Source organism: Pectinophora gossypiella, chromosome 12 (assembly GCF_024362695.1).
Source record: "Pectinophora gossypiella chromosome 12, ilPecGoss1.1, whole genome shotgun sequence".
In the NCBI taxonomy this organism is placed as follows: domain Eukaryota; kingdom Metazoa; phylum Arthropoda; class Insecta; order Lepidoptera; family Gelechiidae; genus Pectinophora; species Pectinophora gossypiella.
In genome coordinates this window covers 5,940,076-6,084,254 of record NC_065415.1, presented here as the reverse complement: position 1 = coordinate 6,084,254, position 144,179 = coordinate 5,940,076, and the positions used below count along the sequence as shown (strand labels likewise).

General features: G+C 36.0%; 1 protein-coding gene and 2 non-coding genes across 4 annotated transcripts; 2 read left to right on the top strand and 1 right to left on the bottom strand.

The window, feature by feature from the left end:
* The first annotated feature begins 3,024 nt into the window (after positions 1-3,024).
* Positions 3,025-3,097, top strand: Trnam-cau (transfer RNA methionine (anticodon CAU)). The gene has a single exon. It is a non-coding gene; the product is annotated as a tRNA-Met (tRNA).
* A 9,778-nt stretch (positions 3,098-12,875) lies between these two features.
* On the top strand, positions 12,876-12,948 carry Trnaf-gaa (transfer RNA phenylalanine (anticodon GAA)). The gene has a single exon. It is a non-coding gene; the product is annotated as a tRNA-Phe (tRNA).
* Positions 12,949-40,361: 27,413 nt separating this feature from the next.
* On the bottom strand, positions 40,362-143,790 carry LOC126371154 (uncharacterized). Of its 2 annotated transcripts, XM_050016388.1 has the most exons (6): positions 143,424-143,790; positions 129,598-130,078; positions 74,585-74,630; positions 66,400-66,526; positions 42,756-42,865; positions 40,362-42,301 (listed from the first exon to the last, which is right to left on the bottom strand). In XM_050016388.1, exons 2-6 carry the CDS (start codon positions 129,699-129,701, stop codon positions 41,924-41,926), a joined length of 765 nt encoding a protein of 254 aa, XP_049872345.1. In that variant the 5' UTR covers positions 129,702-130,078; positions 143,424-143,790; the 3' UTR covers positions 40,362-41,923. The 2 variants fall into 2 exon arrangements, with proteins under 2 accessions (XP_049872345.1, XP_049872346.1); XM_050016389.1 differs by lacking the exons at positions 129,598-130,078; positions 143,424-143,790 and adding an exon at positions 80,056-80,507.
* Between the last annotated feature and the right edge of the window lie 389 nt (positions 143,791-144,179).

The following is a 144,179-nucleotide window of genomic DNA, read 5'->3' as shown; positions in this document are numbered from 1 at the left end:
TAGGTAAAGTTTTTATTTATTTATAAAGTTCATAGTGGCCCTGATTATTGCAAACACCTCCTAATTAGACTCGTCATATTCATATCCGCCGAAAAACAAAAAGGACGGATGATTGACAACTTAAAATAAATGAATAACCCGGGCTAATAAAATAAGCACATACGTATTTAGCTTATATGCAACTCATTTGACGTGCGTTGTCTACTTAATTCTGTCGGGATATTGGTCAATATAAAATTATGGATTTCTTTTAAAATATCTTTTGTTAATTTTGTAAAATATATTGTTTTGTATGTTGTGTGCAATAGAGTAGGTACGTTTGTATTGTATTGTATCAGTAATTAATATCAGAGACCAACGACTTAACGAAAAGAAATAGGTGAAACGTATATGAACACTTCCTGCATTGCACACCACATAGGCACTGCTATTTACTCCACAATAGTAAACAGAGTCCATCAACCACGCGTGTCGTATACAACGTTTACAATCGACAATCCAAAAGCCATATTGTGCCATAAATAAGAGGCCTCGCGCGCCCCATACCTTTCAATTTCCTACTACTGGCATATTCCCGGGCCTGTACTAAACAACTGTCATTTTATTTTATCACCGACTTCCCGTGTAACTCGGTGCTAGTGATAAATTTTAATGTTGCAGCGAAATATTGTCGTAGGTGCGTCTAGGAAGGAAATTGAAGAGGTTCAGTGTGGCTAGAGGGCTGTAGAAGGGTCAAAAAACAAAAGAAACACGTAGGTGCTTTAGTAGGTATGTGTCATAAAACTAAGTAGAAAAACCTAAGTAGTTACCTAAGTACTTTTCAGCGTGATAAATATGATTCTAATCGGATTTCTATATGGTGCAAATGCAGAATGTTTGACTGAATTCATAATATTTTTGTTTAACTAAATTAATAAATAATTATTGTGTTGTAATTAATATGTACTGAAGAGACAGGTTTATAAAAGAACAGCGCGAAAGAAATTACTTGTTATTTAGTCATAGTCATACCTAGTCATATTTGCAGCCTCATTGGCGATATCAAACATTCGCATCACATGATAATATTATTATTTTCATCGTCCAACATACTTTACATACTTTTCATAATATAAGTAAAACTTAGTCTATCTCCTCGTTTCTTAGCCTCCTCCGATGTTAAGGGAACCATAAAATTATTCAACCCATTGTGAAACTGTCTTTTAAACTCTTAAAACTTTCAAACTCCGCTATTTCAAATCTCGGATCGGCCTCAAGAGATTTTTCTTAAAAAATTAAGGCAAAAAAGAGTCTAAAAAATAAAGTTGAAATGTCCCCTCTTTTGAAAGAGTAAACATTTTACGTTCGCCTACAACCTGCTGCTTGGGAATTAAAAGAACCTTTTGTAGGCTTGGTGCTCGTACACAGTTAGATAATTTACATTAAAGATACTATAATATTATAATATTCGCTTTAAGCACAGTACACACCAATCTCGCCGGCGCCGACCGGCTTATGTCGGCAAGATTTTATCGGCGGCTTCATTCAATGCAAGGCGGAAAACTGAAGTGTCATCGGGCAACGGAGCAAATAGATTATTAGCAAGTCGGTGGCTTATCGGTAAAATGTGACAGGATTTTTTCATATAGGCCGCTGGGTTATGTCGGCCGGCGGTGTCTCGGCGGCTTTAGTGTGCTTGCGTATTAAATATACCTAGGTGAACGCAGCGTTCCGGTGATATAAACAAACGACCCCCTGCTCAGCAAGTTAATAATCCTAACCATTATTTTCATAATATCTTTTTAACATTAGTGTGGGCGTTTGAGACAATATAGAACTGTATCCTTAATCCCGGTAAGAGCGGCTGTCGGCCAGATATAATCCCGCATTACGGGAATCATGGCTAAACTACCTACTTAATCCCATATTTTTTAACTTAAAAATAACCCATATTTTTTTCTCAGTACCACAGTGTGAACTCACCTGAAGCCACGCTTACACAACCGCCGCGGTTAATTCATGTTGAATTCATTAAATTTGACGAGGTGCCTTAACTAGGTGTCTTGATAATTTAATCCTTGCAGGATTGTCCAATTAAAATGTTGCCAACGACTTTTTAAATATTCACCACAACGAAGGGTTAAAACAGGCCTAAAAACGGGCAAAATTTGTAACGCCTGCGAGAATTTATTCGAATATAATGACATTTAGGTGTCGATTAGGAAAAGTTTGCTCGTAAAAGTTTTGCAGGCGCTTACGAGGAAGATTTAAGTTCTTGCGAAGAGATATTTTAATGATATCAGTTTTTTTAGGATGTCGTACCTACCGTAAGTTATACCTACGCTGTCTGTACGGCCTTTCAAGGACTATAAAATATCTAAAGAACCGTGATAGGTATGTAGACACTTATCACAGATTATAATATATTGTGTTACCTATTCTGGAGCATTTTTCAAAAATTATATGTTTCAAACGCCTAAAGAAGCTTTATAGGTACCTATTCATAGGTTTTACATACCTACAAGAAACGTGTTTTTTTCCAAAGCGTTTTATTCTCATCGGTTGAATTCGATATTTATTTGTATGCTGGTACATAAGTACAGCACCCTCTTGGTGCGCGGGTCCAACTTGCACTTGGCAGAATTTATAATAATAATAATAAACCCAATAGCCCAGTTCCCTTTGTTCCCATAATCTGCAATAGTCCTACACGAACCGGGGATTGTCTTTGGGTGCACTCCCATAGTGCATACAGGGATAATCGCCGGTTGGTGTCACACCACATTTAGATTAAACTGTCTTAAGGGGCCTCTACGTGTTGGCTTCGGCCCCACGCACGCCTTCCAAAAGTCCGGGCCTCCATAGGCCCGAGATATGAAAAAGACATACAATAATAATAATAATTGTTATTATTCTACCTTAATAATTTATCTACCTATAAATGCGCAGTTGTAAAGAACTCCTGACAGACCTGCTTATCCAGTTTCAACAAAGTATTAGTTATAAAGTTAGTAAGTATTTACCAATTTCGTTTCGCATTCATAAGCCTCGGTAGCGCAGTAGGCAGCGCGTAAGTCTCATAATCTTAAGGTCGTGAGTTCGATCCTCACCCGGGGCATTTCTTTTGTAATTTTTAGAGTTTTTTTTTTTTATTTTACATCGCGTACACACTAAACTTATACACGAATGTACAATTTAAATAGTTACTATTGTACACGATGACAAAGATACAATAGACAATTATTTATTGTACAATAGGAATGTAATTTAACACAGGAATACAAATTAAACAAACGTACAAAAGGCAGCCTTATTACTAAGGTAGCAAATTTCTTCTAATCATTTAAAGGCAAGCTTGATTGTCTTTGATTGACGAATGAACAGTTTGAAAACTTTTATTAACATCAAACATTCAAACAACTAACGCCATCTATTATAATGTGTAGGCAAAGTCTCTCAATATATAATGAGTTGACAGCGCCATCTAACGATGCTTGCTTAAACTAGCTACAAAGCTAACGGACAAGAAGACTGTAAAGGTGTGAAGTGTGCGTGTTGTTTTGATTTGTAATAGTTCTGCTAAATTATCCTAGATGGCACTTTTAACTAAATTTATTTCAAACTGGACAGACTCATAAATAATGTAGAAAACCGTAAAAAAACGACTGTCACCTTTTTTTTACTTAGAAACCAACCAAAACCGGACTTCGGTGTTGGGTTACCAGAAATCGATAAAAAAGGCAATTTATGGATTTTGCGTAAAATGGTAATTATTTACGGCATCGATTATCAATAAATATCCTCAGGATCTAAACAAGGTCGATCACTGGCGCCAGTACTTCAAATTCTTTTGTGATGATGCTACTTTATAATAAAATAACATTTATCTATTTACCTGTATCAGGTTTTCCTCCTTTACATATTGGTACAACGTTCTATCCTATTAGTTAGCTATGCAAATGTTTGTTAGGAAATATAATTCATTGTTCATCATTACAGAGGTAAAAGAAAGTACCTACAGATTGCTGATATGGGGTCTGCGCTAATAAAACTGAAGAATGAAATCGATCGACAAACACAGCACTAGCACCCTACCTCCTAACAAAATAATAGATAGGTACTTAGCCCAAAGTACCTACTTACCCAATTTATTCAACGAGATCGTCATTCTGACAAGGATTGTATGGTAAAGAACATTGCAGGCTTGAATCACCTGATTGTACGATAAAGATGGTTCTTTGCTTGAGAGGGCACGTTAGGTAGTTGGTCCCGGGACCAACGGGTGGAGGTGTTTTTACGACAAACAACCGGCTATTTTATCTACCCCTCCGCCAATCCGCAGTGGAGCAGCGTGGTGAAGTATTCTCCATGCCCGCTCCGGTTGATAGAGGGTAGGCCTGTGCAGTGGCACTTAAATTTATAGGCTGTTTATGTTTTTTTTTTTTGTGCTATGTGTCATTCTGATAAGAAATTCAAAATTCCTTAATATAGGTAAGTATGTGATTATCCTACCCTAAACTCTTCAGGTTGTGCTATCCAGGATTTCTAACAGAAAGCTCAGAGAAATGTTGGTACTTGGTTAATCTTGCGATAGATTTACCTTGGATATCCCAATTGGGAATGTTATACTCGTGATGATGTTGTGTTCTAGGTTTTCAATCTTCTGGACAAGATACGAGTCTCATCTACCGGTCGCAGATAAAGCTTGTTAATTTTAAACTAAAATCTATTAACAAAGTAAAAATACGCGGTGCACTTACGGTCTGTGGGCCCCTAGACTGCACCTGTGGTGTAATGTGGTGAGGGCCCAGTTTGAAGAAATGGCCATAAATAATACGCTAGCCCTGGTTTTGTTTTTAGAAATGCTTTTTTGAATAATATTTTCAGCACATATTGGTAGAAAATTTTAAGCTCACCTTATTGTATAACCAATGTGGCCATTTCTCGTAAGAGCCCATTTGTAGCGGCTTATGCTGAAATGCAGCACTGGATATGTGACTCTATGTCTCGGAAGGCACTAATGTCAACACCCGTCGTTAAAGCGTTACAATGGAGCAACTAGAAATTAAAATTCATACACACCTACATGATACACACAAACAAGTTTTACAAACTGCAAGACACCATAATGAGACGTAAAATCACGGAACAATATTGCCAACATACCCAGCTTACAGAGAAATACTTAGACACCAACCAGTTTTGAAAAATAGGCAAAATTCTTGAGTAGTATGCAACCAAAGCAACTACATAAGCGGGGCTCAAACCCAACTGCTTTGACAGTTAAGTAGCAAAACGACTATGTCGACTTGGTTTGATGGTGCATTGTTTCGAATTCCCTCACGCACAAGCATAGGGTCACCAGAACCTAAAAGTTCCACGCGTTCTACCTGACTCTTTCATACTTAGGTAAAGTTCTATATGGGTCTCTTTGAATATGGAGCTCTCGTAGTAACTCAAGTGGTTGTAAACGTCATACCAGATTTGTGATTTGAGATCGCCAGACTGACAGGTTTGAAGGATATTTCATGTAAGAACTTATAGGGTAATAATCATGCATAGAACATTGTATATTATATGAGAACACGTGGGTGTTTTGTTATTCTACCAATTGCGTCCAGCAGTCAAACGTGCACTACTTAATGTTCAAAAACAATCAACAAAATTGTCGTTTTCAACAAAATGAGCCGTGGTAGCCCAGTTGATAGAACGCTTGCCTCTCACTTTGAGGTCGCAGGTTCGAATCCAGCACAAGCCAAAACCAATGATTGTCGAATTTGTTTTCGAATTCATGTTTGGATCATAAATGATTATCACGTGCTCAGCGGTGAAGGAGAATATCGTGAGAAAACCCACATTCCCGAGAAATGTATTTCGGAGGTATGTGACCTAATATGTAGGTATTGGGCTGGTTTTCTCTTCACGGGTTTCTATGCAGGCGCTTCTATAAAATACCGGACCTGTCAAATCTTCAGGTCAGGTAAGCGGCCCGGTGAAAAACGGGATAATGCTAGGTGGATGATGAAACAATCAACACAAAATACATCAGCCATCCTAAATATACAACTGCATAAGATATCGTTCTCAACATCATTTAATGCGTAAATCCAAATTACTGTTCCAAAATTAAAATACGTTGTTGCAAAGTAGCTAACGAACTTCTAAAATCGATTGTCAATTATATCAATCAATTCAATCAGGCAAGCAATGTTGTTGCGATAGATTCGATACGCCGATTCTGAATCTGTTCCGCTGATTTTTTAGCAGCATCTAGCTATGTTGTAAATTGAAATTTATTGGTAGATTGATATTTAAAAGGCTGGTGGTCAGTTTAATTAGTTAAGCCGATGGCGCCATCAAATTCAGAGACCACGAAGGCTTCTGTAGGTTAAGTATTTATGATTCTTTGAATTGTCATTCTTACTCGTTAGAGTCACATGATTTGAAAACTCTAACCGCCGGCGTGGTCGACGATTTCCCTCCAGAACCCCGATACCGACCCCGCCGGCGTGATCGACGATTTCCCTCATTCAGCGATTATAGATTGGTGTTAGTGACATAGTAAAGAATTCTGAGGGGGATGATTCAGATCATTGAATGATTCTGAGTTAATATCAAATGGAAATTATGAACATAATAATGTGTCTTTTGCAACGGAAAATTCTACTTGATATGAACTCATAATCATGGTATGAATCATCCCTCGAAATTTTAATTATGAAGTCACTAACTCCCTGTATAGTATAAGCTCATGGACCTTAAACTTTCAACTGCTTAGAAGCTTAAGGACGCTCAACGTCATCCGACCATTGATTCCCACTTATCTATGCCTCAGCAGACAGGCAGTGTTCTTTGCGGATCTGATAATAATGTGTGAGAAGAAAATAACATAGTGTTAGCTTTGACTGGCGTGTGCGGCCATCACGTTTAAACAATTACACTCGTCATCAACAGTGTCGAGATATTGGCCAACTTGTAATTACTTAGTAATATCCAGGTGAGGTTTCCTACGGAATCTTATGTGCATTTAATAAGAAGCTCTTGAAGGATTGCATGCTCTCATGCTATTTTTATTACTCGTATTAACAACTCGAAACTTCCGACAATGCAACTTAAGGCAGATGTCGCTGATGAATGTCTTACGATAGCTGATTCATTCAGACGAATCCAAGCCAAATACAAAACGTAAGTGAACGCTTTCGGCCATGATGGTTGGAAATATCATTAAAAATATCTAGATAACTAAAAACTTGTGGTAATAATACACTGGCTCCGATTCCTGCAGACACGTCCTGTCATTTTCTTATCCATGGAAAAGGAAAGGGAAGGATGATTGACAACTGTAAATTTTAAAATAAATGAATAACCCGGGCGTATAAAATAGGCATCTTCCTAGTATGCACTATGCAACCCGTTTGACGTGTACTGTCAACTTAGTTCTGTCGGGTTATTGGCCAATATATAAATTTGGGAGGGTTTTTAAAATTCCTGCCTAAAATTGACGTGTGTTCCATAAATTTTATGCCTTTCGATTATCCGTCCCTTTCCTTTTCGGCGGGTAAGAAAATGACATGTATAACTAAAAATAAAATAAGATGGTGTCTACAGGAATCGGCACTACTGTTCGTATCAATACCTACTCGCAACACTATACCTTACTACAAAAACTCCATAAACAAGTCACAAACAAGCTAGCAGTGCAAGAGTGCGCCTAAAAGGATAACACTAAAGTTAGGTACGTTTTTTTTCTACAAATCTCAGCTACTTTAAGAATGTCTGATGACAATGGAATGTTGCACCTCCCATTCCAACCGACACCCCACACAAGCAATCTTCAACAATATTTATAACAACATCATTTATCATTACTATAACATGACAAATTGGTATTTCTACGTCCTTTATTTCGAAGGTCTGACGGCTGCATTCACCAGCCCCTTTAGGACAAAGGGCGGTTCGTATTAATCACATTATTAAAACGTTCTACTTGACCCTATGTCTTGCCACTACACACTTAAGAGGTTGTTAAGGAGAAGATCGATACAATTTGATCGAAGTGTAGGTAAAGTTGGCGACGTACATAAACTCTTACAGGATATTTGCAAAAAGACAAAAAAAATCTGGGATATTTTTACGTTTACGGTTCGGTACGGTTGTGTTCGAATTAGTTCGAACATCCGCTCACGTATTTAAAACGCATGACTGACACTATCAGGTTAAGCAAAGCCGCAATAAACAAAACAATAAAAACAATAAACAACCGCATAAGCAACGCATTTTCAGAAGAGAACCTGCAACTGCTCTTAATATTGCTGTCCTACAATAGTTCATTGAATGCACATTTTACTTTTCGATCCATTTTCGATTTTTATTAACAATGAGTACGACGTTTGACCGCTTTTAATGTTGACGTCACAGGACAATATTTCCATACATACTTCAAAAACTTTCGTTTTGACGTTTTGTAAAAAGTACCACATTTGACCAGGTTGTCAGTAGCATGTAGCACTAGACGTTATTCTGCATTATGATCTGTGATACTTATTATTATTATAAGGGCCTTGTGGCCGAAACGACACAATTCCCTTCCTCCTTCCTCCCAAAAGTCTCCAAGTCTATAATCCCAAGAAACCTCACTGACATTATCAGGTTAAGCAAAGCCGCAATAAACAAAACAATAAACAACTGCATAAGTCTTCAGAAGAGAACCTACAACTGCTCTTAACATCGCTGTCCTAAAATAGTTCATCGAATGCACAGCATAATTAACCTCTTCCAAAGCTTACCACCGACCGGCGGAATAGGTAAGTAAGTATACAAATTTCCGGCCCTGTAGTTGCCTTGCTATACGCGCTTAATCTACAATAATTCACGTCAGCAAAAAAAAGTTGAGCCAATCAATCTTTCATGTGCCTCTGATGGTAAACGTACTGAAGCCAGCTCCAAGCCTTTACTTTAAGTAACCAAATTATGAAGTAGACAGTAACATTCTGCCTTCCCCTTAAACACCTACAGTGACGATGCACCCTAAACTCACCCAATTATACCCCTTTTAAGGGTGCCGCCTCAAACGCTATTAACTGGTCTATTACAGATTTATATCCGACATTAGAGACTTTGTTGATTATCAACGGATGTTTTAAAATGTTGTTATGCCCCTTAACAGTAAGCATGACAGGTGGTGTATTATTATAGGTGTCTTCTTTTAAGACACATATAACGCTTAACATTTCACTGTCTGTCTGCATACACTCTTCTTTTCGTGAATATTTATAGCGTCAGATAAATACAATTTTCGTACTCCTATTTGGCAATAAGAATTATTATTATCATGTGTCAGTAGAATTATACATTTTTAAAACTTTTATGAAAAACTTGTTACGCAAAATTGAATTTACGACAAAAATTTTTGAAAAGAAAATATTATGCAACCTTTCGGGAATTAACCATTAATTTTGATTAAAAATTCGCTTATCTTTCTAATAAATCACCGGTGACGGTAAAATGATCCGTTTTATTAATGCATTATTATTATTATTCAGCTTGCATCTTTTCACAAACGATGCCGCCAAAGATGAAGTCGACGCGAACAGCAAAGCTTTAGAATAGACTTTAACAATTTTGTCTCACTTTACGCATCATGAAACTGGAGAGCTTAAAATGTAACGAACCAATAACGTTCTCCTCAGACAATACTCGTAATTTAACTCGTAACTCGGCGTGGATTGAAAATCAGTGTTGCCCTCTGGGTAAATTTTCTGAGTCATGTCAGGGGCCTTTGGCGGCTCAATAGTAACCTGACACCAGGTTTGATGAGGTTGGTACTCCACCTCACAACCCACACGAATTCACACGATAGAAGAAGAAGACCTATTTTATTTTAAAGGATGTCCCCATTAGATGCTATATTTTAGTTATAACTTATACATCCTACTAGTTCTTTAGACATTAACCGGTCGCTTTATAAAGAATACTCGTCATAGTCTTTCATGATCTATCTATCTTTTAAATTCTTCACAATAATATTTACCCCTTCGACTCCATAGTACTTGTCCAAGTCCAATCTCAACTAAATTGAGTTATCAACTTTCGTGAAATTCATTGTTTTAAACTTTTTTTTTTTCTTCTTTTTGTGCCGATACGTGTTTAATATATAATAGTCAATTAATGTTGCTACCTGCGGCTTCTTATATCTTAAGGGGTATTGCCTTGGCAAGTCATCGCCAGCCTAAGGCTTATGGATCGGCCGGTAGGAAGTATTGTAAGGATTAAATTGAATTTGCACGGAGTTCGATGTAGATATTGATTATGGTTGTGATATCACTTTGTGTTGTGAAAGGTTCCTCTGTAAATTTTTAATGCGAAGTTTTTCTGTGTTTGTTTTAGCTTAGATGGGTTTAAGGGTATACATACTTACTTATCGAGGTTCTGTGTGCTTGAGATGATGACGCTCATCGCCGTGCATTTTCTCTTTGAGAACTATAGGTGAGTAGATGGTTACCGTTTAATATAGTACAACCCGGATTCTCCATACATAAATCTTATTCTTCCCATATTCCGCCTAACGCGTAAGTTCGAGTGACACACAGCCCAGTTTAGTCTCTAAACCCCATTAATCCGGTTCATAATAGGGTATTGGACTGGGTCAAAAATAAATTCGATTTTTTATTAATGAGTACGACGTTTGACCGCTTTCATTGATGACAGCGATCATTGATACTTCAAAAAAAACTTTCGTTTTGACGTTACACGCTTTGACGGTACATGACTTATTTCGGTTCACTTATTAGCACCAATCGACAAAACGTCATAATGATATCGTCAGAATCGATAAAATTACCGTGACAAAATTTAATCACGTCGCGCATGTTAGCCCAACAGGTTGTCAAGTAGCCTAGAGGTAAGTAAGTAGCACTAGATGTTATTCTACATTATAATCTGTGGTACTTATATATTATAACGGCCGTGTGGCTGAAAAGACACAATTCACTTTCCAAAAATCTCCAAGTCTATAATCCTAACGAAACTGACTATGCATTTCTAACAAACAACTATTAGCCCCAATGTTTCCCTACACGCACGGGTTTAGGTAAATTAGAAGGCGCCATCAAATCACAGGGCGTGCCGTATCGCCGGTAATGGCCGATTAGCCGCTATCCGATGAAAATCTATGGTTAACTTAATAAGCCACGAAAAACGAGAGCTTTTTAGATACGCGTCTTTTTACTCCATTTAAGTTTGGAGCGTTATAATGTTAAGGTCGTCGCGTTTGCTACTTGATGGAACATAGAATGATATGTCGTGGATAACTTTGCAAAATTGACAGTTGGAAGGCACGATAAGCCGTTGGTCCCGGTTACTACTTACTGATGAAAGTACGTAGTCGTTACATGAGTCATGTCAGGGGCCTATGGTGGCTCAATAGTAACTCTGACACCAGAGTTGATGGGGTTAGTAATCCACCTCACAAAACACACGATAGAAGAAGTTGCAAAAGGTGCAAATCAGATTCGTTAAAAAAATCACATACACGTCAGTTAACGACATCAGCGAAGTTTCATGCGGAAAGCCACGGGAGCTCCGTGGTTCCTTCGCAATGAAAATCTGCACATTGACCTAGGTCTGCCAACCATTGCCCAATGGCTCAAATTAGCTTCCAAACGTTTTTTCGATTCTGCTCCGCACCACCTAAATCCCCTGGTAGTTGCGGCTTCCGAATACATTCCGCTTAGGGACGGTACTGAAAAGTATCGGCGTCCGAAAGACGTAATATACGATCCCGACGACCCTATTACTCTAGCCCTAGAGGCAGCCAATCAGCTCGCGACATCAAACATTTCAGGACCCCGATACCGATCCCGCCGGCGTGGTCGACGATTTTCCTCATTCAGCGCTTATCGCTATCGACCCACTAGGGTCGATTAATTCAATTCAAATATTTTTCCTCTCAGACGACGCCCTGAGCCGAGGTTCGCGCCCAACTGGGCACACTCAGGCCTGTTGTCTTAAACGTTGTATCGGGTGAGAGCCTTCAGCGCTCCCCATTTGTCCGGCCAAGTAGTTAATGCCATCTGCGGCAAATCTACAATAAGTCACGTCAAAAAAAAAACGTTTTATCTACTTACTTAGTTTTTGACACTACGTTATTCTAGAGCGAATAGTCAGGTAGGTACAATGCAAGGGGACGAAAGTTTGTCGTGAATTTGCAGAAATCATTCAAAATAAAGTAGGTACTTATAGTAGTTACTTTTCAAGAAAATATGCATTAGGTGGAATTAAGTATTTCTTTGAGCGATTGCGATGCGATGATGTCCTCACAGTTTATCTTGTCAAGGCGACCAATCACCAATTACCTATCTTGGGACGAATATTATTAAGCAAGAATGGCTGCGGAAACTGCCCACTCCGATAAAGGACACAAGTAAGGTATTGTACCTAAAATTTAGGTTCTAAGTCACACCATCACCATTTCGCAACATGGCTTACCTATGTGGTCCCGGCGAAAATAAAAGGATCAAATGCGAAGCGCTTAATGCGAACTCAACGAGTTTAAAGGTAGCAATGCTGGGTGGCGAGTGTTTATGGTTCAACCTGTGTGTTCCCATAGGATTTGCTCGTTTTTTACCTGCGCACCCATTCCAATCCCAGTTATTAAGCATACAAGTGGAAATACCATACCGTTCAATATAGGTACCTACTTGCTTACTTATATTTTGTTACTTTAGCAACGCGTGGAATAAACAATTCATTTATTTACACATACAACTTATTACCTACTAGATTAGGTCGAGTTTTATATCAAAAAAGTAATGTCTGACCTTTGATTTTTTCGACGCAAGGCTCGATAAGCCACACCTCTGTAAATGTGATTGGTAATTTCGTCACCGAGTACAACAGCCGAAATAGCTCAGTTGGGAGAGCGTTAGACTGAAGATCTAAAGGTCCCCGGTTCAATCCCGGGTTTCGGCAGATTCTCTTTTTGCCTTTTTTAAGCTTATCTTTGCTTTTTTATTTAGATTTTTATACATCATGAAAACATTTTTATTTAATGTCAATTTTAATTATGTAATTTTACGACTAATGGTAGATAACAATGTGTATTAGTGAATTTTTGAACTTTTGACATTTGCATTCATTTGCATGCTAATAATAATTAGCAGGATAGAGATTATGTAACACAGATTTATATCATATTGTGACCTACCTATCCTAAGCGAATAGATGATTTCTGATTCTGATGTGTCGTTTATTATTTTTATGTCAATTTACGTCGCATGGGATATTCTAAGTCATCTGTCACCATCATTATAGTTATACTTAAAACCCTTACCATAATAGTAACTCTAATAACTCCGCGTTGTGTTAGATATACAAATTATGTAAGTAAATACAGAAGCATCTATTCAATAAACATGATACCTATACAAAGCTACTTTCTTAACAGAAAACAATAGTAACTACTTCATTGATTTCAGCAGAGAGATGAATAATTCATGACATTTACTATACACTTACATCTTTTTCTTTGTACCTAAGCATACGTCGCGTGTAGGTACCTACCTACTTATATTGTACCTACTTACCTACACTCGGTAATCAAGCAACTGTGTTATCGAGTGCCTATTAACGGTGTCAAAATGTCCAACACATTTAATTTTACTTTGTCCAGTATACTAATTGTAGTAAATGTACTTATCTAAGGCAGTGTGTTTACCGAAAACATTTACCCGAATTCCTTAAAAAATTGAGTGATTTTATATACCTACGCGTTGCTAAATTAAACCTATGAAGCCCGAGATATATTCAAATTCAAAAATATCTTTATTCAGTAGGTAACATAACTATGTATAGTGTAGTTACACTATTTTTGAATAATGTAACTACACTATGAATCGTCAATTTGTACATAACGAACGTCTCATCCGCCTAAAACTACTGCAGCTTCTCACAACCTGTATAGCCGGGGAGAAGAAGCTACAAGAAAAACGGCAAAGGCGTTCTTTAAAAAAAAAAAAAACATGGAATAGTATTATACAATTGAGTAATTTAGCTGCCTAATATCAGTTCTCAGACAGTTAATCCCACGCATTCATGTCTTCTAAATAATCTTCTCTATCGATAACTTATTTAAGTATGTTTTGTATAAGTAGAATAAGTACCTACAAAACATGTCAATTACAACAAGTATTTTTGTTTTCTCACATTAAAAACAAACTTTCAATTATCTCATAATTCAGTGCGCATTGATATTTACGCATCTTTAACACATCTATCCGATCCTGTATTTTACCCCTCAAGCTCAATAAATCACAAAGCTAAATACCTCGTAATTGCTTGAATTACATCCCGGTATATCCTTGGAAACGGTTATCAATTATTCACAGAAGTATGCTATTAAACAAGTTTTATTTTGCCATTTATTCCGTTCAAGTGTGGATTGGATGAGGTGCCAATATAATTGATATGCCGGCTCGTAATAACAGTGAAGAAGAAACAGCTAATAGGTACTTATTGATTTATTTTTCCTCACGGTTATGTTGTAATGTTTCCGCATTCATTATTACATAACTGCGTCAAAGCCAAAAACAATCTACTTATGTATTTTTTATAGTGTACCTACTTCTCCTTCTTCTTTTTCTATCGTGTGGTTTGTAAGGTGGAGCACCAACCTCATCAACCCTGGTGTCAGGATTACTATTGATCCGATAAAGGCCCCTGACATGGCTCATGTAACGACTACTTACTTATATCAGTAAGTAGTAAGCGGGACCAACGGCTTAATATGCCTTCCGAAGCACGGATCATATTACTTTCAGACAATCTGGTTATCAGACAGTAATGTCCTAACCAAACTAGGGACCACAAAGTAATTTAACCTACTAGAACTTTCAGTTAGGTTCAAATGTAAACCTTAAAAAGGTACACAGCTTAAGGAAAATTCAAATTAAAAAATATATTTATTCAATAGCATAGTTACACTTTGAATCATATTTTTTACATAACGAACGTCTCATCCGCCTAAAACTACTGCAGCCATTGAAAATCTTGAACGGGACTTGAACATAGCTGGCGAGGTGTTGGTGTAATACTATAAACCTCTGCCTACTCCTTCAGGGAATCAGGCGTGATGCTATCTATGATGATGATTATTACAAAGCTTAGATACACGAGAGCACATAATTTATGGGTATTTAAGCATAATTTGCCAGAAGGGCCGACCGCCGTCTGTGATTTGACATCAAAAGGTCGTAGGTTAAGGTGATGCGTTTCAGTCAGCTAGGTAACGCTGCGTCAGCAGATGGCGTTACTTCTGCAGTTTTCGCATTTTTTTCCATTTATTCGTTTAGTGTTGATTTCTGACCCGGTGAAATGTTAGTTGGCGAAATCTCACATACATTATTTTTAACTTAAGCCACAATTTTGAAGTATTTACTGCAGATATCATATTGAAACATTGCATCAAAAGTTGGTGTCATTTCAATTTGTGTACAAACACGAAGCTGTCACACACACATGCGAACTAGGTTAGCTATTAAAAGAGATGCATAATTTGAAGTCTGCTCGTAACTTCTAAACGGCGCATTTGGTAAAGCAGTCGCCACCATTCTTAAGTTTCACGGTTCAAACCCAACTGTATGTTTTTAATTGTTTTTACTTTTTGTATTTTTTTACAATTGAATTTGGCGAACCCGTCTATTTGTTACGGAATTTTCAAAAAGTATCACTTTTACCAATAATATTATAATTATACAATAATGTACTTTGCACTAAAGTACCTTCCGTAATTTCCGTATTTTTTATTTTGTAAAATTCTAACAGGCATTAGTCGCATCAGTGAACATGCGGCTAACTCAAAAACTACTGAACGGATTTTCATACGGTTTTCACCAATGAGTAGAGTGATTCATGGGCGTGCTTTAGGGTATATAATTTATACAAGTATTTTTTTTTTGTATAAAATGGTTCAAAAATGATGATGAATGTCAAACATAATTATCGTTACAAATATAGCCGACTGGGAGCTTTCGGCGAAAACGCTGCCTGAGCCCATTGAGATATAACAAAACAACGTATGGTTGAATTGTTCCTCTTTTGTAGGTCTACCGAAAAGTCCACAATATGTCATAATAATTATTTTGTGTATAAAGAATTGTGTATATGTATTGTATGACTTTACAAATAACGATCACAGTACTAGTAGTAATAATAAGGTAGATTTTTCCTAAATTGCGTCGGTTCAAACTTTGTCGCATCGCGTTTGAAAGATGTAATAGCGCTTCAGGACGTCCCGCAAGCACGGCGCTGATGTCGCAGTATCCGCATATAATTATTATGACATTTAGTTCCAATAAAATCCGCGGGACTTCATACGTATGTCAGTGACAGCTGGTGATAGCATGCGGGACACTTAGCAGCTAATCGAATTCTATGTTGTTTTCGCGCCCAGTCCAGACGACTCGGCAGCGCATTTCTGGACTTATATTTACGCGTGGTGTTTATTGTTAGATTAGTTAGTTCAGGTCAGGCTGGGACGTATTGAAATTATTTCCATATACTTATACGCGGCCTGAAATGGGCTGTTTCGGGGACCTGAACTGGTTGCTGTCGAACTTATTATTACGTTTTCTTGATTAAAATTCATAAATAAGTCAAATAGAAAAAAGAAAAAGATTTTCGTTAGTTTTAGATCTGTCATTTATTTTATGTTTTATATTGCTACAAACCCATTGACTGACTGACTGACTGACTCACTGACTGACATAGTTGTTCTCCCAGAAGGAGCGTCGGGGGGTAAAAATGATGTATGGGGGGTGTGATCAAGATCTTCCGATGAGTATGGGAAAACTTCTAGATCTTGGAAAACTGCTCCGCATCAGGGAGAGACCCTACGGCCTGGCGCAACTATCGTACCTGGAACGATTCTTTTTTCACAAAACCTATTTAAATCTTGGTCAAATTTTATCGTGGGTGAAAAAGAATCAAAATGGCGGAAAAACAAGATGGCCGCCATACAAAATTTTGTTTTTTTTTTTAAATACCTCGGGTGAAAAAATGATGTATGGGAGGTGTGATTGAAACGTCAAGTTGAGTATGGAAGAACTGCTCGATCTTGAAAAACTGCTCCGCATCAGGGAGACACCCTACGGCCTGGCGAAACTATCGCACCTAGGACTTTCTTGTTTTCAAGAAACGTATTTAAATCTTGGTCAAATTTTATCGCTGGTGAAAAAAAATCAAAATGGCGGAAAAACAAGATGGCCGCCATACAAAATTTTGTTTTTCCTGAAAATGTCTCGGGGGTAAAAACTGTGTATGGAGGTATAATCGGAACATATTGTTGAGTATGGAAATATTGTTTGATCTTTGAAAACTGCTCCGCATCAGGGAGACACCCTACGGCCTGGCAAAACTATAGCACCTGGAACGTTTTGGTTTTCATGAGACCTATTTAAGTCTTGGTCAAATTCTATCGCGGTAAAAAAATGGCGGAAAAACAAGATGGCCGCCATACAAAGCTTCGAACTAATACAGAACACGCGAGCAGCTTGCTGCGAGCGAACCACGCGACATCTAGTACCTAATATAAGGCTCTTACATCTTCATTCCCATCACGATGGAGGTGAGTGATATGGTGCGCTGAAGCCAGGAGCTTTGTGCGCGAGTTGAGGCGGCGCCTCGGGAATAGTGGAGCGGATCCCCGCGCAGAATCGTACCTGGTGCAACGCATGTCGCTGGCTGTTCAACGCGGAAACGCAGCCAACATTATGGGTACATTTGCGCCTGCTGCGATTGGATGCGGGCTTTTTAATCCTTTCACGGACAGAGACCATGGGTCATTGATGGTTCATAATAGGTAGTGTGAGAGTATGACAACTTGGAATCGGAACGTCATTAGACGTTCTGTCCTTGAAAGTATTAAGCAAGCTTTAGTTTAATAGTTAATTGGTTTTATTTTTAGTTTCGTTTTATCTTCTTTTTATCGTATGGGTAGTGAGGTGTATTACCATCCTCATCAACCCTGGTGTCAGGGCTATTATTGAGCCGCTAAAAGCCCCTGACGTTACTCATGGAAAAGTATAAGGTTATGTTGGAATCTTTCCAAATTCGCAGACCAAAATTTTTTTGGTTTCGAAACAGTTTATTTTTATCGTTTTTCCAGTAAACATTTACGTTGCGAAAGCCGGCTTGAAATAAAGATTTTGTACGGCTTTAAAAAGGGAGTGTTCACAAATAAATTACAATTTCTTTCCACATTTCACTTTTTCTTATTCATGTGTTTGTAAAGCTTCTAACGAAGTTTCGAAATCACATGAAACTTTCGTCTGTTATTATTATTGTAAACTAGTGAGTCGACCTGTCTTCGCCTGGCCACAATTTTTATCCTACGTGATTTTCTTGGAGAAATACCGCAGCCCGCACAGCACAACGTGGCTTGCATTATATCGTAGGTTTTGACCAATAGCTGCACGAGCTTTATCTTTGCGTAAATACCATTCGCTGCGTCTATTGGCTGAAGCGTTCGATAAAATGTCGCGACGCGGCGCGGTTGCTATGCGCGGGCCGGGCAGTTCTTATTTTTTTATCTAACTGTCAAATAGGGTTATATTTTAACGTATATCTGGGTATATGGATGTTTTTTTCTCTACTATTGTGTCCTCGGATGTTATTCGCTACTAGCGGCCTTAGCCAAGTTGCAACAGTGAGGATAAAAACTGCCTATTTCTCCCGTCAGGTGTCGCTACTGTTGAGTGTTCTAAAATTTTGATACTTTCCAATAGTATTTGGGTAAAAACAAATGTCAAATAGCAATATTCCTTTTTTAAATGAATTGCTTCGATTTTGGCCTTTTTAAACCTCCTTATTCAGCGTTGAGGACAAACAAATTTCCTCAAAGTATACGATTCAAAGACGATGTTTTGTTTAAAAATTGTGATGTTATACAGAGAAATAAAAGCCATTACGTGGGCAGTCTGCGGAAACGCTGAGGACAAAAAAAATGTTATAAACTTATTTTGTAGTGATTCAGGGGTGGCGCTTGTGACTTTCTGTGGGTGTAGTGACGCAAACGTGGTCAGACTTGCACGTTGAGTGTGCGCGCGTTGACTATACCATAACTTATTTTAATGTTTCTTAATATTTCACTACGACGACCTCCGTGATCCAGTGGTTGAGCGTTGGGCTCACGATCCGGAGGTCCTGGGGTCGATTCCCGGTAGGGACACATCACAAAAATCACTTTGTGATCCCTAGTGTTTATTATACATAAGAATTTCAAAATTTATCTTATTTTTTTTCCCAAAGGGCAAGGCAAAGGGAACTATGCCCATACAGCCATGTCTTGTGTTTTTTTTTTTCTTGATGATGATTAATGAAATGATGAAACCTAAGCCCTCGGAGCAGACTCCTACTCCGAACCCCAAACGAAGTAAGTAAGCGGCTTGTTGGCGCAAAGCGACAATAGATAGGTACACTTTGTTTATTGAATATTCCGATTTAATAATACTATCGGGAATGTTTTCCGACTAACTAAATGTGATCATTAACCACAAAACACCACTTCGTATTGATTATTTAGATTATTCAATGAAGAAACAACTTTTTTTTGGTTTGGTTTTCCCCGAAGGGTAAGGCAAAGGGAACTATGCCCATACAGCCATTTCATTTTATGTATTGATTTTTTATTATAATATATGTATGTCCTCTTTTAAAACACGGTACTTACCCATTACATAAAATGTTTAAATAATATGCGTTTAAACAAAAATATTTTTCCAATATTCCATTTCTCAGATTGTAGTATTTTTAGTTTTTTATTTATATTTATTCTCTTCATACAAAATCTCTTTATAAATCTTTATAAATTATATATCTTTATAAATTGTCACTGACATTCTATTAACTTGTCAAGCAGTCAAAGCCTTTAGAGAAAAAAAACTATCACGCACACAAACTAACATTGACACCTCTACACGCTCAGCAAATACACTGTAATCTGCACCACTACAAATGTAGAATTGATCAAAATTGAGGGTCTGAAATAATTATGGTACTTCTCGTATTCGGACCCTAAATTTTTGTTAATTAGCGAAAATAATACACCAAAATATTACTATTTATTGGTTTTAAAACAATATTCCTCTATCCGCTATCCTGTAGCAGTGCATCAACTTTTGTATGGAAAACGAATCACCTTAAGTGTTAACAATCCCAAATTACTAAATAATTCAGGTTTTTGCCAAAACAACTAAGCACGTACCTATGTGAGTTTTAATTTTAACTAAGCCACGTGTAGAAAATGCCTTATCATGCTAAAAATAAAAAAAAAACATCATAAAACAAAAACCATTAACATTTTATTCTTCAATATTACTAACTAAGTAAATAATTAAGGTTTCTTTGGAAATCAACATAATCAAAAGAAAAAGTGTAACTCAAGGGGATTCGCCCAATCCCGTCAATCTCGAATGGGATTTCGTCATATTATGCTTCGGGATTGATCCCGAAAAATTAAACGAGATCTTGCGAAATCGGGATTGAATTCCCTATGTATGTACGTTGTTGTTGATCACTTTCAATAGATCGTAACAAGCCCCGCTCCTTCACATACGCTTTAGAATTTCATCTCAAACGTATCGATACGGTATTATAGGAAGATAATTATCCCCTATCAAGGTTCATTACTGCTCGTAAAGTGCCCGACTAACGTAATACCTACTAATTACACCGGCACCTTATAATTGCGAAGACGTAAATATTATAATAAATTTACCGATTTCAGATCCCAATTATCGGTAAAGACTTTGGCGGTTACTTTGTAAGAAGTTATACAGGGTGTTTGTGACATGGTAACGTATACTGTGTGTGAGTATATCAAGTGGAATTTTCAGTCGGTAAATTCATAATTTTTGTGTTTTTTTTTTTAATTACTGACGGGCTGTGGTGGATTAGGGGGGTTAGCCAAGTTGCAAACGATTACGAAAAGCGACAGTGACAGTGATAAAAAAATGAAATTGACAGTCGATCTCACCCCTACCCCTAGGATCCTACTCTATCGTACCCCGGACACTTTATACAAAACACCACCTTTCACATGAACACTACACATTGACGTTATACGCATCTGTGTGTGTGACGTCTGACGCCCATACGATTGAATACTAAAGTAAGACCGATGAGGTAAAGTTAGTTCAGCCACTTGTGGGGAGCGGAGAGTTGCCGTTCTATACGTTGTAAGTATTATTCCTTATTCTATGACTCAACCCCCTGACCCTAGGCCTGTTTTTGAGACGAGTTTTTATTATTCAAATCACGACGTAATAATGTAAATGACGTCTCCGACCACTCCCACAAATAATTAATTAGTATACTATACTTATTATAGAAACACTAGGTACTCTTAAAGTTAGACTATGGAACTTTGTCACATTACATAATCGTTATATTTAATTCCCAAAAATTCCTGCTAATTCGTTTTAGAATCAATTTGACAAGGTGTTATTAACGTAGAGCGTGCGTAGGCGTTCCGGCGCCACCGCTTCAAACATGTTATATTGTATGCTAATTTCACACTATTTCGAATAATAATTATTGAGAAAAATAATTTAAAACCGTCTTTGAAACTGGTCTTATATGACTGCCTTTTATTTCGTACCGGTTCTTATCTTTTGAACGCAAGCCTTTTATACTCGAGCACCGTTTTCTATTGTCTAATTTGAATGCTCTCAGTTTGCTAATGATGTGTATAGTACTAATGAAGGTGGGACACCAGTCATTTTAATGATATTTATTATTCTTCATAAATAAGGTCGGTTCGTTATTAATAATGTTCAGGAAGCAGTAATAATTAGGGGTTCAAATCAAATCAAATCAAATATACGTACTTTAACGCACAGAACTAAAGGTCACGGTCCATACAAAATTAATCCAGGCCCGGCGCGAATGAAACTTAACTCATAATTTTAGTAAAATTAGGTAAAGTAAATCTAAAAAGTCCGCATCGCTGAAATATTTGGCGAACATACTGAATTTGCCTAGTGTTTATGTAAAAGCGCAACATTTTACGAACATTATGAGATAAGTTTCTGTCGCGCCGGGCTTGGGGCAGAAATGACCAGTCTCCTTTCACAATCAGACATAACATAACACATGAATGTACAATAAAGTAATAGTATAGTACAATGGGTTATAATATAGCACAGTGATAGACCATGCAAAACTTCTTTATCTAGAAATTATGATTATAGCTATGTACTAACTTTAATAATCGTTGATTACATGTGACGTTGCTTCAGAGCAAATGCTTTATAAATGTTTCTACGTGTTGTTTGTGTTCAACAAAGTATACTTGATTTGATTAGATTTTTTTGATTTGCCGCTCAAAGTGAAAATGCTGATCTAGTAGTACACAGGTAAATTGAACAAAAAATCATCTTCAGTAGTAAATATTAGCCTAAAATCAAATCAAATCATGCATTAAATATAGGTTAAAAACGCAAGCCTTATGTTAATAGTATACATATATTCTGTATAGTTTACTTTTCAGGTGTGCTATATTTATTGACATAAAAATAATAATAAAAAATATAAATTAAAAAGTACCAATACTTAATTATAATTCTGGACATCTCAAACACAACACACAATATAAATAATTATATTCCATATCAATAAATGAAATAAGAAGTACTTAAATAAAATACCTAATCGTCTAAAACTATTTTTAGAACTGATAATTATTGAAGTATACCAATCTAAGATAAGTCATATTATAACTCATGTGCAAAAATCAGTTATATAATTATTTCATCTGATTTAATTTTACCATTTGTTATCATAGGTAGATAGGTAGATATTTCCAACGCAGGATATGACGGTCGAGACAACAATACGAACTATAAGTACATACCGATTGTAATCGGAAGTTTAAATATTATCGACGATATTGGTATTTCAATACGTGTATAAATCGGAAAATTATTTGATAGTATATAGATAGCACCACCACGTTTGCGCCACCAACAAGTATGCAGTCGTATATAGGGTAGCTCCCTTATTGCGTAACCAATTAGTTACTGACAACCGAATCCCTAATTCCCTACTGGTAATTTCCCTTTTTTGACGTGACTTCTTGTAGACTTCTCAAGACACATGTGTTTCTTCTATCGTGTGGGTTGTGAGGCGGATTACCAACCTCATCAACCCTGGTGTCAGGGTTACTATTGAGCCGCCAAAGGTCCCTGACATGACTCATGTAACGAACTAACGACTACGTAGTTACATCAGTAAGTAGTAACCGGGACCAAAGGCTTAACGTGCCTTCCAAAGCACTAATCATATTACTTTCGGGCAATCAGGTGATCAGCCAGTAATGTCCTAAACAAACTAGGGATTACAAAGTGATTTTTGTTTGTCTCCATCGCGATTCGAACCCGGGACCTCCAGGTCGTGAGCCCAGCGCTCAACCACTGGACCACGGTGGCCGTTAAGACACGTAAGACACTCTTCTTTTATCGTGTGGGTTGTGAGGTGAATTTCCAACCTCATCAACCCTAGTGTCAAGGTTATTATTGAGCCACCAAAGGCCCCAGACATGGCTCAGACACTTGTACCACAAGACACATGTGGTACAACCATAGATAGTGTCGTGGGATATAGCCTAGTCTCACTTTCAATCAATTTTGCAATCAAAAAAACAATTCAAATCTGACTTCCGAGCCGCATCGCTAATTCGAACATGACAAATTGGGACCTTGACAAAATCAAACAAGATGAATAATTCACACATTGTTTCAGATCAGTATGAGCTTGCATTAATTATTTTATTTACTATTCAAGGTCTTGCTAAATCCGAATTATAATCAGTCATGGAGGCTGTCTTCATACAATAGCACTAAATGCGGTGTCACCTATACTCAAAATACCCATTAAACTCACTAAATTTAACTTCGTACCTACGGAAGAGATACGAGGGGGTTAGTCAAGTTCCAAACAATTTCGAAAAGCGACATTATTGACAAGTCGCCTCGCCTCTGTCAATCTCATACATTTTCGTCACTGTCGCTTTTCGAAAAACCCCTGGAAATGGACCTTCTGTTCTGACACATGTCTACCATACACAACTCAAACCTAAACTACGTATCAGCAGGATCTGCACGGCAACTGCGCCGAGCGCGACACGAACTGCATCGCAGGCTTCCACCAATAGACGCAACGAACGCTATCTACGTAGATAGACATTGTACGGCTATTGGTTGAAGCCCTCGATGTGATTCGCGCGTTTGCCGTGCAGACCCTACATGTATTTCTGAGCCACATTAATTTACATAGGCAGCGTGAGAAATCTTAGAGCTCCCTATAAAACTACTAAGCCGCAGCCTTTGTTGACTGAAACATTGCCTTTATATTCATCTGCATAGGACACGCAAAGATACAAAGCCAAAGAAAAAAAATAACTAGGTGTGCTAAATCTAAGAACACGAATAACGAACTAAGACCGTGATTGCGAATTAGTAAATTGGCACGATGGAATTTTTCATAAAAATTGTGTCCAAGTACACTGACAGAATTATTGATAACATAATAATAATAAATACATGTAGGGATAATCGCCGGTTGGTGTCACATCACATTTAGATTTAATTGTCTTAAGAGGCCTCTACGTGTTAGCTTGGGCCCCACGCACGCCTTCCAAAAGTCCGGGACTCCATAGGCCCGAGATATGGAAACTACATAAAAATATTTTAAGTCATATTTGATTTTATTATTACATTATTAGTTAAGATGTAAAGTAGCATGGAAAATGCTGCACCGACAAGAGCGTGGCTCTTAAATTGATGATGATGAAGAGTTAAAATGTAGTAGGTACCTCAGAACAGTTATATACGTGTGAGTAGATACGTAATAAAAATAGAAAAAAAATACTATTTATTTTGTCGATGGCAAATGAAAAATGATAAGAAGATAGAAAAAATTGAGAAATATTATCTACGGATTGATATTAATTTAGGAAACATAATTTTATAGCAGACATTTGTAAAAATAGTAAATAAAAGTTTAAGAATAAGTTGAAAGATTATGCGATGGAGGTTTTTCCTCATAGAATCTCTCTACAGCATCTACAGATCAGATTAAATAACTGATAAATCAGCTTGCAATATTGGTACCCTCAGGCCAGTGCGCATTTAGTTTATTTTGGTTTTTGTTACACATATTATCTTGTCTGTAACAACGTTTTATTATTAATTAAAATATTTTAAAATGTTGTCCCGAATTCGTTAACAAGTCAAAGTGGTAAGTATAGAAAGTATTGTATGGGCCCTTGATAAAATATATACTTAGCTAAACAGCCTAAACATACCCGTATTTATGAACATTGCTTGGAATACATATATTCTAATCGGTTAAAGGGATCATGGACTATGGCTCATCGCGTTTATCGAATAGGTATGAGACGTTGAGAACCTTCTAAGGGCTCTATTTCACTAACACAGTATGATGGCTGCCACCGGTTGTGCCACAAAATGTATGTAGTTGTACAAAGGGTACTCACCTGGTATCAGCTTGGTACCGCAACAAAGTATGTATGTTTGTTTTGGCCCTAATGAATTGCAGAATATTTGGAGTTTTAGTCTGCTAGAAAAGCACGTCAATTTTAGCATCAAAGGCAAGCGGCGTCTCAAATTAAACAATTACTTTACATCGTCTTACAAAGTTATTAATAACCATGTTTTATATGGGTATGCGATAAGGGTAAGACTGTCGTTAACTTTCCTTTAAGTAAGGATGAAGTGAAAACCGTTGTCTGCGTTTTTTTTAAGTATATTATTGTAGCTGTGGTACATTTAATAACATCTATTGAAACCCAAAAGTTGAATTTATCAAGAAAATACATTAGAATAATCTTTGAACAAATCCAAGCCTTAAAGACGCAAGGCCGAGATGCCTTTTAAAATCAAAATCTCATTGTTTAAGTTACTATTGTGTCTGGAAAACCAGGCCTTATGAGATTAATAAAATATGGAAACTATGGTACTTAAAATATGGTACTTACAGAATTTCTCGCGTATTTGTTGTTCTCTGGTCTCAGGGTACTCTGGGAAGCTGCTGCTGCTGGTTTTAGACCAAATTATAAGATTCAACACACTTTTACAACGTCTTTAAGCTCCTTGCAAGAATACGCGCGCGGTAACGGCGGGTAGACTGAATATTTTCTTTCTTTAAAAGATTTGGGGTAGATGAAATTTTTGGAACCAAAAGCGTTTGTACCCAAGATCTTAGTAGGTTTTTCTAACAGATGCATTACCACTAACTAGCAATAACTACTAACTACTTGTGCTACCAAATAGGTACCTGCATTGTATTGCAAATAATCAATCAAATATTTTTTATAGGTTTTCTAGGTGATTGTTTCTATTCGTCTTATCTTCATTATTTGGCCTGGAAACTTGAGAAAGTTCTCCTTAAGCTGAATGTAATAAATTATTTTTTAAATAACCATTAAATAAATGTTCACTAAACGCCGGCCTACCGAAACTGTCAGTGCATACGATAGTAGCATTGTACAGTTAACTTATTTGCATATACTAATTTACTTGTACCATATATTATTTCATACCTACGACACTTTGTCTCTTCGAGGAAAAGGCATTTAGGTATGTATAAATCTTAATCGTTACTATTTACTGCCATCATCAAGTCATAAAACTTTTATATTGCATCGATGAATTACAAATTGCATAGTAATTCGATTTGCATTCCATTTGATGTTTTATTGCTCCTTGCGATCTTAATGTTTATCTGTTTATGTTAGTACAAATGTTCATAGAAACAACTTGTTAAAACAACCATGGATTTGTCGTTTAATTTTAATCTTTGACTATCCAATTATGTAATTTGAAACTACATTATTCAATTTATTCATGTCTTTGCTTTGACTAGACACCAATCAACGCAAACAAGTTGAAAAAATAATTAATAGTCGGTTTATAGAACATCTTATTCTTCGGATGTTATCTATGCTAATTGTGCGTGATCACGTACAAAATATTCAGAAAAAAATCGTATCTTACATCCATTAGCGGTTCATATCGTATGCAGATTGCCGGCATCTGGGCCCTACAATTACGAGGCTCGGCGATTTCACTCATTTTACGTATCTTCTCGTGTTTTCTTTTATCTGAATAGTTTACGATCATACAAGGTGATGATTTTGGGTGGTCTTCCACTGTCCAGGTTTAAGTAACGATGTTATTATTTATGTCGGGTTATTAATGGCGTGTCTCTCTCTGTCTCATCAAGATAAGTTTGTTTTCAACGAGCACTCATTAGTATTTATCGAATGAACGATTGACTTTTAAAGTTTATCTACGGGTGAAGATTTTGATGCGATTGTTGTGAAGCGCTCCCGGTGAAATTCCAGCGTTTGTGTCACACTTCAACTTGAATGAAGTGAGGGCAATCTCGAGTTTGCTTGCTTACACAGATAAATAAACGTTATGATTTTCAGTTATAAACTTTTCCAATACAGCTTATCTAGCCAGCTTGATCCCACTGTTGGACAAGGTCCTTGATTCCTCGACTTTTATCGAGTTTGACAATACATATAGATAAATAAATATAATAAAAGTTTATCTTCTTCTTATCGTGTGGATTGTGAGGTGGAATACCAGCCTCATTAAACTTGGTGTCAGGGTTATTATTGAGCCGCCAAAGGCTCCTGATATGACTCATGTAACGACTACATACTTACATCAGTGTAGGTAGTAACCGGGACGAACGGCACATACATAATATTATATAAGATTATTAGATTATTGCTTTTCGTATCGTTTGATTATTCCTATATTTAACGGTCTTTTTACAAATTTAATTTTATCTACACATACAATATTTGCCATTGAAATAGGTAGATACCGCGGAATGCCACTTGTTTCGATTACAACAGTTTTGCTTTCTCGATTCGCATTTATTTTGATCAAAATTTCTCTTGGTCTCGACAGGTTGGTGAGGTATGTAGGAAGATCTTTGCCTCACTGAGATCACTTAATCGTTTACGTAACTTCTTACCAACTGCAACAAAAGTCACGCTTGCTCAAGCTCTGTTGTTACCAATTATAGACTATGGGGACGTCTGTTATCTGGACCTTTCGGAGGATTTATTAAATAAATTGGAGCGTATGCAGAATGTGTGTTTGCGTTTTATTTATGGTTTACGAAAATATGACCATGTGTCTGAATATCGTGCTAAATTGAAATGGCTACCAATTCGATTGAGGCGTAACACGCATATTCTGTGTATGCTCTATAAGGTTCTTAATCATCCTACGGCTCCTCACTATCTAAAAGAAAGGTTTCAGTTGCGTACCTCAGTGCATGGTCGCCAACCCAGGTCCAACACGCAGATGATTCTCGATTGTCCGGTTCACTCTACGAATTTTTACACCAAATCTTTTTCCGTGTACGCTGTGAGACTGTGGAATTCTCTGCCACCCTCTATTAGACAAGCCAAATCCTTGCATATTTTTCAGGATCTTCTTCGTTATTATTATGAACGTCAGTGTGGTTACTCATAAATTATTATTTTGTGTGTACTATTTATATAAGTAGGTATATATGTTAGGTTATGTATATAGGTTAGGTATATATTATATTTGTAAGTATGTTATATATATTTATTTGCATGTATTTTGTTGGTGAAATTGTACTTTATTGGTAATAAGTTGTACTTATAGTTTGTACCCGCAATCTTTCAATTATTATTTTTTTTACATTTTACCTCACCTTATGGTTGCCTGGAAGAAATCGCTTTAAGCGATAAGGCCGCCATTTGCCATGTACTTAATTAAGAGACTTTTTGTAATTATTTATTTTTAGTTTGGTGCAATAAAGTGTATTTGTATTGTATTGTATTGTATTGTCTTCTTTATTTCTCTTTCATTGGCAATTTGTCTTCTAAAATCTCCTCAGACCCTCCACGTGTAGTATAGTCTTTCCTCAATAACGTTAATAATACATTATAGTATAATAACTTTTATACGTTTACGATGGTATTGAACTTGACCAGCGTAACGACCTTGGTGGATTCATTTATCATCATAAAGTGTACTGTGCATAGATACCACAGATTACTTACTAATATATGTCGTGGCCAGATATTAGAATCGTTCATTTATTGAACACATCATGAAATGATCAATTCTAAGATCTGGGCAACTTAAGTTCACCATATCTGAAGAAATAGGTAGCTCGCTTTGGATATATTTGGTTTAATAAAATGAATATAAGGAGCGGGAAAATAAAACGGCGTCGTTCTTGCTACTCCATTTTGTTTCTATTGTTTTATAATAAAATATGTGGCCAGCTAGCTAAATTGTTACATCCCGTTTTCGCTAGATGGCGCTTGTCTGTGACAATATCGTTGAAACGTCAACGTTTAATGATATTTCCATCAACGTTTGGCCATATCGTTAATGCGTGCGGTGTCCATGTTATGTGGTGTAATAAAAATGCGAATAGTCCTTTATCTATCTTCAAATAACGGATGTAGCTTAAAGCTAATCACATACTTAATAATTAAGTGTAAGCTCACAACTATATTCACCAAGCATAAATAACATCATCATCATCATCATGTCGTCCAAACCTTAACCGGCGATTCCTAAATATCTATCCCGGGTTGTTGATGTGGTGCTAGGCTCTGATGTGGCTAACGAAATCGAACTTCGACTTTAAGGTCCGGTCACACGTCACACAGTAAAGCTGGCTTGACGAATTGAGTGTGTACTTATAGGATAATTTAAGTCGAGTCTTCCGTATTTCCGGGGTAGTAACAACAATGCACTAGCATTGTAGTGCTGTAGCATTGTAGTGTTGTATTGTAGTTTACTAAAACTATAATTACTTATAGTTACTGAAAAGACAAAATACGTAAGAGCCATAATATCCTAAAATAACAGTCCTTGATATGATAATACAAGTAGAAGTTAGACATATGAAATGAAAACGCAGTGTAATCTTACTTTGACGTCATTTAAATTGGATAAATAAGTAAAAAATTGTGATTAAAAAACGAAAAAATACTTAAAACACCTTTTTTCGAAATGGCATTTAGGCGCTTACGTAATTACAATACGATACAAATATACTTTATTGCACACAACATACGAAACAAGTTATACACACATGGACGAAGGATACAGTACATAAATACAATCTGGCAGCCTTGGTGGTAATTTTGCCTCTCCAGTGACGATATGGTTATTTTATTAGTGTAGTAAATATTCACTTATTGCACGAATCAGTTGACATTCGCGTGCAAGCCTCGAGTGTTCTATTATTACGTTTCATTTCACGTGAGTTTGATTTAATACTTCAGTTTATATAATAAATAATCATAAATTATCGATTTTAGTACCGCTATTGTGTGTGTTCAAGGCTGAGAAATTCTTTTCCGTTGTTTATGTAGCTACCTGTAACTACCTAGGGCAATGACCACAAGTGAGACATTTTAGTCCGTGGCGACAAATCTTAGGGGCATATCTCACTCTGGGTAACCATAGTGGCGCAACCACGGAATAGAAAAAAGAGGATCGGAAGGCCCTAACGCGCATATTGTATAAGAACCGCTGTCGCCGGTTCAACCCCACTCACTTTTCCTACTACTCCTGCAAATAGTCAACTACGATAGCTGTACTGCTTCTCAAATTCCACAGCCACTTTACCGGCAATGTATATTTTATCATTTCTTTTCGTAAGATACTACATATAAAGGTATTATCATACTAAAGTTTTTAGCTTTTCTATGACGATGTCACAACGAGTCGTGTGGGCTTTACTTTAAGGATGGAATTTTGGCGTATTTGATGTTGTTATTTTTGAGACTTTACGTTTTTCAGTTGTCCAGTGAACATCGTAGGAGATGGTATGAATCTTTGGATTACAATATAACATAATCTCGTGATTACATCCCAATTGGGGTAAGATGAACTAAGTACCGAATTAAGTCGGTGAGGTCTGCACCGAGCTTTCTGTTAGACCAACGTGATAAGTGGTGAGCCGTATCGCCGTCTGTAATGGTCGAGCCAACTGTGTTATTCGAAACAATATTGGATTATTACTATAAGTATTAAACAGCCTAAACAAAACAGCCTCCGTGGTCTAGTGGTTAGAGCGTTAGGCTCACGATCTGGAGGTCCGGGTTCGATTCCCGATGGGGACATTGTCGAAATCACTTTGTGAGACTGTCCTTTGTTTGGTAAGGACTTTCAGGCTTGAATCACCTGATTGTTCGAAAAAGTAAGATGATTCCGTGCTTCGGAAGGCACGTTAAGCCGTTGGTCCCGGCTATTAGCCGTAAAACCACCTCCACCAACCCGCAGTGGAGCAGCGTGGTGGAGTATGCTCCATACCCCCTCCGGTTGATTGAGGGGAGGCCTATGCCCAGCAGTGGGCGTCTTACGGCTGTTGATGTTACTATAAGTATTACAGTCACCTCAAATGATCTAAAAATATATACGGACGACGCAAAAGCGAGTTCTGTTGATGACTGATGTTTGTTTTCTTTGTTATGGAGCAAATCAATAAAAATGTTATATTGGATTCCGTGGTCGACATAAAACAATTTTAAGCTATAAAAATATTACGTATCTAGAAAAAAATGTCTAAGTATTAGCAATAACAAATGCTTGTTTGTACTGAATAACCAACATCGAATAAGCAATTCTTATAGTATCGACGGAAGTTGCTTTTGTTCTAACTTCACACTACTTACATTTTTTTGACACTTTTTGGGAGGATGTACAGCACACATCGATTCTCTGTCGCTCATTTATAAGGTCAAATCAACGTCTCTATAATTTACTAAAACAAAACCGTCACACTAATAAGAAAACACGAACACATTAATAAGCTAAAATCAACGTCTCTATACGTATAATCGCATACCGAAAACAAAACCTAACAGATAATAAAACACGCACGATCGTTCATGTACGGCCACGAGCATTAATATGGATACACTTTGGTACCATGTCACATTAACTTTTATGACAAATTGAACTGTAAGTCTCACTAAATGTCAAATATGTTAGTGCGACAGAGTCCTAAAATGGGTACATTATAATGCTCATGACTGTACTGGAATAGGGCAAGCAGTTTGTTCCTATCGCGGGACGTGTTTTCGAACAACATGTCTCTTGTTTCCACATCTCTCAAATAAATTCTTGTTACAATTATTGACAGATTTTATTGCAATTTGAAGTTAAATATCTTATACCGCGCGCTGGGCAACTCCCGTCTATTGTTTCTCTGAGGTATCTCCGACAGGGAGAATCACAAGTTTTAAAAAAGACCACTACTTTTTTTGTTAATCGTTTACTCTTCCAAAAACACAAATCGTTGTAATTTCTAAACACATCCTAAATATATGTAGTTACAAGGATCAGAAATGTCTCCGCTGCGCGCTGTGGTAGGTTCCTTAAGGAATGTATGGAGATAATTGATTCAAATCATTACAACTATCTTGGTGGGTCATAGTGATTGAATGAGAGGATTAAGTCTGTATTATTTTACTCTAACCTGAGGGAGGATGATTTAAATAATGTTTCAATTAAAGATTAGGAGTATTTGGGAGGTTCATTAGCTTTTACAAACCATAGAAAGTTGCCTAAACGGTATGGGTTGAAGACATATAGGTTGCGTGGGATGTCTTAGAGTAGAATTTAATTGAAATGGCTGTAAAATTAGCCGGGCTTATCTTTATAAGCGGATAAGGTGGTCCAGTACTTGAATTACGAAATTTTTGAGACAAAAATAATCAACGGAAGCAAAAAAGTTGAATCAAGTGGAAAGTTTTAAGAGTGCAGATAACACGTGAAAATCTAAGTCTATTAAAAAGACTATTAGTATTAACTACCTAGTTTTTTATTAAGTACATATTTTCTACTAGTCGTTGAGCATTGGGCTCTATCACTGGACCTAAGTGGGCCTTATGACAGTTCTCAATTGTAACCCTAACACCAGATTGATGAGTTCGGCCTTTTTGACCTTAAAATCCATAGAAGAGAAGAAGACTTGTATACAAATTTTACCCGCTACATTTCTGTTATTATAAAAAGAAATGTAAATTAGTGTGATTATAAACACAAAAAACATAAACAGCCTATATACGTCCCACTGCTGGGCACAGGTCTCCCCTCAATCACCCGGAGGGATATGGACCATACTCCACTGCGGGTTGGTGGAGGTGTTTTTACGGCTAATATCCAGGACCAACGGCTTAACGTACCCTCCGAAGCACGGAATCATCTTACTTTTTGGGACAATTAGCTGATTCAAGTCTGCACAGTCCTTACCAAACAAAGGACAGTCTCATGATGTGATTTCGACAATGTCCCCACCGGGAATTGAACTCGGACCAACAGATTGTGAGCCTAACGCATTAACCACTAGACTACGGAGGCTGTAGGGTATAGAGCTATACAGATATTGATTTACTTGCCTGTACATAATTAATCATATTACTACACGTCATTAACTCGATTATCAATAAACCAACAGAAGCCAAATTAATCACCAATCGCCCAATCAGTTCCATAAAGCCACCAGTCTAGGGTCAGTGTGGGTCACAAAGTAAACTGGCACCATCGTGGGAACCTCCTCTATTTGTCCTACGTTTGTTGGCTCCTCGGCCGAAGACCAAACACTCGAGCCCTTTGTCCAAAAAATGTAATGGGGATACACAAATAAAAATAAGAGACATTTATGAAACGCCGGTGCCAGACCGGCCCGATAGGAAATAATTCGAAATTATTTGAAGCTCTTAGTGGAGCAGCGTAGTGGAGCATACTTATTATAAAATGTATTTCGTTTTTTTTTATCATTGTATAAGAATTTTCAGGCTACGACTAATATTTTATACATATTTTATTAAGCAAAAAAGTTAAAAAGTTATTATAAATAAAATAGATACCTAGTAACTACGCGACACTTTCAATACAATGTAATTTAGGGGAAATGCATTTTTTTTGTAAAGAAATACCAACGTAAATTTTTGCAATAAACTGTTAAGCGAACAGATTGTGGCATGGAGTAGTCATTTACATTACATTATTTGATTTTATTTATGATAGATATGTTTTTACCTACTTATGTAATTTACCTTTAAATAACGTAAGTAATTTTATCTAAATACCTTTTTTTGTCTTTATTAAGGCAGTCGTCTCCTTTCCATCTGTTAGTATAGACAGGTTCATAATGGACTTGTAATACCCGACGACTTCAAATATAAGAGTGGCGTTAAAAGGACGAAGAACTAACACAATACATTCTTAGATATGGTATGTGTTACGAGCGACAGAGATAATTTGAGAGAAAGAAAACACAATAATAGTTAGGCGCCTAGACACAGCAATATGAGTAAGTACAATTCAAATATACTTTAGCTTCCATGGAACAGATTAACGAGAAATCTTATAAGGAAGTGAAAGAATTGGCATTTGATAGACAAGAATGTAGAATGATCCACAAGAGCGTGGCCCTTAAATTAGTATGATTGTATTTTCAATAATTTATACCGCAACTCGGAAGATATAATTAGAAATTAGTATATAATATTAATAGTAGTGTATGTATGTGCAATAAATAATATTTGAATTGTTTAATCATTTATGGGCTGGGTAGAATCACAAAATAACGCAAAAACAACTTGCAGCTGGTTTTCATACGAAGCGATCAGCATATATATTTTATATCGCCTATATAATTGTCAATCATAATAGAATGGACACCACGCCCTTGTCGCTTTTCGGCTTGCCCGAGAAGATAAAGTATTTTTTAAAACGATTTTTATTTAAATCGCTTCCTCTCGTACCTTGCCCCATTATGCTAGGCTTTGGACGTCCAATATTTACAAAGTGGAGTATTTTTTGTCAAGCCCAAGTGGAAGGGTTGAATGGCTGAGGGTGTTTGGAGAGCGGCAACCTGCGTGGTGGATTTTGGAAAATTGTGCGGTAACACAATAATAATGAACCTTCTTTTGTACTACGAGTGTGTGCATTCACTTCTGACAAACAGAGACTGAAAGGTTTGATGGAATTAAGAGTACAATACACATTATTTATTTGCTCAGAAGACACATACAACATAGGAATACAATTTAAACACAAGTACAAAAGGTGGCCTTATTGCTGAGGTAGCAATTTCTTCCAGGTAATCTTTGGGCGATAGGTGTAGTTTATGCAAGATGTTCAACCATATTGAAAAAAAAAACATTCCATTTACGTTCTTAAAAGAGGATATCACACCAGACTACGCCACATTGTCATTTACCATCAATGAGATTGTGGTCAAACAGGAGCCTATATTATTAAAAATACCATCAATATTTTTTATTCGAACTAAACTCACGATCCGGAGGTCCCAGGTTCGAATCCCGGTGGGGACATACAACAAAAAATACTTTGTGATCCCTAGTTTGGTTAGGACATAACATGCTGATCACCTGATTGTCCGAAAGAAAGATGATCCGTGCTTCGGAAAGCACGTTAAGCTGTTGGTCCCGGTTACTAGTTGCTGGTGTAAATATGTAGTCGTTACATGAGCCATGTCAGGGGCCTTTGGCGGCTCAATAATAACCCTGACACCAAATCATATTCAGGTTACCTACCTAAAATATCTCCATATCACCTCCGCTAACGGCCAACGGGAATAGAGGGTAGTAGCGCTTCGCACTTTGTCTGGTCACGTAGAGTCACAACTAAAAGTTCCATAAAAAAAACTGGAAAGCATGTAGGTCTATCTTGTAGTGCTACGTACCTATCAACATCCATCCAATCAATGTTTGTGAAAATTCCATTACATAATAATAACCAGCCTATAGAAGTATTTGGAATGTTATCCTATTGTGTCCAGTTATGAATACCCATATACATGCAGTGAGTACGTTCTCATTCGTCCAACGATTGTTTGCAGAACTCTCCAGTTCCGTTGTAATCGAGGGTTTATTAAAGGGTATCAAGAGTTAAAAGATGCACGACGACTTTTATTTAGATATCTACTTGAAAGGATTTTTGATCCTGGGATAGGGTGGTACTTCAGCGAGTTTCCAACACATTGGAAATGCTACTCAAAAAGCAGATTACACTTTTTTTTAATATACCCAAAGCAAAGTCCGGATAGAGCCATCATCCCCCTAGCATTATCCCGTTTTTCACAGGGTCCGATTACCTAACCTGAAGATTTACAGGTCCGGTTTTTTACAGAAGCGACTGCCTGTCTGACCTTCCAACCCGCGAAGGGAAAACCAGCCCAATACAGGTTAGGTAACATACCTCCAAAAATGCATTTCAAGTCCTGATAAAGCCATTTCTCCAAAAAATAAGTATCTTGATACAAAAAGGCCCTTCCAATACGGTAAATAACCTCCACCAAACCGCAGTGAAGCTGCGTGGTGGAGTATTTTCCACACTCCAGTTAATTTAAAAGAGACCTGTGGCTAGCAGTGGTGCATATATAATATAGGCTATTCATGTTATGTCTAATCCGTACTAAATGTTATAATAACAGAGCAGAATTGTTAACTCCTCTGAAGTTGCAAAGTTTTAACTCCGTCAGGAGTTACTGGTGCTAATTCCTGTAAATACCATCTAATTTTATTTTAAGTTATATCTGTCATTTTCTTATCCGCCGAAAAGGAAAGGGACGGGTAATTGACAAGCATAAAATTTATGGAACACACGTCAATTTTAAGCACAAATCTAAAGCAACCGTCTAAAAATTTTACATCAGTCAATAACCCGACACATTCATTTACTCATTCTTCCTAAAATTAAGAGCTGTGAATCATCCGTCCCTTTCCTTTTCGACGGATATGAAAATGACGGATATAACTTAAAATAAAATTAGGCGGTGTTTGCAGGAATCGGGGCCTCTACCAACTTAATTTACAAAATACAAAGTCATAAAAACCCAAAATCGTCCTAAGATCTATTAAACCGTCAAACATCAAAAGTGGAGTTCGAAGCAAACACAAGAGTGTAAGTACCTAATGAACAAAACGGAATGCTGGTCCACCTCGATTCATAACCTCTCGACCAGGTAGGACCGGCTCAGTGTTTAGTCAAACAGTTAACACGAACCTTAACTAGCTGGAAGCATCATGTGCTTCGATTAACATTCTGGGTAGTTTTTTTATCTGGTTCATTCATATTGAGTTTTTAAACTGTGAATGTACGTACTACGTATTTTTTTAAATACTTACTGTTATGTAGGTAGACGAACTGGAAAAATATAATGTGAAGAGGTTAGAAAACTTAACTCTATCCATCTTTTTGAATTAGTAGTAATAAATGATCTTGTATACGATACTATTACAAAACTTTGTCCAGCAGTCAGACTTTATGATGACAAGATCGTAAAGTGAAGTCCACAAACATAGTCAAGGATCTTTAAATGGAAATTTAAATGAAGGTAATAGACAGGTAAATAGAATCCTCACACAAAATGTATGTAGGTAGGAACATTTTATCAGTATATGACTACACGTGTCCCGACTGACGAAGGACACACATGCTATGTGTGAGCATTCATATTTGTTTCCTAGGTCTCATATTAACATAACATTGGTTATGCGCCCTAGCTCTAAAACTCTGGTTGTGGCTATGAGGTGTTCTGCATCCTTACAGTTTGCAAAGTTTATACATACATACCTAAACTCACGAATATTTCCCACCGGGATAAGCAGAGAATTCCATTGCTTCGATCGTGACACACTTCTTTTGCTTCCTCCACATTCATCAATCGTTTCATACACGCACGCCAGTTCAGAGTAGATCTTACTAAACTTTTCCTAAGGATATCTCCAATTTGGTCAATATAAGTCCTTCTAGGTCTTCGTCTGCCAGCCCTACCGTCAACCTTCGCAAAGTTTATTCTTTAATCCAATTCTATTTAGTTTCGGTTTGAAATTAATCGGTCGTATTATCAAGATTTTTATCGAGTATGAGGTGTGATAATTATGCGGTAGACTAGACCGCGTTGCATTCCGTAGATAGTAAGTCTGAATCATTGAGCATTGGTAGGTAAATGATCCGGATCCCAATAAGTTCATCGTTCTGTTTACTGAATAAAAAAATTGCAATGAAACCTTTTGCAGTTGCTAACGGCATTTGAACTTATCAATCGACCTAGTGAGCTTGCGTTGTTCATAACTTCATAGTATAGTACACCTACGGACTATACTTCGTCTATGATCTCAATTTTGTTATATCTAATGTTATATCCATTTACCGCGTGTCTAATGTGGGTGATTTACTTTTGTTTACTTAGGACCTAATACTTACTTGTAAAATTCTAATCGGTATCACTTCAACAAAGCAGACACAAACTATCTTACACGTGTAACTGTGGAAAAATTTGGAGGAATTTCAATTTCGAAGCTGCGTAGAATAATGAGTCATTTTCGATGTCTTCTAATTAGTTATGCTTTACGTCGTTTTTATATTGTCTTAAATTAAAAAATACAACAATATTTATATCGCCTATAATATATACTTAAGCCTCAATTTTTATTGCAATCCGCTTTTGTACAAAACAGTGTCAAAACATGCCTTTTCAAAGTGTGAACTGTCAACCTTTTGCAGATAAGCGGAATTTAGAACATTGCATTTTTGAGACAGAGATGGGAACGATGACCTTTCGAACGATGACTTTTAAACGGGCAAGGTCGGTGTTGAATTAATAATTTCCCTTTATTTGGAAACCTCTCACCAGTTTACAAACACACCTGTATATACGCGCGTCGCAGCCGGCGTGCTCTATGAACTAGTTAGCACTTACATAAGTACATATGTTAGTATCTACAAACAATCGAATACACTCTCGTTGCACCAGCCATCGTTTTTCTTCCTCGTTTACAGAGAAGACATCATAACGTCTACTGTGTAATGCTCTCGGTTAAAGAGTAGTTTAGACATCTTTAGGGTAAGCTCGCTACTTTCTTAACTTCTTCAAGAAGGAGAATGGTGTCAACAGCAAACCCATTTGAATCAATAAAATGTATATTCCTTGAACTGGCATGAATAGCTTTTGAATTTCTTGAATGGGATGCAAGAAGAGGGGGAAATTATATACCTACCCTCAGATTCAAAGTCATGTATAAAGAATACTTAGTCTGATGACATTGATGTACTTAGACTGTGACTGTGTTTGACCAAAAGTGTCAGTTGACTGTGCCTCTGTGGATTTCAGTTAGGTATTTGGTGGGCACGGATCTGGCTCGCAAATCCAAACTTTGCCTTTAAGATATTCCAAAGAAAATGATAAGTCATCATTAATTGCCAGAAATGGTCGTGGTACTTACTTATATTAATAGGTAGTATTTATTTTGTCAACTCTAATTTTATGCACTTTTCTATTCAATAATATCTTTCATTTCATGTTTAGTAAGTAACATTTTCTTATATAAACAGCAATGCTGTACAGTTCTTTTCCGATGGCATTCATTGCTGATAAACTTAAAATATTGCTTATTTTATAAGACAATACCATTCAATCTTTCATATTAAATGTCAATTGTTTTTAAAATCTGCAATTCATGCTACCTGTAACTATTTTGATTGGCAGTGTTGTAATGTGCTTGACTTATTTCAACAGTAAAATTATTATTTTCATAAATATCATTGTGCTTGTCGCTATAAATCATTATAGCTAATTTGAAATGTCATCGGACGTTGTCTTACATTACACAAGGTGTGGCATATTAACAATAGTATTGTTTACTATAAATAAAATTATTGTTTATGCCATTATGACTGGAAATGAAAAGAAACAATAAATAACCATTCAAACATTTAACCCAAAGTTATGATGCAAACTTAGAAGTTTATAGAAATTCGTGAAGTAATAACCATAACTCAGTGGCAATAATAAATGTACTGCAATGGCAAACGTATTCTAAGATGAAGAAATATTATTACTGCGGATTTCACAGACAAAGGCGTGTCCAATCTGACTGCTGTGCGTCATGCTAGAAAATTATTTTAAAAAATATACAATACTAAATATTTAGATTTTCGTAAAATGCTAAGAAATTAAAGAGTGTAGTCTCTGTAGTGAGGCTACTCTGTGCGATGTAGCTAGGTGCTAATCGGGGGACGCACGCGCAACGGTCCGCTCGACCGTGCGCCGGCGACGCGGCATGATGCCCTGTTAGCCCCACTTTACCCTGTTTGTTCTTAAAGTTACATTTCACCCGCAAACGCCCCTCTTCCGGCCCGTTTATTGGAAATATCGCCTTTTTTGTGGCCGCACCCAACCTGCTACTTTTAGGTAAACAGTAAACACACTTGGTTCACGATAAGTAGGCATCGTTAGAAATAACACACAAGTTGCGAGTTAAATATGATTTAATTTCGTAATTTTTCTTAGCAATTATATGATTTCGTTCTCAGCATCTGAATACTTATATTTAGACACAGTTATAAAGTAGACAGTGTCACATTATTAACAAATTTATTATGTATTTAAGCGCATATTTTGTAAATTATTATACAATTTATTGTTTGGAATGTCTCAATGTCTTTATTGAATACTTTACTCTATGGAATATGGAGGAATGTAAAGCAACGACAGACGTTCACACTGACTGAAGAGAAACAATTTCAGCGACATTAATTCGAATATATTATCTTTAATTTGAATATACACTGGGTACAGGATACACTAATATTTAAATTCAGTTATTTGTCTTATGTTTAACATTTTTTATCTATTCGTAGTTTACAGACATAAACTTAAAACACTAGATACAATGCGAACACAAAGTCGGACATTGCCACCACACTATGGCACAGATCTTATTAAATAAACAATAATAATGGCTGATTTTCTTGAATTTACGGTAAGGAAAACAGTTAACAGAAACTATTGGTGTGACGCCCTTGAGTAACCTTGGGTGATACACCCAGTTTGCAAGCTGTCCCAAAATTAAAGGCATCACTATAAATCGAGAAATCAGACTAATATTAACGAAATAGAGATTCAGAAACCTATCACTCTCAGACGAACTCTTAAAATAATATGTACATATCGCTCAAAACATACAATCAAAGTCATACACATAGCTGAAGATAATCAATTTTGTATAATCAAAGCTGGAAAGATGTTTAATTAAAATATAATTAAGAAAATGTAGGTCGGATCAACTGTAGCTAATCACAAGAGAGCGGTTGGTCGGATAGATTAAATACCCATTATTAAATACAAAACGTTTTAATACAATTTTACAACTAACATCTACGTTTACAAATGTTTGATTAACGCTTTTGATAAATAAGTAAACACAAATTATCTTTTATTATATTTACAAGCATAACACGATTCGTACTTAACAGTAAAGCGTTTTAAATAATAACACACTGAGAATTGACGTAAAGGCGTTTTTGCTACAATGATGGCGAGCCAGCCGGAGCAATGAGAGTCGCAACAACTAAACGCTATCACGTGGATGACGACACAACCCTCAAGGCTTCCTCGAGCGAGCAGTTCAGCGGTGGTCTGTCTGAAGACTCCTGGCCAACGAGACTACTATTTGCTCTTGCCACAGAAAACCTTTTTTCCTTTTAGAGCTTGAGTCCGCCCAGGGCCGAGCAAACACGCGCCACGATGTTACACGACCTTAAGGAATTTCACAGCTCCGGACGTTCGTCCCGGCACGGCTTTTTTATCCCCATTCAAATGTTTGCTCGCTCGCTTCAGCTACCATTCATGCGGCGTTTGAAACGCCGCGGCCACCGCGACCACTAACTTAACGCTATCCAGTCCTCGACACTGTAATAATACTGCGATAGTTGACTAATACTCTGCCCACTCACAATGTCCATCGACTGCTGGCAACGGAACGCGCGAAGCGTTAAAGCGTAAATGAACTTCTAATAACAGGGTAAGTTTTCTACGTGCCATGGCAGTTCCTTCGCTTAATATGTCTGCCGTGGTTGTGGCGGACGCCGTGACAGGGAGTCTTGATAGAGTTCTGCGGTGGGGGCCGGAGTCTACGAAGAGGGCGCCACTTGGGCACGGAATCTCCTGCATGTTGGGCTATGACGAGGTTGTGTTTGGTAATGTCGAACTCGGGGGCCATCTTCATGAAACCGGTGCACTTGTGCAGTCGCTTCGGTAGGTTCTTCAAGTTGCGCCGCAACTGGACCCCTCGCGCGTTGAACCCGATGTAACGGTCTTCGTTCTTCACCAAGTGGTATCTGTTGTAGCCGTCTGTCGTAAATTCCTCTTTGAATAGGCAGTTGGGTTGTTTCTCCGCCTGGAATCGTGTCTGTGGACAAAAAGCGTGTTTTCAACTTATGTGCTTATTACGCCTGGAAACTATTGCGATATACTTATATACAGGATGATGCTTATTACGCCTGGAAACTATTGCGATATACTTATATACAGGATGATAATGACATCGTACCGAATACTGAGGGGGATCACTCAAACCGTGATTCTTAACTAATATCAAGTGTAATTTTCCGTCGCATTTTTTAGCCTTTTTATTTACTTTATTAGTTTTCTTTTTGCGATGAAAAATTCCACTTGATATTAACTCAGAATCTAGGTATGAATCATCACTTAAAGTTTTCGTATGCCGCTATCACCCTGTATTGTTTTTGAAAACCAACCCAGTTAACATTTTTTAAGTCTTGACAAATGAGTCCAAATTATCTACTCGTTGCTAAACTTCGTTTTTCTTATATAATGTCTAAGAGTATAAGTAAACTACTCACCAATCGCCTGCCAACCAGTCTTGATCTGTTGAAGCATAGGTACATGTCCTGCACGGGCGAGTGGATGAGCAGCTCTAGGCTGAAGCTGCGCGTGCTGATGGTGAGATTCGCTGGAACAAACAAAAAAATATAAATTCATCATTTGTATATAATGTACTTGGTAGTACTTCTTTGCTGGACGGGAAATAAAGAAGAATAAAAAGATGAGTGCAACTTCTTATGTGAATTAATAGTCGCCACATGAGACATGACAAAGATCTTTGGCGACTCAACAATAATCCTAACACCAGATTTGATTTAGGTACCTCACAATACACATGAATTCACATGAGTGAAAGAAAATCCTCCGCATATCATGGAATTATCGATTGGGCAAATAAAAAGCAAGTTTTTAAAATGTGTCTCGGAAATAGGCGTTGATAACCACCAGTAAATTACGAACTGACTCAATCCTTCTTTAAAAAACAGGAAATGTGAGTCGGTAAGAAATTACAAATTAAGTGTCGTATCGGTAAAATTCTTACACTTACACTAATCCTATCGAATATCCAAAGATGTAATCCAAAGCCGAACTTTTCTTGAATTAATTAAAACGTAAGTCACAAAATTAAATAGAAAGTAAATATTCGGGGAATTCAATTTCTAATAGAATATATTGTAATTACACATTTTACTATTCGAAGCGACGCGAGACGTTCGAGTTATAAATTCACTTCCTAATACGGAAGAAAGAGAGAGAGAACAGAGTTCAAAGTGTCAGGTGTAATATACTAATCGTTAATGGTATTTGAAGACTAATAAAGTAGAAAAATAAAATGACAATAAATATTAATCTATAGCTGGAGATATTCAATACTTAATGTAAGGGAGGGTTTACATGCTGGTACGTTTTAAGTTACTTAATATTGGTACATTCGTACATCATTATTCGTATATCTTATTTTATATTTACCTTTGACTAGATTGGTAATAATATTATGACAATCAGAAAAAATAAAGGAGAAAATAGATAGATTTTTTTTAAAATACAATATTTTATCATCTCTACCTTTTGGGTAACAAGAAACCCCAACGCTAACTAATAAAACCAGTTCAATAATCTACAACGAAATAGATAAATGTAGGTACACAGTAATAATAGTATCAATGATTGCAAACGGTATTTAAATTAATTAAAAATTCTGGGTGAATTTAGCAATTCAAAGAGAGATGCTGCCTGTGTATTGCCTCGATGCAACGCTTTGAAAAATGTGTTTTGTTTACTTATTTGTAGAATACTTTTTACTTGTTAATAATTATGTCATGAAATAATATTTACAAAAATACAATATTGAATAAACAGGTCAAAATTAATTCACCGTAGCTCCATGTAGCCCAATCTCGAGTATCGAAAAGTAACATAAAAGAGGAAAGTCAGATAGAATTCATCGAGCCCGTTGTATGCGTGTAAGAATTAATAAAATAAAAATAAAAGTGACCGTGTCACTGGCTCCGTCATTTCAATTAACATTAGGGACATAAAAATAGCTACGCCTCTGAACATTGAAAACATAAATTAGTTATAATTCCCGGAGAAGTGGGAAAGAGAGAAAGTGATGATATGCATTTGAAGGTGTGAATATTAAGAATGTATTTTATCTTTATTTCCATGAAGGTTTTATTTCAAATACAAGTCTTACAACTACACTGTACCACCAACATAACTGCAAGAAGTGATAGATAATACGTACGTAGATTAATATAGATTAAAATAACAAAAGTTAATACAGAAGATGGTTTGTGACTTTTTAGTTATTTTTTTCCACTATTAGGAGGTATACGTAGCAGAGTGTAGCACAATACTTATTTTTTATTGCCGCATTCTATTTTTTTTATAATAATAATTAAAAGTAAGTATTTACCTTTTCTTTAATTCCGTGGTACTAACAAATATGGATATAATAATGTCGCGGAGTGGAGGAAACAGGTTGAAAAGGCCCTAACGCGCATTTTGTATGAGAACCGCTGTCGGCAGCTCAACCCCACTCTCTTTTACTACTACTTGCAAACTACGATAGCTCTACTTCTAAAAGCACTACTTCTCAAATTCCATAGCCACTTTACCGGCATTGTATATTTTATAATATTATTGTATATTATGTGATAGGCTGCAATTTTATCATTACGTACTTTTCGTTAAATCATAGTTATATAATATATTACGTTAGATCATACAAAGATTTTTAGCTTTCATGTGATAAGAAGACATCTCCTTACATAATAGTCAATATTAGATTTTTTATCCTGTAGGTTATTATAAATGAGACGACCTTATAATATCCTATCGCGAAGCTCTGTGGGTCGTTAAGTTTGCGGACGGGTGGAGTGCAAAGTTGGAATATGAATTATTTGCTCATACTTGTATGGCGCGCGTTTTGCGCTCACTTGGCCTTTCCAACCTTTTTCTCCTATCCCGTGGTTAGCACAGTATATATACATAAGCTCACGGATTAGCCAGAGGTAGGTATATCCATCGCAAGATGAACTAAGTACCCACACCTCACCGAGTTTTCTATTAGACCAACGTGATAGGCGGTGAGCTGTATCGCCGTCTATAATGGTCACAGTGTTGCTTATATATAAAGTACCTATAGCAATATTATGGTTTTAGTCATAACCATTTTTTAAAGAAAATCACTTATATCGGTTTTTTTATATATTTCTGCCTAAGAAAAGCGTATTGTTAACGAGATACGTTTCCCAATAAAATTCGTTACAGTGCACTTTGAAATTAGTTCCAGCTATATTTATTTAAAACATGTATTTGAAAAGCCGTGTAATGTCTTAATTACTTACTCTAAATGTTATATACTTTTAGATAACAAACAAGCCTGTTTAAGTATATTTTTATGAGTTAATCTGACTGACTATTCAAATAGACAGGTATCAGAAAACAAACATATCTACGCTTTAATTAAAATACGCCTTATGTTTTCATTCTGAAAACATAATAAATAATAGTTTAATTAGGTAAGTATTTGTAACTTAAATAATAAGGCTGAAGTGACGAAGCTTCTGCGGATTTTATTATGTATGATTTGAATATGCTTTCCCTTATTTTTTTTTATTTTTTTTTTTAATATGAATGTTCGTACTGACGAAGCCTGTGGTGGATTTACATTCTGTTATTTGTTATTATTATTATTTCTGAATAAATTAAATATTATAGGCAGAAATATAAATAAACTACCTAAAATAAATTAAATAAAGGTCAATGAAAATGTATATATTATTTTTTTTATGGTACTAATCTCCGGGCCACCAATCAAACTATTCAAACGAACTGAAGTGTTCAAACTTATTACATAGCAAAACTTATTCAATAATTTCTCGTGTCTATAGGTATTGCATTAGAACCCGGATCACCCAAAGTCCCCTGCGCACACGCACTGGGCGGTTTCTAAACCTCGCAAACATTGCCCAACATCCGTAATAGACACGGGCTAATTTTGAAAAGACAACATAATCCAAGTCGCCATAGCAAACACGTCGCTTTGAACGCGCCGCCACATAATTTCACTTAAGTTTGACGTCAGTAATTCAGTACACCACGTTTAGTGCATTAGTAGGTAAATTATTTGACGTAAATGTTTACGAGATGGAGTAAATTGACTTATTTGGTAGCACAACAACTTACTTAAGTGACTATTTATGAATTTATTGTAAGTAGGTACTTAAACAAGAATTGTTTATTTGCACGATAAAAAGATAGTTACATAACACACATATTACAACTAGAAATAGTCTTAAAAAAGAAAATATATAATAGAGGCAAAGAGAAAATTTAAATTGAAAAAAATCTGCCTCTGACAGATTTGCCTCAAAAAATCTGCCTCTGTCCATGCAAAATTCTGGTGGTGTAATGGTTAACACGCTCGTCCCGGCTTGACACGGCTGCAAGTTCTTCTCCTGTCCGAGTCAAAAATGTTTTCGATTTAAATTTTCTCTTTGTGAGTTTCCCTAAGCACGAGTAAGTGCTATAAAAACAAAAATCATAAAATAGAGAATTAAAAAACAAATAAATATTTAAATAAAAAATAATGTTTATCATTATGTCCAAATTATAAGTTGGTACCGCCTGCATTACCTAGGTTTTGAAAAAGGTGAGGTGAGGTGAAGTTATCCATAGATGTAAGTTGATGAAAATGACCATGATAAAAGCAATGATGCAGGAAAGCTGGTGCTTAGAGAGGGACGCGAGCATGAGATAGTAATGAATAAGCTCAGTAAAGTTATTTTAATGTCAATATCTACCAAATATAAACTTCAAATACAAGATAATATTTTAATTCAGATAATCAAATAATAATAATAAAAAACAGAATGTAAATCCACCACAGGCTTCGTCGGTACCAACATCCATATTCAAAAAAAAGGGAAAGCATATTCAAATCATACATAATAAAATCCGCACAAGCTTCGTCAAAAACTTCAAATTCCGTTTTCGCTATCAAGGTTTTTGAAGAATCTCTATTGGTCTGTATACATTCTAAAGAGTAATACGTAATCGTTTTCTCAGAGGTAAACAGAGAGGAAACTCCGGCCGTGTGTGGCCGCTGGGGTCAATGACCGGCTATCGCACTGATAGCGGCCTATCGATATAATCTTGACGCCTTTAGGTACCTATATTTCCAACGTTACACAATTTTCTTTGAATTTCTAGGAGGAAAGCGATAGAGGAAAGAATTAGATAAAGTTGTAAATAACTGTGGTATTCAGAACCACTTACACAATAATATGGTAGAATACCTAGAAGATAATGATATAGATAGTGTGGACGATAATTTAATTATCATATCACATCGCATATTAGAGGAATAACTAAGTACGCATATTGCGACGCATTAAAAAGAGATGAAAGATTTCACGTCGAGTAAGGTCGATAGGGACTTATATTTGCTACTTTCGGACATTTCTAAAACATAATTATGATCTTTACAGGTAGCTATTGTGTAGTTTGTGCTGGTAGTTAATTTACCTTGAATTCCCATCAAAATATGTCACAAGATGCCGTCGCGTCTAGCGCATACAGCATCACAATCACTCGGCCTTGTGCCCAGTAATCAGAGTGCAAATATTTTAATTAAGCTACGTAATTGACGTCACACACGACGATACGATAAGAGTATTTTCGAGAGTGATACCAGCAATGTGGCATAGAATAAACAATAATAAGTAGGTACTTCGTAACTGTGGGTCAATAACGCCTAGTAGATACTGGGGCCTTATTTTTGAATCGCTCGCCGTCAACACGCGTGCGAAAATATATACCTGTCTCATCTTGCACATGACAACTTCTGATGTGCTACGTGAGACAGGTATACAGGATGATTCAGACCATGATTCTGAGTTGACATCAAGTGGAATTTTCTGTCGCAAAAGCATAGAACTGAAAATAATTTGAAAATACACTAAAATTTTCATTAGTTTTCCGACAGAAAATTCCACTTGATATCAACTCAGAGTCATGGTCTCAATCATCCCTCCATCCCCCATCTCCCGAAAATAATGGATTTTGTAACCCAAAATTTTTTAACCAGTGCACGTTAAAATATACACTAGAAAACATACATTTCAAGTTTTTTTTGCTTACACAATTTATTGCATAGTACAGCCTAATACACTATAAACAAGAGCAAATCCCAATTTCAGTGTGAACGAGGCAGAGATTATAGACAAGTTAGATAAACACGTTTATCCAGTATAAACCGGAGTAATCTGGCTAAATCCCGGGCAGGCTCTGCGGTAGGTTGGTATTTGTCGGGAATGCTGACAATCTGAAACGCTTCCTTGGAAGCTGGCACTGTGTCCATTGTCAGATTTTGTTAGTTTTTTCTTTACTTAGATCTATTTTATTGGGCTGCTTTTCTTTCGCGGGTTGGAAGATCATACAGGCAGTCGCTTCTGTAAACAACCGGACCTGTCAAATCTTCAGGTTAGATAAGCGGACCCTGTGAGAAACGGGATAATGCTAAGGAGATGATGATGATGTGTTTAACCGCTATGTATGTATGTAAACATCACTTTGGAAGAATTTCAAAGTATACCTATTTTCTTGTTTCATACTTTTAAAGTGATTCCCGTGAAAAACGGGATAACGATAGGCAAATGAAATGATGACTTAGTTTTATTTCAGTCCACACAGGACAACACAAATTGATAATAAAAGCAGGTAAAGCACAACTTAATTAGCTTATTTCTCTTAGAGAGAGAGGAGTGGATGTATAAAATATATTAAATACCACTGCTTACGTAGGATACAGGCGTGTTGCTATTTCATGTTATTGTTAGAAGTGTTTTATAGCGTCTGATAAACCGGTGTAGTGCTTTCAGAAGCACAACGTCTATATACCTACAGGCGATCCGAAGCTAAGTGCCATAAGTGCTACTATGAGTAAAAGGTCAATGTTCCGTGGTCTATGTTTAAAAGTGTTAACTAGTATCCCTGTTATTAGACTTAAGACTCTTCTAATATGAATCAAAAGAGAATATCTATGCCGATATATCTAAAAACTACCAATAACATTTTTTTATGATGATGCAAATGCATTTACTGTTTTCGTACGACATTCGTGGAACCGTAAAGCTACTTTTTTATAAACCTGTTACTCAGACGTACCGTACCGTATGACAATGGAAACCGTTCCGTACAGCCTAGCGCCTTAGTAATACAATGTTGGAACTTTAAACAGCACTAAACTCCCAACACTATGACTATCTTAATCTCGGATAACTTCATCCTCCGCGCGATAATCTTGCTATGACTGTGCCTAACAGACGAGCCTACTAATAGGACATAAAAGCAACAGATAATAAAGCGGAGTACATAAACTAGCGGCGCCACATTCGCTTAAAAAATAAGCCGAGCGGACGGTACTTGAAACTTGAATTTTGTTCTTGTTTGACTATAGGAATATACTTATATTATTTTGTCATAAAATTTGTTTGCATCGGATGCTATTCCCTACTTGGCTGACAAATTAGAAGCAATGTGAGGTTTTATCCACTAAAAACATAACACCATATAGGTTTTGATATGACCAGAACACGTAAAGTCATAATAATATGAAAAGTAGCATGGATAGATCTCAAGAGACAAGACTGCAGCCGCAATTATATTAATGTATCGTTCTAAGATAGATATGTATGAACGTTTACTTATCAAGTATGTATTCTGAAAAGTTAGTGACAGTATGTAATGCTCAATGTCGCGCTAGACATAAAATTGGTTAATATAAAATGTGTTCAGTAATGGTCAGTACGTACTATTAAGAGGCCAGGAATCCTAGTACGGCTTTGAAATAGACTACTCTGGGCGCCATCCCACTCGCGTCAGACAGAGTACTGCGGGACAGAACGCAAGAGGGACACCACTGCCCTATTTTTCCCTAGAAAGTATCACGGAGAGGAACGCTACACTGACAAGAGCGTGGCTCTTAAATTAGTGATGATAAAATGTACAGAACATTTTATATGACCCAATTTTATGTCTAGCTCATACTTTATGATCGCTCCGGTCATAAGATGCACTTACCTTATTCAGACGTACATATTCTAGAGTTTATGACTTTAAAAGGTAACTTTTGCAATAATATCCATTGATAACTTCCCGATAAAAATGTTTCAGGGATATCTATTTATCAGTACGATGGAAACATCCAAGTGCTAATTATTGTCTTTTAATTATAACAGGGAAAGTTATTATACTTAGATTAAAGGATAAAACGTTTTATTGCTGTGTTTATTATAATGTTTTGAAGTGTAAGTATATTGAATATGAATAGCATTATCACGGTATGTCTATATATTTTATTCATACAAAGTAACACGAACTATTAGTGTTATATATATGGCCGTGACCGTATTTTATGTTTAGGTCTGCCTGAAACTTTTACTAACTTTACGGTTACGATAAATAAATATATTTAATTTTATAATATCATAGAATTCGCAAATCGTTCATATATAACTGATATTTATTTCAATTAATATTTAATAAAAAAAATCGATTGATTAATCACTCCTGAAAATAACTCACACGAACCGGAACGAAACGATAGTATTTCTTGTCTCACTCTCATACAAATAACAATCATGTTTTTTCATTCGCAAAGAACTAATATCATTTGAATTATTTCATTGTATTATTTTGAATATTTAAGTATCATTTTATTTTGTTATACGCGATTTCTATGTAAACGCACTGAGGCAATTTCCAATAACAATCATAGTATTCGTCCATAATGATAAGTAATATATTGTAAATGTATAGGTATTAGTGTCAATGCCGCATACATAGTGTTTGTGGTCTGGCTGGAGCAATTTGATATGAGTAAACCATATTCATCTCGCGGACTTAGCATGATTGGATGTCTGTCTAACGCTAGGCGTGAGACTGGATAAATTGTGTAGGTAACATTTTTTAGATGTAACATAACTATATGACTTCAAGGCGCTAAGCCCTTATAAAATTCGAACCCTATTGTTAAACTTTTGTGTCTGGAAATCTGGGCATCAGGAGGATATCCTTTATAAGACTATAAGAACTTGGCGTTTAGCGAGTTTTCGTTTCTACGAAGTTACCCTTTAGCGTATAAAAGATTAGGAATATAATCATCACATACATGATGAACTAAATACCTACCCACACCTCACCAAGCTTTCTGTTAGACCAACGTGATACGTGGTAAGCCGTATCTCCGTCTATAACAGTTAAAGATATAAAGCTGCATAAAGTCACTGATTCAATGATTTGTGAAAAGTGATCCAATGGGTCTTTGGGGAATGGAAATATTGACATATGAAAGTTGACGACTAATTTTGACCATCAAAAATATTAGTCATCATCTGTCAGTGTCTGTTCATTATTGTATTATAGCATAGAATAAGGAATAATACTCCGTATAGAACGGCAACTCTCCGCTCCGCACCAGCGTCTGAGCTAGGTTTACCTCACCCCCCCTCGAACATATTTTAGACTTGAATCGTATGGTGTTAGATGTCACACACACATATGCGCGTGTACGATAATGTCAATGTGTGGTGTCTGTGTAGAACGAGGTAGTTTGTATGAAGTGTCCGGGGTGTGATTATAGGCTACTTTATCAACTTCATACACTCTTTTTTGTCGTCTATACGGCATACTACGAGTACATCGACACAGTCATGCTACAGAGACCTGATGTACCAGACATGCCCTAACGTCTAGCGATCAAGTTTCTAGCATATTGTATAGACATTAATATTGACCCTAATCCAAGGCAGATAAAGTACTTCACATTATTACTTGTAGACGTAACGAAGAATTTGTTGCTGATTTACAATCTAGGCAATACATAAACAAAGCAAATATTATCGCACATTTTCCTCATATCTTATTTATTTTGAACTGTGCATGTAAATAAGAAAACTAACCTACCACACATTTACACTATGTACCTACATACGCTCAAGTTCATAACTCCTATTGGGGTGGTAAGAGTCACAAGTTTATAAAAAAATAGAATAGACCAGAAATAGTTATAACAACAACCACTCCTGACTTCACCATCCTTAGACCTGTATGATATTATATCTTCTTCTACCGTGTGGGTTGTAAGGTGGAGTACCAACCTCATCAACCCTGGTGTCAGGGTTACTAATTGGCCGCCAAAGGCCCGTGACCCGTATGATGAATCGCATACTTAGTGGCAGTTTACCAACCCGTTGCTTATAAGTATTTTTACGTGACCATTTTTTTATAGAACGTCGGGTTCCATACATTTAGTGATTATATTTTAATTATATTTATTTTAATAAAAAAAGTTTAATAGCTTAATATTTCTTATCCCATTTGGGAAAAGCAAAAGACTAAAATCCTTACAGTCTGGTGTGATTCTATAGCACATTCTCATAATATTTTTGATAAAGGCTCTTTGATTAACTTTCTTCTTTTCCATTTACGATAGCTTCAATGAGCGGTACGACATAGATCCGTAAAGTGTAAAAGCCAGTGCTGTGACGTTCATTACCGTGGTGAAGTATCAGTCGACATTCGGCCGATCGATTTTATTATATCTAACAATATTTCGTATATTATGAATGAAATGTTTTAGATACCTATTTAACAATTACAGACATCCTCTTAGCATTATCCCGTTTCTCACAGGGTCCGTTTACCTAACCTGATGATTTGACACGTCCGGTTTTTTACAGAAGCGACTGCCTGTGTGACCTTCTGACCCGTGAAGGGAAAACTAGCCCAATACAGGTTAGGTCACATACCCCCGAAAATGCATTTCTCGGGAATATGGGTTTCCTCACGTTGTTTTCCTTCACCGCTGAGCACGTGATATTGATTTACGATCCAAACATGAATTCGAAAACAAATTCGACAATCATTAGTTAAGGCCTGTGCTGGATTCGAACCTGCGACTTCAAAGTGAGAGGCAAGCGTTCTACCAACTAGGCTACCTATTTAACAATACAATACATAATAATAAATGGAGTGGAATTTGTAAGGTATGCGGATAATTGAAATGAATAGTCATTAATCGAAATTATGGATTATAAAGTATCAGAATCATCATCAAAATGACGATGTATCTCGGATAATGCATATATTAGTGACATTATGGCATTAAGAGTGACACACTTTGATAATGCTATACATATTTATGGAGATTCCTGTGATATTACATACATTATCGATAAAGAAGCGTAGTGAAGCAGCTTAGAGGGTAAGTACGCAAAGTTTCTCACTCGGTACTCAGAGTAACCATACTACATAAACTGATGCCTTTGTCACAGCCGAGGTAAGCAGATATTATGGAATTCTTTTGCTTCGATCCTGACACACTTTCCCTGCCTCCTCCATGTTCATCGATAAGCAAATAAATAACTAACTAATTTAATAGTTTAAAGAAACTACATTTTTATTAATGTGCTTTTAGGTTTGTTATTCAAAAAATGGATTGAAAAACTTAGAGTTTTCAGTAAAAGTATCAAAATAAAAGTAGGACTAAGTAAGTACCCACGTCATACCTTTTTTGATTGTAGACATTGAATAAATAAATAAATATGATATATTAAGTCTAAACGTCAGGTAACTTAGTACGTAACTGGAGTTAAGGCTCAGTTTAAAATGCTTCATTTAACTATCTCTACACCAAATGTGACCATCACGGCGTTATCCCGTTCAGTTAAAATATGTCGTCAGAAATATAAAAGGTGGTTACCACAATAAAAATCGAACTTTGACAATAATTGACACCAGCTAGATAAAAAAAGAGGTTCAAGTAAACTTACGTACAATAAAGACATTATCGCATTTTTATATATTTTATGAGCGATCATAAATTTTATCTATTTAATTATATGTAAGTAAGTATTGTTATTATTTAATAAATATCGATCATGCGTAGTAGGGGTCATTATAATGAACTTATTTTTTTTCTTTACTGACTTTTTGTTTATAATTCCGGTTACGTCTTTTTGGTCTAACACGTGCAGATTACACTCGTTAAGAACTTAACAAGTACTTAAATAGCTTAATATAACTTCACGACTATATCCCAATTGGGGTAGTCGGAGGTACGGCCACGAGCATTAATATGTATAGGTACACTTTGGTACCATGTCACATCAACTTTTTTGACAAATTGAACTGTAAGTCTCACTAAATGTCAAATATGTGAGTGCGACAGAGTTCTAAAGTGGGTACATTATATTGCTCATGACTGTACATCACAAGATGAACTAAGAACCCACACTTCACCGAGCTTTCGATTAGACCAACGTGATAGGTGGCGAGCCGTATCACCGTATATATTGGTCGAGCCAACTGTGTCTTGCAAAAACTGCCATCATCATCATCATCAGCCCATTAACGTCCCCACTGTTGGGGCACGGGCCTTCCCTATGGATGGATAGGGAGATCGGGCCTTAAACCACCACGCGGGCCCAGTGCGGATTGGTGGTTATTAACGACTGCTAATGCAGCCGGGATCAACGGCTTAACGTGCCTTCCGAAGCACGGAGGAGCTCGAGATGAAAACTTTTTTTTTGTGGTCACCCATCCTATGACCGGCCTCTGCGAAAGTTGCTTTACTTCAACAATCGCAGACCGAGCGCGTTTACCGCTGCGCCACCGAGAAAAACTGCACTTAAGATAAATTAATCACTCATTGATGCAAGTCGGGTTCGAACCGGCGCTCCCCGTTTGAGAAGCAAACCACAGGACCACAGTGTTTTCCACAGTCTTGTGCTGAAATACTTATACTATCACTACATAATATAAAACAAAGTCGCTTTTCTGTCCCTATATCCCTATGTACACTTAAATCTTTAAAACTACGCAACGGATTTTGATGCGGTTTTTTGTAATAGATAGAGTGATTCAAGGGGAAGGTTTATATGTATAATAACATCCATTAAATAGTGGAGAAATACTGTTATTTTTGAGGTTTTTAATGTGATGTCGCAAATAATTTCATTTTTCACACAGCATTGCATCCGAGCGAAGCCGGGGCGGGTCGCTAGTAATACATATATTATAGATACTTTAAGGCCACAAGTTGCTATTGGGTTACCAAACCTTTTCACATCTAATCTACCTAATCTAGTTTTGTAAGACAAAGTAATCCTTATTATCAAAGAAATTCTATGATATCACATTGAAGTACCTACGCATCACTTAAACCTTCAAAATTAGACAGAAAGGAAGTAGGTGAGACCGAATAAGAATTTGACGTAAGTATACCGTTTATCAAGCAAAAGTCTACTTTAACGAAAGGAGAGAATGATTGTGCGAAATGAACTCAAGTTGTTATCTCAATAGAAATTGTCACAGTAATTGAAATCGGGTCATACGCATAATACCTATTTGATAACAATAGTTAGGTATCGCGAAAGTGCGAGATTACGAGACATTTGAATTTATTGCGTAGTCTCTGTAGCTTTGTGTATTCCCGCTGTTAGGAATAAACAAATAACTTTTCAAAGTGTTAATAATTGGAATAAGTAGTATTTTTTAGAGTTTTAGAATTGCAATTATTTATAACAGTATATAGAATTGCAAATTGCCGTTGATTTGTAGAATTCTAATTTATAGAATTGGCTTTTAAATCTATATTTATAAGTCTAAAAACTAAAACCCGATTATGGAAAAATCGCTCCCTAAAAAGTACGAAACCAGAAAATATTTGTCATAAATTCTTCCGAATTGTGATCTCTCTCCCTCTCTTGTTTAGGTGATAAGCGTGCGTAATATCAAGTTAAATTTTCCGTCGCAAAATTCATGATTATTAATTAGTTTTTATAATTTATTTTCGATTTTATCATTTTGCGATGGAAAATTCCACTTGATATTAACTCAGAATAATGAGCTGAATCATCCCTCTCAGTATTTGTTACGATGTCACTTACACCCCGTACAAGTACATACCGACAGCCATACAAGTAGGTATGATTGTTAATTACAACGTAACAAATACTGAGGGGGATGGTTCAGACCATGATTCTGAGTTGATATCTAGAGGAATTTAATATCGGAAAATTCATGAAAATTATTATTATTTTATTAATTATTTTCAGTACCATACTTTTGCGACGGAAAATTTCATTTGATATCAACTCAGAATCATGGTCTGAATCATCCCTCTCAGTATTTGTTACGATGTCACTAACATCCTGTATATAGCAGCTCGATGTGTGGAACAATAGTGGAGAGGGTAACAGTATTAAAACCAACTCTACTACAGTCGTGGAAAGGTTGTCTTAGGAGCTGACTGAGTGACAGAATTTTCAAGCCACTTCCAGGTCTAAACCATGTGCCAATAATAAATACAAAAGGTACCTATGCGTATATTTATATACCTTTTGTGATGGAAGACCACTTAAATCACCTTCACTTGTAGAGTGCACTGGGTTAAGGTGTAAGATAAGGTAGGTATGTACTGCATAACTATAAATGTAGGTCTGTTATTACGAGAGTACTCTAAGCCAGCGAGCATGCATGAAGTCTTTAATGAGAGTGAAAGAAACGAAAATGGTGGATCAGGATTGCAGAAGGTGGAATGCCGTGGTCTCTGCCTACCCCAATGGGAAATAGGCGTGATCTTATATGTCTCTCTCTTTATTTAAGAGCTGCGCTCTTGTCGGTGGAGTAATCGCCATTACTCCATAGATAGGGCGTGTAGAACGGTGGTTGCCCCAATCGCCTTCCGTTCCGCAGTACAACTACCAATTTCTCAATCGGTGATGTTCTAGCTAGAGCCCTACCAGAATCCATTTCCTCGGCCTCCAACCAGTACTGATTCCGCTGCTGCTCGCCATCAGGGGTGCGATTTTGAAGTAGCGGCGCCTACTCGCTACGTCACAAGATCGTCAAGATCTTATATGTATGTGTGTGTAACATTATGTTATTTATTTAAACCAAGTGTAATTACACCGATAAACGGAACTAAGTGACATCACGTTTTTTACATATGCTTTGGACCGGTTGGACAGAATTTATTAAATAAGAAATATAAGTATAAGTTGCTTCTATGCTGTTCTGGGAGCATATAAAAAACATAGAACACGTTCAGCTGCTTCTCTTCCCGGGCATGTCGTAAAAACCGACAGAGGGATTGTGTCCTCTAACATGATGGACTAATGTTATGGGCGATAGGCTGATCCCTTATCACCATAAGGTTCATCATATCCATCTTTGGACTTCGTATCAACAGTGGCTGCAAGTTGTCTTTGATTACTTGTGGCTCTGCCCACCCCATTAGGGATTACGGGCGTGAGTTTATGTATGTATGTATAAGTATAAGAGTAATTTACTATTAAAGAACATCACACACATAGCAACAATTTAAAGAAAAAAACAACAAAATACATATACATGATAAATAACACGATGAGGTGATATAAAACAGCATAAAATTAAGCCTCAGAAATAATGGTAGATGAGAAAAAGACTGGAGATCCTTGGGGGAGGCCTATGCCCAGCAGTGGGCGTCGTACGGCTGATGATGAGAAAAAGACTAAATGATTTTACGTTTTACACTGAATCCGCTATACGTGAAATAATGAAATGATGATCTCCGATCGATTTCGGCCATGGTGACCACTTCGACTCCTAGTCGGCACGACGCTGATGCGCCCGAAGATGGCTTATGTAGCCTATCTTTTCACCTATACGTACGCCATCTAGGTAACGGATATGAACTAGACGGATTCCTAGACCCTTAAAGTAGACAGCTAAACCCCCTCTGGCTGATTGAGAAGAGCCCTGTGCCCAGCAGTGGGACATATTATAGACTTCAGATAGATTCTAACTTTGTATTCAACAAAATATTATTTTTTACTTTTTATTTGACACATTTTGAAGTATGTTTAAATTATTTTAAATCACTTTTTAAGAAAGAATTTCCCATTATTGTGAAATTTAATAAGTAAGCGGAGAAGAAATTTTAATAAAAAGTAACACTTAAGTATATAATAAACACGGCGATAAGCCCGCTTTGTTATTGTAACAAAGTCGACGATTTGTTAAACATTATGCTTGAATTTTTATATTATTTATAATTTGTGACTTTTACAATGAAACGGCCACCCAACGTGGCCGAACAGATGTTGAATATTAACAATTTAATTGTTGATAACGTATCTGGCTGTTTGTTTTAAGGCCCTTGTCGGAAAAAGATCGTGTTTTTTCATAGTAGTTTTGTACTTTATGAAAAAAATACGGATGAGACAGGTAAGAAGCTTAATTTTCAGCTTCCGTAATTTTTCAAACTAAAATCAAAAGTATTAGACTGCCATTTCAGCTTACAGAAAGTATTAAAAAAGAAGATTCTAAATAAAACATTTTGTATCTGCATATATTGTGAGATACTATAAACGTAGGTTGATTATACTCACAATAAAAATCAGGTACTGCTATTACTATTTTACTTATAGTTTCTTAGTTGTAGGTTTGAGAAGTGTGTCAGGATCGAAGCAAAATTGAATTCCATAGTCTTTGCTTACCCCGGTGAGACATAAGCGTGAATTTATGTATGTATTTATGTCATAGTTTCTTGAAGGGATAGATGTCCATCTGGGTGGTCGTCCAGTAATATTTAGATTAGAAGTGTCAGTGACGCTGTCAGTACACTATCTTATTGCTACATTATATTATGACGACCGTTCGTTCAAAATATCCACAGAAGCAAGGAGAGCCACATGAAATAGAAACATATTTGTACATATCATCCACGTATAAATAAAATGCCACTTTTAATTCTATATCCCAGAATTTCCTCACTACTACACTCCAATTGCAATAATCATAGATAACCTCATATATTCTAAAAAAAACTTCCGGCCCATTCATTAACCACTCTAAATTCATACCATAAACAACCAAATCCCCATTCATATCCTTCCATAGTATTACTTTCTAATCAATCTTACGTTCCGTTCTACTCACTTTCCTACATATATTTATATTTATTTAAGTTTAATATTTATCTATCTATTTAAGTTAAGTAAACTATGGGCACGCTATGATGACCATTTTGACGTTTGTCCTAATTAATAAATTAAGTTTCGTACCAATTTATTATATTACTAACTGACGGAGAGAATTATTGTACGGTCACGAGAATATGTAAACACTTTGCAACCATGTCACATTAACTTTTTTGACAAATTAAACCGTTAGCCTCAATAAATGTCAAATATGATAGTGCGACAGGGTTCTAAAGTGGGTACATGATATTGCTCATGACTGTACTTTGTTATGTCAAAACGATGTCGTACCGTTAGTTTATAAACAGCCTGTTGATACGTCCCACTGTTGGGGTTCCTCTCCATCAACCGAATATTTAATACATACTATTATTTTATTTCTATCATTTAATTCATATTGACAAACAGTACGTCAACGTCAAAAGTATAGTAGGTAAACATCAAGAAGTAGTTATAAAAATGCTTTAAACAAATAAAAACAACTAAATTTAAAAAATGTATAAGTACAATAATAATAAAGATTTATTTTCAGACATTACAATCCATAGCAATAATGGAAAATAATTGTTTTGTCTTTAAGTGTTTCTAGACTTAGTTAAGTATTTAAACTAAATGGCTTCTAAAAAATGGAACTTTGAGACTTAATTTTTTGAAAAAAAAAAAACAGCAAGTCACTGTGTTGTCAGCGGAAAGATCTGTGGAAAAGATCTTGTCTGACTGTCAGCGACATATTATTTAGCAAAACATGTTCTCATAATATTTTCTACATATTTTTAAGTACTTACATATTGACAATGAACATTTATTATATGCAAATATTTCAGTTTCGTCGTTAAATCTTTGGCAATACAGTTAAAACTTTATGATTATTCTGTTGGATCTGTTATAGCCCTGTTCAGAGACTTACCTACGTTCAGCTCTAAACCACTGAACACGACTTTATAAGTTTAAATTCATATTTGGATCATTATATATTGAAAAAAAAAAACATGTGGTTTCGAGAATGTGTGCCCAGTTAATGGGAATAGGCTCGCTCAATACACAGGAGAGAGGACTTCAGTCCATCTCTTCAAGGATACAGGCGTGACGCTATGTTGTTATACAGGGTGTTAATGACATCGTAACGAAAACTTTGAGGGATAATTGAGCCCATGATTCCGAGTTGATATCAAGTAAAATTTTCCGTCGCAAAAGTATGGACCTGAAAATAATTTAAAAAAACACATAAACTAGTTCATGAATTTTCCGAGAGGAAATTCCATTCGATATCAATTCAGAATCGTGGTCTGTATCATCCTCTTCAGTATTCGTTACGGTGTCACTAACACCCATACGTACTTGTACGGGGTGTAAGTGACATCGTAACGAAAACTATTCAGCTCATTATTCTGAGTTAATATCAAGGGGAATTTTCCATTGCAAAAGTATAGAATTAAAATAATTAAAACAAAAATACAAGGTCATGAATTTTGCGACGGAAAATTCAACTTTATATTCACTCAGAATCATGGTCTGAATCATCCCCCTCAGTATTCGTTATGATGTCACTAACCTGTATTAATGATATGTATAAATAAAAACGAAATAAATTTGACGTATGAAAAAGCCATTATAATAGAATATACCTATCTAAATATCTAATGTCTCTCGCTACACGCGTATAGTCAATCATAACTTGGTACATTTATAAAAGCAAACACAAACTTTATAGCCGCTAACACGCTATCCATTTTTTTATAGAAACACCTGTCAAACCACCAACATACTTCAATACACTTCACAATCTACTTTGACTCAAACAAAAACAAATAAAGTCCTCAACAAAAGAATAACTCGAAACGATCGTTCAAAAACCAAAATTGTTCATCAAAACTTTTACAATCTATTATTTTCACGAAGCGCACAAATTATTGTTTCCCCTTATTATTAGATTATAGGATATTAATAAGGCTTGCGTGTGGTATACCGGTTTTTTGCAAAACGGAGGGCCTTTTGGGGGCTTTATTATTGTATTTTTTAAATATAACAACTTAATTTGGGAAGGCGCCGCACCGCCTACGTCGATTGATTTCATATAATTTTCGTTCCGCCGATCTTCTGACGAAGTGCCGCAAAAAATAAGCTATTGGGGAACAAAAAACCCAAAAATTTTGTGATGTTGTTTTCCTTTAGTGACGGAAGCTGTGATAACTGTGAGCCACACGAAGAAAACGACGAACTCAATTTTCAAAAGGGTTTTATTTTAATATTAGGTGCCGGCTGCCTTTCAACGCTCCCGTTATATTTCGTTCACTTACTTTTCTAACTCTTTGTGAATAATTAAATTTTCTTATCAGCGTGTTAAAATCTTATTTTAATTAAAAAGCGTCACATATTTCACGTGGTATTCGGCGGTAGGCGGCACTGAGCATCCAAAGACATGCACCGACAAAATTTGGGAGACCTCTCCTTCGTTTGGAATGACATATAAATGAGGTAAGAAGGGAAGACCTTCTGATATTGGTGATGCAATATTAAATCGTTAAATTTAATATTGGCTGTGTAGTTTATTTTATTGCCTCACAACTAACACGTATGCTAACACGGGTCAAGTGATTATTTTTTTCTTCTTACCAACGAATAAATGTTTATTCTCACGCGATTATTGTTCCGATTCTTCATATTAGATTATTATCTTTCAACGCCTATTAATTATTATTAGAAAGTTTTTATTAGATTTGAATTTGGTATGTAAGGTCGGTTTGTGGCACTTGAACTTGCTTTAGAAAATACTTTAAAAGCAGTCATGGACCATGCTTTGTACCACATCTAATTGATAAAGTATCCTTCAAATGTAGAACTGCCTACCGAAACTGTTAATAATAATTTTAATCCCCACGCACGCCTTCCAGAAGTCCGGGATTGCATAGGCCGGAGATATGGAGACGACATAGAAATAATTTTAATAAAAACAAGGCATATGATTTCTTTTTATTACTTTTTTATCTGAATAACAACAAAACAAAATATACAATTTAATAAATCTTAAAGTTATGTCGTTGAGCCAATAATAGGTTACCACGAATTACTTGAGCAGACAGTTATATGTGTATCACCTAAAAATAACAATGATTGTTTTTCTCCTCTTATATATAGATAAATAGGTAAGTACCTTTATTTTCTGTTCTGGGATAGGTACATACTGTTTTGATTTAATTACGTAAGACGATAAGTCTGATGCAATAATCCACCTAATAACACATGCACTTAAACACTAAGTTACATGTCCAAATGCTGATAAATGCAATAGCTGCATACATTATTAGGTCACTAGTGGCATGTTTTGTGTAATATGAACTTCGTGAATCGTAAATAAGGTGTAAGACGCTAGACATCGCACGTACTCTACACTTCCTGCTAAACAACATTGCTAGGTTAACAAAATTGTTTTCCTTTTAGGACAGAAAGGTAACGTACAGTCTACTACGTAACTTTAGCCATGGAAGCGGCCAATCAGGTCAGGACAACAAACACTTCAGGACCTCGATATCGGCCCCGCCGGCGTGTTTGTCGATTTCCTTCATTCAGCGCTTATCGCTATCGGGCAACACCAGCATGCGATCATTGAAAACATTGATTTATGTACTTAGGATCAACCTTTCAACACATAATAGAAGCAGACAAATATTTCCATATTTCCAATAACCTGCCATTGTTCCTTTCACGTAGAAGAATGTGCGATAATTCTTTAGCAAACCAGTAAAGGCACGTGCAAAATAAAAGGTGAAAGCATTACTTGTTTGCACTAGTGACGGTGCTAAAAGTTGCATACTTTTACAACAAATATTAAGTAATTTCACAGTAAGAATAATACATTACATATTCGCAAACGTGGGCGATGATTTCACTGGAGTATTGAATAGAAATGTGGTTATAATTTTTGTATATTTAGATAAATTTACTTTGCCGAATAGTTGGTGTACAATGTATGTAAAAAGTGATTGTTTTAATGTTACTTTTCTTTTATTAATAGACTAAGATTTATTACATATTAAAAAATTAAAAGATTGAGGTATATGTCTTAGCGTCCAGTATTTAATGTTCAGTCTTATGTCAATAAATTGTAAATTATGAGAATTGTAAAATATTTCTTCCTCGTGTTCTATCAAAATTAATACAAGCCGATGTAAGCATTTTTACTATTTTGTTCCGTTGAAACGGAACTCGCAAATTCCGTCTTACCTACACTTATCCTTTTTTCATCGATAATTGCCAAGTCTTGTTCAAATAGAAGCAAAACTTTATCACATTGTCGGGTTGAATGGTTTCGTATGTAAACACTCGAGTATAAAAGAAGTAAAGGACCGTCTGAGATTGCGGCTGAGTGGCTTAACACTGAGTCGCAAGTACGTTATTATCAGTAATCATTATCAAAACAATTTGTTATGACTGGCAGAAAACTGCTTAGAACCAATTCGTTCTAAGAATTTAATGCTAATATATCGACAAATGACAAACTTATACAGGGTATTAGTGGCATAGTAACGAATATGAGAGGGATGATTCAGCTCATGATTCTGAGTTGATATCAAGTGGAATTTTCCGTCGCAAAAGTATGGAACTGGAATAATTAGAAAAGGCACTAAAATTTTCATGAATTTTCCGACAGGAAATTCCACTTGATATCAACTCAGAATCATGAGCTGAATCATCCCCCTCATATTCGTTACGATGTCACTAACACCCATACATACTTGTATGGTTACCTTTATGCACTTGTACGGGGTGTAAATCAGCTCACGATTCTGAGTAAATATCGAGTGAAAATTTCCATCGCAAAAGTATAAAATTGAAAACAAAAAACATAAATATACATGAATTTTGCGACGGAAAATTCCACTTAATATTAACTCAGAATCATGACCTGAATTATCGCCCTCAGTATTCGTTACCACGTCACTCTTCCTGAATTTAAAACGTAACATAATAAGCTTGCCACTATATTTAATTTGTCCGCACGAGTAGTTAATGTCATTTGCGGCAAATCTACAATAAGCCACGTCAAAAAAAAAAACAATGTAGTCCCAATTGGGCTAGTCAGAGACACATCCATCGCAAAACGAACCAAGGACTCATGTTTCACCTGAATTCATGATTTTGATTGTACTTGATGATTTCCGACCGATTCGGTCATGGCGACCACTTCGACTCCTAGTCGGCACGACGCTCATGCGCCCGACGATGGCTTATGTAGCCATATCTTCACGGTGAACTCCCCCGCACAGTGAGGGCACTTTTGAGCACACCGTTTCGGTTATTGTAAAGAATACCGGCAGGGGGACAGACCTTCAACTCGTCACGTTTAGCGTCGAGGTCAGAGTCTATAAATCCATACATGCAATTTCACTTACTAGAAGGAAATCCTTGATTACACTAACAAATTAATCGTTGTTGTCATAATTTCCTAATGCACCTACACATTACCTACATGCATTACATCTTTCGATTCTCATTAACAAATTGTCGTTGTATTCAAAAGGGTATTAATCATTTAGACAAGGAGTTTTTCATTCCCAATGTTGTGGGGTACATAATCATAACAACTTAGTTCAAAAATTGAACAAACTTTGCTATTTTGCATATTTGAATAGAAGAAACGTAAACCCGCGTCCCTGACCATACCCCGTTAGTATATCGCACAGTGGACCCTACTGTGGCCGTTGACCCTTCAAGTATTGACATATTCCTATAGTTTCTCACGTCTAGCTGCGCAAGCGACTGCAGCATACGCCTCGTGTTACTACGCATGCGTACACAGGTTCTTTACGTAAGCATTTTACAGAGGAAAACGTAAAAGAGTTTTATTTACTTAGATGTCCCAACCAATTTTACTATTTGCAATATTTGTGTAATATCCAATGTCATTTAAGCTTCGTGATGGTATCCAAATAAATATGCTAATGAAATCCAGAATAAGGAAGTATATTTACAAATCGATACTTAATACCGATAAATCTGAAGTAGCACGAAAAGAGTCTAACAAATACGGACGAGTACTAAACAAAATATATATGTAGTAAACAAAGTGCAATTACTCGCCGTAAAGTAGTAAAAACCAATTTCAACGCGGCGCGGTTGAGATAGGTGCGCATAGTAGTGTTGCCGAACTATCGATAGTTCTTCAATCGATTAATTTCATCTAAAAAAGAGCTCCCTATTCCTATAGTATTCTATCTCTAAAATAGCATAATAACCTGTCTATAGTACACCTGTCTGTGTGTAGTCTGTCTATAAGTACTTAGTTTTATTATTATTGTTTTTATGATTTTGGTTTGTTTTTCTTTTTGTTTTGGTATTTTTTTTTTGTCTATGTACTTATTGATTTCCGTGTGGTTTCTGTCCTGTGTTAAATGTAATGTACCTGTCTGTCTGTGGTGTCCGGAAGTAATAAATGTTTCTTTCTTTCTTTTCTTTCTATAGTATCGATCAATACAGTCGTTTCAAAAGAATCGGCTCAAATATTGACAATATTATCGACGGAGTTTTAATACTATCGAAAGTACCTATCAAAACTATCGATGTTTTTACTAACAGCCAACAGTCGATAGACTATCAATTGGCAACACTAGCACATAGAAAAGTAAGCTGAACGAATTTGACAATGTGGCGTATACGTTGGGTATGCCCAGTCGTTTAAGTTTGCTACTTAGGATAGCTCATCGAACTAAAAGTACCTACTTATGTAACCAATTATGCTTGTTAAAGTAAGACATAACTGGGTTGAACGGGATTACACAACAACGATTGGAGGAAGCACTTGTTCATAGATAAAAGACGAGATGATAAACTTGATGAAGATGGTAAATTTATAGTATGACTATATTTTATTTACATAATGTTGGAAAACTGAAAACACGAAGTAAGTAAGACAGTTTTAGAATAATAGTGAAGTAGATTTGTAGAGTGCCGATCGAATAGGTGGACCAGGTCAAGCAGGTAGCAGGGGACCCTATACAAAGAGTTGTACATATGGCACAGGACCAACCGAACCCAGTGGAGGAAGATCACATACGATCAAGATCCTCAGCAGTGAGGGAACGACAAGAAAGAAGATTTGTAGATTAATGGTAGATCTAGTACTTACGCTGGTCGTTTCCATCGGAGCGAGCCATGACGGTGCCGTTTGGGAACACGTTGACGTACATATGGGAGCACTGGCTGTACAGACGCACTGACCGAACCATTGATGGCACCGCACCGCAGATCACCACCTGACAACACACAAACATAACAATGTAAAGCAAAGTTGATAAAAAATATCCAGAAACATTAACTACATAACATAGATCGAATTAAAACTCGAGACACAGTAATATAATAAAAGAACGTATTAAAAATAAAGTACACTAAACAGCAAATCAACAACTGGGAACATTTATTTTATCATAGTAATATTCAATTACATAACCAAACAAATGACAACAAAAAATAATATCCCAGCAACAGACGACGTTATATTTGAAACAAAAACTGAAACACTTGTAACAATATTTGCATGAAAAATTGTAACAGAAGTAACAAAAGGCATAAATATGACTTTTCGATATATAAGGGCCCATTTAATTTTGAAAGTAAAAAAAACGGATACGTTATGCTTATGCGGTTGCACTGTAAACATTAAGAACGTCATAAGAATGAGCAAAGAGTTAAGTTTGAACGATGTTCATACGTTGCCCATGCGTACGATAAAATACGCAATCGTATATTTTCACAATCGTTTACACTATTTCTAATCGTCACGGCAATTTTATTACAACGTTCGCGATTGTATTACAAAATATATTATAAGACGTCAGAGTCATTTTATAACTTAACGTCATTTCCTTTTTTACAGATAGAGTAGATTATGAGATAAACGTAAGAAACTAATTTTGACCATTTGACATCAGTTTAAACAGAAACTTAGCAAAAAAGGTTATTATAAAGTTAGTGATTATTTAGAAGATATGAATGCATGGGCTTAACTGTCTGAGAACTGATATTAGGCAGCTAAATTACTCAATTGTATAACAATGTTTTATGTTTATTTATTTATTTAAAGAACGTCTAGGGTGTGTGCAGCTTCTTTTCCCCGGCTATACAAGTTGTGAGAAGCTGCAGTAGTTTTAGGTGGATTAGACGTTCGTTATGTAAAAATTGACGATTCAAAGTGTAACTATGTTACCTACTGAATAAAGATATTTTTGAATTTGAATTTTAATTTAATTTACATGTCTCTGATCCTGTACTAGAATCTAAACTGTTGCTATAGTTAAAACTGTTAACATTGTTATAGTAGAAAGTGCATCACTATGTAGTGTGTTGATTGGTTCGAAAAGGATCCAAATATATAACATTAAACAAGAAAATAACACGGGTTTTGCCGAAAACCAAATCGACGTGTTTGTCTATTGCATCGAAGATAGTTTTTGCAAGTGTTAAAAGAGAAAATTTTCTGACACCTTCCTTTATTGCGTGTGGTCCATATCACAAGTATCACTGGCAACTATGTGTCGGGCAGTTTAAATTAGTTTCCTTATACTGTTGGCTTTCACTGGGATTTTAATGGCGCCAGTTGTAAGAGACACCTCATTACGCCGATATTGATCAACGTCCTATCTCCTATGACCTTCTGAACTTCACGAGTATGTTCAATTTACTCGTTAACCTCAAAATTGTAATTTCATTTGAAATGTAATTAAAGATGAACTTTTCTCTGAGGACGACACCGCAATCTATCAACGTAGCACTATTAATTTGTATTTGATGTTTTCTCTAAACTTTGTGTAAATAATACCGCTAGGTATATTGGAATTTAAGTACCTAGAAATTGCACAGGTTCTGGGAAACTTAAAATTGAGAGATTATGATTTATGTACCAAAAAAACCCTTATTGGCATTAGTATTAGGAACAAAACTAGTCTTCCACAATCGCCGTCTATAAACAATAGGTAAAGTAAAATTGAAAAGCAACGATTTAAAATTAAAATGAGTTAATAATACTATAAAAGTATTGTAATTATTGCTAGAGCCGGTAACAAGCAGCACAATAAGGAAACAATCGATCGTTTCAATGGGTCAGGCGTGCTCGGCTAATCCATCGAGTGAGGGTTCACTAACATTACCGACACATTTTAAATCTTATTTATTGCCTTAAGCAGTTTCTTTTCCAACACTGTTAACTGTTGTTTTAGGATCTTTCGCAGTTGGTTAGCTGGTGTCATATTCAGGTGGGAAAGCATAGGCTACCGCGTCGCGGTCACCATTCAGCCGTATTGCGTTTCACGTTAACTTTTTGTAAACAATACCGGGGTAGATTTAAAAGACCCAACAACTTTCTCTAACTCGTACATAATATCTTTAATCAGTAAAGTTATGATTATTTGTGTATGTGAATCAACTCAACTAACACTCACACGTCACATATTTAACCAGTTAATTTCCCAATGAATGACTGCGACGTCCGTAATCATTTTACAATATATTCATGATGACTGTTTAAAACTGTCATAATAATCGTAACGCGCCAAAACAAGTCGCACTTAAAAATAACGAAGCCATTCCCAAAGCCGTCCAAAAATTAATTATGTTAATGGATTTACAGCAAGTTTCATATTTTTAAATCTAAAGTGCACTGCGTTAATAAAGCATTTTATATGCAGATTTGATATAACTAGTCACGCCAACCTAATTGAACCTATAATATTCACAGTCAACCATTTCTATTAATGTAGACAATTCGATTGGTGACCACAAAATAAATCTACAACCACTTTTGGATAAAATCGATGACTGTTCTAAGATTTTCTTTTAGGTTCTGATCTGTGTGCCTAGAAAGAAATATATGCACTGTTCAGAAAATATCGTGGTGTTTACTTCAATTATTTACATTAGGTACAATACAACCGACCTATACTTATTAATCGTCTGCAAATTAGCAGGCAAAGCTACTCTCATCAACGGATTATTTTAAAATTAGAATTCAAAATTTAAAATCTGCTTTATTACTTTTCTTATCGCTTGTTTTGTTTTTAATTTCCTTCCAGCCAACGAGGTCTTTTATAATGTGCATTACAATATTGGGAGGTCAGTGTTCGTTGTCATTGAGCTTATCTTAGTCGACCCGAGTGCTCGCATTATTAACGGTTGATTACATATCAAACCCACCGAAACTATCCGACAAGTGTATCGGAAATTTTCATGCTACTTGAACACTGATAATCAATAAATATTACAAAAGTACGAACGATAACAGGGGGCAAATAGCAGTAGACTTACGTTAATTGCTATAGCTTTTAGCGATTACAATTATATCCATATTCTAAAAGCGCAACCATGCCACCATTTATCAGAAGCCCTAAGCGCTCCTCTTTTGTCTGCACTATGTTAGATTCCGTTGAAGGCAAATGCCGTATGAATACATTCTCTAAACTATATATTATGTTTTTATAAAATTAGTAGACCTAAGTCTAGACAGGGACTATCAGAAAAATAACATGAGCTAACAAATATATATTAGAAGCAGACATCGTTTACATACGTCCGAGAATATTTATTATCTGATATATGGACAAGAAAAACTAAAATATTCGAAGAAACCTTTGTGGGTTGAATGCTTTCATTAACGTAAGTAGTTATAAAGATATTTCATCGTGTAGCTTGTGGGTTTACTTATTATACCCGGAAGATATTTTTTCCTCTATACTTACTTTCATCTTAATAAAACCTCATGCATCATGGTGCTCTAATTGATAAGCCCCATTCATAGTTATTGAAGCTACATTTAATATATATGTATGTTATGTTATGACACTCGATAAAAACTAGGACGCAATATGTTTCCACTTGAAATTTTCAGTCCTAATCTTGTATCTAAGGAGGTGATAGCCCTGTGATAGCCCAGTTCCGCGGCGATCTGCGGCTAGCCTTATCTTACCTTTCAGACGGATTAGGCCGGCCACACACGCGTCAGATAACAAACACGTAATAATTGTTTTTTTTACAGATAAAGTGCGTTGACGCTGGCAAGAAACTAGATTCGATATTAAAATAAATATCCTAAAATTTTAGTGAAGTTAAAAATAAAGTCCGTTGGAAAAACACAGACACATGCACATACATATCCTTTTTTGGGGACAAAGATAATATATATTATAAAGAATAATCTGTAATTATAGTCATTTAAAATATAGAAGGAAAATGTACACTAAATATGGTACTTTGTAAAGTAAACGTATTACTTGACAAAGTCCTCACTTACGTACCTCACTCATGGAACATAGTCATAGAACAAGTTACTAAATGGATTATCGATAGACAGTAATGACAAACGTTTACTGAAACTGATGGTTATGATGGTGGTAATGAGGTTGGTCCTAAAGACGTGTATCGACCAATGTATCTACAAGGCATTATACCTTCTTTATATTATTAGATTAAGTGAAACTACTTGCAATATGAAATAATATTAAACAAAAATACACCGCAACCTAATACATAGCGTATCAGTATAATGTATATTTCAACAATTACAATTCTAATAAGATGCCTCCAATATAAATATTGATAAGGAAAACAAACATTCTAAAGAAATCCATAACCTAGTATACCTACGTAATAAAACTAAGCCTATAGGCTAAGTGATAAAGTATACTTTCATTATCGTTTTATCTGTAAGTTTTACGAGCTGTCATAAATAGAAGTTCAATTTTGATGACGTTAAGAGATAGGTAAGTATTAAATATACTAGATACGAATGTAATATCACTTTTATTTCAAACTTTATGCAAACCTATGTTGATATTATCAATTGAATCACAATTATAAATTTTGTAATTTCCAAACATTCAACATTCTGTATTTAGTACCTATTTACAATTTACAATTTTGCACCTACTTATTTTTATTACTATACTTATTCGACTATAGTACCAAGTACAAGACTCAAATGATTCCTTTGATCGATCTCAGGACATGACAGAACATTGTACCGCGCGTGTATTCGAAGTGATTGTTGTTATGCAAAAAACGCTCAGTCAAAATTTTATTTCTGAAGTTCAACTTTAATCAATTTGGCAAACTACAACTTCTGTAGCTATAACAAAAACATGTCATCATACGTAAAATCTACATCAGCATATCATAACGTCATCTGTTTAATGTACGTAGATATTAAATACATTCCAAACACTTATTCCATTACCCGAATGCGGAACTTATAGGTGCTAAATGGTAGATCATGAATCGATCGACTAGATCCTAATGTTATTCCACTAACACTTAATTGAATACGTGCAATACCTGACTATTCACAGCATGTACTAAATGGCTCGCATTAATTTTAAAGTACATGCTATTAAAATCAGTAGTATGCATATCGTAGGTATATAGCCTAGCCTCTTAATAGCTTTATTTCTAAAAAAAAAAACTGATCTGCATTTTATTTACAAACAAATGCCCATTTTCACTTATTTTTAAAGAACCTAAATATATTTTCAAAACCGTTTTCTTACGCATAATTTGCAAAAGCTCGATATCATTACACAAACTCGTGTTAAACCAACAGCGCGTAGCCCGGGGTTTTATGACACGATTTCATAATTGAAAATCTCATGAGCTCGCCATTCAATAAAGGTAAATTTCTTCATCGTAAGCCGATGCCGTACAATCTCGGCAAATGATAGGAGGCGATCGCTAAATACCCCGTCCGATGGGTGTTGGGAATTTACTTACCTGCCATACTGCGATGCGTTAGTTAGCTACAACGCAATATTATTTTCCCGGATCTAATGCTTATGATACGTTCGATAAAGTACAGTGCACTCTTTTGACATAAGCTACTTAAATCGGCAACAAATAATTATAACCTTCTTATTTATATTGATTTTTAAGATAAAACGTTACTGTTTCTTAAATGCAACATCAATTGCAATACCTATTAACAATTCAGAACTCATTACGAGCCCACAACACACGGCATTGATCTATAAAAAGGGAACGGCTGATAAACAGAAAATACGTGAGACGAAATATTACGTATATTTTATAAGAAAACGTAAAATTCTCAAAAAAAAAACAAGCAGACTTTATTTGTTACGCATGTTATCTACATAGATGTAGACTGATATATTAGGCGCAAGGTTTATTGTTTCATTTCGGTTATCACTGATCTAAAGATAGTGGCTGCAAGTTCTTCCCCATTATCATTAGAATTTATTTATTTTTATAACAAGTACCGTTTGATCACTATCTCTACTGATAGTTAGTGAGAATTTGGCTAAAAGTCCGTAGGAAATGCTTAAATCTCAGCTTTCTAGAAAGCAAAAAGGAAGATAGAAAAAAAAAAGAAAAGAAGAATGTGACTACTTTATTGAAACAAGTACTAATAATTATCCGGACCCTTCCCCTACACTATTCAGATAAGTATCAGGTTGGAAACCGTTCCCACCAACAAACTTAAGACATTACATAGGCAAAAGGCAAACGATGGAAATGAAAGCGAAGTACTAAAACTACCAGTAAAGAAGTTCAGCTTAAAGAAAACACCAAGAATGTCAAAGATGCAATTCCTTAAGCAATTAAATCTGAAATTCTTTACGTCACCAAGGCAAGTAAGTGGATACTGGAGGCATAAAGTCGTTAAAGTTGTACAAGTTTGCAAGTCGCGTTGCAACCCACCTTACCCCATTATACAGACAAAGAATATCTTACAATGTTGGTTAAGCAAGAAATACATGCAAGTGCCCATCATATTGTTTGTTGGCAAAGTGTTAGAGAATTTCTTAAAACAAAGGAGCAGCAGTAGATGATTGCATAGGGAACAATATATGTTAAAGACAGTAAAGGCCTATAAACCTTTTTTAGCGATGATGCGAACTTAATGCTACTTTTATCTTCTGGACGATCATAGAAAATGCAAGAAACAAGACAAAGGCAGCGTCCAAATTTACTTCAAGGCAACTTATTATCATCATCATTGATGAATAAAAAATTTGCCGTTCTTTAGCAAAAAAAAAGAAAAGAAAAAAAGCGCAACCGTATTAAAAATATATTAATGATGCACTGTAGACATTTGAGTGGAGTACTAGTACATGCGTAGACGCAGACTCATCAAACCCAGCTAATGTGAATAAAATGATAGCGGCGTCAATTGAAAACGCAAATTTAATCCTTTTAAACAGGCTAACCAACCTTTTTACATGTTATATTACATTTAATATGATAAAAAACAATTTACGTTCAACTTTGAAGCGTGGTGGATGAAATGATATGTAAAGACACGTGTTGTATAAAAGCACGTGTTAGATTATGCAAATGACAAAACGATTTCAAGATTTAAGTAAAACGGTACCTATAATATAAAGATGCAAAGTGTGACAATTCACGGGACCAACAACGTAAAAATATAATCAGGAGCATAAGTTGTTTAACTTTGTAGATCGTTTCTAAATGATAAATAGGAACTTCGTCGAAACGTAAACTATAAAAAAGCACACATTCGTTCAGATTTTATAAAATTCCGGTACCAAACAATCGCACTTTACTACACTATTGAAGTCTCAAGAGCAAGGACTTGAAAAAAGTCAAGCAAAATAAATAAATCATCAACCTTCAAATGATCACTACAAATAAATAATGTAAAGTTTTGCAACGTAGTTTGTTTAATTCTATTGTTTATTATAATAAATCAATATTTGTAAACAGTCTTACAAAAATATAAATATTTGGTTTAAATAGTACTTCCTTATTTAATTACATAATATCGGCTCGTTTATTATCAATAACGTTTGAGATTTTATGTGCATAACCATGTATTGACATTTATGTGTGCGATAACCTTTGATTGCTTAATTTATTTTTTAGAGTTTATCCATTAAATCAGAGTTGTTCATTGATTTTGATTTAGCAATTAATTTTTAAATACCAATAAGGTTTTCTTTGTCTGAAGCCGAATGAGACCACACAGTAAGCAGTGTTTATTCATTAGAGTTTTTATCTTTGTAAGTTTAATATTGTATGTATTATCACTGGTAAATATGCAATAAGTACATAAGCATTTGCTAGTGTAAAACGTCTGAATTCCAGTGTAATTTGAGCTCTTGGATTATTAGATGTGACTACAACGAAAGTTACAACTGTCGATCTCGATGTAAATTACTTAATTTTAACGCTTCAGTCAAATTGTAGTTAGTGCTTTAGGGGTGATGCAAAAATTTGAAAAAATGTATTTCAGCATTACTTTTTCCAAAAATCCACGCTCTGTATTACTTTAAAATATAAATCACACTTACCATCAGGAGGCACAATATCTTCGCAGAGACGGCAAGCTGTGGTAACCTGAAACAAAAAATACATATTGAGTTATTTTAAAATTTATAATTATTCTTAAGAATGGGCAGAGGTACGCAAAATACAGAATGGTTACCAAGGCAAGATAATATGATTATCTTCGCGATAGGACAAATAAATCGTTTTGTAGGCGAAACGACTGGATCCGATGAGCACAATGTTGGCAAAAATTTTGAGACGACAAAATTACTGAGTATGTTGATGAAAGCTCTACCATGCTACAAACAAACCATATTTATAAAATAAATAACAGTTCTATTGATCATCAACCCATATAAGTTGAAAACTATTTCCAGCTCAGTTCTGTTCAGAATGTCTGAAAATACATTTATGTAACTGTCTGCCTTAAAAGGGATAAAAAAATATAAATATCCATAGAATATTTATTTAAATCCGTTGTTCGACATACAAAACCAGTCTACTTGAAAATGGAAAGTGCAAACTTATTTGTGTTGTACTATAAACATAGGTTATCACACAACATATTATAAATAAATGCTAAAATGCTTCTAGCAACTCATTGCTATAGGTTGCCAGAGTCTTCAGTTCTAATCTTACTAATATTGCGAGATTTGTGTGGTATGTGCCTCGTACGCCATGCTATGTCAATACGTGCGTAGCACATGCACCGCCACATCGCGAGGCATGCGGCACAAGAGGCATGCGGGGCACAAGCTATGCAATATTAGAATTTGGCTTTAGGATTGTCGTATTATGTGTTCGTAATACTCGATCAACGACGTCGTCGACGACGAAATCGTCAGCAAGGTAACTGCGCCGCAGCCGCTAGGCGATGTCGTCCATAGAGCATCAATGGTCTAATAAGTGCAATAACTCGACTTAACAAGGCTTGCCTTAAGAACCACCAAGTTAAAGACAGTTCGTAGAGTCTCTTGGTGTTAACGTTCTTATATAATATTATGATCATGTACTTATTGTATAATACATACAATAGGTTATTCACCACGTTATCAGCTCATCAGCCATAGTCCCATAGTCTATCACGTCAACATATGCAATGAGTTTTATTGCTATAAATTTATGTGTGTGTGTGTGTTTAATGTTGGTGTCCTAAGGTCCTAAGGTAGCATTGATACTCTCAGAATGTGTAAACTAATATGAATGGAAACACCCTACACTAGAATCATATTTGCAACAAATATTTATAGTCACTTGTCATAGGCGTGATTGTTGCAATATAGGCTTTAAGAATTAAGAAGGTTGTTAATCAAATACTTGGGATATATTTAACTTGGTCAATAGTAAGTCGTGGAGGAACTAGTGTATAAGTATCTACCTATTGACAGACTTGCATTAGACCAGTGATTCCCAAAGTGGGTTCCACGGAACTAAGGATCAGTAGATTATTTAAAAGATATTTTAATGCATTATAAAAGTTTCTGATCTTCTTTGAATTACAGGGTCTTTGATTTGTAATCATTATGATATGGGGTACCATAAAATGAATGGTATTCTGCGAGTGCTCCGTTATCTTGAAAGTTTGAGAACCCCTTAGATTACCAAGGTTACTTAGGTCTGCGTTACTGTGGGACTAAGACTTGACAATTGTCATAATCGTTGCTTGGCTAAAGCCCTAGGATTATAGGCAGCATGGTAAACAAATTAGCATAAAAAAGGAAACAAAAACCAACAGCATAGGTATAAAAATTGGTTTTAGTACAATTTCTTTGTGCATGTACCAAGCAATAGCTGTGCAATCGATGCTACTTTTTTTAAATAGTTGATACGGCACGCGCCGCTTATTCGTGACATTTTTTCTTTATGTGGATAATTAATTTGAACTTTTTGTCCTTTGACACTTGATTATTTAAGAACATAATATTTTCATTGTTCTACAAGTAAGAAAATGTAATTCCTTTTTTATCGTATAAAATTATCCACTGAATATGATGTGCTTTGGAGATCCTCGAGCTGGCTTTTTCCTCGCGCAGCGTATTTCACTTGCGGTCCAGAGAGGCAACGCTGCAAGCATAATGGGTATGCTCGGGCGGGGTTCGCTTTCCGGAGGGCTTTTTGACGCCTGATATGGTTTTATATATATATATATATATATATATATATATATATATATATATATATATATATTTGTGTATTTTGACGTATTTTAGTGTAGGTTTTTAATTTGACTATGTTATATTTTTTATTAACATTGTATTTTTTATATTCCTATTTTGACGAATATAAATAAAAACACTGTTAAATTATTAGACAGTTTTATTACCGCAATAAATTATTACCGAAAGAGAACTTGGCTTCGTTTCGACTGCTTGTATCGATACTATTATTTATATTTAAATATAGAAGCAATATAGGTTAGTATATAATAATTAAGTAAGAAGATGTATGCAGTTTATAACTGTTCTGTCCTAATTCCACTTTCCCCACAGACCTTCATTAGGAAAGGTGTGGAATTCCAAACGTTTCACACATGAGGTTTCACTTCAGTAAAGAAGTTCGCACTTTTGTATTATAATATTATCATAAATTAATAAACATACTTATTTAAGTTACCTATAGGTACTTTCACAGTTTTATTACTAAGGGCGCCTTTAATTATAGCCGCGTTGCTGCGACAGGCGCCTTCACATTGCGGCATCACTAGATGCTGCTCGTTCTTTTTGATATATCCATACAAAGTGTGTCTTCAGTTTGTATCTTTAATTGTGTATGACTGTGTATGTAATGAAAATGTAAACAGGGAGAGGAGAGGAACAGTTTTTAACCGGACGAACTTACTCTTACCATAAGGGTTCCTTTTTACCATTTTGGTTTGGAACCCTAAAACCTACCTAATACAAATAAAACTTTCTTATAAAATATTATTACTATAGTATCTGGAATATTTTATTTATGATATCTTTCAATTTAATCGTCTCTGTTAATTGCAATTCATTTGTTAACAAAATATAGTCGTAAAACGTAGAATTACACGAAATTAATTGGCAATATATTGGCAATTCCAAATAAGTTATCACCTAGGATTTAAGCATACACGACAGATCAAATTAGTAATATTTATATAATTAAAATAAAAAAATATATACCTACAATGAAGACATAAATCCGTATTTATACAATTTATATTTAGGATTTTAGAAAATTAATAATGGATTTCTCATGCAAATCAAAATAAATAACTTGCTCGTTATATATTTTGTAAGGCAAATCGTCTCTCTTAGGCAACTTTAAAACTTATTTTTGAACTAGCGCAAGGTCCACTTGGTTAGGTGTATCATGTTTTTCTCTAATAATTTTCCACGCTCCATGACTATCTGGAAGAGATCGTTTCGAGAGATAAGGTAAAAAAATACAGAAAAGCAAGCATAATGGGTCCGTTCGGGCGGGGCTCGCTTTCGGGAGGGCTTTTTGACGCCTGATATGGTATTCTATACATTTGTGTTTTGACGTATTTTAGTTTAGGTATTTAATTTGACTATGTTATAAATTTTATTAACAATAATTACGTATATTTTTGTTAACCTGTATAATAAATATTAAATAAATTATTAAATGCATTATAAATTGAAAGCATAAGTAGAAAAATGCAATGTGAAAATTGCATTTTAATATTTACTTTATCACTCAAATTATCTCAATTTCTTTTCTTTTTTGGGCACAGTAAAGTATTTTTTATTTAAGTAATGTAATTGTTCTGCCTGTCATTACTGTTTTTAAGTATTAGGTATTTCTAAACCTTTGAAGTACTTTATGACTCTTCCTAAAGGGCCAGAGCGAAGTGATTCCAATGGCCTACTATTCAATGGAGTCATTATAACCAATTTCAGTTACGAGTTTTATAGCACATTTATTTCTATTTATTTTGCTAGGTCGACAAAATCACTTAAACCGACATATAACAAAAGAGTCTAGCCCAGATAAAGGTAGGTATATAATAATGCTGCGCTAAGCGTACACAATAAATAACTTGTCGAAATAAGATTTATAATTACTTGTTGAAAGCATTTTATTGAGGATGTTAAAATTGATGTGATTAACCTACTAATCTTCCATCCTGTCTGATAGGTATAATAATCGTGCCTGATTATCTGTGCAGTCTATGCAAGTTTCTTATGTAGGTAGTAATAAAGTTGAATATATGTTGTTTAATACTTTTATACACATAGTTGTCAAGTGCTGCTTATCATGCCATGCTGCTTGTCATCCGTCGTCAGGAAATAATTTCTAGCCATTATCCAGTGATAATTGTCACATAATAACATTGTCACAGTTGTCATGGCGTCGTTCTAAGATAGGTAGGTGGAAGAGGGCCTTAGCAAAATTGTAATCGATTACAAAAAGCGACTGCGTAGTGGAATAAAAAGTATGAAGTTGACATGGCACCTCATGTCAATCTCATGTAAGTCATACGTGGCTCAAATTATACCCCCTTTTTGCTTTTAAACAAGTGTTTTTTTTTTTTAATAAATAAAAAAAACATTTTATTCGATTATACTGTCGCAACTCGTAATCGTTTGCAACTGTATTGTAAACTAATGGGTTACCAGCCAATAATTTTATTAGTTTGTCACAAAGAGTTAGATAATAAATAATTATGTTCTTTTAACCTTATTCTAGGATAATATACTTATACATTGAATTGGATTTTATTTTTGAAAAATCCAGCTCTAAACTAGTTCAATAAGTACCGAGGAAAGTCAAGCTATTTTACTTTGTCCCGTGTTATCTTTACGGTAAGTTAAATATCTCAGTAGGTATAATATAATCGAAGTAATCCGTCCAACAAATTTAATTTCCATCATAACTTCATTATGATAAAATTCTACCAAAATAAAAGTTTAATAGTAATCACCATCTAAGGGTGAAATAACAATTAAATTAAATATAAACAGCCTAGACACAGCCCACTGCTGGGCACAGGCCTCCCCTCAATCAACCGAAAATGATATGGAGCATACTCCACCACGCTGCTAAACTGCGGGTTGGTGGAGGTGTTTGGGTTAAATTAAATATAAAAATAAAACTGCTTAGTTCTAGAATGTTATCGATCGATTAAAAGTATTGACTCTCAGGAACAAATATAATTCAGATTCAATTTATCGTCACTTTATCATTATAATCTATATCACTATCTGAAAAATATTATAAACGTTTCCATTCATAACAGAATATTTATAACAACTGATATTCCACGTGCAATTACAGACGTAAGTACATAATTATTGAGATAAAATTATCGTTCGCACATACCTATCAAGCTATTGTATTTAGCAACAAAAGTGATATATCGTCCGATACAAAAATATGGCATTTATCACATGTAAAATCAGGGCCATTTTTTAAAATAATACATTTGTTTTTAATATTAAGAAAATGAAATCCGCACTAAAGCAACGCAAATTTAAGTATCTAATATAAATAAATTACAACTCACATAGCCGAACTTTGCCGTCATGTTGTGACCCGTTGTATATTATGTTGAACATACATCTAACTGAATTGCTCTGCCGCTTTTCCTTTACGAAAACTGTACCACCCACTTTTATGTAATAAACCAACACACTTCGCATTCAAAGAAACAAAACACTGAAAAAGTGTAGTGCTTACTAAATAAAACCTAACCGCGAACAATAGCTTTTGTAGTCACAAAATATTGCTGAGAAAATTCTGAACGTACTGAAGAGCACGGTTTCACATCACTTTCATAATTTTCCGGATAATGCAGAGGCCGGATTTAAGAAAAGAACACGTTTTCTTTTTAAACGGCTTCGGCCGGGGCTTCTGCGATACTGGCTGGAATTTTAACTTTTTAAATTTTCATATGTGTTTCCACGCGCGTGTATGTTGCTTCCGAGCGGCGGTGACATGCGCGCGGCGCGCCGTGCGGCCAACGACTACAAGATAAAAACCTCGCTTGATTATAAAACTTATAAGCTAAACTTTTTTGTCCGTGTGCGTGCGTTTCGAAGCGGTGTGCACGGGCTTTAGTCGCTGACCTAACAAAGTTTTCTTTTAAAGAAATATATTAAGTTCATTATAAAGTAGATTCGAGTAGTAATTTAAACTCCTACTCTCCTATTTAAATTGCAAGATAATTTAACAACTAAAACGTCGAAAGTTCAAATAATAAAGTCATTCTTGAGTTTAAGCGTCTCTACATCAGCAATGCATACGGTATGCCGTACCTAACACGTAGTAACCTAAACCGCATCGGTTCTCAACACTAACAGCACTGAAATCCATGACCAACCGCTTAACTGACAACCGTGTCACGAAGGGTCCCAGTCCCTACAAAGGTAAGGATTCCTAAAAGGAACGTTGACCAGTCACCGAGTAGTAAGCACCTGTGAGACGCCACACAATCTACGCAGGCCCTTATCAAAATAGGTCAATGTATTTGTACCTTACTCCTTCGCCGTTTACCACGCTCCAGAATCGGAAACCACCGACGCAAATGCATTGTTTTGAATAGATTGCCGGCTTTGATACGGCAACCGTGGAGTTGCGTCTCCGGATAACGGTTAAAGGAATTCAAATTGAAAATTCTCATGTTTGCCACGACTTTCCTGTTATTATTTACATGATTAGTTTTGACTGTGTTAGTTTTCTTTTGGATAAATCAGCAAATATAAAGTGTCTTTAAATAATGTGCACAGTTGTTATGTTTTCGTAGCCAATCCGGAGTACATACCAACTGTGTTTAAAATCCATAGATAATCCGTTTAGTATAAAGGACTTGAGTTTTGTATCAAGGCTTATAAAGTATGTTTATCTTCACAGCACGTCCTTTAAACACAATTCTAACTAGGTCAGCTATTACTAACTAAAATATGAATTTTGTGTTGATTTTGCGTTTAATAGTTACCTTGTAGACGTGTTTATTTGCACTCAGAACAAATGTTAGTTTTACCTAAAACCCAAAACATGTCAAAGAACAAAGTCTATTTGGTAGGCACCAAATGTTTAAGTAAATCAAATTAAAAAAAAATGATGAGTGATTTATTTGTGACTAGAAATACGACTCTTTATGTATTCAGTGAACTTTAGTATACCGCCTTGAAATACTTGATTTGTCTTGTCAAGAAGTAGATTGATGCATGACAGTTCATTCTAATCGATTGTTTCTCTTCCGGTTCCGGAGTCGCTGCCTCAAATTTTCCTTAAGGCTGAGGACACACACCTTACATTACTAAAGACTTTTCGTTCAAGGGGTCTGTTTTGTTTTGACAGTCGCACCTTGACCCGTCAGAGAATGACCGCTTAATGCATTCGCACCAGTGCTGGCGATAAAGCGACGGGCGGCAAACGAGAATTTTCTCTAAGCACGAAATTAGCGATTACGATACCTATTTGAAATGGTTTGAAAGAAAAACTAAACTTAAAATTCTGAAGTATATTAAGTTTTGATAAAGCTGTCGTTTGTACATTACCTTTTTACGCAGCATACATTACCTTTTTGTTCAACTTCACAGTTTGATTTTATTTTCTGTGTGCATTTGGCTTGTGACTTCCTAAAACAACAAATGCTTCATTCTTTGAATTCTTGGTACCTGCTTAGCAAAATATCGATTTTTTTTTATGAATTAAACACATCTCTACTGTTCTCGTTGCCTTTACTTACTACGTAACGATTTATTACTTACTAGTGAACAGTTTGTAGTTTATTTTAAAATGATCCGTTTGTCGCTTTTACGCCCTCACTGGAAAAGCCACCTTAAATACAGACGTGTCCAATATACCGCGACCTTTATTTCGAATCTGTTTCCTTTATTTACTGTAATAACGAACACTTTTTGGTCAGGACGTGTTTTCTTTAAACAAAGTACCTACATCGGAAAATTTTCAATGTTAGTTCAAACGTGACATGGCTCTATGTCGTTGGAAAGGAATTCGAACAAGCCTTGAGCTTATAAAAACAATTAGACCAAATTGCAGAAAATTGAGAGGTTATTGGGCTTTTAAATATTTGTAAGTCCTAATGCATCGGCTTAATGGTTTTACACAGTTTCCTACATATTAAGATGTTATTGCTAAGAAATTGCGTCGCGGCCGTGACGACAGGTTTTGACTGTACCTTCGCAAGAGATCCTCGAAAAATAATCAACGTTGAGAGCATCAACCATTCTTGAGAGTATACTTTAGAAGGTAATTATAAAGTAATGTGGATTTTTATAAGGATTTTCGTCACATTTTTTTATAGCAAAGCTACTACTAGTTTTTTATTGCTGATTACTGGTAGTGGTTGCCTGGAAGAAATTGCTTCAGAGCAATAAAGCCGCCCATTAGTACTGTTGTTAAATTTTTATATGTTTTGTATGTGACCAATAAAGTATATTTGATTTGATTTGATGCTTTGACCTACATCACATATAGAAAAACTAAGTACCTACATCAGTATTTTACAACAACAAATTAAGAAAATAAGCATCATGTAAAAATTGTGTTTTTTGTGTATTCTACTGAGTAAAAACTCAATAAATATTATTTATAAAAAAACGCTAAATTAGTACTTACTAGTACTAACGTCTTGCCAGACTACAATTGTAAAGAATGGAATATATGAATGGGCCTTAAGGCATAATAATATAAGATTTTCAGAATAAAGCAATGTGTACCTACCTATTGAGGAGCTCGGTGGCGCAGCGGTTAACGCGCTCGGTCTGCGATTGTTGAAGTAAAGCAACTTTCGCAGAGGCCGGTCATAGGATGGGTGACCACAAAAAAAAAGTTTTCATCTCGAGCTCCTCCGTGCTTCGGAAGGCACGTTAAGCCGTTGGTCCCGGCTGCATTAGCAGTCGTTAATAACCATCAATCCGCACTGGGCCCGCGTGATGGTTTAAGGCCCGATCTCCCTATCCATCCATAGGGAAGACCCGTGCCCCAGCAGTGGGGACGTTAATGGGCTGATAATGTTGTACCTACCTATTCAATTACAGAGCTTAAATAGAAAAATAACTTAATAATCCACGAAGAACACGCAAAAACGAGACAAACGAGGACACACAAATGACATCCTTCTAAGATTACTATGCGGAAACTCTTAGGATTGCCTACTCTTAAGTTTTTACTAATAATATTATTCTATGACGCCACTCTGATTGATTTGATCACGCCTTTCTTAGCTCTAGGGTCAAGAACGCAGGAAATTCTTACAATAGAATTATTCTTTTTTTTAACAAATTAGGCATTTGTTAAGTTGTTGCTAAAAGCAATGAACTGCTGTCCTTCACTACAATACGCGTGGAAGATTTAGTAAAAGACTTCTGTTAAAACATAATCTTAATTAAATATTCTATTTATTTATTCTCCACCAATGAAAATCAGAGCAACAAGATCTGTAAGTTACTCATGTATATCTTTTCTCTATATTATTTTAATATACAATGAACATTACCTACGTGACTACGTTTCGTTACGTTATGTCAAAGCTGTACAACGCCGTAATTTACTTAAAATTCAACATTAAAACTGAATCACCTTCCAATCAAACGTGAATCACTTTCCAAAGCAACCTAAGTTTTATAACTATGACCTAATTGTCAGCGTAATACAGGCAGTGCTTATCTGAAAGCTAATCTCATAAAAGTGTTTCCAAGTATGCCCAGTGATAATTCTTCGAAAAACTTAGGGTAAATCATAAAATTATATGAAAATCAGTACTTAGAGAAGTGACATCAATTTTAATAAAAACATATCATTAACAATTAAAAATACACAATCATATTTCAAGGAACGCGTGTACTACATATTATAGATGACTTCATTTACAATTGGTTGAAGTGTTCCACAAGGAACAATTCTTGTGCCCAAATTGTACAATATGTAGTAGATCTACTTTGAACTAGTAAACTACGTGGCAATGCTACAATTCCTAACTGTGAAGTAGGTGAAACATTATAATACCTACACTGTAAAATGCTAGGTGGGTTCTATAAAACCCATCAATAGAAACATAACGTTACTTTGTCATCATAATTTCCATATTATACATGATTACGGCGAAGTAGTTGCACCGCAATCAAAATGTCACTTTTTGCTTCCGACGATGCCCGATCAGTTCCGAACACATTTTTTCTCTCGACACAAACACGACTCGGGATGTTTTTGTGGATAATCCAATAGCAGATTGTGTAAGTGCTAAAACTAGATACATTAGTAAATCAGGCGTCTCGACTGTGTCTGTTTGCTCGAACAATTACAAGAGCCAGGCGCCAGTCGACAAACATAACTAGCAAACTTCATATGTAATGGAATGTTCAGGCGGATACTTTACTTGTACTTTAAGTTGACATGTCAAAGTCAAAAGGCTATGGCAATGAAATATTGAGGCGCGTCGCACTAGGTTGGATCATCGTAATACTCGAAGAAGGCTGCTTCAAGTGATTCCCGGAAAATCTACGCAGTTACATTAGTAATTTTCCTTGTATATGGCGTCTTAATAAACGAAGTTATTTTGTAAGTACTCTTAAATTATTTGGTTCATTTACATAAAGCTGAAACTATAATTCTATGAAATAAACATTTGTTCCCACTGCTACATTGAAATTTTGTAACGTACAAAGAATACTAAATAATATCAAATAAGTACAAGAAAACCATTTATTAGCTTGCCCTTATTTGTTGTTATCTTTTTATCTATTGGTGTTATAAAACTTATCGGTACTTACATTCATTTAATAAATACATGGCGCCAACTATTAGTACTTGCACTTGCCTCATTCATTCAATGAAAATTGCGGTGCCAATATGACAACTTGAAAGTAAATTACGTCATAAAAAAGTGATGCAAAGCAATAGTTAGTGATGGCACAACCTTTCTACAAACACTCATTGACAGAATAGTTCCCGAATGAAATAATATTCAAAAATAACATTTTGAATCTGGTCGATTTCGTCTCTAGAAGTATGACGAATTCGTAGTCTGTGGCGTGTGTCTATGAGAGCTATCGCTGTATGAACAACGTTTGATGCGTACTGAGTGACGACATTGACAGTCATGTGGACACCATCGAAGTGTCAATGAACTTATTATGTCCCAATTCGCTCGGGGATATAAGTGCTGAAAGTTGACTCACGCGCTTATGCAACACTACTGGATGCATTTGATGACAATTTCGAAGTTATGTCACGAATAGATAATAAACATATTGTCATTGGGCAAAGCTGTTGAAAGTTCAGTACAACAATTACTTATACTTGTGATTCCCCCGTTCTTTTAAGCTGCCACGTTCGCGGACTAATGAACATAATAAGATTAAACATAGCAAGTTTTCAATGGCATTTCATAAGTGGAAACTCATAAACACAACCTCATAACCGATCGAAACAAAAGAATGATGATGCAACTGGCTATGGTGCAAAACAGAAAATTGCAAATTCATGGAAACATTAAACTTAAGCAAAGTAGGTGTTTAACGGCTAGCTGCAGTACCTTAATAATTGTTTAATTTAATAGAAACAGGTAACTTGCAAATCATTGACTCACAATTCACTTCAAGAGTTGATATCCGGAAAGAAAGACTCGGCTTCATTATCGAATGACATTGGAATGTGTTTCCTACCCCGTTTAATGATAAAGGAAGACTGCACACTTTTGATAAATTTACTAAGTTAGTGCATCAAAGTGATTACCAATCCCTAATATAAGTATACAAAATAAAGTAACAAGATGAATGACACATTATATTTCTTTCAGCGACAAAAAAAAAATACAATTTTCTTATCCGGCAGCATTTTCTAAATATCACTGCATTAGTCATTGCAATGGCTCATAGGTTCGTAACTTTACTAATTGCATTATTCTGGCTAATTGCTAAAGCCGGTGAAGTGTTCACGCTCGTTTGAGGTCAAGATCAAGGAAAAATCACACTTGCTATATATGGTAAACAAATTTCGTGCATTAATTAGGGCTAATTGAAGAAACACGCGATCGTAGACCATAGTAATGTCAGTTCCAATTGTCGTAAGACCTTGACATGGTTTCTACTGGATTCATGTTTAGAAAATAATTACCTATATCATGAGAATCTTTCTTATCTTATTTTATAAACACCAAACACCGTATTATTTGCCACCCGATTAACATTGTCGCTCTCAATCACGAAAACCATTACTTTCGTAGGTATGTTATTGTTAATAGTTTATTGCACAGGTTATACAAAGTCACCATTTGAGTAAACATTGCAACGCAAACGCCGACCTCCGGTCACGTCAAATGCATTTGCAGCTTAATTTTACTACACTGCTAAAAATATGTAAACATCATAAATTGTGCTAACTCGTACATTATCACTTTTGATCGCTTTTGCGATAAATTAGCTATTTATTTGTTGAATAATACAATTCATGTACCTATTTACGGCTATAAGATTATTTATATCGGTTTTTAATCTTAGATTGGAAAGAGCGACGACGAAAATTGTTGTTTTCATTCATTAATGCATGTGAATGGAAATATTCTGCATCCTTTAGATCCGGCTGTTTCGAGGTGAGTCTCAGCAGCAAGATGTACCTAAGCCGAACTAAATGTTTGAAGAGTGCATACCTTTGTTGCGTGGTTGCAAATACAAGTAAGCTGGAATACGTTTACCCTTTCTAGACACAAGTGAGTATTGAGGTAGAAAAACAAAATACCTGTGATTTTGTAGATAGTGTTGATAAAACTTATAATACAGTAGGTATAATGTTACTATCAAGTAATAAAGTAGACAATGATGATGAATGAATTGAATTTTGATATTGAAGTAAAGACCAAACTGGATTCGAAACTAATAAGCTAAAAAAAAATGAAAAACACTGTTTGATGTAATTGAAGCGAGTCCTACGAGACAAAAAGGGAACATTTATCAAAGCAAAGACAGTGCAAAATTATAGTCTCATAAGCATTAAGATCACTTTAATGAGTAAGGCGATATTTTGCATCTCAAGTACTTGTCAAGATGTCGAAGTATAGGTAAAACCTAAGCCAAGGCTCTATCGACCACATTCGGTCAAGGTGTTAAGGTTAAGACACTTTACAAAGGGAGATCATAAAATACATTAGCACCTTTTACTCATCCACTGCAGTTCGTCGGCATGAAAGGATTGAAGGTTTCAAATCTGTTAAGAATTTTTAACACAAACATATGTTTATGATTCATACGGGAGTTAATTTTAGAAACAGCGAAAGTGGGAGAGTACTTATGAAAAAAGAGAACTTCTGTCTAGGTTGGAAGGTAATGGTCATATTTTTTTGCAAATTTTCCACTTTTATAAGTATATCATTCGTCTCTTCCTTCATTCAAATACATTTAATCTTTTCATAAACCAGCCTTTGATAAGCACTAGATCTTTTTTTAAACTTCCTTTAATAGATCACCTTTTATTTCATTTTGTCTCTTACTTGTAACTTATTAAAAAAAAACACTTTCTGTGAAGTCACATATAATATTTAATACCTACAGGAAAATCATTATTATGACATTGGTAATGTTCATAACTTGTTAACACAATAGTAATTTAATTAACACAGTCGTAACTAGCAGCTCTGTGACATACTAATACGTAGAAATCTACAAATGCTAGGTTAATAGAAGATATTTTACTTACTTTATTTGATAAAGATAGGCATTTGACCACAATCTCAGTAAGTGACGATATGGCCAAGGATGGGACATGCTCACTTAGAAAGTACTTATTGTTGACAACCTAAAAAATATCTTTTAAAAAAAAGTTATGAAAAATATTAATTCTTATTTTTTAAATTATTTTTATATTCATCGATCTATCTCTTATTGCCGGACGTGTTTGTAACCTCTGTATTTATCTACTTATTATTTCTTTACTACAGTCTAAGAATGGTGATATTAATCAATCCACATACATTTTAACACTTATAAATTCACTTTTTCCTTGAAGTGGCCCAAGTTGTATTTTTCGGGAAACATATTCGCAGGCAGACCTTCCCTTACTTATTTTATATGGAATGTGAAATAGAGTAACTAACTTAACAGAGACGCCACATAGGCTTTGTTGCTGTGATGTATGTATGAGCTAACGTTATAGTGAAGTATGCCCTATGATGATAATGAAATGTATGCTTGATATCCCTTAGGTTAATATGGTGAGAAGTGTTCCTAATGATGATGATGATGGGATCCAGCCAATTTCAGCTACGGCGACTGCTTCAACTCCGACGTTCATGTGCTCGCATGTAGCTTATAAAGCCAATCTTATTGGAAAAGATCCTCGTACATAGCGGGCATGTGAGTACACCATTTAAATATGTATAATTGATCGCCGTAGTTGGTTGGGCTTTCAATTCATCGCGCTTGGCGTCAAGCTCTAAGCGCCGTCGATGTTCCTAATACTGAGATATCTAAATGCTGTCTACATTCATCAGCAATTAGCTACTATCGATTGAAAACAATAATCTGTAACGTACATGATAATGTCACTTTGCATGTATAATTATTAATGAATATTACTATATTGCATAATCTATCTATGCACAAGACTAATCAATTTTATAATATCCGCATATTTACAATCAGTGGCAGATTTTAATAAATTATCACCTTGTCTTATCCTGAACAAAGTCCAATGAAATATGAGTGTTGAGGTTAGGAGTTCATAAGAATGTCTATGTACGTACAGTTTGTCATATATGATTAGGTGCCTTTCCTTTATTTATATTTATTTAAAATTATATACAACAGACATATTACACAGATAATAATTATTAGGTATATTATATGATACTTGTGCGTCTACAAGTATTCGAGATTATTATAAAGTTGATAAAATACACTACACTAACAACAAGACAACGAAAGAGAACTAAGTACCTAACTGAAAAAGCACCTTTATTCAAGTATTGCTTTTATAACATTATAGACCAATACGTAACAAAAAAAAATAAAAGATATCCTTAGGTTTCCTGGAAGACATTGCTGCATGAGCAATAAGGCCGCCGTTTGGGCCTTTCTGAATCTGTTGCCCTTACTTCTGTATCTTATGTCCATTGTGCTCACTAAAGTATATCTATCTATCATGGCCGATGGGTTGATCACCTGTCACCATAATGTTTCATTACATCCATTTTAAGACCTCATAATAAAAGTGTCTGCAAATTATCTTGAGTTTTAATATTTCACGTGTTAATAGGCACCTATGGCGAGGCCGCAGACTTTAAATTAGTGATCTGGTATTTACATTTACAAACGTTTCGTTGTAAGTACATGTAGTTAATTAATGCAGGCACACGACCGCACGCCATTTGACCAGTGGGTGCTTAACATTTTCATACGGCACTATATGGTACTGGGTAAAGCTATAAGGCAGACTATTGTGACGGTTTTATTTAGAGTATATATATAAATTATAAAATATATATACATATCTACTCTCTCTTTATTTAAGAGCTGCGCTCTTGTCGGTGGAGTAATATGGTGGAGCCATTCCTCTCTTCTTCCCGCCAAAACTTTCACCTCCTGATACGACACGACCTGCACCTTCTTTTATTTGTTTCATAAATTTTTCTCTTCCCTTAAATTTTTCCTTCTATAATGTTTATTATAAATGGATCGTGTCGTATCAGGTGGCCAATCATATTTCCTCTCCGGTTCTCTATAGTCTTCAATACATATCTACAGCCAGACGTAATTCACGCCTGCTATTTCAAGCACCGCATAAGTCACCAAAATAGGTGGTAGCCACATTTGGTATTCAAGTCTTAAGATGGATATGATGAACAGTTTGGTTACAGGCTGTCAACCTATTGGACAAACAAATAGTTCATCATGTTATAGCCCTATCTCACTAAAACACCAGAGTTGCTCAGCCAGAAATTATTCTGGATTCGGTACTCATCATACCTGTTACTGCATTTATATCCTAGTGAGATATGGTCCTTAGGGGGAGAACTAAATATAATTCCTTAAACGGTTTTTAACAATGAGTTTAATGACATATTGGTGCTAATTCCTGTAAATACCATCTAATTTTATTTTAAGTTATATCTGTCATTTTCTTATCCGCCGAAAAGGAAAGGGACGGGTAATCGACAAGCATAAAATTAATGGAACACACGTCAATTTTAAGCACAAATCTAAACCAACCGTCTAAAAATTTTACATCCGTTAATGGGCTATTATTTTATTCTGGGTGCCATGGTTAACTTATTCGCCAAAAAAAATTTTCTTTATTTATGCTATTGTTTGTTAGTATTTCTTACTATTATAACAATAATAATATTTAAATTACATTTTACAGGAATTTGCAGCGATGTTTACCAATTATTTTTCACTTATTTTTATATTTATACTAGGGAGGGTGCAGAAAAACAACAACTGTGTTACTTTGTTACATTATGTAGTTTTATTATTGGGAACGTTCACATTAAATTCAAACCTTTTCTTTTTTAAATTAAGATAAAAGATTTTTGACCTTATATTATTAAATCACGAAACATTTCAGTCTAATACATCTTTTTATGGTTAGGTTTACCACTTCGTTACCTAATTTTGATTTTATGAGATAAACTTTTGCAATAAAATGGAAAACAATAGCAGTTCAAGCATTTTATTTATGGAGGCCATTTATATATTAAAAATTATCAAAAAAAGTCAAAAATTTTAAAACATACTTACATAGTTTTAGTTCTAAGTCTGAAAATGTCTCCATAAAAATGGGGGACAAAAAAGTAACGCAGTAGTTTAGTAAGTAACATAATGGTAAACTTTCCGCATCTATGGTGTTTAACTTACTAAAAACAATTAAAAACAGAATACAATTAAATTGAAACCATAACAAATTAAACAAAACTCTCTTAGAATAAAATAAAATCAAAACTTCTCAAAAAAACAATATTAAACATACATTAGTTTCTGTCTGAGTCAAATATATTTAATGGGACATCAAATTCATTCAATTCGTTTTCAGCAAATGGAATTCTATAGTCTCTGCTTACCCCGGTGGGAAATAGGCATGAGTTTATGTATGTATGTATGTCATCATCGTCATCAGCCTTACGACGTCCACTGCTGGGCATAGGCCTCCCCCAAGGATCTCCACGACGATCGGTCCTGCGCTGCCCGCATCCAGTGGCTTCCCGCGACCTTCACCAGATCGTCGGTCTACTTTGTAGCGGGCCTATACTGAGCGTCGTCCGACACGTGGTCGCCATTCTAGAACCTTTCCGTCCCAGCGGCCATCGGTTCTCCTCGCTATGTGTCCTGCCCACTGCCACTTCAGCTTTGCAATTCGCCGAGCTATGTCGGTGACTTTAGTTCTCCTGTGGATCTCCTCATTTCTGATTTGATCGAGCAGGGAAATACCGAGCATAGCTCTCTCCATTGCCCGCTGAGCGACACCGAGCCTCCTCACGAGACCCATAATAAGCGGCCACGTCTCACTGCCGTAGGTCATCACTGGCAACACGCACTGGTCAAAGACTTTCCTCTTGAGACACTGAGATATTTTGGACGAGAAGATATTCCGCAGCTTCCCGAACGCTGCCCATCCGAGTTGGATCCGACGAGAGATCTCTTTCTCGAAGTTGGACTTACCTAACTGGATTATTTGTCCTAGGTAAATGTACTGGTCTACAACTTTGAGTGTAACGTTCCCAACCTGAACTGGAGTGGGTGCGACATGGTCGTTGGACATAATTTTTGTCTTTGTCATGTTCGTGCTAAGACCCACTCGTTGGGATGCGTTACTGAGATGCTCGAGCATGGTGTTCAGGTCTTCCAGGGTCTCAGCCATTAGGACTATATCATCAGCAAATCGAAGGTGCGTCAGGTACTCGCCGTTGATGTTGATGCCAAATCCTTTCCAGTCCAGAAGCTTAAAAATATCCTCCAATGCAGCAGTGAACAGTTTCGGAGAGATGCCATCTCCCTGTCTCACTCCTCGCTGCAGTTGGATCGGATTAGAGCTCTGGTTCTGTTCTCGAACTGACATAGTGGCATTTTGGTAGAGGTCCCTTAGCAATTCGATGTATCTATGGTCCACTTGGCACCTCTGAAGAGACTGCAACACCGCCCAGGTCTCGATCGAATCAAAGGCTTTCTCATAGTCCACAAACGCCAAGCAAAGTGGCAGATTATACTCTTCGGTCTTCTGTATAACCTGCCGCAGTGTATGGATGTGGTCTATGGTGCTAAAGCCTTTTCGGAAACCCGTTCGTTCGCTTCCCGTCTTAACGGCATTGATCACAGAGACATCATTGAATATGTGCTTTTTCGTCGACATGATAAAATCGATCTCGTTTTTATAATTTCCACTGGGACTTATCCAGGTCCATTTGCGGGTGCGGGCTTTCTGAAGAAGGAGTTCATCATATAGAGGTTCTCCTTTTCCATAAAGTCCGCCAGAATCCGGCCTCTGGTGTTCCGGACCCCAAATCCAAATTGCCCTACTCTCAGCTCGTTACCACAACGCTTCCCCGACTGTGCATTAAAGTCCCCCATCACAATCGTGTAGTGGCTTTTATGGCTATGCATGGCTTTAGAAATCTCCTCATACATAGTCTCCACTTCGTCATCGTGGTGTCCCGAGGTCGGAGCGTATACCTGGATGACAGTCGGCGAATATCGAGATGATATTCTGAGTATCAGGCACGCTACCCTGCTCGAAACACTACCGATGGTCAACACGTTGTTGACTAGGGACTTGTGGACGATAAACTCGACACTCTGTAACGAAATAATTATAAATTAAATTATTAAAACTATTAAATTTGTAAATATTGAGCAAAAACTTTGAGTATTTCCACTGCGTTACGATGGCTACAACTGCGTTACATTTCGCAGTAACACAGTGCATCGGTAACTCAGTTGTAGAAACCACGTGTATTCTAAAATAGCACTCATATGGTAATTCATTTTATAAAACAGATCGTGTACAATAAATATTTGCTCCTTTTTTTAAAGATATAACGGAAAAGATTATTCAATATTCAAAAAACTCACCTATCACAGCGGTCACGCAGCGGTCTCCCAATTAATACACGCACCTATCCCGCCGGCGTCCTCACGATTGACTCGGCGAATTTCCAAGCCACGCACTCCCCCCGCGCCCCAATAATATTTGATTATATGTTATACGACTTTTGGCGCAAATGCATACAAAAATCTAATTTTAAGACTCAGTTTCGTATGGTAACATAGTGTTCGTAATTTTTTGGTTTGCCGCGGGGACACAATAAATATTTTGGAATAATTAAAAACTGATAAAGGAAAATAATATTTAGTATTGTTAAAGTAAAGATTAAATTACGTGTTATTACCGCAAATATTACATTTTAATAGCGTCTTGAAGAATTTTTAAGTAATGTGTGTTTATATGGAGTAAATATATGAGAGGGACAGTGGAATTTTGTAGGGAAACAACTGCGTTACTCAAAAGTACAACTTAGTTACCGTGTTTTTGGTTAAATTCAAATAATTTTGATAAAAACGTGGAACATAAAAGTACGAGTATAACATCAGAAATATACCAATAGTGTAATTATTGAAAAAATAAATGTTTGCTTTATAAAAATCGTGTTTGAACGTGAGAGACAGGTTATGGGACCCAAAATAAAATAATAGCCCTAATAACCCGTCACAGTTAAGTAGACAGCACGTCAAACGGATTGCATACCAGCGAGGTACCTTTTGATTCGCCCGGGTTATTCATTCATTTACTCATTCTTCCTAAAATTAAGAGCTGTGAATCATCCGTCCCTTTCCTTTTCGACGGATATGAAAATGACGGATATAACTTAAAATAAAATTAGGCGGTGTCTGCAGGAATCGGGGCCATTATACGACAAACTAAGACGGCGGGTTGCTGGGGTAGTGGTGCTAAGACATTTATAGCGGAAATTGGACATCGCTTAAGAGAGAGTGGAGGTGACCCCCGTGCCGGATTGTTTTTGGCGCAAAAATTCTCCATTTATAGCGAGGAAATACGGCTAGTGTAATGGGCACCTTTGCGCCCGGATTAGTCAGGGGCGAATTTTTTGACGAGTGCAGTTTTTTTTTTTTGACGTGACTAATTGTAGATTTGCCGCAAATGGCATTAACTACTTGAACGGACAAATGGGGAGCGCTGAAGGCTCTCACCCGGTACAAGGTTTAAGACAACAGGCCTAACGGTGCCCAGTTAGGCGCGAACCTTGGATCAGGGCGTCGTCTGAGAGGAAAAATATTTGAAAGAATTAATCGACCCTAATGGGTCGATAGCGATAAGCGCTAATTGAGGGAAGTCGTCGACCACGCCGGCGGGGTCGGTATCGGGGTCCTGAAGACGAGTACAGTAGATAGCACAGTGTCGTGTAGAATTATTGTGCAAACTGGTTTTGATTATATGACAATGGTTTTTAGGATATGTCCGAAAAGAAAAACAGCAAAACTACATAATCTTCAGGGCTGTAATAATACTGTCAAATATTATCTTTTCTTTACTTCCTGCACTGAAGACCATGTAGGTCCTTAGATCTATTGCAAATAATAGGCAGTTACTTATGTTTTGCTGTATCATGTCAGAAGATTTGTTATTAAATCAACTTATTAAAACATACGCCTGGCGCATGGCGCTAAAGCTGTCGTATGCTCAGTCCCAAACTCGATAAAAGGTCTACGTAAAATGACGTTCCATGTCGAATTTGTTTTTTTAATTATTATGCAAATATTACGAGCAAATAGTCGTGAAATGGGCATGCCGTTAAATAATTTTAAGTGTGGAATTGTGTCACCCGTACTAATATAATGAACCGTGCAAGGAACGGCGCGTCTCGTGCGCTAAATTATTTTTTTTTATATCATTTAACATGTTTTCTTATTAGGAGCAGTAGAACACTAATACGAAAGATTAGCAGAAAACCGAAGGATTGTTACTTCTAGTTACTAAATATTTTTAAACAGTCAAAAAGAATAATATTATAACTTTAAACAAGTTCCGACTTTCGATTCGATAATTCAGCAACTGAAACTACGTACGCATCTATATGGAAAATCCTTATTTAACATTCTATAAGAACATTACTTACATAATCTTCCCCATTCTGTATATTGACCCATTTATCTTCTTTGGACATTCACTAGACAAGGATTACGCAGAATACGCAAAAAGTGTTGGAAATAGTTCCAAGCGCAGTATTATTTTAGATGGAATAACATTTTACTAGAAAGTAGCCGTGGTTGTCCAGTTGGAAGAATGCTTACTCTCGCTAATAAGTTCGCAGGTCCGAATCCCAGCACGGGCCTAAACCACTGATTTTTGAATTTGTTTCCAAATTCATGTTTGGACCATAAATGAATGTCATGTGGTCAGGAAAACGTCGCAAGGGAACCCACATTCCCGGGGAAATGCGTTTCGGAGGTACCTATGTGACCTGTCTTTTATGAGGTTGGATTTCCTTCGTGTTGAAAGGTTAGACAGGCAGTCACTTCTGTAAAAACCAGATCTGTCAAATCTTTAGGTTAGGTAAGCGGAGCAAGAGAAAACAAGATAAGTTTAGAGGGAAATATCATTTAACTCTTGCTTAACATAAAGAGATTGTTTTAAAATATCTTCCCAACGTCTAGCGTCTTTTACCAGCATACTGTAGAGCATTTCCATATAAGTAGTTTGTTATTTCAGTCCTAGTTCCTGCTAATCAACCAGCTAATCGCTATTGTTCAACATGGTTGTCAGTGCGCACGTCAGTGATGCGTCGAAGAGTATTATGTTTATTGGGATGACAGTCGCGACCGCACGCCAACATGATTACACGAGGATCCGTAATGAAAACCACAAGCAAACAGCTCATGTAAGCTTGGTACAGCAGACCTTAATAAAGGATTTCCCACATAGGATATTTAAAGCATATCCATATACATTTAATGTGGAAATTATTTATTTACCAAATAAAACAAAATTAACATAAGTTAATAGCAGGCCCTGCACTAGGGTTTCCCCTGTATTGCAGTAGCCCTGTTATAAGACATTGTTTTTTCATAAAGATTAAAAAAGCAAAGTCCGGTGGAGACTCGGGTATGTACACTGAATTAAAAAATAATAGGAACATAATGATACATTTTAAATTTAAAGAGATCAGGTATTAAACATGTAAGTATCTTAAACTCTAGGAATCTTTAGAATCTTACAATTCTAAAGTGATAATAAGAACTTGAGTTCAACGATACCTCATAGTACAAATAATGTGTCATTTGTAAAATTTTGAGAATACTTAAACGCAGTGATTCTATCTCTACGTTTACAAGACGAATTTCAATGTAAACCACTTGTATAAAATAGGCTTCTCAGTCTTGTTTTTTTGTCTATGTCATTCTTGCTAACACAAGCAATTTTACCTCAAATGCAAATATGACGTATCTTCACTTACATCTGTGTGGTGGGCCAAATCTACAAATACTCACGTCAAAAAAGAACACTTAATTTCCAAAAACGTTCAAAAATACATCAAATAGGTTTTTCAAACATTGATAAATTTACATAATGTAAACGATTACTTAAAAAATGTACTCGCAATACTATTTTTAGACAACCACAAATATCCTGAACAAACAGTAGACGAACTCTAACCAGGGCTTACCGCTATCAAAAGCCGTCGACAGAATCTAAATTTAAAAAGAATTGTCCACAATATGCAACTATTTTCTTGACCATTATAATTAGCAAATATCTGCCTATCTTGTTTGAATACATGTAAAGAGCTTGTAAGAAGCCTGTTTATGCTCAAAATTCTAAGAAAACTTTAAAATAAGTACGTAAGTAATATATGAGAAGTGTTTGCGTGTCTTTATTTACCTACTTAAACTATTTTACTTACTAGTTATAAACTTTCATTTTCGTCATATTCGTTAGGAAAAAATTTAACGTTTCCATAGTCATATACCAATAAATTTACAAAAAAATATATAATTCAATTGTTCATTATACGTAAATACGATACTTCTATGAGAGTGGTTCTAAGAACCTCATCAACTATTTATGATGATTGCAACTTTGTTTTTATTGAGCTTTTAATAAAATTATTTCGTGGAACACCGTATGTAATTTGTTTGCAGTTCCGTTGCCCTACTTCTAGATCCGACCTACAAAACGTTATATTAATTGTATTATGTACCCACTTTGAATAAACAGTTAGTTAGTGGGCTTTGTTTTCCGCATTAACACTCTAAGATGGCCCATTATGCGTGCTATTTTTGACTACGTAAGCCAACCTAACTCCTTCCAGAAGCTCAGAAGCCTTTTGAATAAATATAAATAGCACTAATCAATCGTTGCGTGGTTCACATGGGACATACAATATGGCAGACATGTACTTTCTGTGTTGGTTCTTCGTTGTGTTGAAGACATATATTCTTTGGAATTTGACTGGCCAGCGTAGTGAAAGGATAATTGCTAATATGAGTGGGATGTTTTTAGCGAACTACCCAGAAAACGCCTTTTGTTTAACGTGACTTGACCTTCCAATTAAGATCGATGGCATTTCCTATTTAGTCGGGGACGAATGTAATGGAGATTTACCGTACTTATTGCAATTAATTATTTCGAACAGTTCCGTGTGACATTTATGCTACAATACTAAAAATCGCTTCAACTTTTAAAACTCCATAGGTAAACAAAGCAAAAATCATAACACGCCACGGTACTAATAAACAACGTAAATAATTAATTCTGAAAATAATTGCTGAGAGGGGAGCACCATTAATTAACGACAAGAACATCCCTAGGGTGCATAGAAAATAAGTCCGATAATTTATAACTGAAACTCAGCAAAAAAAGCCTTTGTACTCAGTGTTTGTAATTTTCGTAGGAAAATAATCTACGGAATATTCTTAGGTTTCATTTTAGTGCTGTACCACTTACTATATTTATTTTTTCATTAAATTATGAATTCAAGCTTAAATCATCTTAATATCGTAAAATATACTACAAAAAAAATCATCGATTCCGATCATTTAGGTTCTAAATAATTAGTAAAATAATTCCAAATATAAAGTCATTCCATATAAATGGTGAGCGAGATAGGTAAAAAATATTTTTAAAAGAATACATGGTACCTGCGAAATAACTATCAATAAGTAACATTTGAGCAGAACTGCCTGAGAATAACAGACTTACGAGCAGAGTCCTAAAACTGAAGATTCAATAACCCATAAAACATGGCATAGTAACAAAACAATAAATGATATAAACAAGTACGTAAAGGTAGGTGTATCAATAACACGAGAGCGTTTCAGAGGCTTCGTATCAATTGGATTAATTCGTTGGCCCCAACCCCATTTCAGTTAAGCTCGAACATATTTTGTGGAACACGACCACTAAACGATTTGTTCCTGTTCTTTATGAATGAATACCACTATCAAACTTTTTAAATTGTACTGCGAATTGTTCAGGTATATAATAGTTTTATGATGTTAAACTTACCTGGAAAATCTTTGGATATTGATCATTTTTCACTGCACAATAAATCATATATATTATGAACAATAGCTTTGCTTACTCAACAAAGTATAGATTGACTAAACTGCATAGTCACACGTTAGTAAAGTATATAGATTCGATTTAACTAGAAATATTATATATTGATAACAAACGAGAAAAATCGAAGACATAGAGACATATCTAAGTGAAAAGACTGAACATAATTTACTGAAGCTAAATATGGGAATCACGATGTGATTACGACAAAGATAGTCGACGTTCCCTTATTGAATGTAGTTGTAAGTCAACATAAACCATGTTACAAGGATCTTAACTGATGGGAAACTACAAGTACTAGTATCATTCCATGGAATTGTCACTGTTTAAATTTTTTCCTCATAGTGACTTGTGGTAAAGGATTACTTTGAGATTTTCCGTGAACAAAAAAAGTACACAAGGTGATCACACAACATTGCAATGGCATGCTCGTCATGTTATCTCGATTAATTAGATTATTCACAGAAAACAGTTAATGATGGTATACTGACGTCATTTAAGTTGTCACCACTTTTCATGGATACTAAGTATCCATTTTTTACATTTTATCAGAAAAGTCATAGTAAAAACCCCCATTAAATTACATTTTATCGTCTTAATATGCCGCAATAGAGATAAGATTTGAAATAATTTAAGAGAACCAGTGAACATTATTGACAGGTATTGATAAATAAATATAAATATTTGATTTCGCCAACATATTTGCATAATCACTTGGCTGAATAAGTTATCTATAAGAACCTACACGAGCCGGAATTTCTAGTCAAATAATCAATTGAAGAGATTTAGTCTCTCCATAAAAACAAAATATGTCTTTATCCTTTCCCCACAACGAGATATAGCCATTAGACATGAGTATCCGTATACATTAAAAAGAGAAAATACTCACAATAGGAAAATGTTATATGGTTACTGCAGAATAACTGTCAACCCTAAAGAATTTGTATGTGCTATGACAATATAAACAAACAAAATAACCATTAATAACAAGCCAACAATAGAACGAAAGTTGGAGAAGACAGGAACGGCATACTTGAGGAAACATTTTTTCTCAAAAGCCTACACAACGTTAGTTTGTAGTACCCACCGAAAAATAAGTTATCGGCAATATAAACAAATGTGTTGAACCACGATAGAATTCGAATCGATAAGAGGTGATCAAAAATAGCATAACGAGTGTGATGGCCATCGGCGATCATGGGAATGCTATCGTAACTAATGCTAATGTCAATTTAGAAATCAAGAATGCGACAACAAACGGTGATAAATAAATTTCCCTTCAAAGGGCGACGCTTTCTTCGGCCCCGGCTAAATGTGTCGACGGACTAGTTTAGTGTAAAGATAAATTTTGGGTGTCAATTTGGCGCCTTGGGAAGTGTAACTTGACGCTTTCCCGAGCCGGTCTTCAAATGTTATTGTTTACGGTGAAAGTTTATTGTGTGTTAACTTTACCTTAATTAAACTGTTTTTTTTTTCATGGACCACTTTTCTTATAGACTACCAAACTCCTTAAAATAATTGTCCGAATTCTGACCACATCAAAACATTCCGTATTGTGTACAAACGAATGCAAGAGCATCCGAAGTTCGAGAAGGTTCTAAAACATAGACTTTGCACATACCTAAAGTTTCACATACCTAAGATATTATCGCGCATCATTAAATCCGTATAATCAATTTATCTTGTTAACACATTGTTGTTCAAATCCGGTCCCAAAATCTACATGTCAACCGGTTTCATAACTTTATTAAAATTGTTAATTCCCAAGACTCACAAAAGCAGATAGATAATTAATTATATTTGACATATCACTGCAAATTCTGTAGATTCGTATCTGATATGTAGATACCTAATAACCATTTGTCGAAACAATAATTTATTATCCATTTATGTATTAACAATAGCAGTGGCGACAAAAGCTGGTTTTGTGGAATTTTCATTGCCTCATTTTATTGTTTTCTTACGCAGGGTATTCTAAGTAGAACACGAAGTAGGACTTTTTTGGTTTTGCATTTTCCAAGGTCGTTGTCAAATAAACCATTTCAACAAAAATGAATAGACAAAAGTTGACCTCGCCATGACATAATCGGAAAATTTCGTATACATATTGAGTTCAAGTGTATCTATTCCGTTGCCTATCTGAAATCATAGCTAGAGGATACATGTTCATATTGATATATAATATGTTACTATAGTAACACGTTCAGTACGTCGTTTTCCGTAGATACTCAACACAGATGTGATGCAATACAATTTTGGATAAGAAGTCAATTTACGTATTGCTATTTCATTGTTTTGATAAGAATATTATTGATGTAGCAAACAAAATATTTCCAAACGAGGCGATAAATCTTACCAGTGATTAGGTCAAATGCAAGGAATTTGTGACGAGGACTATGACGTGATTTCGAAATAGTCATAATGAATAAAATAGTTTATAACAAAACATGTGTGGCACAAGTTTAATAGATACCTGAGATCGGAGATCAAAATCTCATTCAAATCATCAAATTTACAATCAATTATGAGGATCGTTTCATTCTATTATTATACTGATTATTTTACTTAATGTTTAATGTGTGTAGCTTCTGTGCAGCTGGTAACCAAATAATAATTGATATTTAAGCATTAATATGTCTTCTTTACGCAAACGGACTGAATTGTTTGACAGCGTCTGCAAAAGTGACAAAGTATTTTTTTTATAATTTCGTATCCATTCTATAACACGCATTTAACACGCTTCCCTTCCGCTGTGTACATGTATGTGATTAATCAAATCAGAAATTTTCTTGTATGTTACCGTACCGATTGTCTTTATATTTGTATGTATCACATTAGTAACAGTACACATAACACACACAGAGTATCACAACAGTATCGCAAGTTTACATTCCTTCTTTTAGTGACGGTTTAATATTTAAATTCATTATTATCATTCAAATTTCAAATGCTTGGCTTATATTTCCAATCGGTCAAGTTTCCCTTTTAGGTGATTTCCCACAAAACTAATATTTTAGTGTAACAAAATTTAATATAAATTACAGTTTTGCATACATTACATGTAAACGTTTATTGTTTTCGTCTGACAACTTTATTTAAATTGATATAATTTGTTGTAATGTGTTGTGTTACGATTTAAGTAACATGATACTATTGTGAATTTTGAGAATAGCAGTATAATGTACGATGGCGCCTCACGTCGATTCTGGAAATTCCCTTTCTGGTTTTTATAATATGACACATATTAAATTTGTATAAAAAACCTATATATACTGTGTATAAACAACCAAAAACACGTGAATTTTTAAAATATTAATGAGACAGGTGTATAATAATAATTCATAGCCATAATTAAATATGTATGTAAACTGTATACATACTCGTATTTTCCAGCATAAATTCATTACGTAAACAATAAAATTGAAAATCATATTACATTGTAGAACTAACTTACCGAGTAGAACTGTTATTGAAAGAAAGAAAACTTCATTTACTTGGCAAAACATATTAAAATTGTTTAAAAGTAATTTCAAAGCATAACATAAACAGCCTGTGTACGTCCCACTGCTGGGCACAGTCTTCCGCCAATCAATCGGAGGGGGTATGGAGCATACTCCACCACGCTGCTCAACGGCGGGTTGGTGGAGGTATTTGGGCTAGTAGCCCGGGACCAACGACTTAGCGTGCCTTCCGAAGCACGAAATCAACTACTTTTCCAGACTATCAGGTGACTCAAGCCTGCAATGTCCTTACCAAACAAGGGATAGTCTCACAAAGTGATTTCGACAATGTCCCCATCGGGAATCGAACCCGTACCTCCAGATCATGAGCCCAACGCTCTAACCACTAGACCACAGAAGCTGTTGTGAAACGTAATTATCTGATAATAATTATAATTAATGCCGAAACGGCTGCAGCTCAGTAAATTGTCATAGCCTAGCTGTGGCTAGACTATGACGCTGATTTTTAGCTGCAACCGGTTGATCATTGAATACAAAAATATTAAACAGACACAGTATGATAACAAGCGAAGTAAATCAATAAAGGCCTAAAAATCATATAAATGTTCTAAAACACAATTTTACGTAGTTGGTATTCATGAAGGCAAGGGGCATGTGTTGGTATTGGTATGCCGGTACCGAAGCGCCGTCGATTTAAAACTGATATCAATTTGTAGTTAAAACGAACACTGAATATGAATAGGAATGCAGACGCGTTAATTTTACTCAAAAACTCTATACACATGAAGTGTGTTGGAATATTCCGTTAAGCACACGCTTTTCTTATAATTATATTGCAATAAAATATCTGTCATAGCAGGAAATTGCAAATGGATGACGAACGATGATAAGAATGAAGTACACCGTACAGATTACTAAGATTTGTTTGATAAATTAAGTTACAAAAACAGAATTGAGGTTAATAAAGTGATAGAATTAGTAGCAATAGTTACAGTAAAAGCTGTTTCACAATATCATGACTGAATATTATGCATTATAATCGAAGCATACACTCGACAAAAAGCAGACACTGTAGCTTTACTGTCACTAAAATTTGTAATTGTTGACACTGATACCATTTTAAAATAAACAATTGTTATAGTACAAGTAGTACCGTAAGCGTTGCCGCTTCATACTATCCGTATCTGTATGATATAGCACCCGCATAAACGCTTTAAGCATACCCGCAGTTACATGTGGGATGGATACTTACAGAGAACTTTGAAAAATAAACAGCCCTTATATTTTGTAAGCAATATTATGAATACAGTGGATCAAGTACTGATAAATACTCTCTCTTTGTCTGGAGTCGATTTCTCATGTCTGAGGATCGTGGCCAGGACCAGGATTGCATCTGGAGCGAATGATCTGTCTCCACCGATTTCTGTCTCTTACGTCCGAGTAGAATTTGTAGGACGACGAATCTTTCAGTTAATCGATCCATTTTGTTCGTGAATGTCCGCACGATCTTTTGTCTCCAGTATTTCCAGCTACAATTAGGTTTAATTTTTTTGTCGCCTCTGCTGATAAACACAAAGCAACCGAAAGAGGCATACAAGATATGGACTAGATAATTGGCTACAAGACTCAACGTTCGATTTATGTACTATTTATTACTCGCAGCTCGTACCAACCAAACAATATTTGTAATAACGCAAAATTTTATTAAATAGTTTCATCGTATTACATGAGACTTAAATATAGTTGGCGAGGAGTGGGAGTACATGCACTATACCTTTATACCTCTGCCTACCTCTTCGGGGATAGAGGCGTGAGGTTATGTTATTAAATAGTTGAATATTGTACGAAAAGGCTACGAACAAAGATGCTAGATTTCGCAAAACTCTTGTTCACAATTTTGCAAAAAAAACTTGCGAACTGTTTTGAAACGTTCGTTGTCTGACCTAGATTTGCACGATCTGTCCTCCACTTGTATGTTCAATCGTTTAAGTTACCTATTGTGATAATCGATACCTAAGTTTTTTACTAGCTCAGTACTGACAAGACTACCTTGAAGTCTAAGCTTAATACTTCCGACCTTTAGCCACCATCAGATTAAAACCATCTAAACAAATAGCTTCCTACAACTCTGCCAGTAGACAAACAAATTCAAAGAAACATCGCAAGGCTTGGAACAGTCAAGCGACAAACCACATTCTTCGTGTTGACCACATAAACACAAGCTTAATTAATTACAAGCCATTCGGGAAACATTCTCGCTATAGAGTGTAGACTTTGTTCATAATTAGCATGTCATGGCATGTACACAACACACAGACATTGCAATGTAATCGCCAAACAAGCGAAATTTAACATCACGTTGACAAATAGCTGAGTTGAAGCAATCCTCGAGTGCCTATGTGAAATGAAATGTCGATGCTCATTGTCAGACAATTGCGCCTTTCACTCCCATAACCCATAAACTTACAAAGTATAGTACGTTCACAATCCCTTCAATGGCAAAAAAACTAAAAGCAAATGGCAATTAGGCCCCGTTTACTCTCCGCATGTGCCACGCCGCAATAAAACGTCGATCCTCAACTGCTCTCGGCACTATCTCGATTGTTTTGCATATCGCGTACCGACTCCTGCGCTTGGCAATGTGAACAAATTAACGATCAAATAGATCCCGCCTGCCGCTTTTTTTGTACTTCCAAAGACACCGCAACGTAAAAATTGAAGACGCACTCACCAAAAATATTTCTTTGCAAAATTGAACTCTGAGGCAAAGAGCATGCGCAAAGGTGACAGAAGTTAACAAGAAACTATTTTGGTATCATAATTCAATTATCCATCCGTTCTTGTAAATGTGCGAACCGCGCGTCCATCAATCAAAGTTTAACTGTATCACGTTTTTTGTCCTTTGAGATTTACAACACCGCCTTTCTGCTATAATTTGTCAAACTTTTTTATCCTCACTAATTGATCACCGTGAACAAATTGGTGGCACAGAGCACATTAAGGAAATATTAACATACTTTATAAACACGACTGTACTTACCATTGTGTATCTAAGAACTGAATGTCATTAACCATTTCCTGCACAAGAGTTTCGAGTGTCCATCTTTTCAAGCCGGTGCGCTATTGAATAAATATTAACAAGTTGCCAAGTGACATTTGGAGGCGCGCGCGGTGCCTCCCACGTCATCCCACGATGTCCACTCTCGTCGTCGACAATTTATTTCCAATGTGTTTATGCAAAATATGACAATTAATATTGTTTTATGAATTCATAGCCGCGTCGATTAAGATTCAATTTTGATAAGAAACGCAACTTTTGTGGAATGTATCATTAGGTTTCACGACGACGGCGGAATAGTTGTTTGAATTATGATGCCGAGGAAGATCATCGTGTAGTATTAATCTATCATCGACAGTGCCATCATTGTCGTAAACTAGTTTCAAATCTCGTGGCGTTAATCTGACGGAGGATCTGTGCTGTATACTAATCATGCGTTCGATATTCTTAGAACGACGATATTATCGTTTTATATAGAGGGTCGTGGTAGAGTAGTAATACGATTATTGCACCTTTGCCACCGCGGAGATGCAATTCCGAAAAAGTTTCAGTAGCAATAAAGATTTCACAAACGATAAAAACTGATTCGAATAAAGATTTAAAGCTACAACCAAGCGGCGCCGAGCGATGAACGCGCAGTCTCACTAAATTTACGATTGTGAACTATGGTTATACTATTATGAACACTTTTTCTGACAATAATATCTTTGATGACAAGTAAACCCAGACTCAAAATATGGCACTGCGTAAAAGGTAAAAAATTTTGTCATAAACACAATAATACATTTTCAAAGCATTGAAGATCAAATGTACAGAAGCTATTAGTTGAGTTTAAATGAAGATGTACGCTAAAATTTCCAAACGATGTTAACGATGTTTTCTAACACTAATTAACAAAACCATATTAACAAAGTAGATATGAGCTTTGCTTGTTGCCGAACAAATACCTATTGTTATAATTGGGTACTTGGTGTGTTTCCTACTAGCGTAGTATTTCCAAAGTAAGAGTGTTTTGAATTCTAGAATTGGTATCTTCCAAGAACCCCTGTCAACTACCGTAAAAGGAAGACCTGAATTCTGTCCGCGTCTGAATTATTCTTATCTCTGATAAACTGTATTCAATCTATAGACAACAGTAACATTTAAGGTTACAGTTCCGTTTACAGATAAGTTTGCTGGAAATACAAAGTCCGAAATTCTATTTCAAAGTAGGTTCGGTGCAGAACTCTTATTGAATTTCGAACGGCTATTACGTACCGCGAACAGTAGAAACATGTAAATGGTGACCTTTGTACCCTTCAAGTTTCCGCGAACATAAAAAAATAAATTACCGAAACGTTTCACACAATAACATAAAATTGTCACAAAATACTACCCTCACGGACAAAGACAGTGCGTTAAAACAATTTTATTGCTTCGAAAAATATCTTCATTACGTTACAAACAATTTCTTTAAATGGCTTCTGAAGCCGTAAAGGTTGTCATTCTGCGAAAAGAATAAAAGAGATTTATTGTTAAAGTATGTTTAACAAGTAATAACATCTTATTAAGTTATATATCACCGGTTATTGTGGATGCGCAGCCTACATACGAAGATATATTAGACACAGAAAGTGCGTGTATCCCACGGTGAAGATGAAGATTATACTTCGTGGTTGGGTAATACAAAGTATATTGGCATCTCTTAAATGAAAAAGAAGTTGATTAAAAATATAAATAAATGAAATAAACAATGCTAATGAGCGTTGTCCGTCAAATCGTGACTATCGAGTGGTGTTTCGTGTGCGCTGGGAAGCTTTAATATTAGTTTCATAATCATTTTGTTTGACGTATGATCATTACAGATTGATTTCGATATCGATTGCTCACTTCCGCGTTGCTTTATTCAAGATCATTCTTTGTATTGATGCTTTGTTGTTAAACAAATGTTTTGAATGAGCACTGTATTTATTAATCTAGTAGGTTACTTTCTACAGCTTAATAGCTCGGTCGGAGATGCACTTATGTAGCTTTTGATTGAGGGTAGGTAGCATAGTCTACATGAGCTTTTTCATACTCCGATTGGTTTTTTAGATCGCTTATTTTTAAAATTAATTCTACGAGTCCGCACTTAGAACTTGTAAACTTCCACAATTTAGGAAAACCTCTTCTCTTAATGAGTATTACGGTCTTCTTAGGCACAGTGTGCAATATTGGCAATTTATTTTTATCTCTATTCTTCCTTTGACTTTATAGAGCTAAACCTCGCCGTGAAAATCACGAAGTAAAAGCAGCATAGTGAAATTTCATAGCAAGTACGTATAGGCAAATTGAACGGCAGTTATTAAAATAACAAATTATTATATTAATGCTACCATAACCGCAGCCATACTTCTTCATTAACAGCATCATTTGTCGGCGCGTCAACCTCCCATAGCGATGCTAATACTGTTTTAATGGTAACACGATTTTTAATGCTGGTGCCTAGAGGTGGGGTGGGTTGAGACAAAGAGCTTGCTGTGATTTAAACATTGAATATAACTATTGTATCATGTATCAAAAAAAAAACTATAATAATAGCCACATTATAATGCATTAGGTGATGAAAACACGGCGAACAAACGCTGTTCAAATAAGAATTTATTGGTGCACTCAGATAAGTATTGTTGATAAGTATTTGTGTAGTGTGTGATTTTTGTATGTAGAGCATTGGGTGCCATCTGCGCCAAATCTACAATAAGTCACGTGAAAAAAAAAGCCAGTTTTTGGATAACGGTAAGTATTTTGCAATTATTTTTTAGTTTACATACTTACCTACTTGACATCAATTTATATGAGCCTCGTTTATTAAGCGATAAAAGTTGGGGATTAAAATTTTATCAGTACATATTATAGTTCTATTTCCTCGACAACTCTATTCAATAATACTTATCACTTAAATACTTGTTACCAGGTACATCACTAGCACTAAATACGAAATATAAGGTACGCTTACATGTCAGAAGCCAGTAGATGATCTGTCAGACGGTGAATATAATTTTACTCCAATTGTGAATGATTTATGATCAAAACTGAACCGCCTGGACTTCTTTCAGTAAACACCTTTACCTCTTTTAATGATGTTTGTAATCAAAATTATTAATTTAATAGCAAGGTAATATTTGTTCTCAATATGATTTTTATATCACGTTTGCTTATTATCTTGTAACTTAGGTATTAATAAAGGTACTCGTACCTCCCTATCCATTGAATTACTTATGATAATAAGTCCATCATTTGCAATAATTCCTACAATACTATAGGTAACTCGAATGTCCAATACTGAAGGTATTTCAAATCAGAGCCCGGTGATAGCTGGGCGTGTCACAATTTGCCACCGACTCCACGCTAATTCGATCGTGGCGCGCGCGCGCCTTAATTGAACGCTCTAAAAGGGCGCAGCCCAATAAACACTTTATACTATGGACTGCAATACATCTGAGCTATAGCGTAACAACGCAGAGTTTAGTTTACATCGCAAGTTCTATACTGCAGAGAAGGTGCGTTGCGGCACCGCAACGAATTTGTCGCGTATATCAGAAGCCGTATCATGGAGCTCACATATCGCGATTTTTGAATAGGAATGTAACGGATGGTATGTAAACTAGTCAAGTTACATACATCCCATTAACATTACAATCAATAATGCCTTAGCAGGATAATTGGTAAAGTAAATAAATCTCTAATCTAATCTAGCCTACAAGATCCCACTGCTGGGCAAAGGCCTCCCCTTCCTCTTTCCATTTTTCGCGGTCCTGTGCGTACTCCAGCCAGTTCCACCAAAAAAGTAAATAAATAATTAAGTGAAAAAAATCAATTGGCTAGTAAACCTCTTGCAAGCTCGCGATTACATTTTAATTGTAGGCTTGCGCGGAGTAAAATGCACATTTTATTATCATTACTGGTGACACTCGCGCTGGCGGACAACATGCTCACTACAAATTGACCGGCACTTTTATGTAGAGCATTGAGTAAGGAATGTTTGTAGTACTGATCAATATTATCTATACTTATAATAAATCTGTAGAGAGGTCAATTCTGTACATTAAATATTTTTTCAAAATAACTATCAGGGGGTGATAAGTGATCGATACTGATGCCAAAAATGCAATCAGTAAAATTTTTGTCTGTCTGTCTGTCTGTCTGTCTGTCTGTCTGTCTGTCTGTCTGTCTGTCTGTATGTTCCTTATAGAAACAAAAACTACTAGACGGATTTTAATGAAACTTGGTACAATTATTCTTCACACTCCTGGACAGGTTATAGTATACTTTTCATCACGCTACAATCAATAGGAGCCGAGTAGTGAAGGGAAATCCTTTTGTATGAAAAATCTAAACCACTGAAGTTAGACGTTTGAAATTTGGCATGCAGATACCTTAGATACCGTAGAGGTGCACTTTGCACTAAGAAAGGAATTCCCGAAATTCCTACGGGAACGGGAATTAGCGGGAAAATCCTTTTGTATGAAAAATCCAAACCACTCAAGTTAGACGTTTGAAATTTGGCATGCAGGTACCTTAGATACCGTAGAGGTGCACTTAGAAAGGAATCCCCGAAATTCCCACGGGAACGGGAATTAGCGGGAAAATCCTTTTGTATGAAAAATCTAAACCACTCAAGGTAGACGTTTGAAATTTGGCATGCAGATACCTTAGGTACCGTAAAGGTGCACTAAGAAAGGAATTCCCGAAATTCCCACGAGAACGGGAATTAGCGGGAAAATCCTTTTGTATGAAAAATCTAAACCACTCAAGTTAGACGTTTGAAATTTGTTATGCAGGTACCTTAGGTACCGTAGAGGTGCATTAAGAAAGGAATTCCCGAAGTTCCCACGAGAACGGGAATTAGCGGGAAAATCCTTTTGTATGAAAAATCTAAACCATTCAAGTTAGATGTTTGAAATTGGCATGCAGGTACCTTAGGTACCGTGGAGGTGCACTAAGAAAGGAATTCCCGAAATTCCCACGGGAACGGGAATTAACGGGAAAATCCTTTTGTATGAAAAATCTAAACCATTCAAGTTAGATGTTTGAAATTTGGCACGCAGGTACCTTAGATACCGTAGAGGTGCACTAAGAAAGGAATTCCCGAAATTCCCACGGGAACGGTAGTTAGCGGGAAAAAACATTTGTATGAAAAAATCAAATCTAAATAAAAAGAGAAACTGACTGACTCTGTGACTGACATATCAACGCATAGCCTGAACGGCTTAACGTAGGCATTTGAAATTTGTAAGGGACATAGCTTAAGTACCGTAGAGGTGCACTAAGAAAGGAATTCCCGGAATTCCCACGGGAACGGAAATTAGCGGGAAAATCCATTTGTATGAAAAATCTAAACCGCTTAAGTTAGACGCTTGAAATTTGGCATGCAGGTACCTTAGTTAACTTAAAGCTTAGTTGCAACAGGATATTGCAAAATTCCCACGGAAACGGGAGTTAGCGGGAAAAAAACATTTGTATGAAAAAATCGAAACCGCGTAAGATAGATGTTTTCAATTCAATTCAATTAAATTATTTATTGCATTCCATGTAGTACAATGGGGTGTTACATAGGCATAGGAACTAAAAAATGGACCCTGTAGGGCACAGCAACGTTGAAGGGAAGAGAGGAAGTGTGTATTAAAATTAAAACTCAATGAACAATCAATTAAAAAAAAAACAATTCAATCAATTGATTCAATCTAGCATGTATGCATACCTTAGTAAATATAAAGTTTATTTTTGGCTGTATTTTGAAAAATGGGAGTTATTGGGAAAAAAAATGTATGAAAAAATCTAAACTGCATAAGTTAGATGCTTGAAATTTGATATGCACTCCCACACACACAAAGATCTCTCTCTTATATAACACGCCACGCGGACGAAGTCGCGGGCAAAAGCTAGTTATAAAATAAAAAGAACCATAATAAAGACTATAGAGAACCGGAGACGAAATATGATTGCCCAGATACGACAGGATTCGTTTATGAAAAAAATCATAGAAGGAAAAATTGAAGGAAAGAGAGGAAGGGGTAGTCCTAGGAGAACATTTATGAAACAAATAAAAGAGAAGGTGCAGGTCGTATCGTATCAAAAGGTGAAGAATTTGGCGGGAAGAAGAGAGGAATGGCGATCACTCGACCGACAAGAGCGCAGCTCTTAAATAAAGAGAGAGATAGAGAATAAATTACGCTTATCGTTGTTCGGCTGTCCTTAAATTAGACCACCAAACATTATGGTTTCTTTTTGACTTGTCATAAATTATTCTGCTAGTTTATGTTTTTTTTTTTTAAGAACGGTTAGGGCCCTGTGCCGAGGTTTTACTTGCAGCTTCTTTTCCCCGGCTACACAGCTTGTGAAAAGCTGCAGTAGTTTTAGGCGGATGAGACGTTGATTACCTATGTAAAAACCACCAATTGTATGTAGCTTACGCTACCAATAAAGATTTTTATTTGTATTTGTATTTGTAAAAATTGACGATTTAAAGTGTAACTATGTTACCTACTGAATAAAGATATTTTTGAATTTGAAATTGAATATGCAGTTCTTTCTGATTATCTCTTGGTCATTTCTCATTTTATATCGTATACATAAACACCCATTCCTCGCCAGCTATGTTTAAGTCCCATCATTATTACCAGCTATATTGCCATTAACCGGGCACAAATCCTGAATTTTTTTCTCTTCAGAGACTTTTCCAAGCATTTTTGTATATACCTACGAAAGTTGGGCTAAAGATTATGTTTGAACTTACAGAAATCTATCTAAGTATACTTACACCAATTAGCATTACGATAATTTCCTCTTTATCCAAAACAACTTTCTTATATTTCCTATTCATCACGTACTTAGTTAAGACATTACTGAGCAGCGAATAAGCTAGTGGATATTCACATTTGTAAGGATGCAACTTTTACTGTTAATCAGGTCCTACACTACACTCCGCTTACAACGTCATTGGCATAAATTCCCAATGCTAATTGTGACTAGTTTCCGTCGAAGATATGGCTTTTTTTCTTTTTTGCGTCTACAGAAGCCTACAGCTCACTTACACAGGTTAATGCTTGAGATTGATCCTGATAACTATTGAAATAGGCTTGTAACACGCAAATGCATGTACAGATACATGTAAATGACTTAATCTTTATATGGAACTGCTTGTTAGTCTCGCTGTCTAGGCATTTAGAGACTTGTTGATTATTTCCAAGTGGCGGAATGTTTTATTTTATAAATAGGTACCTGTAACTATCAATTGATAGAGGTAGGTGACCCCCGCGCCGAATCGTACCTAGTGCAGCACATTCCGTTGGCAATCCAGCGCGGAAACGCCGCCAGCGTAATGAGCACTTTCCCACCGTGTGCGATTCGGAGCGGTCTTTTTGACTAGACCTACCAGTTCAATTAAAAAAAAATCTGACTATTACATTCATTCTCAAATAGCAACACCTATTCTCACGCAATATTTATTATATTTCCTTTCGAAATAAATAAAGCAAATTCCGTCACTTCCATTTCGCAATCTGCCTATTCCCCGCCACGAAAGAAGTCCCGCGACCGCGGTATCGCAATATCTGTATAGAATTTTTGTCAATTAGTAATTAAAATCCGCCTGACTTCTACTTTTCCCTTTTCGATTTTTTTTCGTCTTTTTTCTGGACTACTTTCGTGCTGCGTACTTTACATTATGAATTTTCAATGATTATAGTGACCCCACGGCCTAACACGATATTAGGTTATAATTTAGGTTAAATAATAATACAGCTTACTAATATTGCTATTTGCTGATCTATTTCAACAAAATATAACAAGAACCTTAAACATTTACCTAGTTAGACCAAAATGAACCTCATTAGCCATAATTACTCCAACTATAAACAAGCTACAAGAAAACTAAAAGAAAACCTATTTTACTAGTGGTAATGATTACAATCGCGTTGAACTTGAAGTTACGTAATGCCATAGATTAAATAGTAATACTTAAGACGTATAGAACGGACACTCCGCCCCGCACCAATACGAGCTTGGAGCGAGCTTGATTTACCTAAGAGGGGGGGCACGTTAGTCTATTTGCAATCAAGGAGTAAGAGAGTGCCCACGGACTGTCTATCTCTCTCGCACGCACGAGGTAAGGTGGCACATGGTACGAAAAAGATTTTTGTATGGAGTGTCCGAGCTGCGGTAATACCTACATCGCGATAACCGCCTAGCTTAGATCACAAGTCTAGATATTCTGCCCGGGCTATAAACATGTCAGGGACTTACTGAATAGCTTTACCATTTCCACCCTTACGGTGGAAACTGAATTTAACGATGGAAATATCTAGAAAACTTCTAGCTATAGGTTAGTTAACATACATACATACATAAACTCACGCCCGTAATCCCTAATGGGGTGGGCAGAGCCACATGTAATCAAAGACAACTTGCAGCCACTGTTGATACGAAGTCCAAAGATGGATATGATGAACCTTATGGTGATAAGGGATCAGCCTATCGCCCATAACATTAGTCCATCATGTTAGAGGACGTAATCCCTCTGTCGGTTTTTACGACATGCCCGGGAAGAGAAGCAGCTGAACGTGTTCTATGTTTTTTATATGCTCCCAGAACAGCATAGAAGCAAGATAGATAGATAGATAGGTTAGTTAACATTTTTATTTTTTCATCCGATTATACTTACGTGAGTTTGGCGCTATAGTAACATATTATACATCAATGTTTCAGCGAAATATTAAGAAATAAATTCAAAAATAGAACTTGAGGTACAAGCGAGACAAAAAAGAAGATGAAATTTATTATTTCTTTATTACTTAAATTTTATTACAACGGCCAATATAGTAATTTATACATGAATGACAACGGCACTCAGTTACAATCAAAGAGCTAAAGTGCAGTCACTGATCATAGGGAATTATTTGTAAACAGTGGTGAAATTATGAACCGTTAGTTGTCATAATTTTTATGTTTTTGTAGGTGTTTTGGTCTATTACAGAAACGACATGTAACCAGGAGGTCTTAAGTGCAAGCAGTTAATTTATTACTTTGCAAGAAACTGATTGGACTTTTGCAGCTTATCGTACGCCTCTTCGTTTGACTTTCCTTAGCAATGCAGTAATGAAGTTCATCAAACTGCATCTTTTACGTTATTTTCAATGTTCTTTAAATCAAAAATACTTTAAACAGACACTTGTACTGAAACAAAAAGCTTTTATAATATTAAAAGCCATTCTTTTTAATTTAAGACTTGTATAATTGAATGTCAGAAACATTCTTCCGTAATAATTATAATCACACTCTTGCCCGAACTCTGATACTTTATAGCTTATAAAATTTCAAACTGACAAGAAAATCGACTTTAAACAACATGCAATATAATTATAAGGTAGTTAATTTATATTAACAAACCGTTTTATGATTTCACGCCTATAAAATATAGGTAAAGAGCTTCGCGGTACTTGGATACTCCTAACAGTTTGAATTTCTCAACACTTTGAACGAACCTTGGTAACATTGTATGTGGCTAATTGCTTAAAGACGAAATAAGTACATTTTGTTGGTCTACCCAGTTAATAGTCAGACTGCCTACTGAGTAGTTTCCAGCACGGATTTATCAGCTGAACGAATATTTGCTCAAAATGTTATATCTACTTATATAATACTCAAGACAACATATTTACTGCCTTCCAAGGCAAATCCACAAAAAGTCACGTTAAAAATGCGAACAAGAAAACTCCCTTTATGATTAACTGGGAGGGTTTTATAATGCCACTTTGAAGCAGTATTACAATTTTTAATCCTCTAAAACAAATAACAATACTTATTTTCTTTTAATCTTCTTTCCTTCTGTCGTGTGGATTGTGAAATAGATGACTAACCTCAGCAACCTTGGTGTCAGAATTATTATTGACGCCTTAGCGGCTTTTTCAGATGAATTTGTTCAATATGGTATTTTAAGACTCCTTGACTTGAATTTATCTTGAATTTATCTCTCAGATACGTCCGGCGCACTCTAGTACGTCAAACAAATTTTCCAAGCTATTTGGCGAAACCTGTCTCTATGATGGGAAGTCAAATTCCAAGACATATTAACACGATGAAGAAGAGGCATCTTTTGCAATGTGCTGACTCCACGGCGCCGTTTCCAACTCATGCACTGCTGAGTGTCTTCTCTGTCTTACAACCTCAAACATTGCAAATAATCTTCTGCACCACTTAAATATAGAAAACCCACCCACACAATACCAACGATTATCTAACGAAGTTTTTGCTCTACAATTCTTCTAACAGAAATTAAGGTGAAATGAACAACTATCTCAATAATCAATCATAGATTAAACGATAATGGCGACAATTTGACACGGCCGGCTAAGTTGATTAGTGTCCACAAACTTTCAAAATGTTATACAACGTTATAATTCGACCGGCTTATACACGTGTAAGATGAACATTTTATTGGTTAGGGGACTACGCTTTTGAAAGTCGCTCTTAACTCGCCCGTTATTTGTCGAAGTTCAATTAAGTTAGAAAGATAATATCATTGCATAAAACATGTTATGATCAGGGAAGCTAAAAAGGCCACATTGAAGCAATTCATCTAAAAAGGCAATATTTCACCTTTGTTGAGATTACACACTTAGTTTTGTATATGCAATTTCAAATAGCAATATTGCTTATTACATTAATTGCTTTGATGTGGCTTATAACTCCCAATAATCTTGCGATGGGTTAAAGAAATAAAGTTTTTTTGTTTAATAAGTACGCATTCTGACTATACGATATAATGAAGATCTAAATTGAAAGACAATAATGCTAAGGCAGCTGAGATGATCATGCATTGCACAGTAAAATCTACAGTTCCTGGCTATTTACTTTACAATGACACCTGAAACAAATCACGTATACAGATATAAATCTAATTCGACCTCGATATCGAATAAAAAACCCCACAACACATTATCACACAAATAACGAACTCACTAAAATATGGCAAGTGAATTCCAACCTCAATCTTCGGCATTCGCGCCTCATACCAATAGTAGGGGCCTACTTAAGTACGAAATAAATTCTAATTAAATCGAACATTCTCAAATGCCTGTTCGCTACCAGAATAATAATTGACAAGCTCTTGATGAATCGCTTTGCCCACCTTGTTATAGTACAACTGGACCCCATCCGTCTTCCTAGCACATATGAACTGTTGGAAGCTTTAATTTGATGGTAAATCTATGAGTGATATATTGAATAAGTTTTCTTCACTTTCTTTTCTTGTTCTGTAAATGTAATGTTTCTTCTGATAAACGATTTAGGATTGGAATTATAATTTATAAACTTTTCTCTACTTTACTACATGCACTTTTCAAGGTCTGTTTTAGTATATTCTATATTTTGAGTCTTCCTAAATCCATACCTGCAACTTTTAGATCGCCTTCTACTTTAAAAGTGTACTTACCTGTTAAAGATTTTTATTTTATTGTTTACATTACATTGCCTGTATGAACATAACCCAAGATCCTTTACATCGCGAGCCTAAAATATTATCTTACTCACGAACACTTAGAAACAATTAATAACATTAACGGTACTTATCAAAAGCATACAATAAAACTAGTTACCCATGCATTCCTAGTGGCCTTACCACGATTCTCGAGTGGTCCAGGACAAAAAAAATAAAAAAGACAATACGTTTATTTTTCGAGGTGTATCTGTGACTGGCTGGTTGACATTACTTTTCTCTCGTCAAAGCCTTTTGTAGGACTCGATGAGAACTTGCTTGTAGTAAATCTTAGAACTGACAGACAAGGATATTCAATTTGATGTTTTGTAACTATTGTAACAAATTATGAAATATGAAACACGCTTGATTTCTGGACGATGGAATTAGTTATTAATTTGATATAAAATGTATTTAGCACTAACCAACCGGAAAAAAGATCAAAGATCCTAGACCTGATCAAAGAGCGAAAGACACATAATTGTAAATCATTAAAATGAATCTGCCTCGTGTTGTCGACTTGTAAAACAGAGGGGTAGACATGAAACGAACATTTTATAATGTGGTCGCTTTATTATGTAGTTTGTATATTTGATGAAGTTTTAAGAAAATAATATTTTCACAATGTGTGCACCATTCCTGACTCTACTTTGAATACGTGTCCACGGTGTAAGGCCATTTGTCGAGTGACATCAAAGTCCATTTCTTCTCATTTCATAATCTCACAGCCGTCAAACACCGATACACCTACACAGATTAAAATGATACTTAATTCACAGATAAAGTATCGAGATAAACTCTAACCTATCTACTTCCTATTTTTAAGAAACCGGGAGATTGAAACAATTTATGGTAATCATGATTTTCGTGTAGAATAATTATTGTAGTAAGTACTTAAGTAATGTTGGACATTCATAATGATTTCTACGATGAGGAAGAAATTAACAATTTAAAGACAAGTGTATAAAAAATAATTGAACCGCATGGCTTACTTACAAGCCTGTACGAAGGAACCAATAAAAGAGAGTCTCCTAATAAAAAACCCCGGTAAAGAAGAATCAGAACCACCGTTACTTATGGAAATTAATTGAACACAGGACACAGCTGCGTGAGATATGAAAAAATGAAGACTCCATAATTAAATTAGCGTTGAAATTAAAAAATGGGAAGGAGACAGCACCGTGGGGCGCCATCTACAAGACACATACCATCGCGTTTTATGTCCATCAAATCGACCGATAATTGAAATGAGTTCCATGTAAAAAGCAGAAAAACGATTATCCCCGTACCTTTTAAGAGGCCCGAGATACACAAATGGACTTTGTATTAGAATTTATGTCACTTAAAAGAGATGATATAAAAAAGCGCCGACGGGTTTACACGCAATAAAAATATGGGAACGACAAGAATGCTTCCTTGGTTGTCAATCCGGGGTTTAATAATCGTAAAATGTTTTTTGATCCACTCAGTGGATACACGAGGTACTGGCAGATAATAATCATGACGATTGATTGAAATATGTGTAATTGTAGAGGGCAAAGTCTTACAATGGACAAGTTTTTATTGCTTTTGACACAAAAACATTACGAGTAATGTACGCAAAGCCAATAAATTATTAAATAAGTAGACATGAAGACGTCTCACGTTAAATATATATGCATGTAGCAAAAACGTTGCTATGGTTTTTAGATACTAAAGAGCTTTAAATAATTTAGTATGAAGAAGGTTATGAAATAGAGAAACCAAGCTCCCTACAGCGGAATTTACTCTTCATGTCGTTAATACCCAGACACGCTGCGAACAAGATGTATGTAACACATTTAAATGCAAATATGCATTTTATGATACTTTTAAGTAGCAATTAGAAGCGTCGGTTATTTATAAATTTAGGTACTGATTGGGTTTACGAGCCTCGATAAAGCGTATTTATGATTTTAAATAGTAATAAAATGGAACTAATTGTTAAAGACTTGTGTATGAAGAAGAAACTTATCATGTGAGGATCGCAGTTTCATACGAAGTTTATGTCAATATTTTTCAAATAATCCGTGCTTAGATGTCGTTGCTGGATTTGATAACATCAGCAGACGTACAAGTTCTTAATTAAAATTTTTATATTATGAATGAAATAGTATTTAAGATGCAGCCATGGTTGCCACTTAGCTAACACGACGATCTGAACAACTTGATGCAACTTGATAAAGGGATCATTTCGTAGCATTTTACCTTCAGTTACGGTTATAAACAGTCAATTAACTTGGATAGTTACAATGAGTTAGCTACCAGCCGTAATCCTGAAACCACCATTTCCTAGTAACCAGGGTAACTTGTACCTAGTAAGACATAACTAGTATCTTTATGTAAGAAACTTACATTGACTACATACCTCTACCAGGACGACTAAAAATAGACAGAACTTTACACAGACAACATGTCTTCGGGTCATCTGCATTTAAATCCAGCACCTGAGCGGTACCACTAAGAACAACTTTCTTACAACTGGCTTTGCTGCTTAAGATGCTTTTCGTTTCTTCTATGACTGACTTTGTGAGTTAATTGGATAATTTGGGCGTTAATATTTTCTATCCACGTTTCGATAAAACTTTGAATACCGTCACTTTGCGTGTACTTCCAGTTAAAAAGAGACCAAATCTGCTCAAATAGTACTTGAGCTTTTAAATCCTAACTAAATGAAGCTTTATGAATACGTGTTGGAATCAAAAAAATATGGAGATTTTGATGAATTATTATTATATTTTGAGAAATAGGCGGAATCCTGTTTATTATTATTTTGAACTTTTTGAATAATTTTTAGGAGCCCGGTGGCGCAGCGGTTAACGCGCTCGGTCTGCGATTGTTGAAGTAAAGCAACTTTCGCAAAGGCCAGTCATAGGATGGGTGACCACAAAAAAAAGTTTTCATCTTGAGCTCCTCCGTGCTTCGGAAGGCACGTTAAGCCGTTGGTCCCGGCTGCATTAGCAGTCGTTAATAACCATCAATCCGCACTGGGCCCACGTGATGGTTTAAGGCCCGATCTCCCTATCCATCCATACGGAAGGCCCGTGCGCCAGCAGTGGGGACGTTAATGGGCTGATGATGATGATGATTATTTTGAACGATTTGCATAAAAATGTCTGGAAACTTAGATTTTCGCAAAGACCGCAAACCACCGATATCAGGTAGTTTCGCAGTTACATAACATACCTATTGAAACACGATCTCTCGCATAACTCACGGGAACACTTTCTATAATGTAACATTAATAGCAAAATTAAACGTTTCATTTTAATTTTGTGTACGCGATGTAATGGCTGTGTCGGGGCTTTTGATCTGGTCTTCCAATATGCGTAATTGTGGGTTTAGAGTTTAACACCTGGGCGCAAGAAAGCGGCGTGAGCGGGGGTTGCAAACACTAAGTACTAGGAAATTCCATAAACATTTGAGTAAGCAGAACAAATAATAATATGAGTGCTGTTTATATAAAAATAGTAAATTAAAATTCGTGGAACAAGGAGCGATTGAAAATAAAGAAAGTTGGAAGAAGTACGACCAAAGACCCGACCGAGACCTTATTTAATCCTTTCAGACATAATCGTACGTAACCGTACTCTGAACATTGGTTTTGCTTAAAAAATATATGTGTGCCACCTTTATAGTTTAAGTTTTTTGTCTTATATTCATTCTTTCGTTTATTATTATTCATTCTGCAACCAATATGCCTGTTTCTTGTTCCACCAGTCTTATGCCCGCTGTCGCTACCGTTTATCCTTTAAACCCTGATTGGCTGCACTTGTTTTTTCCCGTCGCAAGTGTTTTTAATGAATAGGCATTACATTAACTCGGGGGCAGGATTTTTATACCATAAACCGTTGATGTCTTATTACCGGCGACGATCACTGAGCCTTCTCGATTATTCATGAAATATATTCAGTGTTAAAGGTTTTAATTACACACTTTAAACCCTTTTTTCGCTGTAAACGATGTTTAAATTTATTGCCTTCTGGTCTATAAACTCTTCAATATAGTACGGTAATTACTTTTTGTGCAATTGGTAAAAAGTAAAGTACTGCGAGTGCGAAAATGTGAGGGTCGGTTTGCCTAGCGAATCTTTCTGTTGGTTATTTGTAAAAGTCAATGTAAAACGTTTGTTGAGCTCTTACCTACAGGAATGGTATCTCGAACCTAGTACTTTAACACGTTGACAGTCCAGTGACCCGTATACGGGTCATGACTGGCTCCATACGTCCGTGACCCATATATGGGTCACTAAGGAACGACCAACGCACTAAGGGCGGGTACTCCACTTGGATCCCGTGTAACTTAGCAATGGTTAAAGTAATATTCGGGACTTACAAGGAAGTCAAAACATTTTGTATGGGGACTGTCAACGTGTTAAAATAAGTGTACAAAGATTCCAACTCTTACCTTTGCTTCCTGCAATCCTTTTAGGCTTGGCTACTTGACAGTTTTCGGATAAGTATTTAAAAAATTACAATTGCTTATTTTATACCCCATAAAATATGTTATTTTCTCGAAAAAGCTTTATATAATAGAAAAAAACACAATTATTTTAAATTTCGCGCGAAAACGGTTGATCACGTGACATTTTGTCCTGTGTAGTCAAAGTTCAACTAACAAAGAAACTGTCAATCAGTATCACTTGAAAGCGGACAGATAGTTTTTGTCTATTTTGTGAAATGTGATGTCATACTATGATTTTGTAATACACAGATATAGAAAAAAACGCATTCTTATTTTGTACAAATAACATAGTTAAAAATGATCTTTAAAAAAGCATCCAATAGCTTTTTTTAAAATCATTTTTAAATATTTTATGATTATCAATAAAACGATAAACTACCATATCCGACATAATTATTTCATATTTAATTGTTACAACTGTTAAGTAGCCAATACAAGCGATACAATTTAACACTAGGTGTATGAACATGTTCAAAATCTATCCTTTTTTTACACGCACGTCCTCTTTCATTCAGCGCAATAGCTGAGGCCAATAAAAGCTTTTGATCGATTAAGTGTAGTACATCCGTTTAATAAGAGTCCGGCATTATGAATATTAAAGAACTTGGATGTTTAATCGTTAAGGGCGTAAAGAATTCGGTACATAAATTACTTTCCGATTAAGGTAACACGTTATTAGAAAATTTGTAGTTGTGTGAGGAAAGGGAGCTGAGATAAAGTATACTTAATGAATGCCCCTTGTGATTGTCGGGAGTTTGAAAATTGTCTAATTCGTTTCGGTAAATTATCTAAGTAATATTTTACACTCTATTATAATGTGGTCTGTGATGTCTTGGCCATGTAATGCGGCGAGTACTATCATAAACTTTAGAACTTATATAAAAATGGTGCTTTCGCAAAAGTTTTATTGCTGGTAGTATGAACAAAGCAAAGTAAAACGTATATTGCTTGACAGATTATAATTTGATCTTACAAGTATTTTTGAATTGCAGTGACCTCAAAATAAACCTTCCTGTGTCGGAGTGAATATATTTTCAAACAACAAAGAGACGTGTTACATACCTACCAATACGTTGCACTTATACGCGTTTTGGGTTTCATTCTAGTTATTACCCACACTAGAGGTACATGACTGTTGCCTGTAACACTGTTGTATGTAAACAAATGAAATCAAAAATTTCCCAATAACAAAAAGTTATAATACGTACTTACTTTTAATTACAAAGCTTTGCTAACTTCCGGTTCCTATACACCATTACCTAATATTCGACATGATGCACCACAAAACGAAGACGAAAGGGTGCCTCGCTTCATTCTTCATCTTTCAATAGCTCTCCTTTCACCCATCGTCCTGTTATCTCTTAAGAATAAACGTCTTTGTGCGTCGTCGCAAGGGGCGCCTCACAGAGGCCACGTAACAATAAATTTATTAGCATACTACTGTACGTGTTTCGTCCCGGATCTGTCAAAAGGTCCCATTTCCTGGCCTGGATTCTTGTGATTGTCAGCTAGGCGTATATATATGACTCCGGTGGTCCATCGAATGTTGACAAGTTTAGCGGTTTCGTTTGGGAAAATTTTAATGATAGTATTTCTTTCAATTTCCATATTTTGATTATTTTATTCTTTGGACTGTGGCGGATTTTTATTATAAAGTTTCATAAAGTAGTTACAATCGAACACCTTAATTGTACGAGTATTTAGCTCAAATATAGACGATACAAATGTTAATCATCGCTTCTTTCCTTTGCAATCTTAACATCAACTGCCTATTTTTCAACATAAGTACTATACTTGTTAGCTATGGTTTTATAAGAAGGTGTTATAAGAAGGTGTTATGTCTATATTTTTTCACGTGACATTATGTCACGTTTTTTATTTTTATTACAAGAATTTTACTAAATTCGAACATCTTATTCTTCCTACCTGACCGGCGCTGCTTTATAATATCTACAATAATCAATTGTGGTTCAGATAACAATGTATGGTTTATCAATGCCCTGTACACTTCAGAACAGATTTGTATATCCGAGACCAGGTCAGGTGACCCTCACGTCAAGAGGGAAGCAGTTGAGGGTGAAGTACTGAGCGTTATCATTGAAAAAGGGGCTTTGTATGAATGTGGGCAAAAAGGGGTCACCGTGGTTTTATGTAGGTCGATAGAAATCCGCTTAGAGGAGAAAAATAATGAATAAGCATACGAGAGATAATTAATGTTAGTAAAGCTGTGATACCAATATTTCCAATGCGCTGAAATTATCTATAATAATATATAATAAATAAATGTTGGTGTGAAGAACCGAAATGAATGATTCGAACATGCTTAAAAAATGTAGAAAAGTGTGATGTAGGATGATGTCAATTAAATTATTTCATCTGAATACAAAAAATCGTAACACAGGATTATGAAATATTGCTGCCTTATGTAATGCCCATAACAATAAATACTCAGGAAATGTAGATGTACTTATTATTTGCTTATGAAACTGCCACGCATTGTAACCTTCACTGACCATTAAATCATTTCAAACAGAATTTATCACATCAGACGCCTTATTACCCAAAAGCAGTTAACAATCAAAAAAATTAAATTCTAGTCACGGATCGAACAACGTAACGGTCAGCCATAGATCATGTGGGCATTATTCATAGTTCACATAGAACTACCCGAAATTAGAAATACAAAGCAATGTATCATAAGAATTACTATAAGAAAAAACCAAACGCGATCCTTAGTACCGTAGATAAAGACACCTACGCACTTTCTGGTAAAAGTCGCTTTCCAAAAGCAATTGTATGCCGTGACAAGTCAACAAAGAGCTCTACTACTTCTCTTTTGCTTACATATGCATAATGTACCCTATAGTAGTCAATATTATTTAGACCATTTAACATTTTGAAATGCACGCCTTAGTTACTTTCAAGTCGGCTCAACTTTGGTGGTATCAATTTAAATTCGTCTAGTGCTCTAAATTTAAATTTCATAGATTTTAATTAAATATTATTGCGTAACTCCGTCTATATTCAAAATAATTTTAGTTCAGTATTAAATAATTACGTCTATCCTTATAAGAACGTTTAATTTTTCCGTGTTGTTAATTATTCATACTCTCGCCATACTTAATTTATACTATCAACACCACTAAGCATCAGCTAAATATTACTACATTTCATAGATAAATAACTTCATATATATATCATCAAACTACGCTATATACCATTATACGTAGCTAACACAATCCGTGCCTCTGTTACCTAATCTCTACTCACAATTTCTTCAAACAACATCGCAAAGGGAAAACTTACAAGCAACACACGACTTGCACATTAGTATTAATATTCTTCAATGATTCTATCTAAACTATTAATGCATTCAACACATTAGCAGTCTAGACAGCGGTAATAAACCTTGCAACTTTCAGCCCACGACACTCGACCACCCATTACTTGTAAAACAAAACATCATCATAATTAAATACATCACATCTGTCTAATTAAAGTCCCATTACATGTAATGGTGTGTTTATATAAGAAGCTTAGTAAGGTGTCAATTACAATGTAGATACATTGAATAGGTTTAAAAGATCTCGTGTTATATTTTTCGACTTTTGTTTAAAATAGACTTTTCTTTATATCTTTGATATATTTATAATTAAGCTCTTAACCATTAAAATGTTTTTGGTTTGTCGGATAAATAGCAGAAACCATCATAATTCAATTAATTGGTAATATTTCCTTAATATTCCTGATATGGGTTTAATGTGTCTCATAACTTCTTTGATGTCTCTTAAAAGTTTATCTAGAATATCTTCTCCAACTTGATAAACATTGGAATCTGAGCTTACCAAGCAACAGTCTATAACAGTAACTTCACACGTCCGTTAATGTTAAGGCCGTATTTGTATTCGATCACAATCAGTAAAGAAAACTAATCCGGCTATTAGTATTAGAAGACCATCGTGCCACTTATGAGATTCAATCGGACTTTAAGGCCAAGTCTATCACGCAGGCTGGATAAAGTGGACGATGTTTATACAGGTAATGAGACGATTCAAACAAGTGCCGATAAGAACCTATACGAATTAAGTCTTGTGTTATTAAACAACGACCTAAACTAGAAACAGCCTTCAATCGTATCGGGTCGACTTAAATACGATTTGGTTCGGAATGAAACAGGACGACATAATTATACGACTCGCATGTTTATAACTCACCACACAACAATGACCACACTGCTGAGGTAATAATTATTTATGCTCCAAACATAAATTTGAAAATTATTGATTTGGCTCCGTAACTGGATTCGAATCTGCGGCCTTATAATGAGAGTCAAGCGTTCTTCCTACTGAGCTACCATGGATTTTACTCTACAAACTTGCAAATTTATAGAAGATAAAAAATAAATAAACGAGCATCTCGAAACAGCCTTTAATTTAAACCTTGTTAGCCGAATTGAAGAGTAGGTATCACCTTCGCGACTACTTGCATTTGATCCTTGCTATTATCATGTTAATGATTTAATTACAATTTCATCGTGGAGGTAACCTCATCTTAAATCCATCTCAATTATTCATTAGCCCCTTTATTTGGACATGTGTTGATATGAGTGACATATGAATTACATTGTTCGGATGTCAATGGCTCCCAACTAGAATAGACTTGAACAAAATGTGCTAAGAATACTATTTCTAAGGCAATCTACGAATACAATAGACATACTGGTGAAAAGAATCAGGAGTAGAAGCAACTCAATGTAGAGCTAATCACCGTCTAGACACGCTTTAATCCTAAACGGCTATGCCAAGTATGTAGTAAGTAGAACCAAAGTACGACGCATAATTCACAAACAAATACCTAGGTACCCGCAACCGTACGGAAGATTTCAAAAACAGAATTGAACAAATCTAAAAGTCATCTTTGCAAATAAAGAAAATGACACTAAACGTGCTTAGTAAACAATAGCCACCTGAGATGATTAATTTGTTTCTAAAACACGCCCACTGTGTACGGGGTGAAGCAAAAAATGTCTACCTTTCAATATGTCTAGACAATGTTGTAACATTAGTATCGTAATATGAAACGTGGCCTCTGTTTCAAACAATGGTATTCGCCCACACATCGATTTTATTGTCCGAGCCGATAACGATTTCTTAATACGTAAATAAAAACAGTATCGATTGACATTAAATTACTGTAGTTACTGACACCTCTACTCCGATAGGAACTCATTGTTCAAATAAGCTATTGATTTTCGAAGAAAGATATCTAACCTAGTTTTGATAACATAGATTTCAATAATTAATATATAGTGCTGTCAAATGTGTTGATACTTCGGAAATTTTTGAGCAGTGCATCAAAATTTAAAAGTATTTTAAATGAGAACATTTCACAATAGAAGAATCCTTCAACTCTTTGACTTGCAGAAGCTAAGGAAGCCTTGGTATGCCAATTGGCGTTGAAAACAGTACAATAATATTAAAATCACGACATGACAACACACCGCCTTCGAACCCTACAAAATATGTAACAGATGGCCACGTGCGAGTCAAACATTCTAATTGGACACCTAGGAAGCAAAAAAGCAATATGTATGCAAATAGATTTGTCTATTTACATGATAAAAGATCGTAGCCCAGCTACTGAGTTTGCCAATGTCTAAAATTAGTTACATAAATTGTCTTAGACAATAAGTTACTCTTATTGACGTACGTTTTTTATAACGAATAATATATAACGCATATTATAAAATGAAATATGATATATTTATACATATAACCCGAGCTGTGATAGCCTAGTTGTTAGAACGCTTGCCTCTCATTTTGAGGTCGCAGGTACGAATCCAATACAGGCCTAAACCAATGATTGTCGAATTTGTTTTCGAATTCATGTTTCGATCATAAATGATTATCACGTGTTCAACGGTGAAGGATAACATAGCGAAGAAACCCACATTCCCGAGAAATGCATTGTCGGAGGTTTGTGACCTCACCTGTATTGGGCTGGTTTTCCCTTTGCGGCTTAGAAGGTCTGAATGGTAGGGAGATAATGATGATATTTGTACATATAATACTTTAAAAATATCCCAAAGTACAAATATAGGACCACCTCCTATAGTAATGTATTTTTGAATACAACACACACAACTGACACAACAAACATTTCATTGAGCACGAAGGACATACAGACCTAAAACATCATAACATAGGAATAAAGAAGCGCAACAGCAATAAAAAAATCGTACGGCAACCTTTGGATACAAAAAAAATGTACACAGATCTACTTTACTGAAAACGCACGAACTATGAATCAAATAGATTAGTTTCATATCAAAATATTATTATCTTATTAGACCATGTTAGATGAGCCCAGACGGTTTTATTAATTACCCTATTGTCTCCTACTTTGGAGTGGCTTTGAATACTTCAGTAGGCGTTGCTAACCGGTCAAGGGTACATATTGACTACCTATATACTTACCATAACTTTATTATGACCTTTTCAAATCTATTTGGCAAATATCTGACAATCGATCTTGCTCAAACAAGGAATGAAGCTATAAAATTAAAAAATATGGTTATATTGTTAACTAAACTCGGAGTTACGTCCCATTCTTTATTTAAATTGCACATTACTATACAAGTCTACTGTTTTATTGATTCAATATTGTTAAAATATTTGTTTATAGAATATTCTAAAAAGTCTATAAGAGCACAAAATAATGTCAATAACACAAACAAACTTAAATTACAATATAGGAGATAAATATAAACGTCTACATTATTAATTATAAGGAGTCAAAAAAAATATGCTCATTAAGGGCATAAATAATTATTACACGACCATGAGACCTAATCTAACGTAATAAATTATTTGTTTGACATCAAATAATGTGACATTCCAGACGGTTTAACACATCGTCGTGACTTTTTTAACAAACCTAATGTGCAAACATTTCGTGTTGTTACAAAACATACAGCATCTACTTCGTCGATTAAAGGCGTCATACAAAAAATCCACTCTGATAAGAAACATAATAAACCGATTCTTTTAAATCAAGCAATAAATGTAGAGAAAGATTAGGTCAGTCGGAAGCCCGATTAGGATACCTTAACTATGTGAACGAACTGTTATCTGAAGCACTTACTGTAATCTACCGATGTGGATTTATAGTTACGCGACGATACAGAATATACGTACACAGACACGAAAATGCATCTATTTGTATAAATACTTATCATCGTAAAGACAGACCTACTGTAAAACAACATATTTACGACGCGAGTTTTGAGCTCTGCAGCCGGTGATTTGTTAACTATAAAATTTGCAGCAAAAGAGATAATGATGTTAATAACAGAGGAGATTTTGCGAATTCCTCGACAATAGATGAATACGTGGCGACAAGTAATCATAACTGCATCGTAAATCGAGTAGTAAAGTGGTGCCCAGTAAACCGGCCACTCCTCCTGTCCGTAGAATTCACCGGAACGCATAGACAAGTTTTATGTCCTTTACATTGATGAGCATGAAGTAGAAAAGGTTAAAGGGCTCAGTCAAGTCAAGAACATAACATACGAGTATTATTACCTCGGACTTCGACGCCTAGACTATAAACAACAGCAAATAAAATACATTACAAAGTACAGTTTAGTAAATTAAAATATTTTCAATCGAATCCAGTTGGAATCTTAGACGGCTGTCGCTAAGTTTCTTATCCTCTATAGCAATTACTGTATAATATTTCAGCTGAGGACACTATTATATTACCCATAAGTTTGTGTTTTAATGTAGACGTCTCGTAACTATTAAAATGCAAATTTAGCATTAAAGAATCGATTCTAGGCATACATTATATCAATCTACACCTTTATGTCTGCCGCCACATTCAATAAACAAATCTCGTCAGATAGAGCAACTAGATGTAAATGACAAATAAATTGCAACGTTTGACTGTTGCATATGTTGCACATTTGATGAATCAAAAGAGTTTAATCAGAATAAAAAATAGACAAAAGAAAAGGGTACTCACGTGTATACAGTTAGTAGCATCCAGCACTGAAGTCGCGCGCCGGGAAGCCACGTGACGTAGCGACCAGTCAGCGCACAGTCGACACAAGATGCAATATACAGCATACCACCGTAGTGGCGGGTCCAACGGCACGCACCACACCGTGTTCTTTACTGTACTCTTTATTGGTAACTACTGCTACTTCGAATTGATTTGACTAGCTTCGATTAAACGTTCAAATTTTGGAATTTGTGTAAAGGCCGAAATTTAAAGTTTATTTGCGTCTGTCGATCATCTACTTGTCTAAGCACCGGCTGTCGTCAGCCGAGCTGAAGGAGTTAGCGTTTGCAGCGAGGAGGATAAACACTGAGGTAACTCTTCTAAGAGCACACCCCAGCATCTTGTTTCTATAGCTGCCTGTAAAATTACTGAGCTAGAGACGATTAACTAATTGAAATTCCCTAAAAGTGTGCCGCCCGAGTACTTCATTGTCATATCGGTCCTGCAACAAAAGAAACATGACAGTAAACATTTTATTCATTTTGATGGTTGTATAAATATTGGACAAAATTTAGTCGCATGCGAAGGCATTAGAAACCACCCAAAACTCGGTCAAGCGAGGACTGTAAAGGTAGAGCCATAAATAAATCACACCTTCACACAAGCCCGAGGCCCTTTTGTTTAAATGCTACCAAGACATACAAAAAACTTTTATTTTTCTCGCAAGTTACCTCAAAAAACTTGACACGGCCAAGAATTGTACAAGATCACAACAGAAAAATCATTAAACAATGCCTCTGCCAGGAATTGAGGTGTTTATTATATCGGTCCACGTTCGGCCAGCCATTCTGCAAAAAAGCTGGCATCCAGGTAAACTCGCACGGTTTTTTGCACTCAGGGGAACTTATTATGCGGGATTTATGTCACTTTTTGTTACGTCCGAGCTAATTATTGTTATCTGCTTTCTGCTTGACCATAACGTTTTCTATGGAGCAATAATGGCCCACTAATTCTCATAACACCTCCGGAGTTAAGGCGTCAATCGTTTCGACGTCTGCTATTGTGGGAACGGACAAAGCCACCCGCAAGTCCTACTGTGCTTTTAACTTTAACGTTTTTATTTGCATTCTCTACGTCTCATTCAACTTGCTCTTTCTAGCTTCCATCCTTATAGCTTTCGATTTGATATTTCTTCAAAACGCTAATTGATGACGTTTAGTTTTGACTGATTACCATACAGCTGACTCATTGACCGGCGTTGTTATGTGCTAACAAAGGGATTGCAAATTAATTTTTGGGAGGCACGTATCGGTATGCGGTGAAGGTAAAAAATAACAATAAAATTTCAAAATTAGACAAGCAATCTGAGCGCAGGACTTATTATTTTAGCCAACAAAGTAGAAAACCATTTACAATAAATCATTTTGAATGCTCTCTTGGTTCCCATGCGTCGAGCGGGCGTCGCAAAGGGTGATTTCTGTCGGAGTGTACATAAATAAAGGTCCGGAGTGCGGATCTCAGGTACATTCGGTTGAAGTTAACTCCGCAGAAATTGACAATATGGAAGCGATTCTTTAACAACAAACACCGCATATTTTACTAAGCGAACCGCGAGTAGATCAACGTAAAATATACTTTTCAATATTTTTACGTCCACAGCCCAACAACGTCTACAGTTTACACGCATTAAAACTAATCTATGAACAATAACACGTCTAACACACTATAATTTCTTACCTATACAGGACTCTAGACAGTACATGAGCGAATGTCTGAGTGTAAAAGAGGACTCGCAAGGTAAAATCTAAACCTAAAATCGTTTATTTTCAATAAGGGATCATCCATCAAAGATCACTTTTTGGAACTCAGTATTCTATTTTAGTTCTGCAATACAATCCTATCACTTAGGTACTGAGTATCAGTGGATAACCTTAGGTAAGCGGACCCTGGCTTAAACGCTGTAAAGTGAAGACATTATATTGGGAATATTGCTCTATTTGTATCTACAAGCGCTTTTATTTTGCGTTCCATCTTTTTGTAGTGTAGTGTCCTACTGCTGGGCAAAACTCTCATCCCTACTTTACCATCTTTTTTGCTCCTGAGCGATCTCTCTCCACTCTTTAACAAAAGCATCCAGGTTATCTCTACAACGCTTCCTAAGTCTGCCCCTACTGCGTCCAGGAGCTGTCCATTCCGACTTCGCTCATACACTTGGATGCATTTTGCAAATAGGACTAGCCTAATCCCATGTTCCACTATATAATGCGATAATCGCTATCGGCCCACTAGGGTCGATTAATTATTTCAAATATAATACCCACAGACGATCTGCGCTTCGCTCCAAACTGCGCACCCTCTGCCCTGTTGTCTTATTTTTTAACTGGAGGAGAGCCCTAAGCGCTCCTCATTTGTCCGGCATATGTGGTAAGTCTACAATAAGTGACGACAAAAAACAACAAAGTATATCTTATGATTAAAGTTCGGTATTTGATTGGAACATTTCCAGTGCAGCTCTACATCGGTCCCAGTGCACGTGTGACCGCGGTGTACCGACCACACTGCGTTTCTCAGACTGTTTGCCCTGCGATTAGACGCACGCTAGCGATGCATACGAATCGATAGACAACGCATCGATAGTTCGAGAATAAATGTTTATGGTTTTGTACTTTATTCGGAGTTCCGTTTTATTCTTCTCTTCTTCTATCGTGTGGGTTGTGAGGTGGATTAGCAACCCCATCAACCCTGGTGTCAGGGTATCCGTTTTATTAATATTAATTCATCAATTACACTCCATTTAAATGTATTTTAATTCAACGTGGCCATTTAATTGTATTCGGTCAAAATAAAAATCTGATAAGTTATATGAATAGAAATCTGTAAATTAGTTACGTTGTCCATGCTTTTCCTGCAAACCGCTCCATTTTAACAAAATCCGCAGTTTTTTTAATTGTAGATTTGTCTTGTTTGTCATAGACTACTTGACCGGACCAATGGTGAGCGGTGAGGGCTCTTTTCTTCCTCATTTCTTAACTCGATATAATAGTCGAATATAAGCAACACTACCGCTCGGCACCGCTCCGGTCGCGTAATATTCGTAATGGAATGAAGCGGTGTTGACTTATTTAAATTTTATTATATTTGTCCTAAGCCGTACTGCCTAAGTCTGGAATAGCTTTTAAGCCACATATTTACAAGTAGGCACCAGCAATGTCTCTGACGTGTATACACATAGCCATAGAATAAGAAGTAATACTACGTATAGAATGGCAACTCTCCGCTCCCCACCAGAAGCTGAGCTAGGGTTACCTCACCGCCCTCGGTCTTACTTTAGTCTTCAATCGTAAGGGCGTCATACGTTACACACACAGATGCGCGTGTACGATAACGTCAATGTGTAATGCCTGTATAAAACAAGGTATTTTGTATAAAGTGTCCCGGCTGTGACGACGATGTGACGTAGATAAAAATATTATTTGATATAAAAAAAGTTGTACCTACGTATTGAGATGAAAATTGAGAAGCTTACGGAATACAACCCCTTTTTTATACTGGGAGCTATGTAGGCCTTATTTCATGCACTGTAAGGTCAATTGTGATCGTCGCCTTATACTACGCAAAATGTCATAAAACATTAAGATCGTTTATTGCCAAACTAGTAATCTCAAATCACATCGCTGAGAAATAACTATCAATTCCATTGTGAAGCGGCACAAAAGTATATTATTAAGTATAAAGAAAGCAAATAAAAGTATATAGAAGTCAATTAAATTTGCAAAGCAGTAAATATGCGGTGGGTGGTCCTGTTTACACCCGCATTCTCAAGTTACTCTATAAAAATATTTATTTTTCGTTCTTTCGTTTTAAAATATAGCTCCTGTATAGTACGCGACTGATACCTGAGTCACAATATTTCATTTCGACAGCATTATGTTTCGAAATATACTCAAGTACTAAAATGTCTTTTCCATAACTGCGGGCTGTTAAGATTGAGGTTGGTCATCCACATCACAAGATAAAAATGCGACGAAATGCCCAGAATAAAGCTGCCTTATGAGTCTAAAAATAGTTATTGTACAAATAAACAGAGGGCAAGAAATAGGATAAAAACATAACAACGAATAATAACTGTATGGTCAACATAAAAATCCAAAATTCATACATGACACAAACTTTTCTTTACCTGAATCGGAAACAATTTCGGTTCCTACATGTCTGTTTATTTGTTGCGTATTAGGTAAGTTACGTGTCGGACGACGCGCAGTGGGTAGGCCCGCTACAAGGTGGACCGACGATCTGGTGAAGGTCGCGGGAAGCCGCTGGATCCGGGCAGCGCAGGACCGATCGTCGTGGAGATCCTTGGGGGAGGCCTATGCCCAGCAGTGGGCGTCGTACGGCTGATGATGATGACGTTTTTCGTTTATTTTTGAGACTATTGAAAACGAAGGACACTTTAGGTGACCAAATCTGCCAAAAAGTGACGTCATTTATTTCAAATGAAAGTGAATAAACAAGTTTTTACCAACTTGCTACCACTACTAAAACGTAGAGAATTTCAGGAATAAAAACTTGACCTACTGCAATAAATCACTCTGGCACTAAATGAAAATATTCGTCCGGTGAAAAAACAGACCGTACGGAAAATTGGGACGTTTTCATAAATCGTTGCCATTTGCGGCTTCAGGTTTTTCAGTCCCAACATTTTTGCTCTGCTGGATTTTGCCTTTTATATTGAACTCTGAACTGTGAGGTTTTATTGTGTAATTCTATGTTTTGAAACTTCTTTTAAAGTGTGACGGTGGAAATATTATTACGACGAGAAAATAGGAAATATAATGATTATTAACCAGCTATTACCGACTTACACCATTATTTGTTTTGTTGACGCTTTTACAAATGAAAATCATCTTATAGTCGCACCCCACATTAATTTTAGGTTACAGTTTTAATTGTCTCTGTGATTACCTACATTGCGTAACGTAGGTACTTATTACATACATAAACAGCCTATATACGTCCCACTGCTGGGCACAGGCCTCCCCTCAATCAACCGGAGGGGATATGGAGCATACTCCACCACGCTGCTCCACTGCGGGTTGGTGGAGGTGTTTTTACGGCTAATAGCCGGGACCAACGGCTTAACGTGCCCTCCGAAGCACGGAATCATCTTACTTTTTCGGACAATCAGGTGATTCAAGCCTGAAAAGTCCTTACCAAACAAAGGACAGTCTCACAAAGTGATTTCGACAATGTCCCCATCGGGAATCGAACCCGGACCTCCAGATCGTGAGCCTAACGCTCTAACCACTAGACCACGGAGGCTGTTACGGAGGTACTTATTATATTAACATAACTATAACAGCAACAACAAATTATAACAAAATATCGTGAGGAAACCTACACACCACGAGAAATGCGTTGTGGCCTAACCTGTGTCGAGCTTGTTTTCCCTTCACGCGTGATGGGAGGTCAGACAAGCAGTCCCTTCTGTAAAAACCGGACCTGTCAAATCTTCAGGTTAGGTAAGCGGACCTCGTCAAGAACGGGATTACGCTAGAGAGACGATATGGTGTTTTGTACATCATTGCTGAAATTATGGAATGATTGTAAAACGTACTCTCTATACGTATGTACGTAAAGTATAGCCACCAACACAGTTTACAGGATTAAGAACTTACAGCTTTACGCATTAGAATATGTAGTTTCATTGGATGAAAATAAGAGTCATTGCAGTTGTACAAAGGATACCTCACTTGGTAGCGTAACTTTGTCCCGAATAATTTCCCTTTGGTTGTACTACCATTCGGTCCTAGTGAAATAGAGGCCTGATAAAGGCCTAAACTTTGGGCTCACGATCCGGAGGTCCCGGGTTCGAATCCCGGTGGGGACATATCACAAAAATCACTTTGTGATCTGTAGTGTGTAGGACATTACATGCTGATCACCTGATTATCCGAAAGTAAGATAATCCGTGCTTCGGAAGGCACGTTAAACCGTTGGTGCCGGTTACTACTTACTAATGTAAGTACGTAGTCGTTACATGAGTCATGTCAGGGGCTTTTGGCGGCTCAATAGTAACCTTGAGACCAGGGTTGATGAGGTTGGTAATCCACCTCACAACCCACACGAGACAAGAACAAGTTTAGTGGCCTAATGAATGCTACAGAGAGAGAAAGGTAGATTTTTTATAAGGATACTCTGTGCTTGACAGAGTAGTGATGGCTCAAACAGGGTTTCATCGTGTTTCAAGAGTCTCTATCAAGTTACGTGAGGCTACGAATCAAATCGTGTAGTAAATTCCTAAACACAGAGAGTAACAAATTCATCAATGGCAAAGCTACGCACGGAGGCGACCAATCTCCCGTAGAATCCGAAAACAACCATCTATTCACTACGGGCAAACTCGAACCAATCATAAATCACTCTTCCTCTGAACGGACATTTTTATTTTCAGCACTAGTTTCAAAACTACATGTTTACTAGAAAACTGTTGTTACTATCGGCTAAGGTTACGATTGTAACTCGATCGTAACTTGTGAAAGTTTGGTCAAGTTTGGTTGTCCCAAAATATAATAGTTTGTAGTGTAAAATACACAGAAACTCTATTTGAAAGAAAGGATGGTTTAATAATATTTTAGAAGTGAATGTGATTTAGCAAAGCCACACATTTGTCATTGAAGCAGAAGCCTACCTTTCACTGACAGAGAAGCGAGCCTCTTTTAAACCTCACAAACTAAAAAAAAAAGATTATATCTTTTTAAGGCAATTTACTTATGTCATGTTACGTTTAGGTTATATTGGTTAGGTAAGGATGGATAACGCTAGAAATATGATGATTTTGATATTTCTTTTCCCGCTTATGAACAGCGTAATATGCGAAGTCTTATCTTCTTCTGTCGTGTGGGTTGTGAGGTGGATTACCAACCCCATCAACCCTGGTGTCAGTGTTATTATTGAGCCGCCATAGGCCCCTGACATGACTCATGTAACGACTGCGTCCTTACATCAGTAAGTAGTAACCGGGACCCGGGTAACGGCCTCCGTGGTCCAGTGGTTGAGCGTTTTGCTCACGATCCGGAGGTCCTGGGTTCGAATCCCGGCGGGGACAAATCACTAAAATCAAACTCCCAAACTAGGATAACCAAACTAGGGTTTGGTTAGGACATTACAGGCTGATCACCTGATTGTCCAAAAGTAAGATGATCCGTGCTTCGGAAGGCACGTTAAGCGAAGTCTTATAAAATTGATTTTTAAAGGAGATTCTGAACCGTAGTAGGGCCTACGTTCTGAAACATCCGAAAGTTAGTGAGATCTCGTCGAGTTTCTCTTGTAACGTAAAGTGCATTGAACGGTTTAGGTACTACTACTACACGCGAACGATTTAACCGAACAGAAATAGAAAATGTCGTCTGAATTTACCACTATTTTCTTCGTTATTGAAGGTTGTATAAGTAATGTAACACATTATTTGCATATAGTCTGTTCCAGGTATTCGTTTCGCATATTACATTTTAGGTTGCATTGTTAGTGTTACGTTTTTCTGTACCAACACACAGTGAAGCAATACAGGGTGTTAGTGACATCGTAACGAAAACTTTAAGGCATGATTCAGACTTCACTTCATATTAACTCAGAATCGTGGTCTGATTCATCTCTTCTGTATTCGTTACGATGTCACTAACAGCCTGTATAGCTCCTCCAGTTAAGATACCCAGTTGTTGGACGTATTGTAGACAATTTACAATAATAATTTTAAGAGAGTGATTAAACAGAAACTTTGTAAAAAGGGTAATTATATGTACGAAAATGTAACGTTACGAATATAAATGTTATATTTCAAATTTTGCTTAATTTTACCAACCTAAGCATGTATATAGCATCTGTTCCGTAAATCAGATACATAACATATATAAATAGCCTATATACGTCCCACTGCTGGGCACAGGTGTCGGCTCAATCAACCGGGGAGGGTGTATGGAGCATACTCCACCACGCGTGGAACATTACTACGGGTTGGTGGAGGTGTATTTACGGCTAATAGACGAAACCAACAGCTTAAAGTACCGTAATCAGATGATTCAAGCCTGCAAAGTCCTCACCAAACAAAGGGCAGTCTCACAAAGTGATTTCGACATTGTCCCCATCGGGAATCGAACCCAGACTTCCAATCCACTAGACCACGGAGGATGTTATCGTAAATCAAATAACCCGAATTAACCAAGTAACCTGAATCTATAGCACCACACACAAAGAGAACCACGGAAGCTTCCATATAACATTAAGTTTAGTTATTTATACATGCGACCAGGAAACACATTTTGAGTAGGTACTATTAATTAAATTATAAGTTATTCTGAATATTTTGCATATACAAAAGTTAAAAAATATAAGTTTAAAATCTCGACTACGGAAAAATCACACAACAGAAAATAGGTCTATACCTATTTTCTTGTTTTAGAGTGTGATTCGGAATAGTGATGTTTACATACATGGGTCGTTCTTCTTTTTTATCGACAATGATCTGTCTTACGTACTGCTTTTAATAAGTTATGTTTTATAATTTTATTTCATGTTTCCATTGTCCAAAAATATAGTTATCTTATTATACTCAAAATACGAGCAAAATACTAATCGGTTCCTCAATTAGTTATTAACGTAGCTTCATTGTTTTTCACAAAATTTTGTGACAGAGTGGTATATTGAAATGCTGTCTCCGATGAAAAGGGCCACTCTGTCACAATATTTTATGGAATGCGCCTGCAAAGAAAAGTATGTTACCAAGATAAAGAGAACCACTAAATAGTCCTTTACGGACAGATCTTTATATGATGTTTTAAAATATTTATTGCCGTTATAATTTTAAAGATGTTAAGTCCGATTAATTGGGAAAATGTCTTTTTATTGTCGATAAAAAAGAAGAACGACCCACATACGTAGCAGTCAAACACATCATCATCATCTCCCTAGCATTATCCCGTTTCTCACAGGTTCCGTTTACCTAACCTGAAGATTTGACAGGTCCATTTTTTTTTACAGAAGCGACTGCCTGTCTGACCGTCCTACCCGCGAAGGGAAAACCAGCCCAATAACCTGTATTGGATGGGCATATACCTCCGAAAACGCATTAGCGAACAAACACATAACCCTCCTTTTTGCTCTGCCGGGTAAATAGATCTGCAGTTTATTAACAGGACGCACATTATACCCAGTTCTCGTCTTCGTAGGCAATTGCTACGAAATATTGTATTGTGTTACGTCTTTAGATACGATTGTGTATTTTTTTTTATTTTGCAGCTTAAGTAGTACTTTATGTATTTGTGAGTGAAAGAAACTATTAGAAGAAAACAGTGAAAGAGTAGACGACTTCAATAACTAGACTGATAAATGTTGTGTGGTACTTACATTGATATTTTTTGTAAAATTTTAGTATGTAACAGCGTCTGTGGTCTAGTGGTTAGAACGTTGGGCTCACGATCTGGAGGTTCGGAATGATATTTACAGTATAAGTATCCTTTGTTTGGCTAGGGCACCGAGCTACAAGGAAAGAGAGGAAGGGGAAGACCAAGAAGAGCTTACATGGAACAGATCAAAGAGAAGGTGAACGTCGTGTTTTATAAGGAAGTGAAGGAATGGGCCTTTGATAGACAAGAATGGAGAATGCTACACCGACAAGAGCGATGATGGGTAGGACATCGCAGGCTAAACCACCCAAAAAAGAAAGATGATTCCGTGCTTCGGAAGGCACGTTAAGCCGTTAGTACCCGGCTACTAAACCAAACACCAACGAACCCTTAATGGAGCAGCGTGGTGGAGCAAGCTCCATACCCCCTCCGGTTGATTGCGTGGTGGCCTGTGCCCACCAGTGGGACGTATATAGGCTACTTATGTATTGTAGCATATAGGTATATTCCAGATAGTTTTATTGAATTGTACACTGTTGCTGTTGTAAATATAATTCAATTAAAAAAAACGCTTGCCTTCATAGGGTTGCTTTTGGGGGTCTTAACCCATTTTTTCGATTTTTCCTGCGCTTAATTGTTGTTAGTGATGTACCTATTATGTATCTACATGTATTTGATAATATAAAAAAAAAGATTTACCCTGTCTACTTCTGCGTAATGACCTAATGACAGTAAATGCGGTGTGGTGACTTTGTGAACTGAGAAGAGAAGGTGAGTTTTCATAGACGGAATAAACATTGTACTTGTAAGACATTAAACAATGTTTTAAGACCGAAAGAGTCGCACACATTAGCTTTTTGTCCACAATAAATTATTATAAGATTGTTTTTATTCTTACTACTTTTCTCAGCGACTATGTTAGCAATAATCAACCGAATGGGGTTTTATTCAGTAGTGGCCCCGCGACAGAGCATGACACTTAATTTGATCATTTAAGTACATAAAAGTATTTTACAGAACAGATTTTTTTTTCTGAAATGTATGGTAACCCTAGTACAGTCAGACTGCATATAAACGATTGAAAACTGTCGTAAAGTTGTTTTCCTTCATTATGCTACGGTCTTAAACATTTAACTAGCGCCAACAAAATCTCTTCGTCAACACAAAACATGTCGCGTTTTCATTACTTTTCTCTCTTTATGAATGGTAAATCGTTGAAGTAAATGCTTAAGCTTTCAAAAGAATAATAGGCTTCCTCCATTTTCATGATTGACATCCAAGAAAAGAAAGGTAAGGGAGCGTTGGGTTGAAACTTTAACGGGTTTCACTAAATGAAATACCTTAGAACAATAGAAATATGATGTATGTCTCTTAAACGTGATTACAATTTGCTATTCGCGTCGACCACTTCATTGCAATATTTATTTGCTAAGAGACCGTAATACGAGTAGTATTTCAATATCAGTTAAGGTGTATTAGTACGTTTAGCATGTAGACAGGCAAAACGGATTTTACGAAATATCCACTAGTGACGTCAATCCAACGTTCCTTGCAAAATATTTTTACATCACGACATATTTTTCTCAGTCTGTCAGTGCAACGACCAAACCCCAAAAACCTTTCGGTTTCGAACATTTATTGCTCATTTAGGAATGCATTTTTAACGCACGCATTTTTGTATTTTGTCCCACTTTTTTTACGAATACCAAACATTTTTCATTCAGATTACAAATGTTAAGTGTTCTCCTCGAAAACTTTTGTTAAAAACGAAATATTAAGGGATTGATAGCGTTGCGCGTTGGAACCATGCATCGTACGTAGAAATGGAAAAAAAATAATTGTTTCGTACTGCTTATATTCATGAGCTCCTGCACGTCTCAAAAACCGACCATGTGACCACGTGGCCTAAAGACACGATATCCTGTTCTGGACTTCTAGCACACCCCGGACACTTCACTACAAAAAACTACTACACATTAACGTACGCGCGCATCTGTGTGTGTGACGTCTGACATACGATTAAAGACTAAAGTAAGACCGAGGGGGAGAGGAAAAGCTAGCTCAGCCGCCGGGGAGGGAGCGGAGAGTTGCCGTTCTATACGTAGTATTATTTCTTTTTCTATGTTTATAGTAATTGGACGATAGGCTGGTCTGATGGATACTCGTAATATGGCGACTAGAGTTTTCGAGATATTAATTGTTGGGTTGTGACTCTACCTATTCAAAAAGGAGTTTATATTGTGTATGATATCATTTAACAAAGGCAAAGTTGGAGCTCAAAAATAAGAATTCTGGAAGCAAAGTTTGCAACAGTGGAAATGATTTCGGAAATAATATTTCAAACGGTATTTTTAGTCCGGAGATATCGGAAGTTTTAAACTTTGTACTAGCAGATGCAGTTTGAAAGAATGTCCGTCGCAGTCGCATTCGCTGCGTCGTGTTTTCCCCAACTTCACAAAGTTACCGAGTCAATAACACCATTCCGGTAAAAATATGGGATACCTGCTTTTATATATATTTATTGTAAGAACGTTACTCAGTGCGTACTTCCACTTATTCGGAAATAAATCTCCGAATTGAATTGTTTTGATTTGATTTAAGTACCCTTGTCTGCGCTAGAGCGCTGTGGCGTAGCGGTTTAGCTTTATGATCATCGGAATGTCGCAGGTTCGATTTCCGAGAGGGTTAATTCAAAAACCCAATAACTTGTGACGGATAGGTAGATCAAATCAAATCAAATCAAATATACTTTATTGCACAGAACTAAAATTTCAACAATCAGACATAACACATGAATACAGTACAATTTGGGCGGCCTTATTGCTCTAGAGCAATTTCTTCCAGGCAACCAACAAAGGAGACAAACATAGATGGTGTGTTTATGCTTGTAACCTGCAGTAGAGAAACGTGGTGGAATAGGTCTACCCAGCAGTGGGTTGTAGCAAATTATTGTATGCTAACCTGAACTAATACTTGTGATATTATCTAAATAACACATTCGTGTAGGTAAGTAATGATAGCCTTTCTGAAAGTATTTTCTCGTGGCTTTGTCGCAAAGAACCCAACGATATTACATAGGTAAAGTCACGACTATATTCCAATTGGGCTAGTCAGAGGAACATCCATTGCCAGATGAACTAAGTACTCGCGCTTCACCGAACTTCTTTCAAAGAAAGTTGAACTTTAGCTCAACACCAATTACTTATACTTAAAAATTCAAATTACTTTAGAGCAATGAAGCTGCCCTATTGAACAATATTTATGTGTAGTTTAAGTTTTATCGCCGTTACTGCTTTATTTGATTTTACACTTAACTTTTTTAATCTCTGCTTACCCCGATGGGAAATAGACGTAGTTTAAGTATTGTTTTTTTGACGTGACTTATTGTACATTTGCCACAAATAGCATTAACTACTTAGCCAGACAAATATGGAGCTACTGTGCATAAATTTTCTTCAACAAATTAGAGTTGCGAAGCTATGCTTTTATTATATTATGCTACCTGGTTGACCCAACGCGGGTCCTTCGATTTCCCCACATAATTACATAGAGAGCCTGTTAATGTTATGAGGGGAGACCTAAATAAATAAAACTAGAAAACTTAGTTTCCAAAATTGACTTAACAGTCGGAAAAGGAAAGTGACCAATCGGTCACCCATCCAAAATCCGACAGCGCTTTCAATCTTACTAGGTAATAAATAAAACTTATTGGAAAATGCACAAAAGAGCCTGGCTACATAATTCTTAAAAAAATAAACAATTCTATTAAAAGTTTCCCAATCAAAAAACTTTTCGTCGAATTCTAAATTTGAACTAATGACGGAAGGGTCATTCTCAATTCTAACATTCGCGCTTGTAACTTTATACGCGCCTCTTGATAATATAAAAGTATGGTTATTGAAAGCTCCCGTTGATATTAAACAGACTTGGTAGTTAATACTATAAGAAATTAATCATTTCGCCGCTCCCGTCGCCGCCTGAGGTAGGCTTAGCCGACTAGTCGTATACTGGCTACATAAGTAGCTGCCTAGTCGGCTTCAATAACGCAAAGGCATTTGTCGACACATGATATTGATGGAGTGCAACCAATTATTAAATTGTTACCGTTTACCTACATAAATTACGACACCTTTCTATTGGCTATAAAATGAAGTTAGGTGTGTTGGACTATAAAGTCGTTAGGTACCAGGCGACTATGTTTTCGAAATTAGAATAATTTATGTAAAATATTTTACTGTTGAATAATATTTTGAAATTATTATGAAAGTCTTTTTGTAATTTACCAATTAATTTACAGCATAATGATATAAATTTATTTTACAGATTTAATGTTTTTCTTACAAGTACGAAAATATTCAAAACATTAATTATTCTTGCCGTGAAGCAAAACCACTCAAAGTAATTAATAACATTTAAAGATAAATAATAATACTACAAAAATAAACCAACCAAAAATTTCCGGAGCAAATAAATCCAAATAAAATGTGCACAAAATAAAATACAACACTTTCACACGAACATAATGTTTCGGTACACCGATACACAGAACGAAATAAAATCTTAGAAGCTCTGAAAGTATGCAAACACTTTACACAACACACAACTTTACCGTTTGCCGCCAACTGTTAAGTCCGAAATAATATTATAAAGTTCAATTATTTCAATTTATAAAATAATCGCGAGTTCGAAATTGTAAACTGAAGTTTCGCGTCGCGTCGGGTCGCGTCTCGGGGTTTCGAATGTGGAATTTTCGGCTATGATGGGGAGGATGCGCGCATAGCTGTGGCTTAGATGAGACTGTGGCGAGGTGCCGCGGCGGTCGCACTGTGTAGCCAAAGCCGACTTTCGCCCCGACCGGTCGCCCTACAGCTCTGACAACCGGTGACGCATCCAGGAACACAGCTAATTCTTTGATTTCAACACTCCAACTATTAATTTCTAAGTATTTTGAACACCGCGTTTCTAACGCGGGGAGTGATCAAAAAATCACCCGACAGCAACCGCAGGGGCGAGCGGACCGGTCGACGGACAAATCGCGACTACGTTAGGGGTAGCAACCTGAGTAATGGTGAATGAATATTGTTGACACAGAAATTTTTGCGCGATCGTGCGCCTATTGTTGCAACCATGAAATTTTGTACATTGTTATGTAAAATATTCAAATTGTTCTCTATCGGAAGTGCGTCGTCATTATAGAGAATTGGT

What these genes read in the sequence shown, in the direction of transcription:
- LOC126371154 (XM_050016388.1), bottom strand. Translation starts at nt 129,701, where the DNA reads ATGCTGTATATTGCATCTTGTGTCGACTGTGCGCTGACTGGTCGCTAC. An exon ending in AGATATTGTGCCTCCTGATG is followed by an intron (nt 66,527 to 74,584) that starts GTAAGTGTGATT and finishes GTGTGTTGTCAG; the next exon opens with GTGGTGATCTGCGGTGCGGT. An exon ending in GACTGGTTGGCAGGCGATTG is followed by an intron (nt 42,302 to 42,755) that starts GTGAGTAGTTTA and finishes TTTTGTCCACAG; the next exon opens with ACACGATTCCAGGCGGAGAA.